Raw genomic sequence first — 130,909 nt, 5'->3', positions numbered from 1 at the left:
CTAAACATGATTTAGCTAGCTAATTAAAGTTTACAGATAGAGACAAAGAATTAGAGAAGGAACTATAGAAATAAACAAATACTTGTAGGGTTTGATGTGAAAAAAATTATTATTGTTTTCCGGGAAGAAAAGCCTATCAAAGTTTTTAACCCTTGGAACAAGGGTTATTTTCCTAAACTTCTAATAAATTATTGATTTTTTTCTAAGCACAAAACATATTTCTTAATATTTGTTTATCAATAATCACACCTTTTTTTCATATGGAAAAGTGGAACTAGAGTTCATAATTAAGATAAAAAGAACATATATGTATGTGTGTATGAGAGAGAGAGAATAAAATACATTTAAGCAACTTCTTTGATTTCTTGAGTGCTTTTGTCGTAAATACTACCCTTTTTTTAAATGAATTACATTGTGTAGACAATGTTTCTGATTCACAAACCAGATTTGATATTAGGGGTAAAATCTAATGTTTTAGTTTGATGACTTACTCCTATAGCCCAATATTTTATGAGCCAAATGTTTATAATCACACCTTTTTTTCATATGGAAAAGTGGAACTAGAGTACATAATTAAGATAAAAAGAACATATATATATATATATATGTCTGTGTGTGAGAGAGAGAGAGAATAAAATACATTTAAGCAACTTCTTTGATTTCTTGAGTGCTTTTGTCGTAAATACTGCCCTTTTTTAAAAGAATTACATTGTGTAGACAATGTTTCTGATTCACAAACCAGATTTGATAATTAGGGGTAAAATCTAATGTTTTAGTTTGATGACTTACTCCTATAGCCCAATATTTTATGAGCCAAATGTTTATTTTGATAAATTTACGTACAACTAAACTTGTTTCGCAACTCCCATCCATATCATAGACCCTAGTCCCTCCAACCCTTTTATAACCTCATGAAGTTACAAATCATTACCTCACCCAAGATTGATATTCTTGCAATAGATTTTGTTTGACTAGAAATACCAGATCAAAGATATCTCCTGATTAAGTTTTGGCTTAAAAACTAAGCATTATATCTCATCCCTACAAAATTAAACTAAGAATTTTTGTAGTGCTTTAATCACCTCTAGTGAGTGGTTAACGAGGTTTAATATTTTCATCTGCCGGGACAATGGCCCCGATGTGAATAAGTCAAGCACAATGAATGAGACCAAGTGTGCAGTTTAAAAAAAAATATGACACACACACATATATCACCTATAATATTTTCTTCACGAGAATTGTCCTTTATCGACAATCATCATATTAAAACACCAATCTAAGATCTTGTGTAAATGAGATTCAATAAAAGGTCTCTTATTTAAGATCAAAATAATTTATCTGTTGAATTAATTGGAACCCGTCATATGAAAATCTTAAATTTAAAACTTTTTTTTCCTCCTCTTTTTGACTGGGGCAAGGTTTGAAATGTTTGACTTATTTATTTTATCTTATATTGAGGAACCTTCCTAATGCACATTAGCGTCACCTTTCTAATGAAAAAAAGTATGAAAACACTAAAATTTTCACTCAAATGCTTCTACTAGTAGGGGCCTATCTAGCTAGCTTCGGGGTGGCAATTGGGTGCCATGGCCCCCCAATTTCTTTTTGAATCTTTATTATGTCTTCTTTGATATAAGGTGCCGCTTTAATGCTTGTATTGATGGCCCCCCAAGTAACCCTTTGTAGATCTTTCATTAGTCTTGAAAATATGATTTAGTTGGGGAAAAAATGAAGAAGAAGAAGCAGCGAATTTGAAATGCCCATATACATGATGAAATCAGGCCTTATATAGCTGGAGAGTGCGACATTACCATAAAGAAACCATATGTGTTGTTTAGGAAAGAGTTTTGTGTCGATAGTATTATCCAAATCTCCCATGAAAGAGAACTTAACCAAAGCTTTATATATATATATATATATATATAGATATATAAAGCTATAGGTTTTGATTAGCAATATTGACAATTTAAACAACAAAAACCTCAAGTCTAGCTACTACTCTATTTGCATACTCACCCCCCCCCCCCCCCCCCCACTCTTTAATAATCAAGTCTCCCTTTCTTTTGACCAAGCCAAAGTCCCCTCCATATTTTTGGTCATGTGTTTACATAATTAAAAAAAGGTTCAAAATATTTTGTAAAAAAAAAGGGTTCAAAATATGGGTTTGATACCTAAACTATGTTTTAGGTTTCAATTTTTTCCTATTTAGTGAATTTTTTTTTTTCAATTTTATCCTTGAACTATAAAGGTCTCAATTTAATCCCTTAAATTTTAAAAACCACCCTAATTAGAAAAAAGGGAAGCTTGACTTCTAGGCTTACAGTTCAAGGTGCTATTAATTAGACAATTATTTTTTATCCTACCTTTTAAAACCATTACTATGTGAATGATACTTGCTAATTTCACATACACGCATAAAATATGACATGTTAGGTCACATATATGTTGGTTTTACAAAATTAAAATATATGGAGAAAAAAAGATAAGCACATTAGGGACTCCTATTTTTCAATTAAGTTATTATTTTATAAAATATTAAATTCACTTGTTTTTATGTGTTTTGATTTTATGACACAAGAATATGGTCTACTGTACCATGTCAATATTATAAGGACATGTTAGGAACCTATGGATATAATTCACATTTGAAAACCAGCTTACAATGGAAAGGTACCCAGGAGCTTATAAATACATGGTTAAGTTTATACTTAATCCATGTAAAACACTAAGATCATAATAGGACACGTGTACAAAAAAGTCTCTCAAAAAAGTAATTATTATTCAGATACTATGATGGCTAGGTAAGGGAAAAATAACACACAAACACTTTATTAATTAAAATCTTAATGACTAAATTGAAATTAATAGAAGACATAATTAATTTAGGGATCAAAATTATATTTTCACCTAATTTTTTATGTTCACTAAAATTCAAGATATTCTTATGATCCATTATTGTATCTTTGTGGAGTTCCCACTTATTTATTTTGATGAACTAATTTTCATAAGGTTGACTATTTTAAACATGATTTTCTATCATTGATCTATAGCAAGATAAACAACAATCATAGTTATTTATTTATTATTATTATTATTAGTATTGATAAGGATTGCTAAGTCAAACAAAAACCACTCGTACATGATAAGATTGTTTCCCTTTTTTTTATGACTTAAAAAATTCATTGCCTATGCTACTTGAGACCTTTTTGTGGAGGAACACTATATCTAAGTCTTGCAAAGCTTTGAGTCTATTGTGGTAAAATGTTAATTATTGAGAAGGGTGATGATTAATCCAGGAACTTGTAGACCCTAAAAACCTATAAATGTGGAGCTATAAATCACAAATGGGAAATCCTTCATGTCTCATAGAGTCAATGTCAAAGAAATGTCACTATAGGTTACACAAGCAGAGAAAATGGTCTACTTCATAATAGCCCTTAGTTTACGTGATGCTCCCATATTTGTTATTTCCTGTAAAATGGAGCTATCAACCTAACCATTTTTCTTGATAAGAAGCTGCAATTCCCTAAACTTGAGTGCATGCATGCTAAACCAACAAGATAATCAAAAGTTATAATAGTTAATTGATTATATTGGTTGCTCATCATATACAGAGTTTTTAATTAATTTAATTTTAAACACTTTTGATACTCATTTTCTCGAGTCTTTGACCATTTATTTCGTATCAGTTAAATGAGATTCTTTAGCTGGAAGCAAACAATAAGGAAGGCTTCCTTTGAGAGATTTTCAGCTAAGAGGCTTTTAGTTTCCGGTTAATGCAAATTGTGTGTATCTATGAAAACTAGGTCTTTGTATAGAGGAGCAGCCATGCCTAGTCTCATTAATTTTCAATCTAAAAAAATTATTATCTAATCAGAGTACAACTAACATGATATTCTAAAATAATAATAAGAAGTTATCTTATACAACAGTTTACTTTTCCCCTAATTTTTGAAATTATGTCATATTATTTATTAGGTGTACGTCTTGTTTTTATTAACATTATAGAAGTGATATAATTAACTCCAAACTAGTGTTTTTAACTTTTCTTGTCCTCCCATCTCCTCCCAAAAGCTCTGATCATATTTTAGCATCAAAATGGAGCAATGGTTTTAGATTGATTTAATTGTCAAAACGATGGTAATTAATCATCAAATTTTACAGGTTTGTCATACAATTGTTTGATTATGAGACCTTGAGCATATTGAAATTAACCACTTCAGCACACAAGGAGTATCAACTAACCAGATACCCCAATTTAATTAAGAACTGTTCTCAACAGTCTAATATGAGCAACAAAATAAAATTTTCAAAAAAAGCGACGCCTTTTAATTTAGGTCAGCTGCAGATAGTGTTATATATAGTAGTCAATCATTCACAGTTCTTGAAACTCAAATATTAGGTGAGGTAGAGCCTAACTTTAACTCAAGGGGTTGAATTTCTTGATTGCATAAGGTCTTTAACGAACCCTAAGTGCCTGTCAATTTTGACTTTTATTGATATTACTTAAAAGTTAGAACTTATGGTGCTCATAATGCAAACTGTCCATCCTTAAAGTTGCTCCTTTATCAATTTATTTCATTCTTCATGTACTATTGCAAAAGTTTTTTCTTCAAAACACATTCTTGACTTTGGACTTTAGCTGGTACACGATAGCCGACAATTTAGTTGACAATCTTATCGATCTGCTGTTGCAATTGTATGGTTCAGACCAATTAACACCCTATCATGGGGTGGATTCTACATAGTTGATCTGCAGCTGTAATAGTTGCACAAACAAACTGGCATTTCCCTTTTTTTCATGCTGACATAGCTTGTTTTGTTCAAAACAATATCACTTTCATTTAGAATCGTCGTTGACACTATTTTTATTATGCACCAATTACAATAAAGCCATGTTAACAGTAGTGAAAAATATTATGTTCTTAAACTCATTGTATAAATTAACATCTGACCTTCCCAAACTTCAAATTCTGGTAAAAGATCTAAGGTTGCTTCTGGATTCATTATTAAATTGGAAAACTGTGACATAAAAATTAACAAACATAATTAAACTATAAAATCCATCAACAACTTGAATATCTCCCTCGTTAATCATGAAAGCAAGTTTATTTTTTCATTGGTCAAAGGCTGATAAAAGGAACTAGGCATGCATTCACATTCCCATGGAAGCCATTTGATATTCAGTGAAAACACAAAAATATTATTATTATATGTATTTGAGAAGGAAACTAATAGATACTAACATATCAAGCACATTGAAGCCAAGTTTCCCCTCTCTCTAGGAAACTTGCCATAACAATCTTCAAAACACCTTTGACCCTAGCTACATAGTGTCTGACTATCTGTTTCTGCTTGCATTTTACTAACCATACTTTCCAAATTTTTGGTATCCCCCCCCCTCAACAAAGATATGTACACTCAAAACTAAAGTAGGAATGATATAGGAGCTAATAAGCTTGTACTTGCTCAACAAAAGCTGGCATCTTAGTTATGGATTGGAGGATTCTTTTTTGTTGGAGTGTAATCCACAGACACTAATTCATCATTGTCCTCTTCATGTTCTTGGTTTGGTGTAAACAAATCATCATGGCCCTTGGGAGCTTCCCTAGTAGCCACGCCTTGCAAACTTCGTGCTGCAGAAAATTAAGGTGCAAAAGATCAAATTTTGCACTTAGAAATATTAATTTGCTAAGAGATGAACTATATATATATATATATATATATAGAAAGATTTACCTTCAGCAGTGATAGTGATGAAGCAAAGCAACACAAAAGTCACAAGAAGAATGCGCTTGCATATAGCCATATCTTAGACTCTTTTGGTATATAATTGAATCTCCTTTTTTGCATATCATCTTCATCTAAGTTACTCTCTTTATATAGACTCATAAAATTGTACTTGCTTCCCTGCTGCTAGATACTAGGAAATGTGATGTATGTGACTGTGACATAAATTTGTTAGTGTAATTTTACCTGAAAAGATTGGTCTAATAGGGTCAACATCAATGTCTCCTACTGTTTTTCCATGACAATGTTATCCAGTTATATCACATTGTATTGTAATGGAAGTCATAAATTTTCTTCTCATGGGGGCAGTATTCATAGGACTAAAACACTATATCACACCGTATTCTAATGGAAGCCGTACCTTTTCTTCTGAAAATTTTTTGGGGGCATTATATCACACTATATCGCATTATCCTAGGACTAAAGCACAAATTTTCATAATCCCCCCGGGTCTGGTGGTAGAATCTACTCATCTAGGAGCTTTTGCTGCAAAAATGGTGGATTAGTACCTCATAGTAGTGAGCCTAGCCTAGCCAATGCGTGAAGTATTTGAAAGAGTAGCTTATGAGATTTGACCCTTACATTTTTCTTGATAGATTAGGATGCTTCTATTTAACAGAGGTTGTACAAAAGATGTATAAATATATATAGGGACCAAGAAAAACACCTTCAACCAGGCAAGATTCGTGGGGTATACATCAAACTCAATCTACAGCCTGATTAGTGCAGCCTCCATGACCCTACATTACTGTCAAAGCACATGGAAATTTCCCTCATAACATCTATCAAATGGCTCATTTTGATTCATCAAGCACATTGCTATACCGAAAGGCAAAATCCCCTTGGAGGAGTATTTAGAGTTGTGCCATCACAATATATTTCATCATAGCCTATTGGCATACACCTCGTTACCGATTTATATCATTCTTGCTTGATTAATCATGAAAAAAACAGTGCGTTAAATGTTTAGAGGGATATGACCTAGACTGGTGGGGCTTCAATCACTTTCGGATATGTTGATCACAATGATATGTACAAAATTTCACGTGAATGGGCTGGTGATTATGTAGCCAGTGGCCCTGCCTTGTCCCTAGTTGCACACACATTTAACATGATTGATCTTGCCAATTAAGGCTTAAGATAAAGACACTGATGCTGAGAATGTGAGAAACAAAAAAAAGGAGTAAAATTACTAAGAGGGCTTGATATGGTTATTTGCTCTAAAAGTTTTTAACTATCAAATTTTCTTCTTATAATCTTTTCGAACCCCCCCCCCCCCCCCAAAGTTTGATGTGGATCTCCAAAGTCATTAACTCTTATATTGGTTATTAGTGGGATTGAATCTCACTTACACTAGAATAAGGGTTTAAAGAAAAAGAGACATCTTGTTGTGCAGCACGTAAGTTTAATAAACCTATGATGACTAGAAAAAAGCATAGAGGATATTATAGTACAACTCTTCTTTTTTGTAGGCCACAAAGTCGAATCAATTATTTGACAAGTAATGTTAGAAATACAAAACATTTCATAATTGCTGACATAACTTATTATGATTGAAATATCGCTTTCACCTAAATTCACCATTAATACTATTTTTATTACGTACTGATCACAATAAGTCATGTTAGTAATGTCCTTTGACTTATTGTTCCTTGAACCACATGTATGGTATCTAAGGTTAAGGAGAAAAAAGTTCTTTGTCTTGGGCAATTCATTTTGCTCTTTGCCATGTGCTAAAATTAATAAAGACTACCAAATCTTAGTCCTTTGCCATTCTAGCCCTCCCTTAAATAACTTTACCCCAGAATTGAAATTGTTATCATTTGAAAAGCCCTTGTAATGCAAATCAGATCACAAGCTCATTGGAGTTCTTGTTTTAAAATAAAATCATGAGGTACTACAACCCAAAATTGAAATTTTCCCATTATACATTGTGCATCTTCTAATAGAAGCTATGGAGTACTCAAAGATAATGTCCCTCTTCTTTTTCTTATTTTGACCAAGCCAAGTAGATTTTGGGTCCTAATCGAAATCTGACATGAGAACTAAGCAAGTATGCATTATACAATGCTATTCCACTATCTAAAAAAATTTCTGTTTCGTACACTAAACGAGGTACGGGGCTTTCCTCAATCGGGCCCCTAGAGCATACACCAATTAAGCCCTATGGTGAGCCTACACATGTACATGGGTCCGGTCCATATAAAAGCTAAATTAGCCACCTCAGCTAGGCATATATAGCCCACCCACTTTGAGCACTATGTTCGGTGTAAAGGCATTTCTTCATGATTTATCATTGCATTTCACTGCCAAGATGCACTAGACTTTAGGGGCCCTTGACTGCTGCAATTAAGCTACCAATTTGAACCATCCAATCCATTGGTGAATTTGGCCCACTTTGGATGAGAACCAAGGAGGATGACATGTACATGTGGAGATATATATATCAATCACTTCATCTCTAAAGTAAGACGTCTGATGTGCAATTTCACATATTCACTCTTCCTCTTTGATTCAACGAAAAATATTTTGTGAAAAATGATCTTATCAATTTTTTTAGGGGAACATACTTTGCCACAACTTGTATATTTGTCAACTTATAATTGAATTACATTACTTACACATGGGACTATCATTGGTATTTGGTGAAAAACAATTTAATCATCACTTGACACGTACATAAGTTGTGATAAAGTGTGCAACAAAGTGTGTATATATAGACTTTTTGGTAACCATAAACTCGATTTAATGGAAAATTTATAACTTGGTCAACGAGAATTGAGAAAAAATGAGTTCTATGTGAAAAATCAACTTAAAATAATGGATTCTGAGTGGATAACATCTTCCTCCTTTAAAACCGAAGTAGTCATTGGCAAGTAATAATACGGAAACCTATTATTACTTTTGAATCATGCTTGTGGAGAAGGTTGAGCTATTTGGACAATATAGATGGTCAAATACATTGAACTTGGGATTTGTCTATTTTGGAAATTTGGTATATGTTGAACTATTTTGGATGGTTATACGTAGATTATTAGCATTAAAATACCTACACATACACTTAAAAAATTTCTTAGAAATCCTTGCTCGTGGCTCTTTTTAGTTGGTTAGTAATTACATTGAGGCCTTAAAGCTAGATTAGCGGAAGAGCAAGACCTGGCCCTTTGGATAACAATTTTCATTTTCTTCATAGAAACGAAATGGCTCTTTTCAGGCTGATTATACATTAGACCTTGAAACCCAAGTCGGTGAACAAGCAAGACCTAACCCCTTAAGTTAATTACAGGTCTTATATCTCTAATATGGACTAATTGAATGGCCTATATATAGACCTATATTTAGCCACATACAATGCAGGGAAAAAAGATGTATAGCCATCCATGGATAAAGGAGTCGTTGAAATCACATATAACACAATTCAACTCATGCCCATGTGCCCATTCTACCTTTAAACTCGAGAAAAACTAAGGGAAGACTAGTTTGGCAAATAATTAAGGGAGTGATTTCCTAGTGGTTGATATGTCTGTCATATTCATTGGTTAACATGTCAGCTTTGGTACACATAAACCTAGAGGTTAGCTCCATTTTAGCTAGGCGTGCATGACTTGTTCCCTTTGTTCTCCCTCAATCTTTCCACTGTTGCAAGTTGGTTTTCATAGCATCAAATGTTCCTAACAATCTTTCTCCTTTCTAATAGTGGCAGTGTTGACATTAAATATTGGTTTTACCTTGACATTAGTATGTGGGAATAAAGAATCATTCTCTTTGCAACTAAAACCAAATACTACTTAAGTACTATGAAATAAAACTAAATCAACATAACTCAAGGTAAGCTCTTTGCCCTTACAAAGGCAGTCTAAGCACTCAGACATCTACACCCTCAACCAAAAAAAAAAAAAAAAACTAGTCATGAAGCACTATAAAAGGAGGAGATTTATGCAAAAACTCATAAAACCAAAAAAAAAAAGAAAAAAAAAGGAGCATCAATGTGTGTTGCCTCACTTAAGGAGTCTATTAATTAACTACTTAAAATGTCATTCTCATTCACAGTGAAATACATACCATCACCTCCTTTTCATCTACGCATGACAAACCCTAAAAGGAACTTTAATGCTAATGATGGTTAATTAATTCAATGGCGCATTCGAGTAATGCTATCAAATTAAAAGTTAAAATGGGGATAGTATAAATTACAAGGGGGCCGCCCTCTACCAAATTATGACAACGAAGGGCACAAACCTCAATGAAGGTGACATGAATAGACACAAATCACTTTTAGAATAGGCTCGAAATAGTACTATATATGAAAAGGTGGTGCATGCTGCTCCGATATTTATGCCATATATATGATTCAAGGTTTAGGAGTCCATGGTCTGCTACGTGCAAGGTGCAACACTTTGATGGCATGCTTTGGCTTTTTTGTTTTGCATAAGTGTTCGTCCATTATTATTAAGCTCCAAAATGTCCCACTTGATTGCAAGCTTATATTATTAAGCTCCGCATGGCATTCTCTTGCTATTTCACATGATTTATTGATGACATTTTTCTTAATTAAATGGAGTATAATTACGGACTGATTGTATTATTATGTGGGTGTTTTTGGACTATTGGATAGTACCAATCACAATAATAATGTATTATTGTGATGATGTTTTAGTCTTTGGGGTTTTGTTTGATGTCGGATTCTGTTTTCTTATCCTAACTAATCTTGGATGCATCCAAGATTATCAGGGGATATGTAATGTAGTGAACGTTATGCAATGGACAAATTAAGGAGGGGGTATGAGGGCACAAGATCACGTGAATGTGTTGGTCCTCCACGCTACTTGATATGTACTAATTAAGTTAATTAGCACTTAGCATGCTCTATCAGCCATGACCAACCACCTTCTCTTCTCTCTTTCACACATGAAGTCATGAACACACAAGTGTGGCATGAGATCGATACTTCATTAAGTTTAAGCCACATGCTTAATTAGGATAAGAGAATATTTCAGAATCAGTCAATAATGTATAATTTCGGAATTACCAATATTCAAATACTCAAAACAACTTCATCTAACTTATCACGCACGTACACACACACACACACACATATATATATATATATATATATATATTTTTTTTAGGAATGTATATGTGTGTGTTTGCGTGCGTATAATATTCAAAAACTCAAATTAATTTCATCTAACTCATAGTTGTATTAAGAAAAAACCTATATAATCTTGATTCAAAAGAAATTAATATTCTTCCATGTTTTAAAAAATTACCATGAAAATTTTCAATAGGCTAAAACAATCAATACAGGTCAAAACAACTCGGTATTTAAGCCAATATGTTTCAAGAGGTTAAATGCAGGGATAGAACTAAGATTCAAACTTAGGGGGGGCCAAAGTTCTTTGTTCAAGAATTCTCAAATATTGGAATATCAATACTAGAGGTTAGCAACAATGCAACATATTTTTATTTTATCAACGTTGGACTGAGGTTGAATTGATTCTTTATTCTTTGCACATTATAAATTTTTTTAATAAAAAAATCAATTTACTTATTCTTTTCACATAATTCTATTCCTAACATCTTCATAATGCTATATAAATAAGGAAAATGCTAGAGATTCAATTTTTTGTTCAAAAAATTTACTAATGTAGTAAGTAATTATTGGTAAGTGAAAAAATGATGTTAGTGGAGAGTTCAGATGAGAACCAGTAAAAATTAACCACAACAACTTATAAATTTTTTTGTCAAAAAAAAAAAAAAAGTATCTCTAGCATGTCAAAATATTATAGTTAAAAGATTCTTAGAAAAAAACTATAGTTAAAACATAAAAGTTCAAATTCATGTCAAACATTACATTAATAAAACAACTAAAATAATGTCTAATCAAGGTCATGCATTAATATTGATCCAAAAAAAAGAGAGACATTTATTGGTGATATAGCATAAAGATGTAAGATCTTTTTCTTTCAAAAGTTGCAGGTTTGAAAAAATAGTAAAAAAAATATGATAGCTGTTAAACAATCACAGAATGATGAACGGTTAACTAAATACATAAATAATTAAATTTTTCCCATTTAATTAATTTAGCTAAGGCATACCTTTTATTACCAATAGACTAATAACACATACATATACTCAAGCTGCAGTTTAGCCAAGGCAGTGGGTAAAAAACAATTTGAATGATATTCTTGAGACATCCAGATATTAATAACACATACTGTTTGTCCAAAGATTTTTCTTATTATTTGGAATTGTGAATTCTTTTTTAGATTTTTCTTGTTGTTTAGATTTGTAAATTATATAATGTTTGTCTAAAGGTTTTTCTTGATATTCTTAAGACTTTCAGATAAAATGGTTGAATCAAATAAAATTTTCATTTTTGGGATTTCATGGGTTAGCTTGTAAATTTTTTGGTAAAGGGTGGGCCAAGTATATAATTTTAGGGACAAAAGTAAATTTTTGTGTGTAAATAATATGTCTTATTATTTTTTTTTTTTCTCAAAAGTTTATGCTATCTCACTATAATTAGAAATTAAACTTACCGACATGTTAGGCTTTTAATTTTTTTTTTTTTTGCCTTAAAAATTGTCAATTGTTTGAACTTTGAAATGGACGTTTGATATCTTCCACAACTGATGTGTAAATGCATAATGTTAAAATAGAAAACTTTTTTCTTCAGTAACATATTCCTCCTATACTCATGGTCTCAAACCACTTCATAAGAAACCACAAAAATTATGTTTCAATCAGGGGATGATTTTTATTTTGGTTGCATGGTGTGGACTGGCAACGACCACATCTCACTAAATATATTCCAATTATACAAGATGACACAAGAGCCGACATGCTCAATTTCAGCCCAACACATGGTCTGGCAATATCAAACCAGACACATGTTGGTACTATAGACATATGCAGATTGATATGCTCGATTTCACCTCTAACCAGTCTGTAATACTAACTATAATGAAACAAATATGATTCTAATAATAATAATGAAGCAAATATGGACAAGATTTCTCTTCAAACTAGTTTGAAAAGAAATTCTTCAAATTTTTATTATATTTTTTTATTAGATGTGAATTTTGAAAATCTAATAATTGGATTGTATGTTCTTTATGTTCTTAATATACTTGTCAAATTCATTCAAATCCGATATTATTTACTATTCGATTCATAAAATTATTTTATATGCATAATTTTAGATCCTATAAACTTAAAATTTAAACATTTGATTAACGATATAGCTATTAATTTTTTTTTTTTTCAAATTTGCAAGCATGAAGGATATAATAAGAACATGCAGTCCAACCGTTAGATTTTTAAAATTCACGTTTAATAAAAAAATATAAGAGGAGTTTGAAGAGTTTTTTCTCTAAACTAGTTTAGAGAGAAACCTTTTCCTACTTCAAATATTCTCTCCTCTACTATGCTATTGAAAAGTTACACAATTTTTTTTTAAAGGTTGGTAAATAAAGAAAGACAAAGTTTAGTTACAAAATTAGTTGTAACCTAAAACTAAAAATTTACTCAATAAAATAAACATTACTACATATTTTGAAAATATAACCGTTGAATTGCATATTCTTTACGCTTTTAAAACACATGTCAAATTTTGTGTTAATCGGATATTATTTACTATATGATCTATAGGCTTATATTTTATGCATAATTTTAAACTACAAAAACTTGCAATTTAAACAATTTATTGATAATATAGCTATTCATCTTTAATTTTCTACAAATTTTACAAGCATGAAGGATATAAGAAGAAGATGTAATCCAATGGTGGATTTGTCAAAATTCACTTCCAATCAATTTTGTACAATAAAAAATTCAAATAGAAGTAAGTAAATATAAAAATGTTCCATTTCTAACACTGTGACACACAGACTGTGGAAGGGGTAGATGCCAATTAAATCGGAAGCAAATTAGCTAAAAATAATCAATTTCAACCAGCTCAAAGCTTAACCTATTAAAAAATAGTAAATTTAGTTATTTAACTGTACACTTAAAACAATGCTTGGGTAAAAACAAAGGAAGAAGGAAAGAAAAATATATTTTGTGTGCAGATTGTGTTGGTTTGAGTAGTTTGACAAGTTTTGTGTTCAACATATGTTGCATGCAGAATTATTATCATTATTATATAATTTATATTTTTTTTGAGAAAGTGTTGCATGCAGAATTAGGATCCTCTAAATTTCAAATAAAATATAAAGAGTCCATTCACAGTCAAGATTTCTTAGCCTAACCTTGGGCTTGAACAAGAACAATTATTAGAGCATTTCCAGCATATTAAACAAATTTTTGTACTGTTTGGAGAATGAACAGTGACTTTTACTTTTTAGTTACCACTTTTTCAAATACACTTTCCAACATATTCTCTATCTCATTTAAATATTATTTCTTTATTCATTATTTATTCATTTTTTAACAATTACACATCTTCCAACATTTTTTTATTTAATATCTTATTATTATAATAGAAAAAAAAAAAAACATTTGAAGAATGAACAGTAGCCCATCAGATTTGTTGAGTTACTGTTCATGAGCCAAAAAAATTTCCAGGCATAGAGAATCTATTGGAGAATGAATAGTAGCCTATTTTGTGGGTTTACTCTCTAAAGTAGAGAGTATTTTGTGTTTAGCTCTCCTGTTGGAGATGCTCTTAAAGCCTTGATGATAATTTTATTGTTATTTATTAATTTCAGGGCTGGAATTTGCATTGAGAGCAATCAATTGTTTGTTTTGAGTGAATGAGTTGGAGGTAACATGCAAGATCTGCTGTAGGCTGTAGCAGTAGCAGTAGCACTTTGTTTACTTCTTGAGGTCTTAATAAATAAATAACAATAAATTAGACACATAATTAATTTTCACATTTTTTAAAATGTCACTTACGGAGTGGCTTTATCGGAACTTCATAAACGGATGGGGGCCCAAAGCTTTTTCAGGCCCGGGTTCATTACTACTCTAAAGAATCAAGAATTGCCTCAAGGCCCAAATTCTCTTTTCCAAGTACAATTCGATTTCTTTTTGCAGGTCATGCCCTTGAAGAGTAATAAAAAGAGGGGAGGGGATCTTAGGTTTTTCTCATTTTCTTTATGTGTTGTATGTACTGAAAGTTCTAGCAACATAAACTATAAAGGCCTTGAGAGTTTGGGCCAAGGAAAAGTAAAAAGCCCTTATAGGCTTGGATCAACTAAGACCCAAAGAAAACTAGTATACTCTCACAATTACAGAGTCTGTTGCAATATCTCACAAATATAAACCAACTAAGATCCCATTATACATAAAACAACAATTAACAAACTCAAACAACTGAACAAGACACTCGCAATCCAAAAGTCTTAGTGGTGTTCTCTCACTTAAAAAAATGGACAAATTCTTAACTTAGACATTCATTATATTTTACCACAAAAAAGAACTAATAAACTCCTTTGTGAAAAAAAAATATATATAAAAAATACTCCACATTCTTGAAAGAGGATTGTATCTTTTGCAGTATTTCTTATACATAAAACTTCAATATATATTCATTGTCAGATTGAGAACATTTTTGTGGACAATGAATACCAAATTATTATTATTTTTTTTAATAAGGAATAGATTTTCTTTCTACTCTAACAAAACCCAAACAAAGTTCTTTTTTATTTTATTTATTTTTTTTTTTGAAAAAAAACCCAAACAAATTTAAAAGAGGATTTTGAGGCAATTTCTTGCCAAAAAAATTTGATGTACGGTTAAGGCTAAAATAGTTATAAAAAATAAAAAAAGAAATTCAAAATTCCTAAAACTTTGCTATGGCATTTGGTACAAGAAAATCCACATTATTTCTGGCATCCAGATTCCTAAGAATGTGATTCCTTACAATCTGGATGCTTAGGAATATAGTTATTCCTATGTTTGGTTTCATTGGGAATCTCTTAAGATTCCTAGGAATGTGAAATGATAATGTTTGATTTATTCCCAAGAATCTCAAATGAATTATTTATTTTTCTCATTCTATCCTTAGATTTGAATGTGAACTACCAAGTCATTTAAAAAAAAAAAAAAAATCTTCCTTAGCAAAGCCATTGATCTTAAAAATAAAAATTAAAAAATCAAATGAAGCCACCAATCCAGATCTATATTTCTAGCAACTAAAAAAAACTAAGATCTGAGATACGAATAGATACCTTAATAAATTTCCATGAAAATAAATCCATTAATAATTTGTTGAGCAACACACACACAATAGTAAAAGTTGTTAGGACATATGTGAATTATGTTAGAAACATATGTCATTTAGAATTGGCTAATCCTATGACAAAACGTACTTTACTTGTAATTGGGTAGATCTAGGATATATTTAATAGTTAATACTTCAAGGAACAAGGTTTCAAGTCCAAGTGCTAAAACCATGCAAATCTATCCAAGATCAAATGAAGAAGTGTTGGATTTTAAAACTTGACAGCTTAACTCAACAGATAACATCTATCGAGGTTTAAAAGACAGTTTAGCCAGATGCTCGACAGTTGCTCGATAGATACCCAATCTATCGAGATTTATGAAAATCAAATTTTCAGTTCTTATTTCACTCAAATCCGTGTATACATGTTTGAGCTTTCTTTTCTCACAACCCTAAACATATATAAGGATTTTTTTAAGAATCATCACAGTTGATGCAAGTGAGTGCAACTTGATGCAAATGTTTTTCACAAGCATATTTTGACCGGAGACAATTTGCCCTAGTTCATCTTTCTCTTCAAGAAACTGCTGCGTTTGTGTGTCGTAGGGTTTTGTAACCAAGGAGTTTCGTGATCTTCATTGTGTTGATGAACTGAAGAACTTTACAGCCAACATTCTTCTCAAATTGGTGGTTAGTCACGTACTTGGATCCGTGCATCGATTGATTAGTCACGTATTGGGAGTCGTGCATTAAAAGGAGAGATTGTCACTACAGAACAAATCCAATTGGGTATTGGGGTAAGAGTTTAACTATAGGTTGGTATAAGGTACTGTGATTCTTTTATTTGTAACTGCTTGTTGTGATAATAGTGGATTCTCGGGAGTGATGACCTTAAATTCACCCGGTGAGGTTTTTGCCTTGGAGGTTTTCCCCATTCATAAACAAATTACCGTGTCAACTTTATTTTCCGCTGCATATTAACTTAGTTGGTGATTTGTTTGTGCTACCATGCGCATTGCATGTTAATCGGATTAATTAATTAACTTGGCTAATTAATTGGTTAATTTATCCAATGGGTCAATACATTTTTGGCCTATCAAAAGTAAATACTTGACAATAATGGAGGGTCTGTTTCAAACTTTTTTTTTTCCACATGTGAAACCTAAACAGAATTTTGTTAAAGAATATATTAACAGAGTTGTCTATCTTGTTTATGTTATTTTGGTAGGAAAAGATAAAGACAAGGGAAAAGATATTGATTATTTGTTTTATATTTTATCTTAATTGCTTAAATGATAAGGAAAATGGGTTAAAATTGTCAATTTATAAAAAATACAATTTCGTTTAAGCTTGAGAATCTGGATACCTACCTGTTTTAAAGGGAATCCACATTCCTACTAAGAATGGCTTAAAGGGGGAATTCAGATTCCCCTGGCATCTGATTCCCTAGCGTGAATTGAAACCAAACATGAGAATCTTTAAACATTCCTGGGAATCCTAAAACATTACCTCGTACTAAACGCCACATGCATATGATCTCTAGTAAAATTTCAACTTATGCTTTCACTACTCTTTTTGTTGGTCAACATCCTTTTCCTGTCATCTCTCTCTCTCTCTCTCTCTATTTTTTTATCATAGGATTTCTTATCTCTTAAATAGTTGTCTACATCTGTATTCAATTTATAATCACGTTTAACCTAACTTCAATAATTCCATAATGCATTATTACAAAATTTTAAAGTTTTTTAATTTTTTCAAGACGTTCTAATCACACATAAAACACATGTAAATATGCTATTATGTTTTTGCAGGTAGCTAAAATTTTAAAGAAGAGACCAAACTGCAACAAGGACTTCAACGAGGATCAAACAGTGATGAATCATTGCAACTTGGGTATCTTACTTAGAAAATGTAACATTAATTTGGTTCCAATTGTTAAGTTAGTAAACCTTTTTTTTTTATACCAACTAAAACATTCATTAAACAAAAACCTTTTTTTTTTTTATACCAACTGAAATATTCATTAAACAAAAAGGAACTATACAGGAGATAAGCCTTATATTGGGCTCGGGTCCATGTAGCAAAATTGACCTGGATAGTTAGCAACTCTAGTAGCTAGATTAAGTACATGAAATATAACAAGTCTAAGCACAAAAAACACATATATAATTATACTTTATTGCTGCGACTGATATAGGTCTAATAGGAAAGCTTGATCTTGCCAAGAGGGATTGATGGTCTAGTTACAGGTCTACACTAGTTTCTTATTGTTGCATAAAACCAGGATTCTGCAGAATCCTAGATCTTTGGCTTTGAAAATTTATTCCACCAATGCTTCCTGAGTTTCCATGTAGATAGACTGCCTACCACTATTGGCTCCACCTTTGAAAAGAGTACTCCCATCCAGAGTAGTGGCTTCAAAAGCAAAACTATACTTCCTAGCCTTTCTGTTTCTGTCTATTACCACTTTGATGAGGATTTGCCAGTTTTGATGTAGGATGCTTTTGGTTTGCTTTGGATTTGATTTGATTTCCTGCACTAGGCTTTGGTTGAAAGCTTCCTGATACCTGCAAGTAAGAGATTGAGAGATGAGAATAACTTTAACAAGGTTAGGAATCTGTCCTTGATGCAGAACCATATTCCTATGGTTCCAAATTGACCAAAGGGTGGTGAAAAGAGCTTGTAAGTAATTCTTCTGTTGTGCTTCAAAGCTCTGCTTGAAATTATGCACTGACTTAGCCACTGTTCTACAGAATTGCACTGAAGTTCAAAAGTTCTCAGTCCCAGGATTGAGCCATGCCAAATAGCTCTTGCACAGGGGCAGTTCAAGAATAGATGTATTATTGTTTCTTCCTCTTCATCACACATCAAGCATCTATTTGTAACTTGGATACCTCTTTTGCTCAAATTCTCAAAAGTAGGTAAGCTATTGTGCAGGAGTTTTCATATAACAATGAGTATTTTCAAGGGTAATTTAACTTTCCAAAAGAAACTCCAAACAGAAAGGGCTAAGGTAGAATCGTTCTGTGTTGTTGTACATGAATGGCTTTGGTGTTGATGGATTAAGTTGTAAGCCTTGTTAACTTTGTAGTCACCAGAAGTAGAGTGTTTCCAAATTAGCTTGTCATCATTGCCCTTAGTTTTAGGTATTGGAATCTGTAGAATCTCCTTAGCAGTGGATGGATGGTAAAGCTTACTTACCAGGTCACAATTCCATGATTTTGTTTGATTATCAAAAAGATTAGCCATTGTGCCATTAGTGAGTCTGTGCTCCCTAAGGGTTTGGTTTAGGCAATGAAACCAATCAGGATAAGAGAGGAAAATTTGGTGACTATTTCCAATCAGCCAACGACCTTGACGAAGGGGAGCAAATTGGGTTTCTGTGATATTTTTCCAGATCCATGAATGATGAGGTTTAGGTTTTTACTATCTTAAGGAAGTTCTAAAGAAATATTTGGTTTTGAATGTCCTAGCCATCAGAGAGCTAGGATTGTTCTAGATTCTCCAATATTGTTTTGACATCATTGCTTGATTGATGTAACTAAATTTTTTGATCCCAAGGCCTCCCATTCTCTTTGGTTTCCAGATTTTTTCCCAAGTCACCAAGTGTAACTTCCTAGTTCCAAGATATTATGGCATCCAACTTGTTACACACAGATTCAGGAACTCTGAAGTAGGAAAAGGTATACAAGGGCATAGATTGAAGAACAGATGAGATTAATGTTGCTCTACCTGCTTGAGACAAGAGTTTGGCATTCCATCCTTTTAGTTTAGCTTAGACTCTATCTCCTAGATCCTGAAAGTCGACCACTCTCCTACCTCGAAGTTTGAAGTTAATGCCTAGGTACCTACTAGGATTTTGAACAAGGTTGACCTATAAGGATCTTGCTATGTTTTCTTGTTCATTTTGAGGAATGTTAGGAGAGCAGTACAGGTCTGATTTAGTGAAGTTTATGCATTGATTAGAAATAGAGCAATACCAAAAAATTATTTTTCTTAAGTTGGTAAGGGAGGATTTGTCCTTTTGGAAGAAGAAAAGGGAGTTATTTGCAAAAAAATAGGTGAGTGAAAGAGACACCCTATCTACCAATGGAAATACCCTTGATTTGTCTTCTATTTTTAGCTTAAGTGAGTGCAATTGAGAGAATATTGGCACAAAGAAGAAAAAGTTAGGGGGAAATAGGATCACCTTGTTTGATTCCCCTCATTAGGTGGATGGTTTGTGTGGGACTGCCATTAATAAGCAAGGTATACTTGACAGTAGTGACACATTCCATGATCCAATTCACCCATGTGTTGCTAAAATTCATGGCTAGCATGACAGCTTTAAGGAAGTTCCAATTAACTCTGTCATATACTTTGCACATATCAATTTTCAAAGCCCAAAACCCTTTTTTCCTTCCTTTTTTCTTTTTTAGGGTATCAAAGATTTCATGAGCAAGTAGAATATTGTCAGTGATACTCCTACCTTGGATAAAAGCATTTTGGAAGGGTGAGATAAGTTTATCCATGAGAGGTTTTAACCTATTCACCAGGATTTTGGAGATGATTCTATATGTGACATTGCATAGACTAATTGGCCTAAAGTGGGTTACCTCCTCAAGGTTACTCACCTTAGGTATATGGGTAAGGAAAGTTTGGTTTAGGGATTTGAGAAGGGAGCCAAAATGAAAGAAGGCCTGGACAGAGTTGAAGATGTCCTACTTCGCAATGTCCCTGTATTCATGGTAGAAGAAAGCAGGTATCCCATCAGGTCCAAGAGCTTTATGAGGACCCAATTGGAAGATTGCCCTTTCAATTTCATCATCTGTTACAGGCATGTCAAGGGTAGCTTGCTAATGTTAGTCAATTTTAGGGATAGGAAGAGTTTCTAGTTCCTTTGCCAAAGAGTGAAAGGAACTTGTTCCTATATCAAAAAACTGGTTCTTAAAGTGATTGACTAAGGTGCTTTCAATAACCTCATAGTCCTCAGTGATAATTCCTTCATCTGTTTTGAGGTGTAAGATTTTGCTTCTAGCTCTTCTTTGCTTCACCAGTGTTTGAAAATATTTAGTGTTTCTATCACCTTGAATAATCCAATCACTTCTAGCTTTTTGAGCCCACATGATTTCTTTCCTAATCATCAAACTTTCAATCTCTTCTCTAAGGTCTCTTTTCTAACATCAGCTAAGGTTTGAATGGTGTTTTGGACTTCTTGAAGTTTTTATTGTTTTTCCTTGATGTCTTTCTCTACCTTTCCAAAAACTGTTTTATTCCATTCAATGGCTTTCTTTCTAACATTGCCTAACTTATGTTGAAGTTTAAATGCTCTAGACCCTTATGTATGAACTTTCCATGCATTTTGAATCATTGCCTTACAATCACTATGTGTCATCCACATCCTTTCACATCTAAAGGGCCTTCTTCTAAAGGGTTGCTGCATTTCAAAATCCATCAAGATAGACCCATGATTTGATCTTAGGATAGGGTGATTACAAAGTACATAATGAGGATATGTATTTATCCACTTCATCGAAGCAAAGGCTCTGTCTAGTCTCTCCATAACAAAGGCTTCATCCTCTCTTCTATTCATCCAGGTAAACCTTTGGCCTTTAGCCTCAAGTTCATACAATTCCAGCTCATTAAGGGTATTCAGAAATAAATAAGCTCCTACAATGTTCCTATTGTTAAAAGAAAATTTGTCCTCATATGACAAAACTTAGGTAAAATCTCCAATGCAAAGCCAGGTTGGTTTAGCTAAATGCTTCACTTGTTTCAATTCCAACCAAAAATCTTCCCTTTTTGTATGCTCAAGTTGGCCATAAATAAAATTTATGGAAAGAGGGGTACCTTTATGGTCAAGAAAATCAGCATGAATTAAGTGCTTTGAGACATACTGGATGCTGAGATTAAGATTTGGTTGCCAAGGAGTAGTCCACCACTAAGTCCCTCTCTTGGATATTCTCATCCTTTACAAAAACCACACTTCTCCAAAACCTCTTTGCCCTTATTTTGTACCAGCTTTGTCTCCATTAGAAATAAGATGTCTGGTTTATGCTCCTGAGCCTTTTTTTGGCATTGTAGAACTGCAAAGGGGTTGCCTAACCCTCTACAATTCTAGCTCAAGATCCTCATGGCTGATTGGGAAGCTGTTGAAGGCCAGCTTCCTGAAGCCCTGAGTCAATTTCAGCATGGAAGAAAGGGGTACAAGTATCTGTTGATATTTCTGGAGCTATCAAAGTTCTCACCTGAAGAACCTCTTCATCAAATAGTGCACAGCATAACCTTTGTTTAATGTTTCTGCCAAACCTCCCAATTTCCTTTCTGATTCGTTTCCTAAAGCTCACTTTGATGGTTTCAAATTCAGTTGTTGAGTCCCATGCTTCACTACAACTGAGGTATGTGTTCTATGGAGATGAGGGTATAGAGCTTATAGGTGATAAGGGTCCTGGTCCTAGGTTGAGGAGCTCAAAAGGGCTTAAATCGCCTACTATGGGCTCAACAATCATGGGCTGCCCTCCAAAATTGGGATTGCATGTAGGTTTTGCTGGTGGGTTTCAGTGACAAAGGTCGGGTCATAGTTGTTATTGCTGGTTCTTGGATCAGCTCTATTATAGGCTTCATTGGTTTGTGGATCAATTAAACTTGGCCCCTGACTTGACCCCCTAGTTCAAATCTAAATCTCTCGCGGTTGACCCTTTGAACTAAAGACTCAATGAAAGAGTCAGGGGATTTCAGAATGCATCATTTTGCTTAACCTTGTTCCTGCATGGCTTCTTGTCTCTCTTCATTCAGCTTATCCAAGTTAAACATAACTACAGTGGTATCACTCTCAGTATCAAAGTCTTCAAATTGGAGATGGTGGCTTAGTCCATTTGTTATATATGGACCAATCCCTTCTATCCAAGTCTACTTGAGGTTTGATTCACCAGGTGGTAACCAAGGAGGTCTCATAGAAAAACTTGCATTGTTTGAGCTAAAATCGGGTTGGTTCAATGGGGGGTTGTGATTTTGTGTATCAGTGTTACCTCCAGGCCATGCATTAGAGAGGATCTCTAGTTCTCCTTCTTCAATATTGGGAATGGTTGAGTTGAGAGAGTTTGCAAGGGTGGGTGGGATTGTCAGAGCTCTGGTTAAGTTATTTGTGTTTGCAGCTCCCTATTGATTATAGGAAGGGGCCTGGCTTATAGTGTGGGTGTTTGTGGTGGGGTTGTTCAAATTGAGGAGATTGATTGCTGAGTGAAGCGTGAGCCATTAGTATAAGATTGTTGGTTAACAATTGATGGGTGAGTGGACGTGGGGTTAGTAATAGGGGTGTCCAAGGACCCGCATAAACCGACCGGGCCCGCCCGAAACCGCCCGAACCGAAGGTCCACGGGCGGCTCCGAATCCAGCTACGGTCGGTCACGGATTGGGAAGAAAACAACCCGAATAGGTCGGTTCGGATCCGGGTTTCAAAATATTTCACCCGGAAAACCCGAACCGACCGAATTATTTATAATAAAAAAAAAAAAAGTAGATTTGACATTTAGACATTTCAGTCTTAGTCTTCCAGTCTCCAGAACAGCCCACTTGCCCAGCCCGAGACTCAAAGCTCACACCTTCCCAACATAAACATCAGCCGTTCATCACAAAATAAAATTTAAAATGAATGGTCCTGATGAGAGTAAGACAGACCTGATATGACCGGTACAGTGGCACAATAATCTATTTTAAACCAACGGCTATAATCTAAGATGAAAAGGAAATCCAATGGTAGGAATTAAATGGGAAGATCTGATATCCCTCAACTAGTCTCTTCAGCCTCCACTCTTCAGTCTCTTCTCTTCAGTTTTCGCTTCATAGACAGACACGAGACACCCCTAAGGCCGCCCCTAATGGACATGGCTTCCCATTCACGCCTCCCCCATCCCTTTTCACTCTTCCTCATCTCTTCACTCTTCATTTCTTCAGTCTCAAACTCTCTGGTCTTTACTTTCTCTCTCAAACTCTCTCAAACTCTCACAATCTCACACTCTATAAAATCTAAACCCTTTCCCCAAATCCGAAGTTCCAAACTCCTATTTCTCCAAAATCCAAATCCAGATTCTAAAGAACAAACCCTAGCCGCCTCGGCCTCCAATGCCGTTACCCAGTCCCCTCTCCGCCTCCAACGCCTAGCGCCACCGTCGCTGTCCACTCCTCTCTCCATAGCTACCGCCGGAGTCATCCCGTGTACTCTCCACTGAGTTAGTAAGGTAATTTTTTTTGTTTCTCATCTTTCTTTTATGTTAATCTCGTTGGTTTCATTTGTGATGGAAGTCAAATGTTCAAATCAAATAAACCCAAAGATTCATACTATGAAACCCTAACTAAAAAAAACTTAGAAACCCTAACTACTTAATTTTTGTTCTGTGTTCTTTTCTTTAATCAATTTTGATCCTGTTTTAATTTTATACAGGATTGAAAGCTGACTCCCAAGTATCATTATCTGCCCTCAAGTATGAGCTTGCCATACACCCACGGTTTCCTCATCCCGTGTACTCTTCACTGAGTCAGTAAGGTAATTTTTCTTTGTTTCTCATCTTTCTTTTATGTTAATCTCGTTGGTTTCATTTGTGATGGAAATCAAATGTTCAAATCAAATAAACCCAAAGATTCATACTATGAAACCCTAACTAAAAAAAACTTAGAAACCCTAACTATTTAACTTTTGTTCTGTGTTCTTTTCTTTAATCAATTTTGATCCTATTTTAATTTTATACAGGATTGAAAGCTGATTCCAAGTATCATTATCTGCCCTCAAGTTTGAAACCCATACACCCACGGTTTTCTTCAAGGTATGGTTTTTGCATTCCTTTGTATTTGGTTAAAAAAAAAATGTAGTGACTGATTGACCAGTGATTGTTCATTTGTTTGATATTTCTTTTTACGAAAGGGGCAGAGTAATTTAAATGATAAATAGAATGTTGAAAGGGAAACTATTGAATGTAACTCATTAGAGTTGTTTTTAAAGTTTTAGAACATTTACCTTGGTTTGTATGAGAAGATTGTTATGATGTGATTAGTAGAATGTTGAAAGGGAAATTATTGAATTTAATTCATGAGAGTTGCACTAATGTGGCTTGCAGATGCTTTTGATTTTGCTTTTCTATTAGTTTGTAGCTTTGTATGTTCTGTATTGCCCAATTTAGACAATGTTTATTTAACATTTTGGTTATAGCATCTTATGGAAGTTTTAGTTTACCTTGCTTTGTATGAGAAGATTGTTATGATGTGATTAGTAGAATGTTGAAAGGGAAACTACTGAATTTAGTTCATGAGAGTTGCATTAATGTGGCTTGCAGATGCTTTTGTTTTTGCTTTTCTATTAGTTTGTAGCTTTGTATGTTCTGTATTGCCCAAATTAGACAAGGTTTATTTAACATTTTGGTCATAGCATCTTATGGAAGTTTTAGTCTACCTTGCTTTGTTTTTAACACATTTAACACCTAGAAGTTGATTATATGAGAAGATTGTTATGATGTGAACAAAGTTGATTTAACATTTTGGTTATAGCATCTTATAGAAGTTTTAGTTTGCTTTGTTTTGTTTTTAACACATTTAACACAAGTTTTAGAACATTTACCTTGCTTTGTATGAGAAGATTGTTATGATGTGATTAGTTTGATGTGATTAGTATTAATTATACTTGTTACTCTAGTTTGCTAATATGTATTTTTGTATTTTTAGGTCATGGAAACCAGCACTAATGAACCCTTTGTCCAAACACCAGCTGCTACAGAAGATGATATTCCCACCCAAGTTGAGGATTCTGCTGCTACCCAAGCTGCTTCCCAAGCTAAAGCAGCTGCTGCTTCTGAGTTGCCCCCAGTTCCACCATGCCAAGTGAGTATGACAGCTCCTGTTAGTGGTAGTTGTAGTGGTAGGAAAAAGTCTGTTGTTTGGGGTCACTTTGAAAAAGTAAAGATAGGTGAGGGTGATACTAGTAAGACTAAGGCTATCTGTAATTATTGTCAAAAATCTTATAATGCTGATAGTAAGAGTTGTGGTACCAGTAATTTGTTAGCTCATGTGCCAATATGTCCCAAGAACCCTAATAGAGAAGATGTAGTTAAAGGGCAGAAAACATTAGCTTTTGTACCCAAAAAGGATGGAGAAGATGGATTGCACCTTGTGTCAACATCCTTTTCTGTTGAGGCTTATAGAAAGGCATTGGCTGAAATGGTTATAATTGATGAGTTGCCTTTTAGGTATGTCGAGGGGTATGGGTTTAAGAAATTTGTTAGAACCTTGCAACCTATGCTTAGATTAAAGGATATCCCATCTCGTCAAACTGTGGCTAGGGATGTGATTGGCATTTATAATAGTGAGAGAGAGAAGCTAAGGAAATCCTTGAAGGGTTGTAGGGTGTGTCTCACTACGGACACATGGACTTCTATTCAAAATTTAAATTATATGTGTCTGACTTGTCACTTTATTGATGATGCTTGGAAATTGCATAAGAGAATTCTAAATTTTTGTCAAGTTGAGGACCACAAGGGGGAGACTATAGGTAGAAAGATTGAGATGTCGTTACGTGAGTGGGGTATTGATGGGATATTTACCTTGACAGTAGATAATGCTAGCTCAAATTTAACAACAATTAAATTTCTGCAAAGGGTGACTAAAGATTGGAATGGGGCAGTTTTAGGAAATGAGTACATGCACATGAGGTGTTGTGCCCATACCCTAAATCTCATTGTGGGGGAGGGTTTAAAAGAGATAGATGCATCTGTTGCTAAGGTGCGTGAAGCTGTGAGGTATGTGAAGTCCTCACCCAATAGAAGTCAAACTTTTAAGAGTTTTATGGAGAGGTTAGGTATGGAGTCCAAGAGTCTTCTCAGTCTAGATGTACCTACTAGGTGGAACTCGACCTATATCATGTTAGAAACTGCTGAAAAGTTTGAGAAAGTGTTTCTCCGAATGGATTTTGAAGATGATGGTTATTCGTCGTACTTTAGGACCAAGGAAGATAGTGGTGGTTTGGGGTCTCCATGTATGATTGATTTCCAAAATTGTAGGGTGTTTGTGACTTTCTTAAGGCTGTTTTATAATGCAACAAAGAAATTTTCTGGTTCATTGTATGTTACTTCAAATGCCTTCTATGATGAGATCTTTGTTATTCAGGAGAGTATTTCCAATTTAGTTAAATCACAAAACACTCTCTTGAAAAGCACAACCACAAACATGCAAACTAAGTTTGAGAAGTATTGGGGGGAAGGGGAGAAAATTAATCCTCTTTTGTATGTGGCTGTGGTCTTTGATCCACGAAAAAAATTGAGGTTTTTGAAGTTTTCATTTTCTGAAATTTATGGGAATGCAGTTGCTGAAGTGATGGTTGATAAGGTGAAAGACCTTTTGTTTAAGTTGTATAATTTTTACAATTGTATTCATTCACCAAATGTGCAAGATCAAAGTGGGAGTGAGAGGACAGAATTGGAAACTGATGCTAGTGATCCATATGTTATGGTTCACTCGCGATATGAGCGTTTTTTGCAAGTTGAGCAATCTGTAGGTTGTAGTAATGAGCTTGAGAGGTATTTAGCTGAAAACTGTGATGGTAGAAAGGATGTAAATTTTGAGATATTGGAGTGGTGGAGGGACAATTGTAATAGGTACCAAGTGTTGTCTAAGGTAGTTAAGGATGTGCTGGCTGTGCCAGTTTCCACTATTGCATCTGAGTCAGCATTTAGCACTGGAGGTCGAATTGTTGATCCATTTCGAAGTGCATTATCTCCTCTCATGGTTCAAAACCTTGTATGTTCACAAAATTGGCTTCAAGCCACAATTCCAATTTCTCATCGCCAATCAAGGGATGATGTTGAGGCATTGGAGGAGGAGTTACTTGACTTAGGTAATATGCTTAACTTCTGAAACTTAGTGTACTAATTTTATTGAATGTCTCATGTATTCAAGCAAAATTTAATCTATTGTGTTTATTTCCTATTATTTTCTAGTTTTAAATCAACAACCAGCAAATACAAGCTCAAGCAAGGGTTCCACTTCAGGCAAACGACCCTTGATTAGCATTGATGGTTAATTAGTGACTTGGTATGATTCTGCCTTTATAGCCCCTTACTATTATATACTTGTTTTCCTTACTAGTTGGTCTTGTACTTGGTACTAATGTATTATTTGTTGAATATTTTTTTGTCTATTGTAGGAGGATGGTAATTTATTTTGTAAAGAAGGCAGCATTTTGGAAATATTTTGGAAGCTTTTTGGACATATTGCTTTTCTAACTTGTAACAATACTCAACTGTCAATACTTATAGAAAAGAAATCTTAGTTCATAGGTTTTCTTTTCTATTAGTTATAGACTTATAAACTATAGAGTAGTCATTCAATGCTTTGGAAAAGCTATTTTTTGGAAATACCTATGGTATTTGATTGTTGTAATTAATTATATAGCTTGGAACTTTGTATAACTAGCAAGCTTTCTGCCTTATGGGTTACTGCCCAAAAAACTTGCAGTGACTGCCTTTATGTTACTAAGTTTATATATCTGTTGGAATATTGCATTATAGGATTAATTGTTGTGATTTATTTTATTGCTGGAAAATTGGAAATATTATTTGTTGTGGACCTTGTGGTTTGCAGGATATATGTGTGTTGAGCAGTTTGCTGCCTAGGAGTTTATTGTGTTGTTTAGCAGATTATATATTATTTTGTGTGTTTATTTTTTGTTCTTAATGTGGGAAAGATTATGTATTGGGATTGATAGGTGCCTCTTGTTCCAGATCACAAGTAACTAAAAAATAAGGGACTTTTTGGTGTGTTGTGTTGGGCCTTTTGATTTGTCTGATTGATGGCCCAATAGGTCTAGTTTTGATAAGCTGTTTATTGTATTGTTTAACAGATTATATTTTATTTTGTGTGTTTATTTTTTGTTCTTAATGTGGGAAAGATTATGTATTGGGTTCTTGTTCCAGATAATAAGTGACTAAAAAATAAGAGACTTTTATAGGTGTGTTGTGTTGATCACAGGTGATAAAAAGAATAATGCTTTATTTGGGCCTTTTGATTTGTCCTGATTGATGGCCCAATAGGTTTAGTTTTGTTAAGCTGAAAACTCTATTTAAAAATAAATTAAGTAAAAAGGCCCTAAAAAATGTATTTTCTGTAATTTTAACTCTGTCAAAAAGTCCAGCCCAATCTGAGGCCCAGACCCGTGAAACCGATGACTCCGACCCGAACAACCCGATTACCCGATTTATCGGATCCGACCCGAAAATCGGTCGAATACGGATCCCAAATTCAGGAAACCGAATCAATCGGGTCGAGTTCGGTTTGGGCCCAAAACCGACCCGGCCCGACCCGTGGACACCCCTAATCCTGATGCCCAAACACACCCTTCCCTCATAAACACCATATTCCCGCGCTTATTCGAAGAAACCACTCTCCTCTCTACTCTACACTCTCTCCCATTCCCTTCGATTACTCCACAAAAAAAAAAAAAATGTCACAGCCAATCCTCCTCTCCGACGAAGAAGACGACCACCACCACTTCCACCAAAATGCGCTCTCAACCCCATTGCATTTCGCCTCCAAGAAACAACGCTTATCCGACCCAGACCCGAACCCGAACCCGAACCCGCCGGATATTGTCCTCATCGACGACCCGACCCCGCAGAAACCGGGTACAACCTCCACTCCCTCCTTCGTCCCCGAGACCCCTCTCTCCGCTCCAAACTCCGATCTCGTAATTGTCAAATGCACCGCCGCAAACTCTTCCAATCCACAACCTAGGGTTTCCGATCCCGATCACAACAAGTTCTCCGGTTAGTCCCTTTTTTCCAATGAAGCTTAATAATTTCATTTTTTTTGGATTCATATTGAGCTTTGATTGCGTGTATATCAGGAATTACTGGATTGATTTGTTTGGAGTCTGATAATGACTCTGAAAGTGGTTCCGGAAGAGAAAATTGCAAGGAGGATGAAACAATCGGTGCTGATTTGAGAGTGTCAATGCACTCAGAATGGAGTTCTAAGTTTATGGATTCGACGAGTTCTCTCGGTATATGCTAAAGTCAAATTTGTATAGGCTTTGTTTAGAATAATAAGAATATGTATCATTTTGAATTTTGTTTGTGAATTGTTTGACAGGGAATAATAGTTTAACGCGAATGTCCTCTTTGGAAGACGATGATGATTGTCAGGTACTTCTTCTCGATGCTGAGATGTTACTAATCATTGTAATCATTCTTCAATTTCTTGTGGTGTATATGAAATTTTAAATTGAAGTGTTTACATTTCGAGTTTTCAAAGCAAGTGGGATCTGTATTGATAATTAAAATCAATTCCTCAGTGTTTTTATAGCTCATTACTACCTACTTTTTATGGTTTTGACAAGGTTTCGAAGGGTTGTTATTGTTATTTCTTGTTATGAAATAAGTGTTACATAATTAGTGTGGTGTTTATTCTTAGATTGAAATATACAAGTATCTTATCTTAGGTCGTGTGTCAAGTTAATGGCAGTCTGTTGATAAAAGTTAAAAAGTTTTGTAATGAATTCCAGGAGACTTGTGCGTTTGGATTGGCTTTTTGCTGCTTTGCTAAAAGTGGGCAAAAGTATAGTTGTACCTAGAAAAAGTGAGGCTTTAAAAAGATGTACAAAAGCAAATCAGCTACAAAATTTGAAAGCTAAAAGCTAATTCAAATGGCTATGAACCCAAGGGGTAGCACAATTAGATTGGGACCTTGTAGAGGTCACTAGCTCAAATCTCTCCTCCGCCACTACTTGAGGCCAAACTCGTTTGAATCTTATGTTTCAACGAGACATCATAGATTTCTTTCACTGTTATAATTAAGGTGTTGGTGCACCAGCAGTTTGATGCATGTTTTTCATTACTATGCACATTCGCTGGCTTGTTGACATATTAACAGGTACATGATTATCCTGGCAAAGAAAATGTTAGCATGGAGCAGATCAATAAAGTTAATCAGAAAAGAACTAAAACTGATGCTGAGGAAAACAATATGACAGACAAAGCTAGGGGAAGGAAGAAAATGGCGAAAGAGGAAAGGATTCGCTTAATGGAAGAGAAGAAATTAAAGAAGGAAGTAAGTTTTGATGATCTGAATTAGTTCCTTATTTTAACAGCCAAGTAGCTGATGGAAATCCGTTATACAGCAAGAGAAGTTGCAAAAAGCAGCTCAGAAGGCTGAAGCTGCAGAGTTGAAAAAAATGCAGAAAGAAAAGCAAAAGTGGGAGAAAGGGAAGCTTGCCTTAAAATCCATTGTGGCTGAAATTGATGCTAAAGTGGTCGAACTGGGGTCAATTGGAGGTGAGTCTCCTCTCCTCCCACCAGATATGATTCTGACATCCCTCTTGCTCTGTTGTTGATTATCCTTATTTTTCCCAAGTAGATGACTATTGTAAACAGTCAATAATCTGTAAACCTCTTGTTCTGAGTCTTACCTCCTTACTATAGGACATCTGCTTACAAGGTTTGCCGAAAAGGGGCTTGCATACCGTATAACTTCAAATCCAATTGAGAGATCAATCGTGTGGACTATGAATGTTCCAGAACATATCTCACAGGTAAAAATTTATGTAAAGTCCTTGATAATCATAATGTTTGGATATGGAAGACAATATTAAATTCTTCTTAACGTTTTTAACAAGAGAACAAAGCCTTTATTCTCTTATCCTCTGTTTAAACTTCTCTTTCAAAAATGATGAGCCATTCCATCTCTTTAGGTTGACTAAACACATCATGGGTCCATTACTCACAGTAAGTTTAAATCATTTTGTTAATCAAGGTGCAGTGATGCGGATTGTCCTGGTTGAACCTACAATGAGCTTGATAGTAAATTGGATGAGACAAGCTGCCCACTGTGTCATCGTTGGTGGTTGTAAAGGGTCAAAACCATTCTGGTTTGGACTAGGACAACACTTGTATTAAGCACAGTTTCACTCTTACCATTTTCTGCTCAGATGCAAAATTGGCTCCTGTACTAAGTACTTTCTCATAGAAACTCTATAAAATGAAAGAAAAGGAGGGTGAATAAGCTCTAGCTCAAACAATATTTCATTTTTCCATAATAACGAGATGGAGGGTGAGGTCATGGGTTCAAGACTTACTGAGTGTGTATATGTTTTTAATGTACTAACAAAAGAAGTAAAAAAATGGAAAATCCCCAAAGGTCATTAAAACATGTCTCAGAAAGTGAAAGCTATAAAAAATCAAATGTTTCTCCCTCTCCTCAGATCTGTTTGCGCAAAGTGGCTGAGCCATTCTACCTCTAAAATTGTGTATGAACTCTAGCTTTTCAAAGAGGAAAATAAGACAAGTGTAAAAGAGTCCTGCCAGTTTCCTAAATTGTGCTTCAGCCCCTAATATTTGCTAACTATGTTAACCGGGTTAGTATTCCAGATCTTTTTGGTTGAACCCAAGATTGTCTTGGTAATAAAATGAGATTGACACCCTAAAAAAAGTGAGAAAAAAGAAATCTTGTCTAGGCTTGATTCTTTTTACTTTTTTGTTCTAATGCTTATACTGTACAATAGGGGGTAGCCATCCCTCTCCTTTAAACACGCTACCCGTTCCCACTGCCAGTCCTTGATGTGACTGTTTGAGCAGGATTTGGTCCTACGTTTCTAGTACAGTGTCAATCAACTAGGCTAGTTGGAACCCACATCTAGAATTGGCATGGATTTGGGAAATTGTCCTGTCCTACGTGATAGTTGTGAAGGGTCAATTTATTGGATCCCACAAAAGCTTCCACACATAGAATGTTGTCTTTATCTAGTTTGTCTTGTTATTATCGTGAAGTTAATAATGTGTTATCTCATACTCCTGGGTTTGTAATTGAGAATTTGGTTTTAGGGTCTTAAAAAAAGAGAATGAATAGTGAGAGATATAATCAAATATTCAATAGTAGTGTGGTTTGTGGAAAAGTATCTGGATGGGTTGGGAACTTTTTAGCAAAAACATCCAGTTTAAGGTTGGGGTGGGGAATAGAGTGAAATTTTGGACAGATCAATGGTGTAGGGATCTTCCTCTCCATTTGGCTTTTCCGGTCTTGTACAATTTTGCTGCTAACAGAGCAGCTTTTGTAGACTCATCTTTGATATGCCGAGGAGCGAGGGATAGGAGAACTTGGGATGTTCGTTTCATTCGGGGTCCTAATGATGGTAGGCGGATGATTTCTTTCGATTCTTGGCATCCAATTTACCTTCAGTGATGGATGGTGATCGTATGAGATGGAAGTTGATGAAGAATGGGGATTTTAATATCCATTCGTTTTATCATAAGTTACATGGTTCTTCCTCCATTGTTTTTCCATGGAAAGGTATTTGGAAGGTTAAGGCACCCCGGCGTGTCTATTTCTTTGTTTGGACAGCCGCATGGGATAGGATTCTCACGGGAGATAACTTGCGGGTTAGGGGCTTTTATTTCGTTGATTGGTGCATTATGTGTCACTGTTATGGGAGACAGTGGATCATTTGTTGTGACACTGTGGAAAGACTTATCAGTTGTGGAACTTTGTCTTTAGAACTTTTGGGATTTTGTGGGTTTCCTAACGTTTGGTGACTGATTTTCTATTTAGTTGGTGGAATTGGTTGGAGAAGCATTCATCTCATGTTTGGAATTTAGTTTCGTTGTGTTTGATGTGGTGTATTTGGAGGGAATGAATTGGTGGACTTGGATAGATCGGATGACTAGCTGCTTGCTCTCTTTTCTGGCTCCCTTTTTTATTGGTCTAGGGCTTGGAGACTAACATCTAGTGATTCTCTCCATTTGTTCCTTAGCTCTCTCTTTCTTTGTAATTAGTGCTTCTTTTATGTTTTTGCTTTTCTCTCTTTTTTTGTACTTTTTGCTATGATTTGTGCTACTTTGCATTTAGCAGTTTTTTGAATATACATATTTTTTACTTTAAAAAAAAAAAAAAAAAAATCAATAATAGGGGCATGAACATTTTGCTTATTGAACATCAATATGGTGTTTGGAATTATTAACTAGAAAACATTACCTAAACTTAGTGAAGGATGGGGATGTGGTGTTTTCTTTTTGGACATAATTTTCAAGGCAATTGTTGGCTTTAATTTTAGTGTTCAGATATCAATCTTCATTGATATTTGACTTTCCTATCAAAAAAAAAGAAAAAGAAAAAAAAGAAATCAATGAAGTAGATAAGTGGAGTTACTATGTTTCACTAGAAATCATTCCCAGCTGATAAATTACCATTGATCCCAAATTTTAAGTTTTTAGGACAAGTGGTAATTTAGCATGGTATTAGAATAGGTGGTCCTCAATTCAAACCTTGTCTCCATCCAATTTCATTTAAAAGTAAGCATTCCATGTTGGTCCCAACCTATTGAGGGGGAGTTTCAGCCCACATGTGAACGGGAGTACTAAAAATAGAATAATGGTTAAGTGACTAAATCCTTTTCTATTAGCACAAGCTTTTGGGGCAAGTGTTGTTTATCCACCCATTAGACTCACCCGATTGCTACAGATACTGATTCCTGAGGAGGGAAGGAAGAGAGGGAATAGTCTCACCAACAAATGTTTCTGACTAACTAAACATTGTTTCTCTTGCGAGCTTCAGATTCTGTTGTTCTTACTTACCATATTCTGATATATGTATCAACAACTGGCTTAATTCTTATACATGATGAAGGCGTTTAAGAAATTCTGCAATTGTTGCTCCTACCTATGTTTATAAAGGGCTTTGAGAGATTTTACCCTTCAACCTGTTTTCCCTTAGCATTGATTTGGGGCCATTTATTATCTTGTAAACAGTTGGATCTGATATAATTGTGTGTATCTCCTTATTTCTCTGTCCTCGTCCTTTACTTTTACAATATATTATATCAGGGTTGTAGTGGTTGATGGCAAAAGGCAAGCTTAGATGGGGATCTTGAACTACAGGATAGATTTGAAAGCGTAGCAAGCATGTCCCCTGCTAATTGCTCTACTTTAGGAGTTTAATATGCCTACATAGCACATAATAAACAAGCTTTCTCTACATGAAAATATAGCTGGATTTATTTGTTTTATGTCTTGCTCACTGTTCTTTGGTGCTCATAAAATTAACTTCTGGAATTGTTTATGTTTCTATTATCTCGAGCTGCCTCTTGCTTTTCTTTATATATCTGTTGATATCTTTTTGCTGCTAGTGTAAGAAGAGTTGGCATAAAGGTTATTTTGAATAGATATACTGTTTATCTATTTTCTTTCCAGACAGTTCTGAGTAAAAATATAACAGAATATTAAATAATTTGCTAATCTGAGTTCATATCTGTATTCCCATATAATGTAGAGAGAATATTTTTTACAATGCACCTATGGCCTGCATGTAGTTGCTATGGCTATTTTTTGACATAAGTTAACTTTGTTAATCTATTGCAGCATTCTTCTAATGGAGTACAGATTCCTTATGTATTGCTTGTATATGAGGCCAAAGAATTCTGTAATCTTGTTAGCAATGAATCTCTTTTGGATCATGTTTCCAGTGTTCAAAGTTGTTACCCATCTTTCACAATTTGTTACCTCACCAATAGGTTAATGGCATATATTAATAAAAGGTGAGACTGAATTCTACTCCCATATAGCATTTCTTTCCTTTGTTCTTTTCTCTTCAAGAATATGATTAGTATTTTATTCAAGGGAATTTGCATCTTCTTGACCTAAAGTGTTTATCATTTTATTTATTTATTATAAAGATGAGGTATTGCAATAGTCCTTACATAACTTATAAAAAAAATAGTTCTTACATGATTTATGCTTTCATATGATTATGGGAAAACCCCAGGCTGCATTACACAAGAGGTATATATATATATACACCCCATAATTCAGCTCTGCGTATATCGCATTGATATGTGCATGATGGAGAACGTTTTATCCAATAGTTGTATGACAAATTTGAAGGCCACTGGAAATTGTTAAGGGATGTAAAAGTAACCAGTTTTAGCCAATGAGATTTAGCTCAAATCCTCCTCTTGTAAGAGCAAACTGGAGTGTGTGTGTGTGTGCGCGCGCGCTACCATTCAAGAAAAAGAAAAAAACCTAGTTTAATACCAGGTTAATCTGATTTTGACCCTTAAAGCATAATGAATCCTAGTATTGGTACATTATCTTGCCAAACAAATCAGTAAAGGATTATCAAGCTCACTCTTTATCTGGTTTATTAACAAATTTATTATGATTTTGACAAATTTGGTTTATTAAATAATAAAGTTTATTACGATTTTTACAAAGAAGCTTTGAAAGAATATTTTGATTTGACAAAAATTTTGGAATAAATAAGAATAATTATTACATTTTGCTTAGTAGTATATGAGGCAATCTTGTGAATTAATGCAAGTACATGGTTGCAAAGATGTCTTTAATAGTAGTCTGTAATAGATACAACAGATCAGTGGTTTTGCTCAGAAAGGTTAAGAAATTGGCTCTTCCTTGCATACTTCCCATGCAATAGTGTTGTGCCCCTTTTGCAATTTTTATTTTAATGCGATTTTACTTTTATATATATATCCAATGTCCATTTTCCTTGGAATTGGGAATACAACGAGGCATAGCTGCAACATTTTTTTTTTTTTTAATTTAATATTTTCCACTTTTTTCTTTTCACATGCTAATAAGACCAGGTTATACTTAAAATATATTTTGGTTTAGTTGTGCCTAGGTTGTGTCTTATCTTGGACATGTTTTCAATTGAGGATAGTGCAATGAATATTGATTCCTGAACTGTGATGGACCTAGAGATTTATAATCCTACAAAATTCCATTCTCTGTCTTTTGGTTCAATATTGGGGTTTTTTTTCCCCTGGATTTGTGCTTGATAATGTTTTAATATCTTTTTATTTATTTATTTATGGGATGTTTAATACTAACTGAAACATTGGTCTTGGCACTATGTCAGGGAACAGGAACAGTACAAGAACCCATCAAATGATAATGGTTGGAGACGTCCACCTGTTGAGGAGGTTGAACTGCTACCCCAAGTTTTACAGGAATATGATAAACATCTACTTTCTATGTTTCATTGGTCTTTTCAGTTTTTGGTATTCATTTATTTTGCTATCAAAATTTTTTCATACAGGTGCTGGCAAAATTAGTGACTCATTTCGTGAAAGTGCATTCCAGGCAATGCATTGATGAAGCTGAACTAGCTGAACATGTTGTTGGTTTGACCTCCAGCCTGGCATCCTGCCAATTTAGGTACTTAGTGCCTGCATGTACCTTTGTGTGGAGATTGGAACCTTATTGTGTCTCTCAGTATGCACTGAAAAGAATACATGCTTAACACAATTTATTGCTATGGCCACCACCTGAGATATAAGTATCAAACAAGATTATCTAAATTACAATAATTTTGGATGATTTATTACAATTTTTCTTTTGACAGACTTAGTTTATAAACTGATGGATTAATAATTATAAATGACTCTTTTATTGATAAGTTTCTAGATTCACTAGCTCCATATAATGGTTTACATCTAGATCCCATTCTATTCAAATTTATTATAGTGTATTCTCTCTCTCTCTCTCAGGCATTTTTATATTTAGCTGGTCGATATTCTGAATCTATATTTTGCTTTCGTAAACTGCAGAAAGAAGTTGACACGCCTATCTGTAAATGCTAATGGATCCCTAATTCCTAAGGACTCTGTTGACAAGAATTTAATAAAAAAGAGCTTATGGTGAGCATTCTTCTCTCTCTTTTTCTTTTTATCCAAATTGTATTAATCATCAATTGATTCCAACAAATGCTAGCTTAGCATTTCAAATGTTCCAGCAATATTTCATTAATTGTGCTGAATTCCTTTTTCTTTTAAAAAATAATTTGTCTTATGGTTCAGTATCAAATGTTACAAGTCTTTTGTTTTCATCATCCGAGAACTGGCATTAAGAAGTTACAATGTTACTTTGCAACATGTTCAATTTTCTTAGAATAAATGTAATCTTCATTGACCTCTCCTGAATATATATGTTATAAAAGTAATGATTAATTGTTTCACCTACGTAGTTGTAGTAAGTGTCTGAAAAAATATCTAGCAGAAGCAACAGTTCAACACCTCAAAAAGAATTTGCCTATTGCACCACGTTTGAAACATTACCCCTATAGCTTGAAATAGGAGGTTTGGAAGGTACAGGAGTTGTGTTGGTTTTGAAAGCTGTCTTTGTGCCTTATGTGGTAGATGTGGTGGATGACAGAAAGTTGTATGTTTAAAGACCTTGAACTCCCATGGCATAATCCCTAGCTCTTATTTTTGGAATCAGTTCATACTCATTTCTTTTAGTCTTCTACTCTTATTTTGGATTTTTGGGGGGCAGTTTTGGGTTTTAGATCTGTATGCCTCTCATGTAGTTGAGGTATGCCTATCATTTTATTAAATGTTAGTTTTCATAGAAGTTTCTTATCAAAAACTTTTTCAAATATATGTTTTTACTCTAATGAAAAAACAGATTTACATGGGCTATATTGCATAGGTTTACTCCCTCTTGTCAGTTTTTATATATAAAGATTTGGATACCTTGTTTTATATTGCTTCATGATTGTTCCTGGGCATACCCGACGACTGGTTTTGGCAGGTGGAGTCAGTTACCTGTAGATTTTACTGCATTATGGAGAATGAGTTTTCAAATTATTTCGGGATTCACTAAACATTTTCTAACAAGGGGATAAAGTCCTGGGAAGTTTATACTTTGGTATTTTGTTGATGAGGATGAAACTTCTAGCTTAAGTTGTACATGAAAGAGAGGAGGGATGTCCTGTGTACAGAGGTTAGTAGGCTTTTTGTGTTGGATTAGGTTGTTTCCAAGGGGTTGATGAATTGGTTATTGATAAGGCCTTGACCAGATGTAATATCCTTTTGTATATAAGGCCTTGTGACACTTCATCTGAAACAGTAAATTGAAACTTATCAAGTTGCAATAAGAATATGGTAACCCAATTTTACAAAAAGAATAAGACTGTTTAACATTCTGCTTTGTGTACTAAGCCAATAATTTAAACCCAAGTGGAAAGAAAAGTATTATTATTTGGAGTTTAACGTTCTTCTATGTTATATTAATTTGCTAATCAGTATACTTTAATGTCTTTATTTAATTTATACATGTGGCTCATTTTTTGTGTTTCTGACTTTATTTTACTTATCCTCCCAAAAATAATGAATTTGCTTTAAACATCTAGGTTGAAAGCTTTGGTTTCAATTCCAAAGGTACAGCCACGATTTGCTATTGCCATTGGGAAGAAGTACCCCACCATGAAATCTCTTCTGAGTGTCTACATGGATCCAAGTAAATCGGTAAACATTAACAACATGTTTTTATCTTTAATTGACCTTGTAGCAAATAAGCTGAGTCCTTCAATTGAGTTGATTCTGTTCTTTAGGCCTATATTACACTGTTCAATATCAGTGCCTTTGGTGAGCCCATGGAAATTGAATGGCTTTTTTGTACATATAGTATTAATACATTTTCTTAGAGGTTAGGTCTTGGTGCAATGGTAAGTGTCTTCCACCAAAAGCTAAATGTCGCTAGTTCAGGTTCGGGAATCAGCCTCTCCAAAAAAATAATTGGGGGTAAGGCTGCCTACCAATTAGCTCTCCTAGATCTCGCAAAAGTGGGAGCTTTGTCCACTGGATATGAACATTTTTTTTAGTACGAATACATTACTTACAAAAAGAAAACGTTTTAATCTTCTAAATGCTATTGGCAGAAATCTAATCAATCCCCTCAACTTATCGTATACGATCAGAAAAGCGATCTCAAGGAAATGCAGAATTATTTTAATACAGTTTAGTTTCCATGGGACCTCTAAATGAGCCCTTCTTGTGCTTTTCTGACAGTTTATGCCTTAGTTATTTATGTCTGTCTGTTTGAATCATATTATATATTTGAGAGGCTAGTTTTGCTAGTGGCAGTGTGGCACATTTATTGCATATTTTGAAATACTCTCAATTGGCTTTTTGGTGAGGGAAATTTTGTTCTAGGGCTCAATTTGTCTGTTCCTTTCAAGGATTGTTTGGGAATCAAGGGCAGTCATTGTAATTCACTGACACTTTTTTTTTTTTCTTTTGATAAGTGTAATTCATTGACACATTGAGTCAAGGATTTTTTTCTAAGAAATAAAACTACAGTTTACAATTTTCTGTTTAAAATTAAAGTGATCTGGACCCATTTTGGTTCGTATGGATGGGATTTGCAAATAGCTTTGTGAATTTTTCCATGCAGATGAAATAAAAAATATCGTTGACACCATCAATTGATTTTGGAAACCGAAAAAAAAAGAAGAAAAAAAAAGAGAGGATATTCCATTTTAATATTTACTAAATTAGTAATATAGAAATGAGAAATATGAAGTTTGTCAGTTTTGTTTTTTATCTTTCCATATTCCCAAGACTAGAGGGCATATACATCTTGCAACTCAGACCATAGTGTTATATAGATAGGTAGTATTACTGTTAGGACAATGGATGCCTCTTATTTCAAAATTAATGTGTTATCCGTTGGTTGCCAAGAAGATGACCTTCAAATGTTTGCCTTTGCTTATAGAAAAACAAATTAAGATTTGCATTTTGGATATTGTATCAAATGACAGGTGCATGAAAAGGAATTTCTCCTAAAGGACTTGACAACGGAAGGACTGCTCGGTGAAGACAGAAGATTAGGTGAGATTTGTTCAAAGAGAGTGTACAGAATACTTATGGCACAAAGCGGAAGCATCAGGACTGATGATGTTGAGGATGGTGCTGATTTCTTCAGATGTCAATCATCTTAATTAACTCAACATTGTATTTTCCTATCATCTATAATATATTGTACAAAGTTAGAGGTTATTGTTTTCTTCTTTCTATTTGAGAGAGACATTTTAGAGGTGCAATTCCAAGCAATTAAACTTGCTGTCCAACATAGGCTTCAATATGTAGTTTTCGTAAAGGTGGCACTGAAGCTTTGCTACATCTACATTCCTCTCTCCCTTGCTTCCATGCTTCCTTCTATGAACTGAAAGAGGATTTAGAGTCTTTGTCCTGTTGGAATTTCATTTTTGTTCTAAGAAATGTAAATTTTTTGTCCCACAATATGGCTTGATGGGCTGCCTTTTGTACTTTGGATGAACTCATCTTTCTTCCTGCTTGGGTTCTTGTCCACAAGCTGGAGATAAAGTGGGGTCTCCTTTGTTTCTCTCTAATATATCACTATTTATAAATATTAAAAAAAAAATATATCTGTATTTCCTATAATGCCAGCAGTACTTTAAAAAAAATTTATAATTTTTTTTTTAAAAAAAATTAGAACTATTAGTCCCTTAAAAAAAGTTTATGGCAAGGGCCATGGCTTGTGTAGTCATTGTCCATCTAATTTAATAGATTTTTCTTTTTCTTAAGCAAATAAGATTAAAAAAAATTAAAAAAAAAAAAAACCAAAAACTTAGGTGTTGTATTTGTACCTTATTTTTATTTAAAGTTAAATTTAATCATATGACTATATTTATTAATAAGTCACATGCTTTTTTTTTAGAAAGTCAACCTATGGCGTCCGTTCTTAATAATTACTCTTTATCATCAAATCAAGATATCAATCAGTTTTTGATGTAGACGAAAATTGAACCTTATGTTGGGTTTAATTATTGTGGGGAAATATAATACCATTGTGCCAAAAATAAAGGAAATATGGCCGTTGGAGGAAAATAGTAGCTTTTCATCGAGTGGGAGTTACACTTGCCGAGGTTGAATGTCCCACAATGCAATTGGGCCGTGTGGGCCTCACCACCAATATGGCAATTTGTAATGTAATCATGGTTGATGACCACTAGGCCGACCTCCTATGGACACGTCCAGAACCAAAATTGGTATACCCCACCACTATTTGAAACCCAAATCAAATATCAATGGTGGCATATTCTCACGAATAGCTTCTGCCACCATATCTGGTTACCATTGGTCTTGTAATATGTCATGATGAGCATAGCCTCATGCCAACTGAAAATATGTCGTTATTTCCTAAAAGATTAAGTTGTCTTGAACAATTAGTAATTTATGATAATTCATCTCCTAAATGTTTAAGTTTTGGACAATTAGTAATTTATTATGATAATTCATCGCTGAACTTCCACTTGAAAAAATAACCTAATTTTTAAAATTTCCTTCTTTTTTTTGTTTTTTTTTTTTTTTTTTTCTAAATCAAAAAATAATATAGATTTCTATGATAGTCTTGTTAGAGATTTCAACCTCTCCACATTATTCTCGATTTGTCATGAAAATACAAGAAGTAAAATTTATAGTATTCCTGTAATTTTTTTAGAGTAGACTTCAACTTTACATTTAATAGGTTGATCAATTCTTCTCCTTAAACTAAGCTTAACAGCTAATGAGGCAGTGTCTCTTAACAACAAAAGTCAGTATAATTTTTTGATGAACACAAAAGCCAGTATAATATTTGCTCATGTCATGTCACAAAAAGTTTATCATTTGCATATCTAAGTTAATCTATTAAGCACTTGAATGCTTGCTTACTAGACTTCATTACAATATAATGAGAAGTCAGACTCAGAGGTTTATATAATGATTTTCTTTTTGGGTATCCAAGTTGTACCATGACTTCAGACTACTTTCATCATGACCATATATATATATATATATATATATATATATAATGGGATTGCTCTTCTTTATCAAGTGAAGAGACCGATGATTTTCTTCTTGGTGTAAATAGGTCAACAACAAACTTCAGTAGGATTTCAACTTGTGTGACGTTTGCTCCATCATAATTATTTCTTACTATCAAGCCAAATGATATTCTTTTTGGTGTAAACAGAATAACAGGAAACGTTTCTAGTGGAGCTAATTAGATACCACAAAATTGCGGTCAAGGTAACACATCAGAAAATTGCACTGGAATATTCCGATACTTCTGCTGCATCATACGGCATTATTTGAGCACCCGACCCTGTGCTTATTGTCTGCCACCATCTATCGAATTCATGTTTTCCCATCCAATCAGCACTATCTCATACTCTGAACGAATTTGATTAATTCAATTACTTAATGATAAAATAAACCATTATCATTGCCCATGCATACCGCACTAATGTATCAATATCCTGCGTGATATCCAAAACCAAGTATCTCTTCCTTTAAAATGGAACTAGGGGCAAAGGCCTCCTCATTAAGCAGCATCATAGGACATGGAGAAGAGCAAATCATTTCCTGGCCACTACTCAAACTCCTACTCAGACATCCTATCAGCCTTTGATGACAGGTCCAAGTCATACAGCTTCAATGGTCCTAGTGTCAATAATATAGATGACTTTGCCAATTCTGGCAATCCAGAGGTCAAGAGGAGGAAAAGGGTCGCACAATACAACATGTACACCATGGAAGGTAAGCTAAAGTCTTCCTTTCGCAACAGCTTCAAGTGGATGAAGAGCAAGTTCGTGGATACATACTATGATGAGTGAAGAATATGAAATCATTTTATGTTACTCTATGTACGGTTGAAGATCAAAGAAAGGCTTGTCTGGTTGAACACACCAAAGGGTGTCTGTGCTTTCGAACTTAAGACTATATATAATCTGTACACAGTTCTTGAATTTAGAATGGACTTTTTTTTAAGTCAATTTAAAAATAAATGTATCCATAAAGTTCTAGCTTGATAAAGTTTATGAGGGTTGTATTGGAGACATGATATCATTCATTCCTAGCTTCATTTTGGGTGGTGTATCATGTATAGTAGGATAATCTCTGTTATTAATAGTGAGAGATATGAGATTCATTCCTGCCTTAAGTTTCTTAACTGAATTAAGAAAAACAAATAGGCAGGGACACACAAAGCTGAAGCCTGGGGCAACATGTCATGTTGCCACGTTGGTAAGTACATATATAATGATCTAAAGCAATATACCATTCTCTAGTATGAGTTTATGCTATAGAGAGCATCTTCAAGTTGCTAATTTTCTTCCATTGTAATGTGCCATAGAAAAATGACTTCTCCTTATTATTATTTTCCAGTGAATTATCTGTGTAATTCAGTTGCTAACAAGATGGTCCCGATTATGTATTTGCTTATTCATGGGACAGCTCAAGAAAGTTAAAGATCATAACAAATAAAGATAAATAGCACAAACTAAGAATCACTCAGGAGGTGGAGAAAAAAAAGCATCATTCTTGAATGCCTGATCTTAGTTGAATCGATAGAGTTTCGATATCCTTTCCTGGTCAAGATTTTGAAAATCCAATGTAGAAAGAGACCTGCTACGTTGAGACAATTTATATCCTTCATTGGGGTTGATGATACCTTTTATAGATGCCTGTAAGAGGGTATAGTCCTTGTTGATGTTCTTGATGTTCTTGAGAGCATTTGGATGAGCCTCAGTTTTTGGTGACCTTTTTTGAAGAGAACGAATAAATGGGTATAGGGATGCAGGCAGACTAACTTCATGCCCAGTAAATTTTGAACCAGAGGAACTGCTGCTTGCACTGTTAATAATGACGTGACTGTATTTGTGCTCTGCATCCTTCTCCTGAAAGATGTGGACACAAAAAAATATCAATGTATGTGGAGACACATGTACTTCAATGAAAAAAGAATACAAAAGTTCAAATGATTCAATTTGCTTAGCCACAGAAATAAGTACAATGAAAGAGGAATTTAGCTTAGTTAAAGAAGATATTCTTTGATTGGTCTTATTATTATACTAAAGCCATTCTAGAGAAAAGAATTTTAAAGGAATTTAAATTTTATGACCTAAACTGTAAAGGACAAAACTTAAGTACAATTCCTTAGTTGCATTTTTTATGTTGTAAGTTGTTGAATTTAATTGGAGAACCTAAGGTACAACACCAAAGGGACCATACCTATGTTTTGCCAAACTGTCAAATGCAGTTTTAAGTGTAGAATATGGTTCCTTGTACTTATAAAAAGACAAATATATGGATCCTGTTTCTCAGGAATTAATTTAAAGTGACATGCCTGAAATTTCTGAATCACAACATGATCCAGGAATTTATAAATCAATTACCATAGTGTACTAGGGTGGACTCTTCTATGAAAAAGGCCTATAAAAGGACAAACAATCAAATGAGGTGGGTGTATGTCTCATGCCTGTTGAGTTTGGTATAAGAAATAGGATAACAAAGTCATGCTTATAGTTTGGAGTAGGTTATGCATTCTGACTTCACATCCATGGCCCTGTTACCCTATAGTTTGGAGTTGGTTATGAATTCAAGCTTATACTTTCAAAAGGTTGCAAAATGTACCAGAATCCACATTAACTATACTCAGAAACTATCAAGACACCAAAAATCCCTTGGCATGTGAATTGCGTGGTATTTTGGCACCAGAAGAGCTTACGAAGCAACTTAAAAAAATTAATAACAAAGAAATATAATTTGATAAAAATGTTATCATTTTGTAAGTTCTTTTGCACTAAAATACCGTTTGGGGTTTATTTGATGGGTCTTTTAGCACATAGGTAAGTATCAAATGCAGTTTACTTGAGTTTTCATTTACAGTTTAGAAAATATGGGAGGAAATTATCTAATTTATCAGCAAAAAAATGCCCCAACACTAATTTGGCTGAAATTATTAGCATAAACCTTGTTTTGTAACTTGAATATAAACTTCTCTCCGCTTACACAATGAAATTCAGTTTTCCTCAAAACACACCCACACACTTAATGAGCAAATAGCCTTAACTAAAGATGTTGCTCTAAGTTTCTTTCAAGGTGCAAATTTTACCTCTTTAGAAGAGTCAAAATCTCCACTGCCTAGTTCAATGAGTTCCTTGCCCCAATGACCATAATTTCTTTGATAATATTGCTTTTCTTTATCAGTCTTGTGCCTGTAAGAATGGAATGGAACAAAGTTATTCATGGTTTTTGGACATGTCATGGACTTTGAGACAGTGCATTGTGTTTTACACAGTGAAGTGTCCATTATGGTTTGCATTAAAATGAAATTACATGGTCACACAATACTAAGGCCTTTTGAGATTAAAATATGCTCCTTCTTTCATTTTTCCTATTTTTCATTTTTCCTATTGCCATTAGTAGTGATGACTTCATGTCTGCAATAACTTCATTAAAGAGGTTGAAGTTTTGCAATGCAGCTAATAGGTTGCATTTGGAGTTGGGGAATTAAAATAAAGGAATTTGAAGAAGAATTGCTAGTATAAACTGCTTGATATAAATTTAACAGCAATTCTGATGCGATTTTTGGAAATTTTTCTCAAAGAAAAACACTTGTGATATTGTGGATTTGCATCTTACTTAGTAATTTCAAATCCACATATTAATAAAGCTTAAATCCCTTCATAAAATTCATGATATAGAAAAAATCTTATCATTTTATATTTAATTCAAGTCATTTAAACTAAATATTGGAATCCAAATCCTTCACTTAAAATTTATTTATCCAAACGAACCATAAGTTATTTTTCAGATCTCCTTGAAACTTCAAGACATGCTTGCTTACCAAATTGGCAGTTAAGCAAAGAACCACCAAAGAACAAACATTTAAAGAACCTAACATCTCGCATAGAGAGAAAATTGCAAATTCAGAAACATGATGGACTCACAATACTAATATTCTAAGCATCACTATAGAATTGTTAATGAAGAGGATGAAATATAAGCCTGACGGGCCTGTGGTAATGGGCCTGCCAGATTGGAATTGTTGGGCCGATGTAGAGATGATCCAACGCTCGTTGAAGGCCCATCGCTGAAGAACACAGTAAGGGTCCTTGATCTAAGGTCTCTATCGCTCATTGCCTAAAACGCACTAGAATCCCAATATGGAAATCCGAGTACAAGGGTGATTCTAGAAGACACGCACACTGAAAGTAGATCTCCTCTACAAGGAAAAACCTTGCTCACCACGCTTGGAAAGATTCAAGTAGAGTTCTATAAGGAAAAGACTTCCACACCAAGGAGGAGGAGCCGATCATCTACTACTATAAAATCCCCAATACCCTCGCAAAAGAAGGTACGCATAATTTACCCTCTCTAGCACTCTAGAGTTGTGAGAATAATTCTAACTTGACATTCGGAGAGTATTTGGCCGGCACCACACCGGTGCTCTCTAAGGTCTTCGGTTATTTTGTTGTGCAGGTTCACTTTGAGTCGCGAGTGCTGTGTGACCTATTGGTGATATTTTCGGCATCATCAGTTAAGATTCTATTTCTGTTAAAAACAAGAAGGATTCTCCATGCTGTTAAAAAATCTTGATTCTAAGAATCCAAAATTGATGGTAAAGGTCCCACTTTGAGGAGTCTATCAAAGACCAGCCAGATGGGGATATCATGATTATTAAATAAAACTATTCATCATATTCTGGAGGAAAAGAATTTCACATTATAAAATAATATAGCGTACTTCTTTCGATCTCTGGTTTGGGATTCATCCTTCTGTTTCTTGCACGGAGGTGGAATGTAGCATGGCAATGGACTTGAAGTAAAGAACTGAAAGCAAAAAGAACTACTCAGAAAACTTCATAGGATGCATTGATGACAAGTACTTCATATAAGCAGAAGCAAGATAATAGAAAAGTATATAAAGAACAGTTTCTATTCCTCTCTGCTATTTGTTGGTTCATTTTGCTTCCACAACAAAAGTTCAATTTAAAGAGTCATTCTATCCCTACACAGCCTATACTTGATTTATCTCATAAACTTCAATTTATTTTCTCTGCAAGTGTTTCATATAAACTTTAATAAATATGGGAAGTAATGTCCTATTCACAGTATGTCATTTTGATTTACCAAGAGGGTATGATGTGCCAATTAAGGTTGCTAAAGCAGATGGGAAAAAACACAATATTAAACTAAATTTCTAAAGGTTCTTTCATAGTCCAAAATTTTAGTGGAACTAAATTTCTAAAATATTACTTCATAGTTTAGCCAACCAATTGAAATAATAATAATAATAATAATAATAATTCAGGACAGAGAAGCAGCAATACCACATAACAATGACTACTGTAGAGAGGGAAAATTCCCTACCTATTACAAACTAACACATCATACTACCAAGTCCATAAAATACAACCAATTACAAAGCTCCACGTATTGTTGCTAGGTTTTGCTATCATTATTCAAAAACCAACAAAAATTTTCCAAGTGTCATGCAAAAACAAATCACACATTAATGCGTATAAGCAATGACATAAGCAATCCAGCACGTGTAAGCGATGACATATGCAACCCAACACGTGTAAGCAATGACATAAACGGACTAATCAGGCTATGACATGTGTCACCAATCAGACTCCGCCACATGTCGCTCACCCACCCCCAAACTCCTATAAATAGAAGCCTTTATAAGGCATTTAAAAAAGGACCAAGCCATCTAGAGTACAAGCAGCATCAGAGAAGATTCAGAAGCACTCAGAAGTACAAAAGCTCTGCAGAAATCAAGCCTCAAAGCCTTCAAGAACTTCAACCACAAGATCAAAGAACATTCGGAGCAGAATCATCCAAACTATCTGCCTAGATCCTAAAGTTTGCTGAAATCAAGCTCAAAAGCCTCCAAAAACCTTAACAAATCATAAATCAACGAAGCTCTATGGATTCCAGCCTCTAAAACACCGAAGAACTTCCACCAATAACCTTCAAAGAAGAAGAACGCACGAAGAACGTGAAGAACAAAGGATTTTTAACAAGCTTATAGCCAGAGATTCATTGTAATTCTGTTTCAAAGATCTTCGATCCATTCTTCAACCAAATTGAAGTATATTTGGTGTTTGAATTAAAATCACATTACCACAATTTCAATCAATAAGTCTTGCAAGGAGATCAAATCAAATGATCACTCTTTTGTAATTTCAGATAATTGTACCACACATTCATCAATACAAATTCGTATTTGTGAAACTATTTTACTTGTTTGATCTATTTCAAACTATAAATTTAGTCGTCTATGAATTCTGGCACGCCCGGTGAGACCTCTCTACCTCTCATATCTTTCTCCTTCAAAAGAAAAGGAATTCGACATCATTTTGCTACCAACTTCAATGGCCTCTAGCAAGAATGTCCGAAAATCAGTGGTTGATGCTTCCAGTACTAATGATTATGTCGGCCCAATCACTCGCAGTCGATCCAAAGCTCTTGATCGACTTCAACCCCAACCAACCAAAGAAGGCAAGCTTCATACTACCATCTCAATGAGACGACTTGATGAATTTGACCCTTCTATTATAGCGGAAAGATGAAGAATGGTAGATGGGTAGTCGTGAATGGCGGATGAGAATTTTTGGTGAGAATGGTGGATGAGAACGGTAGGCACCGAACGGGAATGGTAGGTTGGAGACTGGTAGGCACTAAACTAAAATGATAGGTAGAACTGGTGACCCAATGTAATTTTAAGTTCAAGACACACTTGAGAGAGTTCATTTGTACTTTGAAAGGGAAGCCTTGATGAAGTCTAGAGAATAACCCTGAGGCAATCCAAACCAAATGGATGAATCTCAAATTTTGATCTTGGGAGCTTAAGTTTTGGACACTGCTAGTACTTCGAAGAAGTGGGTCAGATAGGTGGTTTCCAAGTCCAAAACAAATAAGTGGATTTCAAAATCAGAATTTATGTGAAAATCTGAATAGGACAAGCTTTGCTCAGACATCTTGATTCTTGGTTAAAGTTCTCATTAAAGCCAACAGCTGTAGAATCACACTATTTGAGCAATTTTGGATTCTCAAATGACGAAATAGATCCCAAAATCAGAATCTGCGCCAAAAATTGGGCAAGACAGGCCCTTCTTGAAATTTTGACTTTTGGTTAGAATTTGTGCAAAAGTCAACTTTCTGGAAATTAGACTGTTTGCATAATTACCAAGTCCCGAAGAAAGAAACGGATTCCAAAATCGGCGCAAAAAACTGAGTGGGACAGGCCCCTTTTGAAAATTTTGACTTTTTGGTCAAAGTCAAAGTTCAACTTAGTCAAAGCTTTTTCTATCTTTTTTTTTATTTTAAATAGTTTCAAGCGGTTTGGACCGGGTCAGGAAAAACGGGTCAAACCGGGTCTGCCTGGACAAACGGGTCAAACCGAGGTAGTGGGTGGTGATGTCATAAAGACGTCATCCATGACGTCATAGAACAGGGGCGCGTGTGGCGCGTAGTGCGTAGAAACGCGTCTGTTCTGCTGGAGGAGCGTGGAAGCGCGTGTAACTGAGGATGTGAAAGCCGGATTTTCTGGTGGCGCGTGGATGCGCGTGGCTGATCCTTTGGGCCTGAAATTTTCAGGTTTTGTAGATCTGGGCCCGCTGGATTGAATGGTTGCATCAGTTTTGTAAAATTTTCCTCAGATTCGAGCAGATTTGAATGAGAACTCCGCGGGTCGTTGTAAATTTGTGACCGTGCGTGACGGCGCATTATGGCTCCACTGTGGACGGCTTTTTTTTTGGTCTTGTAGTTCGAAGTCTTTAGAAGATTTTTGTGGGTTGAATTTTGTGAAATCTTGTCAGAAGTTTCAGAAATTCGGAAGAGGAGATGGCAGGCATTGTTGGACTTGTTGCCATCTTAGTCTACTCTGACGCTGGCTGCTCTGACAGTGTTTGACAACTCAGGCAGATTGTTTAACTCGCAAGTGTCTCTTACTGCTTTTAAGGTCGGTAGCACTGTCACTTTGAGCAATATGCGGCCTAGAACTTCATCTTAGGTCTAGTGCTTTCCTCTAGGTGACATCTATACTGTTTGTAAGCCTATAAGCATTTTCTGTTATCTAGTGCCATACTTTCTTTCTGACAACATGAACTTAATGCAGTATTTTTTTTTGACTTTGAGTTTATTTGAGTTGCAAAGTATGACTTCAAACAATATCTGTTTGGTGGCAGCATTTAATGGCTTACCTACTCTCCTTTTTCCTTTTTGTTTGTTATCTCAGAAGTTTTCTATATAAAGTCACTTGGGCCATGCATTAAGTTGTATAAGCATAGTCTCTTGTGAGTAGCATAATACTCTTAAAGTGTAGAGAAATTATGCCTTTTCTTCTTTTCTTTTTCTTTTTTTTGGTTTAGACGTGCCATGAGATTTTCTTCTGACAAGTTCTTTGTTATTGCTTGTTTTTGTTATGGAGCATGCTTTCCTTGTTCTTTGGGCTTTAGCGTCAAGTTTTACATCAACAATCTCTTAGCGATATCCATCTTTGACGTTCTCATAGCGGCAGTCATCTAGGCAACAATGTTATCACTGGTATTCCTGATACAATGATGCTATTACTAGTATTTGATCTTGAAGTTGTACTGGCCTTTGTCTTGACAACTAAGTTGCACCAACACTTGTCTTTTCAACTCAACCATCTCAAGAGTCTTTGCAACGTAGCCACATCAAGAGTCTTTACCATGAAGTCGTGTCAGCATTTATCCTTTCTTGTGGCGTGATAAAAGTACATAACGGAGGAATGGAAGGTTGTTGGAAAGCGTTGAAATTTTCGCTCTCACTGAATTACTGGTAGATTCACTAGAATGATCATTCGCACATTCTGGACCTTCCTTTGGGGAAGGAATGTCCTTTCTAGTGATGAATCTAACATGCTCATTTTCACCCTACTTGCTTTCCATGGATGGGATCTCAACTGGGAGAACTTCATTTGGAATGTCATCTTCTACATAAAACTTTGCATCAGCAAAGTGAGCTTCAGTCTCAACAAAAGGCTTCAAGTCAGCATTGACCTTTTTTATTCCACTTTGAAGAAACTTGAAACATTGATGCAAATTTGACGACACTATTCCGTTTTCATGGATCCATGGACGTCCTAACAACATGTTGTAGGTTGTCTTGACATTAATGACATGGAACAAAACATTGCTTGTCAACTCTCCAATGATTAATTCCTCCTCAGTGAAAGTTAAGTCTGGAGAGCATGTGTAACGTTCCTGGGTTTGTTGTTAGGCTCTAAGCCCTACAATCTTCCACTTTACGTCTCTGGTTATGCCCGTGAACAAAAGATCAATCGTATTCTCATTGACGAAGGTGCAGCTGTTAATATACTACCAAAAATGACAATGAGACGACTTGGTCTTACTATGGAGGAATTATCGCATAGTTGTTTGGTCATTCAAGGTTTTAACCAAGGAGGACAGCGTGCGATCGGCATGATACACTTGGAATTAATCATTGGAGAGTTGACAAGCAATGTTTTGTTCCATATCATTGATGCCAAGACAACCTGCAACATGTTGTTAGGACATCCATGGATTGATGGAAACGGAATAATGCCGTCAACTTTGCATAAATGTTTCAAGTTTCTTCAAAGTGGAATAAAAAAGGTCAATGCCAACTTGAAGCCTTTTGCTGAGACTGAAGCTCACTTTGCTGACGCAAAGTTTTATGTAGAAGATAACATTCCAAATGAAGTTCTCCCAGTTGAGATCCAGTCCATGGAAAGCAAGCAGGGTGAAAAGGAGCATGTTAGATTCATCACTAGAAAGGATATTCCTTCCCCAAAGGAAGGTCTAGAATGTGGGAATGATCATTCTAGTGAATCTACCAGTAATTCAGTGAGAGCGGAAATTTCAACGCTTTCCAACAACCTTCCATTCCTCCGTTATGTACCTTTATCACACCACAAGAAATGACATATGAAGAAGTAGGAAAAGTGCTGAAGGTTTCTTCAAAACTAGGTTTATAATTCTGTGGTGGTCGGAAGCTTGTTGGTAACTTCATTATTTTCCAATAATCCTCTGAGGGTGAACCACAAAGTCTGAAGATCCTATGAAGCTGCTCAACCTAAGTACAATAAAAACTTAATAAGTTTTATAATTCTAGCGTAAAATCATTGCATACATGTCCCAACAGAAAATGTAGTAATTCTAAAATGCATTATGCATGGAAATAGAATCGATACAATTTTTCCTGTATTGTGGCATTTTTGCCCCACCGGGGGGGAGGTGTGGAATTATAAAAGAGTCTCATAAAATAAGTAGTACAAAAATAATAGAAAATTTATAAAAAAATCCTATAGAGAGATATGCTTAGCCATTGTCAAGTGCTAGTGAAATCCGATGCAATGCATTAACCACTTGCATGCACTTGTGTAACAATTTGTATTTCCTTTAGTAACAAATGGTTAAAATTATTTTCTAACAAAGTGTAGTGGCGTATTCTAGCAGCCTTGGATAAGAATGATTACTTAAAGAATAAGAATTTGTTAGAATTGATTTGTAAAGTATTTTTCAGGCTTTCAGCCTAAAGCCACACAACTAGGCACCTATAAATAGCCAACTCTCAGCATTTGCATAGGGACTTTATTTTGAATTTTGACAACCATTCAGTTTAGAACTGAGTTTTCCAAGAGTGATCTTGAAGAGTTAAATTCCTTAGTTTCCCCTCTTAGAAACTTAGCATTCTTTCATTCTTCTCATTGTTTCCTATTTCATCATAGCCAAATTATAATCAATGCTCCCATTTTCTCCATTTGAGATTGGGATGTCACATTTGTCCTAGTATCTCATGAGATTAAAACTGTGTACACTCATCCTATTGTGTCATTCATTCCCTTCTCATTTTCTAATAAGATTTTGGCGTAAATACACTTTTAGTCCCTACATTTTGGAGTCATTTCTATTTTGGTCCCTACATTTTATTTTTACTACTTTTAGTCCTTAAACCAATTAACGCTTGACATTTAGGTCCTTTCCGTCACTCAACTAATGGCAAAAGCTAACGTGGCAAACGGAACACCCTGTTAGCTTACATGGCGCTGATGTGGCAATTAAAATATTATTAAAATTAAAAAAAAAAAAAAAAACCTTAAATCTAATTTAATTTAAAAATATATATATATTACTTATCATTATTAATTTTCATAAGAACATTAAAACTTGTTCTTCCCAATCAAACCCAGCAACAAGAGCTTAAACCCAGATTACAAGAACACAAACCCAGCAACAAGAACTCAAACCCAGATTACTGGAACACAAACCCAGCAACAAGAACTCAAACCCAGATTACAAGAACACAAACCCAGCAACCAATAACTCAAACCCATATTACAATAACACAAACGAAAAAAGGAAAAAAAAAACAGAAATCAAACACAAACACAGACCCAGATCACAACAACACAAATGAAAAAAGAAAAAGAAAAAAAGGAAACAGAGATCAAAAATTTTCTTGATGTTCTTTAACTTGTTCTTCATTTAACAGCTTGTTCTTCCCAAATCAAACCCAGAATCCAAGAACTCAAACCCATCACAAGAACACCAAAGAAAAGAAAAAACAAATTATCATCTCTCACTCTTTCATTGATGAACCCGAGTTCTCCCATTCATTCCCAACAAGAACAACTCTCTCGGTCACAAGACCCAAACAACATGACCACTCAAAATCAAGATCAACTCTCACGGTCTCAAGACCCAAGACAAACCCTAGCAAAACCAAGCAAGACCCAAACAGACTGACCGATCTGAAGAAGAGCGTCGCCGCTTCGGTGGTGGAGGTGGACTCGCTAGGATCTAAAGAAGAGCGTCGCCGCACGATCCATCCATGTCCACCAAAACCCCAAGCCACCACTCCAAAATCACCCTAAGCTGCCATCCTTATCTTCTTTGCCTTTGCCCACTACTGTTCACCAACGCCGCCACCCTAGGTAGTAGCTCCCAGACTCACACCTCCCTCGCTAATTCTCTCACCTTCGCCCACTCTCTCTTTTCTATCTAATCTGAAGGGCCAGTAAGAGAGGAAAAGAAAGCCCACTCTCTCTCTCTTCACGATCTAATATGAAGGGTCAATAATAGAGGTAAAGAGAGAGGGTGAGTTAAAGAGAGAGTCTGAACTTAAACCAGTTTGGAGAGAAAGGGCTTGAGACAATTTTGATCTATATTGCCAGTGGGTTGGGATTTTGATCTAGGTTTGTGGGGTTTCAAAAGGTTTTTTTATTTTATTTTTTTAATCTTGTGTCTAAAAACTGGTATATTTAATTTTGTGAAAAGAGAGAAGAAGGAATTGACAAAGTCGCAAAGTGGGAAGAAGAAGAAAAATAAAGAAGAAAAAGAAACTAGGCACAAACATAATAGATCTAAGTTCCACCATTTTTTTTGTTTTTAATTATGTTTTTTGTTTTTTATAATTTTTAAAATTTATCAATTTATTTTTTAAGGTTAGATACTTATGTGGAAGCTGACGTGGATGCTGATGTAGCATTTTTAATATTATTTTAATGGACACGTCAACATTTACTGTGTCAATAGGCTGTTCCGTTTGCCACGTTAGCTTTTGTCGTTAGTTGAGTGACGGAAATGACCTAAATGTCAGGCGTTAATTGGTTTATGGACTAAAATTAGTAAAAATAAAATGTAAGGACCAAAATAAAAATGACTCCAAAACGTAGAGACTAAAAGTGCATTTACACCTAAAATTTTTACTTGACAAGAAAAATACAACAGTGCATACTCAATGTTCATGGAACACCCAAAAACATCGATAGTGAATGGTTTTATGAGTTCCATGTGGTGTCCAAACTAAAGTCTCAAAGCATATTTCTATTGCTAAAGGAGTTTACCTCTGTTCTCCTAGGCATAATTGGCCTTCCAAAAAACATCTCTACTAGTAGGCACCCTGCACTCCAAAGATCAATGCCAACTCCATAATCTGTGGAACCTAAAAGTAGTTCTGGAGCCCTGTACCCAGTGTCACAACTCGATTTGTAAGGGAGTGTTTATGTTTAGGAGGATAAAAATTTGCAAGCCCAAAATCAGCAATTTTTAACTCCATTTTTGTCCATTAACAAATTGAAGGGTATGATATCTCGGTGCAAAATTCCCCTCTCATGGCAGTGCTGAAGACCAAAAAGCAGTTGCTGCATATAGCACTTGACCTGTATCGAAAACATCCAAAACATAGTGATGGACTTCACCAAGTGGTGAAATTGATATTAACTATGCCAAACCTCATTGCATACATTTGCTCTTTAATGTATTACAAAATGATGTATATTTGTTTTATCACTTTCAAGTTTTCAATTCAAATTGTTTCCCACCTCAAAATCTTTAGTTCTCAAGTGTGTTATATAATGATGCATACTTCCTTTATCACCTTCAAGTTTTCAACTCAAATTTTTCTCGCACCTCAACATCATATGTTCTTAAATGTGTGATGTAATGATGTAGACTTCTTTATCACTTTCAAGTTTTCAATTCAAATTGTTTTCCACCTTAAAATCAATTTGGGACTTCTCCTACTTAGAATAATAGTTAAATGATTTATTCACCATTTCTTATCAGCTTGAGCTTTCAAAACATGCGGAAATTTATCAATCCTATATCCAAAATGCTTTCTTTATCAAACAACTGGGTAGAAAACAATTTGTGAATGCTCAATTCATCACTATGGACCAACTAGCTACAGATAAATTTCTTAGCTATAAGGAAAAATGCCAACCTGTGCTTCAGGGATCTTATCAGGATGTGAGATAATCTTGGTTAAGTCTGACTGCATGAAATCAAAAAGCAGATAAAGGCTATATTGCATCCTCGACGTGGCTAGTCCTTCAAGTTTGATGACGTTGGGATGGTATAGTTTCTTTAGTACCAATATCTCTCTTGCCATAAACTTGACACTCTGTGGCTCTGATGTGTCAAAGCGCACTTTCTTCAAAGCAACAATCTTTTTAGTGTCCCTATCTTTTGCTTTGTACACATTGCTGTAGGTTCCTTGGCCAACCTGCAAAAACAGGACAATGCTACAAGCTTACATAACAGATCGAGTAATAGATTGGTTTGCAAGTGGTGGGTTGATTTTCTGGATTATTTTCTCCCTATTTTTCTCTATTTTAGTTTAGAGGAATGAGAAGAGTAAGGCTTACTTCGAGGGAAAGCTAAACCTCCAAGTTAGACCAACTAACAGTTTATAATTTGAGAAATCATGACCCTTCCCGATCCAAACTAATTTATTTGAATCAATACAACAGATTCCTATCAATATTTACTCAATACCAATCAAAATAAACTAGACACATAAACATACAATTACTTTCAATAAGGAAAAATGCTATTTGCACATCTCTTATACTCATGATTACTTATGCACACCTCTCATCACTACTGTAGATTTTGAAGAAAATTTAATAGATAGGTATAAATGTATGTGATATTAACTATATAAATGAGATGTGTGTACAGAAAGTAATAAAGTTACACTAGCCTATCCTATAGTTTATATCAAAAAATGTAACCAAACTCTTCCATTTGAATTCTCAAATCCAAATGAACTATAAAAAAGATCTCTTTACCAAGAATATCACATCTCATATAACTGAACCAATAATATTATACAACATTTTTCTTATATCCTAGTAACAGTCAACAGTTATATAAGGAGGCTGTATTGGCAAATCTTATGAGGTTTTCCAATGGTGTTTCTCATTGGGATTTGCATTTCATAAGACCTGTCCAGGATTGGGAATTGGAGGCTTTGTCAAACTTTATAGGGATGGTTAATTTGACCTTTCCTAAAGTTATGTATTTTCCATGAAAGAGCATTTGAAAGTCAAAAATCCCATCTAGAGTAGCTTTCTTTTCTTAGACAATAGCATTGGGGAAATTTGTGACTATTGACAACATGTGTAAGAGGATCATCTGGGTGTTGGATTAGTTTTATATGTGCAAATGTTGCTAGAAAACGTGGATTACTTATTACTTCATTGTCCTATTGCTATGGAGATGTGGTCTATGGTGTTTGGTTTGTTCAAATTGTACTGACCATGCCAAAGACTGTTGTAGATTTACTTGCATGCCGAAGACTGTTGTAGATTTACTTGCTTCTTGGCTATGGTGGTTTAGTTGTCATAGATATGGAATTGCTTGAAAAATTGTTCCTCACTGTTTGATGTGTTGTATTTGGAGGGAGTGGAATGCCCAAAGTTTTGAAGATTTTGAATGAAATTTGCTAGACCTAAAGCTATTCTTCTTTAGACCTTTTGTTGGATTGGATGTCAATTGATTCATTCTATTCGAATTATCTTTTGAATGAAATTTGCAAGATTGATTGATCATTGTAATTTGCAAGATTGATTACACTGTCCCCAATTGCATACTTGGGAGATTATTTTTTGGTATTACTAAAATTTCATTATTTATTAAAAAAAAATCGAAAAATTTTAAAACTACGACCAAATTATAAAAGTTTAACAAACTAACTTAACAATAAACGTGACATGATTGGTTTCATAATAAATAGATTTTCAAATTACTTTTTTGTTTTATGTTTAAAAATTAACATAACAATTTGTAAAGATAAGTAATAGGGAGTACAATTTCTTATGTGTATTTTAGATTATTCAATTAAATTTAATCACATAGTTGTATTGATTAAGACAATATAAAAAAAAATGTTATCTTTTTCTAAGGACAATTAATTCAACCACATAATTGAAAAAGTTAATGTACAGTTCTTTGTATAATAAAATTGGTTTTACTAACGTATACCCTAAAGTCATACATTAGTAAATCACATCAAGAAACTTTTTATGAAAAAATGAAAAAAATAAATAAATAACTTTTTTGGCAACTTTTTCAATTTCCTATATAAAGTTTCCTAAAATTGATGATTAATGTATACTCTTAGCACACACGTTTATTGGACATATTAATAAAATCAATATATATATATATATATATATTTATTTATATAAATATAAGTAGAGATATCATGTGGGAGTGCATGAGCTCCTACAATATGGCACTCTAATATTTCATTTAGCATTTTTAACTTCTTTTCATTAAGTTTTTTTTTTTTTTTTTTTCATTATTATCCAAAAGATTATATTAACTTTTTTTTAACTGTTATCTAAAAGATGGGTTGTAGTTCAAAATTAAATTAAAATCAAATCAAATCTTATGAAAAGCTCAAACCCATTTATTACGTTACATATTATGACCCAGGCCTAACCCTTCCACATTAACATTTTCCCACATTCTCTAAAATATGGGCTAGCATCATAAAATAGGACACGTTTTGAAATACTCTCTCTACAATTTTCCTGATAAAACTCTTGTTATTAAAAACCACATCAATTTGCTCTTTCCTTTTCCTATCGCTAATAGTCTTTTTGCACAAAAATGGATTATTTCTACACCATCTTCTTTTATATGGTGGAATCTACTAAAAATGAATAAATAAACCGTTTATATGATAGAAACAATAATTCTCTTAATTTGTTTTTTGCTTTAATTTTTTATGCAGAAGACTCTTGAAACCAACAAATTATATGTTTTGTTGTCCACTCTCTTTCAAGGAATGTAAAAGATAATTGTACACTTTAATTAGCCAAAATAATTAAATAATTGTGAAATTCATGTAGGCTATATATATATATATATTGTAGGAACCAAGTACAAGACTTCTGGGCCTTAGATCACTTGGGCTCACAATTTATTTGTAGTGGGCTTAAGGATTTCCTACAATGGGTCGTTCTCGGCAGAGAGACTCAAAGCAACACTCAATTGATACTCTCTCCTTGACTGTTTTCTCTCAATTTTTCTGAACCCTTTCTTCTCCCAACTTTCTTCTATTTATAGCCAAGGTTAGTGGGGAGATTATGATTACAGCCACCGTTAGTGCTACTGAAGGTCCAATATTATCTGATTAAAGTGGATGTTTAGGTGAGAGGGTGGTGCAGCATTTATGATCTTGGAACTTGGCTCCATCTTGACCGATTATGTTCGGCAACTCAGTTCCCTGTGAATATCACATTTTCCCGGGAACAGTTCATATATTTGACCGGGAATGTTTGATCGATCACCTCTTGGAATTCAATACTCTACGCTTGTTTGTACATTAAGGAAGCTCCAAGAAGGGCGCAGGATAACTGGACCTTTCTGCTGGGCCTGTGCCCAAGGCCGGTATGGGACTCGGCCCAAGGCCTGTGTGGGACTGGGCCCAGGGCCTGTATGGGACTGGGCCCAGGGCCTGTATGGGCCTAGGATCTCAGTGCCGTACAATAGCCCCCCCTTGATTCATACTCGGTCGCCGAGAAGAATCAAGGAGCTGTCTGGGCCTTTTGACCTCGGGAATCTTCTAGCCTGGGACTTATGACTGTTACTTCTTATTAATATTCTTCTCAAAAGACGCGTCGTTTCGCGGCGCCAGGCGCAGTCATCATTATTGCCTGACGGCTCGTGGACCGAAGCGGCGCGCGAATCGGTTACGTTTGGCATTCGCTGGGTCGCTCGTAAATTGTGCCCATTTATTACTTGATTAAACGTTTCTTCTTCCCCCATTTCTTTTTGGCTTTATAAATAGTCCCTCTCTGAACACCATTCCATTTTTCCTTCGCCTCTGATCTTTAGTGCTTACTCTCTGCCGACCACATTTCTGTGCACTTGCTTGCTCAGTGTTCTTTTCCTCCTTAGAACCCAAAGTAAGTTTTTCTTCCCCTTCCTGTTCCTTCAGCTTTATTTCTTTGAGTTCACTTTTGTAGTTTTAGGCTTTATAGATGGGTTACTCTTACCTTCTAGAATCCCCGGCTGCTTTGGCCACCTTTAGGAGTAAATTTAATATTCCCGATGACGTGGATGTGGCTTACTGCCATGAGAGTGATATGGAACTCCACCAAGGGCAGGGTACAGCCTTCTTTCCTTTGATGTCCATTTTAGAAGGTGGGGTCAGGTTCCCCGTAGATCCACTCTTGATAAACACACTCACTTACTATGGGCTGTGCCCTGACCAGCTTCCCCCCAATTTTTACCAGGTAGTTAGTTGTGTCAGTAAGTTGAACCACACCTTTAACTTACAGTTAGACCACCATGACATTAACCAAATGTACAGCCTCTGTGGGAGCAAAGCCACCAATTATTACTTAAAGACAAGGGATGCTCGGGTACGGCTGATATCATGCCTACCTGATTTGAACAGGAACTCCGCCGGGGAGTTCGTCAGGGTGCGCGGCAATTGGTTTGCCGGGGAGATCCCTTGCCCCCTTACACGGCGTGAAGTGGGTTCGTACCATCCCCTTCATATAATTGCTTTCCTCCGCCTCTTCTTTTCTTCTTATTGGAGTAAAAAAAGTTTTATTGTTAGAGACTAATGCGTCACCTGTTCTTTTGCAGACGGCAAAGTGTTTGTTCAGGACCTCAGAGCCGTCCACGCCAAGGATTTAAACTTCGTCCTCCGTTCCAAGATATACGTGCATTGGGACGGACAACTCCGGGCCTCGCACTTGATCCTCGGAGTGGAGCCGGTTTATTCTACTTGGCAGCCTTTCAAGCAGGCATTGATAGTTGACAGCCCCCTACTATCATACATAGACGTCCGGTATGTAAACTTTTTGCCGCCGAAGCTTACAACCGGGGAAGCGAGGGAATTTGGTCGGCGGTTTACTTGCGCGGACGAGCTAGCCCCCTTGCGAGACGAATCCGCAGAAAGAGCATCCCGGCGTCTCAGGGAGATAGCCCACGAAGCCATACAGCAAGGAGACCAAGCGCAAGGGCAGCCCATTCCCGAGAATCCAGCCGCCGTGCCTCAACAACAAGTGACAGAAGCAGCTGCCTTGCTAGCTGAAGCTATCCAACCTAATGGAAGGATGGTATCAAGGAAGGTGATGTCAATAGAACGGTTCGTGCCAGGTGCCCGGCAACCCAATCAGCCCCCGCCTTCCCAAGGCCGGGGTCAAGTGCCTCAGCCCCCACCCTCCTCGCAGGCCGGACGTGCCCGAAAGAAACAAAAAGTTACCTATCAACCTTCCACGGGCCCGGGAGATGCCACTGTCCAGACTCCTCCCCGACCAACAGGTGGAATCGTTATCCACGAGCCGCCAACCGAAGCTGGCATGGGGGGCGCGTCCTCCTCCCAAGTGGCTCCAGCGTGGAAGCCAAAGTTCCTTTTGAACGGCAAGCCATTGCCCTCAACCGCCTGTGTTCGGATGTGGGAGAAGGGCGAGGGCAGCCGTATTGCCCAAACTTTGGCCGAAGCTCTCCTACTTCCCGAGGACGTGCATGCTTTTGAGGAGGGGTCCGAGGAGTCTGTGGGGTGCCGGTTAGAGTGGCACGCCATTGCGGTAATTCTTTTGTCTATCTACTCCATATAGATTTCCTTTTGCTTCTTTTCTAACCTTCGTGCTTGCTAGGCCGCTCAAATGGCTCACATTGTGGCTGCCCGGGCATGGGAACTTGCCGAGGAAAACGAGCGTGAGAAGGAGGCGCGGGAGTCAGCAGTTAAAACGGCTAAGGAAAAGCTGAAAGCTGCTGAGTCTGCTGAGAAGAAGGCTGCTGCTGCGGAGAAGAACCGGGCATTGGCCGAAAAGAGATATGCGGAGCTCCTGACCAAGCAAAATGAGACGGAAGTCAAATTAGCCGAAGCCATCAGCCTTAACACTTCCAACGCTGATGAGATAGCCGATCTCAGGGCAGGCTTGGCGGCCGCGGAACAAAAGTGGTATGACGTAGGTTTTGTTGATGCCGAAAATTCCGCAGAGCCGGTGGTGGTTCGGGCTCGGAATATGGGTTTCGAGGCCGGGTGGTTTGCCGCTCTCCAGGCAATGGGAGTTCCTGAAGATTCGCAGCTGAGAGACCCCGGCCAAATTCCATTTCCGAACCCTGTACCTGCCGTCCAGGACGCCCCGGCTGCTATTAACGAGGAGGAGACGGCCAGTATGAGGGAGCTGGTTGAGCAAATCGATTCTCACGCCGAGCCCGAGGAAATGGAGGCCACCAGCATCCCGACTGTGCAGGAGCTTCTCGGTGAGGACCCGCCTTTCCCTCTGACCGTCCAGCAGGAAGTGACACCGCCGACCCAACCTCCCAGCTGATTTTACTTTTATTTACTAGCTTATTTTTAATTTGTTGGTTTTATTTGCCTATGTCACCGGGATGTGGTGACTGAACAATTGCCTTATTTTGCTGGTTTTATTTGCCTACGTCACCGGGATGTGGTGACTGAACAATTTCCTTTATTTGTTTAATTAGCAGACCGTTTTCTTTTCCCGTTTCAATTTGTTGAATGAATTTATATCTATTTGTGTGTTTTGCTTGAATTATGCCAGTGCTATGGCCACTTAGTAGAATGGTACCCCCGAAAACCTGTTGTGCGACGCTTTGGGTAATTTGAAAGCGCTAATGGACTTAGTATTTGCAAAAGAGTTAGGTTTTCTTCAGGCTTTAGTATAACCGAGAATCGTGTTTTCGTCCTTAGAGTATTCGCTTGTAAGGTTTCCACCTGTTCGGAGATTTGAGTTTAACCGAGAATCAGGTTTCTGTCCTTAAGGATTTGTTTGTAAGGTTTCCACCTGCTCGGCGATTTTGATCGAGCTGAAGGTCAGGTTTCTGACGTTAGAGATTTATTTGTAAGGTTTCCACCTGCTCGGCGATTTGGATCGAGCCGAGAGTCAGGTTTCTGTCCTTGGAGATTTATTTGTAAGGTTTCCACCTGCTCGGCGATTTTGATCGAGCCGAGGGTCAGGTTTCTGTCCTTAGAGATTTATTTGTAAGGTTTCCACTTGCTCGGCGATTTGGATTGAGCTGAGAGTCAGGTTTCTGTCCTTGGAGATTTATTTGTAAGGTTTCCACCTGCTCGGCGATTTTGATCGAGCCGAGGGTCAGGTTTCTGTCCTTAGAGATTTATTTGTAAGGTTTCCACCTGCTCGGCGATTTTGATCGAGCCGAGGGTCAGGTTTCTGTCCTTAGAGATTTATTTGTAAGGTTTCCACCTGCTCGGCGATTTTGATCGAGTCGAGAGTCAGGTTTCTGTCCATAGAGATTTATTTGTAAGGTTTCCACCTGCTCGGGGATTTTGATCGAGCCGAGAGTCAGGTTTCTGTCCTTAGAGATTTGTTTGCAATTCTCTGGGTGTGCGGTTACGAAATCAAAAACAGCATAAAAAAAAAATAAAAAAAAAAAAAAAAAAAAAAAACGTTCATCATGCTCTTAATTTCAATGAAATACAAGTTCTGGCTTACACGGATGATCATGCATAGAATTTCTTCAAGTTGTTGGCGTTCCATGGTCGGGGGAGCGGCCTCTCGTCAAGGTCCTCCAAGTAGTAGGCCCCTGCACCCGCAATGGCTGTGACTCTGTATGGCCCCTCCCAGGTTTGAGCAAGCTTCCCTGCAGCCACGTCCCTCATGTTCCCCACTACCCTTCTTAACACTAGTTCCCCGGCACTGAATTCCCTCCCCCTTACATTTCGGTTGTATCTTTGGGCCAACTTCTGCTGATACTCGGCGAGCCGTACGGTCGCGGCCTCCTTGCATTCTTCTAGCCAATCCAAATGCTCCATCATCAGGTCAGCGTTCTGGACGGGGTCAAACCCGGCGACCCTTGCACTGCATAAGCTCACCTCGGTTGGTATCACTGCTTCTGCTCCGTATGTCAGAGAAAACGGGGTTTCCCCCGTGGATCTCCTAGGGGTCGTGCGGTAAGCCCACAATACACTGGGTAGCTCCTCCGCCCATCTTCCTTTCGCCCCATCCAACCTTCTCTTGAGCCCGTTCAAAATAGTTTTGTTTACTGCTTCAGCTTGGCCGTTGCTTTGTGGGTATGCCGGGGTTGAATACTTGTTCCTGATGCCGAGCTCGCTGCAGAAGGTCCGAAAAGCGTTGCTGTCGAACTGTAGCCCATTGTCTGTTACAAGCGAATTCGGCACCCCAAACCTTGTAACTATGTTTTTCCATACAAACTTCTTCACGTCCGTATCCCGGATCTTAGCCAAGGCTTCGGCTTCAGCCCACTTCATAAAGTAATCTACAGCTACCAATACAAAACGGCGATTCCCCGTTGCTCGGGGGAATGGCCCGAGGATGTCAAGCCCCCATTGTGCGAACGGCCACGGGCTGCTGACACGGTTTAGGTGTCCTGCAGGCTGATGGATCATTGGGGCGTGCTTTTGACACTGTTCGTAGCTCCGAGCGTATTCAGCGGCATCCTTCTGCATCTGTGGCCACCAAAACCCCTGTGTCATCGCTCTGTGCGCTAAAGATCGTCCCCCAGCATGCCCGCCACACACTCCCTCATGTAACTTGGTCAGAAGCTCTTTGACTTTTTCGGGATGTAGGCACAAGAGGCAAGGGCCTGCGAAGGATCTTCGGTACAACTTTTGATCCGCAGAGAGCCAGTATCGGGGAGCCATCCGGCGAATCTTGTTGGCCTCGCCCTCATCCTCTGGAACTTGATCTTCGGCAAGGAAGTCTATGATCGGGTTCATCCAACACGGACCAGCCACTGCTACCTGCGCAACTTCTACTCCGGCCTGGTCGGGAAAACTCTTCACATAGATGCTTGGCTCCCTTATAAGTTCTATCGTGATAAGCCGCGGCGTGTCCTCGGCAGCCGATAAGGCTAACGTGGCAAGAGAGTCAGCATGCTTGTTTTGTGACCGAGCCACCTGGGATATCTTTACCGTTCCAAACTGACCGATAATCTGCTTTGCCGTACTTAGGTAAGCTTTCATTCGGGGGTCCCGAGCCTCGAAGTCCCCCGTGATCTGATAAACGACCAGCCGAGAGTCCGAGTAAATCTTAACATCCTTCGCGCCCAGATGCAATACGGCCCTCAATCCGGCCAGTAGGGCCTCATACTCGGCTTCATTGTTCGAGGCTTTGAACCCCAATCTGAAGGAGTGTTCCAGTCGTATACCCTCAAGAGTGATTATGACAACGCCAGCCCCGGCCCCTATAGCATTTGATGCGCTGTCCACAAATACCCTCCATGGGCGAATCTCCGCACTACAGATTACCTTACCTTCGTTCTTGGGTGTGAATTCTGCGATGAAATCAGCGAGAACCTGTCCCTTCACCGAGCTTCTAGGTCGGTATCTTATGTCAAACGATCCCAACCGAGTCCCCCATTTGGCAATCCGACCTATGAAGTCCGATCTCTTTAACAGTGACTGCAAAGGATATTCGGTGAGGACGAACACCGTGTGTGCCTGGAAGTAATGTGGCAACTTCCTCGTGGCGTGCACTAGGGCTAAAACTAACTTCTCAAGGGGCAGGTACCTTGTCTCGGCGTCTACTAAGGTTTTGCTCACGTAATACACTGGCATTTGTACTCCCCGGTCCCTTAGTAACACAGCACTTACGGCATGTTCGGTGACTGCAAGGTACATAAACAGATCCTCCCCGGGCTCCAGGGCCGTCAACCTCGGCGCCTCTGCCAAGTATTCCTTTAGCTCTCGAAAAGCCTCATCACAGCTCTCGTCCCATCGAAACCCCTTCCACTTTTTCAGAAGTTGATAAAACGGCCGGCAGCGATCGGCAAACTTGGAGATAAATCGGTTCAGGGCGGCTAACATTCCAGTGAGCACTTGCACCTCTTTAGGATTGCTTGGTGGTTTGAGGTGGTTCACGGCCTTTATTTGGTCGGGGTTAGCTTCTATTCCCCGAGTAGAGATCAGATATCCCAAGAACTTACCAGCCCCCACTCCGAAAGTGCACTTCTCGGCATTCAGGCGCAATTTGTGCCATCGTAGTATCTCGAATACTCCCCGGAGGTCTTCGGTGTGCTGTGACTCGATTCTGCTTTTTACCACCATGTCGTCGATATAAACTTCAACCGTGCATCCAATCTTTTCTCGGAACATTCTCGTCATCATTCGCTGATACGTGGCCCCGGCGTTCTTCAATCCAAACGGCATGACCTCGTAGTGATAGTTTGCGTTCGGGGAGATAAATGCCGTCTTTTCTCGATCTTCGGGCGCCAAGGCAATCTGGTGGTAGCCCTGGAAGGCATCTAGGAAGCTCATCCTCGGGTGCCCGTATGTTGCATCTACTAACTGATCAATCTTGGGCATCGGGAATGGGTCTTTGGGACATGCCTTGTTCAAGTCTGTGAAGTCCACACAAACTCTCCATTTGTCGTTCTTCTTCTTTACCACGACAGTGTTTGCCAACCACTTCGGGAAGAATATCTCCTTTATGACTCCGGCCTCCCTCAGCCACTGTACCTCCAGGTTTACTGCATCGACGTGTTCTTTTGACGCTCTTCTTGGTTTCTGCTTCTTCGGGGGGAATAATGGATCCACATTGAGTCTGTGGACAATGAATTCGGGATCTACGCCGGGCACTTCATACGGGTTCCATGCGAAGACATCTATGTTCTGCAATAGGAACAACAACATCTCTACCCTTTCCCGGTCATTCATGCTTGTACCTATCTGGAAATATCTGTCACTATCTGGAAGAATTCTTACCTTCAGCACCTCCTCGGCAACGTCCGCCCCATTTTCCCGGGGTTTCTGTAATTGCTATGCAGTCTCTTTCTCGGCGTGCTCAACTTGACCGAGCTGTTCCTTTTTCCACCTGACCGCGGCTACAAGGCATTGCTTCGCCACCTGTTGGTTCCCCCTTACCTCTACAACTCCATACTCAGTAGGAAATTTTACTTTCACGTGAAGGGTGGACGGAACAGCCCCCATGGCGTGAATCCACGGCCTCCCCAGGATTACGGTGTAAGGTGCGAATGATCGGACTACTATGAATGTAACTATAACTCCCTTGCCTTCCATGTCCACTGGGAGAGAGATTTGCCCCTCGGGAATCACAACTCTCCCGTCAAACGAGACCAATGGCGTGTCATACTTCGCCAAATCCTGGGTCTTTAACCCGAGCCCTTCGAAGAGGTCCAGGTACATGACGTCAGCCCCGCTACCTTGATCAATCATCACCCTCTTCACCAAGAATCCGCCTATCCGGGCTGTCACCACCAAAGCATCGTCGTGAGGTTGGATCGTCCCTTCCAAATCATCTTCTCCGAACGAGATGGCCAGCCGTCCAACTTTCTTTTTCTTCTTGGATGATTCTCCCTCCGCGCAAGCCACTGTCATTACCCTTTTTGCCGCTGCTGCTCTTCTTGGTGCGGCATGGATGACGTCGATTACCCCTAGGGGTGGTGGAAGGGGGTTCCTTTTCTGTTGGGCGCCCTGCCCGGATTCTCGGTCAATGGAATCTGCTACAAACTCTTTCAGGTGCCCTGCCTTCACTAGCTGTCCGAGATGATCTTTTAATACCCTACACTGCTCGGTGGCGTGCCCCTTGTCTCTGTGATAGGTGCAGTATAGGTTTTGTTTCCTCCGAGATGGGTCGCCCCCCATTTTGTTCGGCCATCTGAAGAATGGCTCGTCCCTGATCCGTTCCAAGATTTTGTGCACGGGCTCTTTAAACACCACATTAACCCCTTCGATTTGTACCTCTGGTTCCTGCATTCTGAAGTCTCTTTTCGGCTTTGGCGGCAAAATGCTTTGCTGAGATCTCCCCGCAAAAGGAGCTTTCCCCCTGCTTTGCAGCCTGTCATCCTCCAGGCGTTTGTACTCCTCTATGCGTCTCATCAGTTGCCTCATGTCCTCCGGGGGTCTTCTCATTAGCGACTCCCGCAATTCAAAATCTTCGGGGAGCCCCATCCTGAAGGTGCTTGCCGCAATTTTCTCGTTTCCTCCACCAATCTCGTTGTAGAGTTCCCAGTATCGGCTGGCATAACTCCGAAGGGTTTCCCCGACCCTCATTTTCATGGAAAGCAATGCGTCGACCGGCTGTTGCACTCGGCTGCATGTCACGAACCTGCTGCCGAGTTCCTGAATCAGCTCGGCGAAGCTGTGTATAGAACCTTTCCGCAACCCATTGAACCATCTCAGTGCGGTAGAGCCGAGACTAGAGGGGAATACTTTACATATCAATGCATCGTTGTGCGCATGCAAAGACATCATATGGATGTAATGGCTAACATGTTCCACGGGGTCCGTCCTCCTCTCATACGAATTGAATGGCGGTCGCGTGAATCTGCTCGGCAGCGGGGCCCGTTCAATTTCATCGGAGAATGGAGACCGGGCCGCCATCCGCAAGGCTCGGCTCATGGCATCCACGGCAGCATTGTGGTGCAGTCGTTCCTCCGGCGATTCTGATCCTTGGTCATCGTAACCATGCGACCGTGAGCGGTTTCGTTGATGACGTAGTCCCCGTAGTTGCCGGTGTGACTCTTGGGAACGCGATCAGTCTCGGGATCGTTGCGTACCAGATCGGCTGGAGCCCTCACCCTGATTTCTCCTTTACTGAGGGTTGCGATTCCTTTCATGTCGCCGATCCCTCGCTTCCAGCTCTAAATCCATTACCAGTCTGCCCAACCGCTCCAACTCTCGGTCTCTATCATCATGCTGCCGATGCGCCGAGACGCCGGAAACCGTCCGGTGTGTCTGAGCCGACCCTTCTCCCAATCCGGACCTTTCCTCCCCCCTTGGTTGCTCCCTATCTTCCCGCTATTTTTGCCTTCTCTCCCTCCACGTTGACCCCCGAGAAGATCCTATGGAGCCGCTCGGTGCACGCTCTCCTGAACGCTCCTCAGACATTCCTTTCGTTTAAGTCTCAGTCGAACCACGGCTTCGTAGGAGTGCCCCACGGTGGGCGCCAATTGTAGGAACCAAGTACAAGACTTCTGGGCCTTAGATCACTTAGGCTCACAATTTATTTGTAGTGGGCTTAAGGATTTCCTACAATGAGTCGTTCTCGGCAGAGAGACTCAAAGCAACACTCAGTTGATACTCTCTCCTTGACTGTTTTCTCTCAATTTTTCTGAACCCTTTCTTCTCCCAACTTTCTTCTATTTATAGCCAAGGTTAGTGGGGAGATTATGATTACAGCCATCGTTAGTGCTACTGAAGGTCCGATATTATCTGATTAAAGTGGATGTTTATGTGAGAGGGCGGTGCAGCATTTATGATCTTGGAACTTGGCTCCATCTTGACCGATTATGTTCGGCAACTCAGTTCCCTGTGAATATCACATTTTCCCGGGAACAGTTCATATATTTGACCGGGAACGTTTGACCGATCACCTCTTGGAATTCAATACTCTACGCTTGTTTGTACATTAAGGAAGCTCCAAGAAGGGCGCAGGATAACTGGACCTTTCTGCTGGGCCTATGCCCAAGGCCGGTATGGGACTGGGCCCAGGGCCTGTGTGGGACTGGACCCAGGGCCTATATGGGACTGGGCCCAGGGCCTGTATGGGCCTAGGATCTCGGTGCCGTACATATATATATTCATATTCTTAATTATGTATATTCATAATAATTTTAGTTCTTTTTATTTTCTTTCTCTTAATGATATGTATATTATAATTAAACATAAGATAAGTGTTATAGGACAATAAAGAATTGTTAGAAATTATTTCAAAATAAAAGTATAAAGTTTCTGCACATGTAGTTTATAATAAGTATAGCATCACTCATCAACTAAATGCATACTAACCTCCCCGTCAAAAAAAATAAAATAAAATAATAATAATAATAATAATAACCTTGCAAGTTTATCATAGGAATCCGCACTCCTTGGAACCAAACCAGCCAACACATCTCTAGGTATATTATCAGCTAGCCACATTGGCCACCCATCCACAAGCTCTTCTCCTCCAATCTTTGTAGGCACAACCCTCTTCCCTCTACCACTTTCCCACCCAACCACCTTGTCTCTTTCACCTTCACCATTCCCAGGCTGCTTCGGGTTAATTGGTCCCACTACTCTTTCTCTCTTATAGTATCCATTATTCTGTTTCAACTTGTCAATGCGTTGAATAGGGGAGTTAATGGAAGACTTAGCCTGAACACAACCCATCACCGTGTCTCGGCGTCAACCAGAATCGATTCTTTTTTTCGTTGACAGCTAGGTGGTACATAGTATGGATAGTGATAACAAATAAGAGAATGTATAGTATGCATGAAGATCATGCATAAGAGAGAAATATATAAAATGACAGGTAAATATTATTGTCTTTTAGCTTTTGGCCGGCATGGTTTTTGGAAATACGGTAAAGAATAAAGACAATAGGGTTCACACTCTCTATGCTTTCTCCGCAGAAAGAGAGAGCTTTGTTTGTATTTCTAGTTTTCTCCATTATTGTCAAAGGACTCACAACTCACAAGGAAGAGCGGCAGTTTTGAACATTATGTACGAAAGGAAAGGTTTTTGCGGGTAGGTACATGGGGATTATACGAAGGGTGTGGTTTGTCCGGTTGCCGGTCACAGGAGCGATAAATAGGGCACAATTTGGGACTTCAGCAAAATAAAGAGTTAGATAGATAGAGTTTATAGTGTGATTCCATTACTGAGTTCTTAAGATTTTAATCATTCATGGTTTTCAAAATCTTTAGTGAAAATCAACATATTGGTATTCAAATGTAAATCTAAATCATTAATTTAATCATGAATAGTTAGGATTTTAAGAAGTTCATACTAGAATCTATATCTTTATATTATCTTTTTTTTTAGAATCATATTTTCATAATATCTAAATGTCTAGTATCTATATCTTTATAACATCTAAATGCTGAAGAGTAGCATTTATTAGATGCTAAAAAGTAGTATTTATTATTGTTATTTTCTATTGAGTCACATCAGCAATCATGTCATCATTTTCTTTCTATTGTTAAAAATAAATAAATAAATAAAAACGAGTTTATAATAATACATTATTATTTTACACGTTCTCAAACCTAATTATAACTTATCAATCATGATAGAATCATCACTTATCACTACTATGACTTCATATATTTTTTAACCTAAATGTAACTTATAATATAAAATAAATAAAAATACATGTAATACAAGCCGCTTGAGCGAACACACCATTTATTTACTATTAGTTTCTACTCACAAAAAAAAAATTATATTCCACTACTGTATTCATATTCGTATGCTAATATAGCATTCAAGGCCAGGTTGAAGAACCCAATTCTGCTCCTACTTAGAGAACTATGTCATTTTTATCAACTTCAAGAGACTAAGGTTTTTCCTCATTTCTTTCCTTTTTATATAAAATATTACGTACAAGTGGTTTTCCTCATATGCTTTTTGTGGTGTACCAACTTTCTTTGCATGCATGGTACCGAATTTAACTTGAATAAAACCTTCAACAATTCGATCTAATTTGGTCCATTACAGTCCACTTTAGTCCATTTTGGTTCACTTTGGTTTGTTTTGGTACCATTCTATCCATCACAGTCCACTTCGATCCATTTTGGCCCACATTGGTTCAATTTAGTCCACTTCAGTCCAGTTTAGTCCACTTTGGTCCATTTTGGTGCACTTACTTATTAAGAATGAGAAAATACTTCCTTTTTTTTTTTTAAAGAGTTTCAACCTATGACGTCCACTTCTAATGATAATTATTTATCATCAAACTAAGACACTAATTAGTTTTTTGAGTAGGCGAGGATTGAACCCCAGATCTCTTATACAACTATCAAATACTTTACCAGGAAAAAACATTTTTTGGTTGAGAGTATTATCAATTATTTGAGTAATATCAATTGTACTTATATAATAAGTTTTGATTATCATAATAATCTCCTTGAGAGAATGAGAAATTTGAATAATAAATTTGAAACTTAAAAATTTTAGTTGTATTTAAAGAAATTAGAAAAATATAATGCATAATATTAGTAGTTAGAATAATATTGACCACTTCAAAAAAGAATAATATCAATTAAAAAAAAACACAAAAAATGATAAAATTATTTTGAGAAATTGTTTAATTTTTAGAGAAAACAAATTATCTACAATAAACTTTGTAAAAATAGAAAGATATAAATTACTTTTAGAAATTGTTTAATTTTTAGGAAAAACAAAATATCTACATTAAAATTTGGAAAATAAATCATACATTATACCATATTTCAAAATAATTATATATTTTCATACATTACGTGGGTTTGCGACTAATTATTCTAAAAATTCAAGAAAAATCTCAACCTTTAAAGATACTAGGATCTAGATATTGTTATGATCACATCTAAATAGAGTCCTCATGATTAACCCTCCCTTTCCTTTTTGTAAGAAAATTATAAGAATACCTCAAATTTCTTCGCAATAGAGCTTTGGGAAGTGAACTATTTTTTTCAGAAACGTGCTTTGACTTTGAGGTGTTTGATTGTATATGATAAAGTGCTTTGGTTTCAAATTGAAACATACAAAAACGGGAAATGCTAATGAGTGCCCTTAGGGTACTGGTTAATAATCCATTTAAAGAAAATTTTTATGGGAAATGAAAAAAAAAAAAAAAAGTAATTAATATTTTGACAGTTTTTTTCATTTCCCCTAAAAGTGGTATCAAAACTTTTCTAAAATGGATTATTAATAAGTGCCCTAAGGACACTTGTTAGCATGACCCTACAAAAATTATTCCCAAATTTTATTACAAAAATTTTACAAACTTATATAACAATGAACACAATTAATACAACATTAAAAACATAATAAATAAATTTCTTAAAAGTGATCCTAGGAGATACTACAAAATTTATTACATGAAATTTACAAATGTATCACTAATCACTAAAAAAAGCATTCATTTATTAAGTTGTTGAAATCTACCGATCACATTCGAAAGACAAATTACCAATCATTCATTCAAATAAAAGAACAAGAGGATGAGTGGATAACATATCTCGGGTTTTTCTTTCTTGGATGTTGTAAACTTGTAACTAATTAGCAGCGACTACAAGAAAATATATATATATATATATATATATTCAAATTTTGGCAATTATAAAAACCATCTCAAAGCATTTTTCTTTCACCCCAATGTAACTTCCGAGCAGCGTTCACATGGCCATTGATCACCAAAAGCAGTGTTTTCCAATTTCCAATCACCCCCAAAAGGATTTTTTTTTTTAAAAAAAACAACTCGATCTAGAGTTGCCTTATCCGGTTCACATTTTTTGAGAAACACAATTTCCAATCATCTCCAATTTGATACATAATCTGATGTGGTTTGTGAGTAGTGAAAAAAAAAAGTGATTAATTCATGTAAAAGTGACAGACAACCAATCATAATTTGCCATATAAGATAGTTCTAAAAATGGACATGGAATTGGTTGTGCTCCTAGAATAACTATTACCTAAACATTACATTCCCAAGCACTCTATTTATGAATACATACATACATACAAAAAACAATCTAGTAGCCAAGTACATTGAACACTCTTACCCAATAAAAAAACACTGAACACCTCAAATTATGAGAACACTTTATTTATTTACGATCACATCTAGATAGTCTCTTCACGATTAACTATTCCTTACCTTTTATATTTAAGAAAATTTTGAGAACACCAAACACCTCAAATTTCATGTCACTAGAACTTTGAGTAGTGAGACATTTCTTCTAAAACGTGTTTTGGGGTGTTTAATTGTAATTGATAAGGTGAATTGGGATACAAAGTGGAGAATGCAAAAACAATTACCAATTTTATTACAAAAATCATACAAATTTACGTAACAATAAACGTAATTAATGCCACATAAAAAACATATTAAATAAATTTATTAAGAGTAATGCCAGAAATTTTACAAAATTTACAAATGATACTTTCAAATAGATGTATGACCAATCACAAATAAGTAACCTAAATATTCATTTATTAAGTTGTATATACACACATACAAAAATCAATATAATAGCCAAGAACCGTTATGTTCTTCCAGATGCTGCAAAAATTACTTGTCTAATTCAACCTAAGACATTGCAAAAAATTTGTTTTATTTTTCAGTAAGTGATACTGCAAAGCCTCAAATATGCAATTTTGCAAATTAATATTCTGCAATATTTATCTAGCCATCAACTAAAGCTTATAAATTTGTTAGTTTCATTGTTTTCTTCCTATATTTTCTTATCTTCATCAGGAACATTTCAGCTTCCAACAGAAGCAATTTTAGAACTCATCTAGAGCTATCTAACAAATCTACCAATGCTAATACTATCGCCACTGATAAGCTTCTGAGAGATGGGTAGACCAAGATCAAAGGGTCCGCGAGAGTCCGTCTGTAACCATCAATAAAAAAAAGATAATAATAATCAAATTTACTATTCGCAAAGTCATTAAGAATCAAAAAAATACTTCAGTAACAAATTCAAGTACCCATTTAATGCCTGACAACCCAAGACTGCTTTCATCATTATATGTTCGAGAACACAGCAACAGATCTGTTTCAGATTCTTGACGAGCATGATCATGTGTGAAACTAGCTTGATTGTTGACCTGCATAACAGTAACAAACACTAAAAACACTAATTGGAACTTATTAAGGTGCAAATAAGGTGGACACTAGTAACTTAAAGCCCACAAGTCTTAAGCTATTTCAAGTCCAAAGCCTTTATCCCAACTAGGTTTTTTTTTTTTTTTTTTTTATTTTTTAAACAAGTAAAAATAATTTTATTCAAAAGAAAAGATAATCCAAATACACCTTGTGTATAAAATCATAGGGGTATTTACAGGTGCTATTGGCCAGTTTAGAAGTTTTCTCACTGCACCGATGAGATCAATGAGCCAAAAATGCAAAAGACTATTGATAGCTAACAGCCTCCTAAAGCCTTTATCCCAACCACTTCAAAATTGTGAAAGCAATAGCCAAAAATATCCTCACCAGATGATCTAAACCATGAATGAAAAAATTAGTCTATTCCTAAACGTGAGACATTTGGAAAGTTTTACCTAACAGTTGTTTAGGAATCATCACCCATTACATCTATTCTTTCATATTCAAAAGGTTGATAGCCAACGGTCCTGAATAACCAAACCAAATGCAAAATGTCCATGTGTATCATTGAGACTTCTTTTTAAGTCCCCCAGTCCTCTTTCATCAAGGAACAAGTGATACCTCACGCAACCCCAAGATGTTGGTCAAGTAGTGTTTAGTGGTTCCCCCATGAGGTCTTTGGTTCAACATTTTGGGGCCACCCTCAAGGGAATCCTGACTGTAATTACCTGGTGTGTGTGGGACGGGGAATAATCAATGCTCAAAGAGCTCTAGCTACTTGTGTAAGCAAAACAAGAATGATACCTTACCCAACGTTTTGTATCAATGTTATAATCTCCAGCACACTCTTTGGGATTCAATATAAAAAAAAATTGTAACGTTAAATATATTAAACATTTCTTACAAATTTTATGTCTTTCAACAAATTCCTGGATTTCAATTTTTATACAAAACCGTGATTGATGTAACAAACCTAACTTCAATTTGTAAAGTACATATAGATTTCACCATAAAAAATTTCTTGACTACAATAAAATCCAGAAATCCACTTATGATTAATCTGGTGTTTAATCTATATGAAAAAACTAACATACATATTGCTTAAATACAAGTATCATACGATGAAGAGGATTGAAAGCTATCTCGCTATTGAACCTGTAAGCTTTACAACTGCATATGCCACAATTTTTTCAACATTGCAATATAGCATAGAACATGTTAATAAAATTGAGCAAACCTGAGTTTTAGGAAATTTGGATGACTTGGAACTGGCATCCTGGCTGCAGTCTGCAGTAAACACACTTCCACTCAAAGGCAGAACATCTTTCCCTGAGGATGAGAATTTTTTACAAGGAAATGCATGGCATGTTTCTTCAGCATCTAATATAGATGAGTGTGAATCTAGAGTGGATAACCTTGGACCTTGAGGACAATTTATTTGGGCAGCGATATAAGCATCAAACGAATCACATATTGGTTGAGTCTGCTGCAAGCCTGCATTGCTCCCTAATGAATTTGGATCACGGTTATCAGACTTGCCTTGTAAGGATGCTTCAGACAAGAGTCCTCCAATGCTAATATTGGGTAGACAATCAGTGATGGGATCAAAATTCTTAAATTTTCCCTGTATGGACGCTTCAGAGAGAAGGCCTCCAATGCTTATATTACTTTGACTATCAGCCCACAGGGCTGATGATTGTCCAAGGCCATCATCTATTCTCGGTTCATTATCCTAGTTAGAAAAAAATGAGAAAATTTTAGAAAAGTATTAAAATTTATGACAGCCTAATTTACAACTGCATCTACAATTAGGAGCATAGAACCATGTGTTATGGCATCATAACTAGGCAAGTGCCAATTCAAAAGACTAAATGAGACTTTATAAAACAATTCATATACATATTTCTCACCATCTGAATAAAAAGGCTAGAATCAGATGCCAAATATTATTTTATCATTTCAATATATCAACATGTATATTTCTTTGCTGAACTATAAATGCTTAATCCATATCCACATTTAAAAATAAAATTCTCATTTAAATGTTAATCATAATATACAGAAAATTCCATAACTTTAGCTAAAGAGAAACATCCAAAAACAAAACCAAAACATAAAAGGTGAACAGAAAATATACCACAAGATCAACTGGTCCATTAACAATCTTCTCAGCCACAACTGCAGCTGCTACTTCAATTACATTGTTTTCTTTAAACTCTTCACTTTTATCCTCAAATTGTCTCCCTATGCCATACGTGCTCTCCATATTAGTGCTGAAACTTTTCAGTGTGCCCTCCGATTGCGAAAAGGGCATTGACGTAGAAGGCTTACCAAAAGTTTTGGGCACGGGAGAACATAACCATCCATACCTTAAAAAGAGAAACCAAGTCAGAAACTTCATACAAACTATCTAATGCCTATAAAAAGAGAAAATGACTAGACCTTATACCTTAAGCGGAAAATTGCAGGTCTTCCAATAGATTCATAGACATCTCCTGCACAGATATCATTGTCATTCAATGTCCATCCTCTGTGACCAGCCTGTTTTTCCAGTATGTTGTATGGAAAGAGTATAGGCTCCCCTTGAGTAATACTTGAACCACCCCACTTGCTATTTAGGTGCTTAAGCACAGAAGAAATCTTCTTCCGAACACTTAAAGTAAGTTCCAAATAAGGATGATATCCATCCTACAAGAAAATTATAAATAAAACAATTAAAATTCTAAAATACGTAACAGTTCAAAAATTCATTTTTCTGTATTTCACCTTTTCCAGGCCCACACATGTGCCTTCATCTATTGGGAAAAGCTGCAACTTGATCTTTGCAGAAGGAAGAAGTGATTGTCCTGGATAAAGCTCGAGTAGAGGTGACCTTTTTGTTTTCTCCGAAACAGATCTCCTTTCATCTGGAAAATCCGTATGTCTTTCCACAGCTGTGCTAGAAAGAGGAGATTGATTATCACTTTTAACCAAAAACTCTTCACTTTGCCCTGAAACAAGAAGGTTCAAGAAGTTACGCATTACGTAGGAGTGAACTATACCAAGCCGAATGCAAAAGATACATGAGACTATTGTCCATTTGTCCCTTTCATCTGATAATATTTTCCCTTCCTAACCAAGCATATAATTCAATCCCAACCACAGTAGAGCTAACAGTTCCATCTGTGAGTTAAATCTGAAAAACTCAGTAAATGACATGGTATATAGAGTGAATACAACTTAGACAATGATGAAGGAAAAAAAAAATTTGCATTCTGCTTAGAAGCAATTCAAGTCTAAAACTTAAAGGTGATGCCTCACCTGCTGGTTTGTGACTCTGCCCCCCAGTTCTCTTCGCAGATTTCTTGGCACCAGTCTGACCGACGTCTGCAATACGCTTTGAGGGAGCTTTATCTGTCTTTTTGGTTCGCTGTCTAGCCATATTCATGGTGATTCAACTTTCCTGTTAATTAAGCAAAACACTAAATTCATCATCCTTCTTGTAAATTAATAATAATTCAGATCCAAGCCTCCAGATCATCAGCAATCAAAGATCAGAACATTTACTGCATGAGCATCATATTGGGTTGCTTCTAATTTATCTGGAACCATGATCAGGTTACAACAATATAAAAAGGAAGGGGAGTTTATATGCTATAAAGACAATAAACATATAGAGTACTTCATTGACTTGCAAACCCAATCCAAAACTAACTTCTTTTTATTTGATAAATCAACAGTTGGAAGTGGGGGAATTTGAACCCTGGATGTCTATATTGGAAATACCAAGAAGTGCCAATTGAACTACAAGACTCTTGAAAAGGAGCAGGTAATAAGCCTAATCCAAAACAAACTTAAATAGTAAGGTCAAACTAGAACACTTCTAATTGTTCCCTGCAAAGTTAAGAGAAAACTTTAACTTCCTGGGAATTAAAATTTTTTCACATTCCTCATCACAACCACACAAACAAAATACAAATAGTCCCTGGAAGAACAAACCCACCCCTTCTGCATTAATCTGTCATCTACACCTCCTTGAACTCAGAAACAGCAATACAAATTCAATACTCTAGTTTTCTCTTTCAACTCCTTTAACTTAGAACTAATTAGCTTAAGCTTGTGTGAATCACATAGGCCCTAGCATAATATACAGACTAATATATTCCAAATTCCCAACACCCACCCAATTGACAAACCATGCCCCAAAAATTACAAATTTCAAGTCTTCCATACACTTTAAGTGATCTTTTTTTGGACAAGTACTTTAAGTGATCTTCAAACACACCATGGTTTGCAGTACCAGTTCAGAGTTCAGACCTTCTAAACTATTTTCACCATATCTCTTTCCCTATAACACACATACAGAGCAACCTCAGAAACCACATACCCATTTTTTTTTAAATGGTAAAAGTAGAAGTTTGGTCCTTAAAATTTGGTCCGTTCTATTTTAATCTCTGAAATTTGAAAAGTTCCTTTTTAGTCCTCAAAAATTAAAAACGTAGTTAGTCCTTCTGGTTTCCGTAGCTTTTTATTACAAGGGATGTTTAGAATATGACTGACACCAACAAAACCAACCTCAGCCGAGCCGCACCAACCACCTCTGTCAACTGCCAACTTGGTTGATGGCAGTTGTTGGCCGGATTTTAAAATAAAAATAAAAGACGATTTCAACTCAGCCGTCAGAGGAGTTTTTATTATTTTGAAAAACCAGCAATTACCAAACCAACCACCAGTATTTTATATGTATCAAAACACAGGAAACAACCTCGTTTGGGGGGGGATTAAACCTAGATACTCTAATCAGCAATCACTCCCCCCCCTCAGATGTCCCTCTAGGCCAACGACCACAGCCAACAGATTTCAGATCCCTCTCTCTCTCTCTCTCTCTCTCTCTCTCTCTCTCTACCACTGGCCACAGCCCACAGCCACCACAAGTTGCAACCCATCTTAGCAGCCATCCAACTGCACTTATAGAAACCGCTTACATGGTGCAGCAGAAGTTTGTGCAAAAAAATCTTCAAAAACCGGCCAAGCCGGCCTATGAACACCCATCCCATTATAATTCCTCCTTAGGTTTTACATTTACAAATTTCTTTGGACTAAAAAAATTTGTAAATTTCAAATACTGGAATAAAACTTAACTAAAATTTTGAGAACCAATTGTATAATTTCACCTATTTTGAAATTTGAACTCACATCTTAAAAAAGCGTTCTAGTATAGCGAGCACACTAATCAAATGCAGACAAATCAAAAATCCCCAAACAAGTTATATTTTTTACGAGATCAAATTGGCGTATGGACCAGAAACCCTAATTTCAGTGACACAGCTCAAGTGTAAATCGCGTCGCGAGCTAGGGCTTCGGCCACTACTTAAAACCACAACAAATCCACGAACCCTAGGGTTTCGAGCACTACACGTATATATTCGCAGAATTTGAAAAACCAAAAATTAGAATCGAAATTAAACAAACAAACACAATTTACTATGATCGAATCTCTCGCAAAATCAATTACAATTCAAATACAATCAAGGATAGTTTCGAATTATCGCGAACCTGAATAGAGAGCCGTCGAAGTCAGAGATTTTGAGTTTGGCGGGAATGAAATGTCAAATTTTATTTTTGGTTTGGGTGAGAGAGAGAGAGAAAGAGAGTCGGTTTCATTTATAAGTGCCGCCTCTATATTATAGAATCAAATATTCAAAATTTTAATTATTTCCACAAAAAAAGAAAAAAAGAAAAAAAGATAGGGCTTTTATTGAACTTGGGCCTCCAAGTCCAAGTCCAGTAGTTCGAGTGGTTTTGGACTTGTGAGCTTTGTAACATTTTAAGGAAACAGCCCATGAAAACAAAAAACGGCCTTACTTCTGTTATTTTTTCTTGATTAAAGTAGAGTTTTTGTGTTTAAGTGGGTTTTAATTAGCTTAATTGATAAAATATTTGTTGTTGTTTGGAGTTTGAATCTTTTCTACACCAAAAATTAATTAGTATCTTGACCTGATGATAAAAAATAATCATTATAGGGCAAACGTCATAGGTTAAAATTCTATCATACCTATATTTTTTTAAAAAAAATTACATTTTTTGCCCTTAAAATTTGGGATTATTTTCATTTTTCCCATTACATTTCAAAATTTGCATTTTAATCATTTGTGTTTATTTCATTTTTATATTGGCTCTTTACTCTTTACGTGTCAAAAAAAATTCATTTTGGCCCTTCATTTTTTATTCAGTTTTTTATTTGACTCTTTATCGTTTGAAAATTTTCGCCAAAATGAATATTTAAAATATAAAATAGGGAAGAATATCCAAAAATATATATATATTTTTCCTTCTTTTTTTTCACTCTTGAAAGAATGATTTCATTTTATCTTTTATAATCAAAGTAGTCTTTGATAGATAACTTCTAATATATATAAAGATACCTTAATCAACCTATTTCAATTTCTGTCATGAGACCAAAGGCCTTATAGTTGAATTGGCACCTCCCCATGTATAAAGTGTTTGGGGGTTTAGGAGAGAAAGGGTTCGAGTTGCGGGATTAGCAGCATATTGTAATTATCTCTCAAAAAAAAAATTTCTATCATGAGACTCAATTAATAAGATAACTTAATTATGAAAGTAATTAAATTACTTTAGAAGAAACTCTAGTAAAGTTTGAAGTGGCAAACTAATCATTAAGACGGTTTTGATAATATTAATCAAATATAGTATTTATTTTACATATAATTTTGCAAAGTTATATGGCGTGAGTTCAAAATTGCCTCTAAATCTTTTACACATAATCTACCTCAAGTGAGTTTAAAATTGCCTCTATTAAAAGACTTTATATTGCGATGAAATTACAAGTAAAAAAATTCACACTTAAATAATGAAAAATCCATTTTGCATCGCTGAAATATAAGTAATATGATCTTTAATAAGAGTCCTTACTCAATCTACTAATGATAAATAATAATAATATATATATATATATATATATATACACACACTAACTTCATTCTACTATTAAGGTTAAGGTTGTCAGCTTGTCAGTACTAAGATATAAGCAAAAATATGTTGATTCGGATGTTTTGTATCTTTATTTTATTTACACATTCTCCTTTTTATTAAACATTTATTCCCACGATTCCTTTTTAGATTGCCAAAAAACACAAGTTTAGTTAATATGTTTTTTGTGAGAAATTTGCAATTTGGTAAAACTGATTTCTTGATTTTCATTAACTGAGTTTTACACTTTATATACAAACCTGAGAAACACTCTGTAACTAACTTGACAAACTCATGAATTAGCTGAAGTGAATAACTAATCAAGACACGTGTGAATTAAGAACTAACTAACTCTAGTTGCTAAACTACAAGTCGTTGAGTGTACAAGTCTTATTTACAGAACATAAACTACACTGCCGTTTATGCAGTTTCTTATTCAACTTCACTGTTTTCTCTTGACAACTTGATGCTTCTTGCTCTTGGTAACTTGATTCTTGGTTCCTTGCAGACTTTGGATAAGTGCAATTCCACCTGCTCTGCAAGGCTGCAACTGAACCCTTATCTGCAGAAGCTGATTCTTCAAGTTGCTTCTCTGCAACTTTCTTGCTTTGGCTTTGATACTTTTTTCTAATAATTGATTTTTCATGTGTTGCTTTAACTTTTCCAATGTTACTATTATTTACACAGACCTTCTGTGCCACTTGTCATACATGAGGCTTATATTGACATAATATTAAATTTATTTTTCTGGGTGCAAACAATTATTAGAATATGCTTGTCACACTCTTCTCAAAAAAAAAGAATATGCTTGTCACACAAGACGCAAAAAACCTCTTTTTAAAGCTAGATCAATAAGTTAAATAAAAGGAGCCTTTTTTTCTATTGGAACAGGGTATGCGGATAGGCTAGAATTTCGATTATATGATTTAGGAGTTGAAATTCCTTAGGCTTTGTTAATACATCAATTGCACTTATTGGTAGGCTAGGCTTTCCATTTTAAAATTTGAGAGCTTGACTTGAAACTCCTTAGGCTATTTATATACAATAACTAGTATAAGCTAATGGTAATAGGCTTTCAATTATATAATTTGAGAGCTTGGCTTGAAACTCATTAGGCTATTAATATACAATAACTAGTATAAGCTAATGATAATAACCTCCTAACTTGTAGGCATAAGCATGCTTCATAGAAATTATCTGACTTTAAATATTTTTAATTTGCTTACTTTCAATTTGCAAGCCCTTTTTTTCATTCATTTACCATTTTTTTTTTTTTACATCAATTATAAATCCCCAGTAAATTAATAAGAATCAACAAATTTTATTTATTTTTCCCCATTTTATTAGAACTGAAATAATATTTTATATTAATTCTTTAATCATTTTTACTACTTTTACTAATGTTATTTTACGCTCTCTCTTTTTTTTCAATATGCTATGTTATGTATACACTTCAATAAATTGCTCAAAGTGCTCACCCTTCCATCCCAACAAGCTTTACTTCATCAATAAATGTGAGAAGAATAGTGTGAACCACTAGAGTAGTTATAGATAAGTAGAAAATGAAGACAATTTTTGAAGAAAAATTCCTTCACATTTGGAAAGGATACATTTACACCATGTGATTATGGATCCCAAATTTTAAATTTTATCAATTAAAGTTTATATTTTAAAAAATTATTTCAATTTGAACCAAAAACAAAAGCAAAGAAAGTGGGAAACCACTAATCTAGGCCATGTTTGGTTCTAAAAAGTGATATATTCACTTTTCATTTTCTTTTTTCTGTATTCAAATTCTAAAATTGAATATAGAAAAAATGACTTATTTTTACATGTGAGGGTGTTTGGTAAGTTATTTTGAATACATAATTTGAGTATAAAATTCATCATAAATGGTTTGGCATTTTTTTTTTAAGTTACTTTTTTCACTTATACTCACTGACATCAATCAAGTGGGACCCTTTGCGTTTTCACAATATTTACGAAATTGCCATTGTATTTATTTTCTATGAAAATGAAAATACTGAAAATGTGTTTTTAATTTTTGTATTCAAATCCAACTTTTAGAATATTGAAAATGAAAACCAAGTAGAAGTTCTTATACCAAACAAGCTTTTTGTGGTGAGTCCTACTGAAAACAAAAAACACTGCTTTTTCAGCTAACCAAATAGACCCTTAGGGTGTGTTTGGATACCACTTATTTGCTGAAAACTGAAAATTTATTGCTGAAAACACTGTAAATGAGAATGTTTGGTAAGTTATTTTGAATACATTATTTGAGTATAAAATTCATCATACATGGTTTGGCATTGTTTTTTTTTTTTTTTTTTTAAGTTATTTTTTTCACTTACACACGCCCACATCAATCAAGTGGGACCCTTTGCATTTTCACAATATTTACAAAATTGTCATTGTATTCATTTTCTATGAAAATGAAAATGCTGAAAATGTGTTTTTATTTTTTGTATTCAAATCCAACTTTTAGAATTTTGAAAATGAAAACTAAGTACAAGTTCTTATACCAAACAAGCTTTTTGTGGTGAGTCCTACTGAAAACTGAAAATGAAAACAAAAAACATTACTTTTTCAACTAACCAAATAGACTCTTAGAGCATTTGCAGCAGTGGAGCTAAAAAGCTATAATGCTATTTTAGCTCCACCAATATACCAAAAAAGCCTTGCAGCAGTGGAGGTAAAGTTATAATTTTTAGCTGATTTACTACAATGCACATCTGTCTATAGATGTGCACTATAGCAGACACCTAAAAAAAAAAAATTTATTCAACCTCCGATTAAAATAATGCAACTTACTTTATTTTTTTTTCATTTCTTTTATTCTATCTCACCGTGCTCTCTCTCATCATCACTCTCAAGCTCAGTTCTCTCATCAAGCTCTCATCTCTCTCATCTCCCAGCCCACGCCGTCTGTCAAGCTCTCATCTGTCAAGCTCTCAACGACAACGACCCAAGCCCCGCCCAGTGCCGATGACCCAAGCCCCTGCCCCGCGCCAACGACCCAAGCCCTTGCCCAGCGCCGATTGATCTCTTCGTTCTCCGCCCCTATCTCTCTGCTATCTCTCTAATTAGGTTTTATGTTGATAGGTTCTATTTTTATTTTGATGAATAGGGTTTGTTGATAGTGGTTGGGATTCTCTGGTTTCATGGTAGCTTTTGGTTAATTTGATTGTTGATGATGGGTTCTATTTCTATTTTGATGAATGAATTTTGATTTTGTTGATGGTTGATAAATGGGGTTTGTTGATGGTTAATGAATGGTGGTTGGGTTTCTCTGGTTGATGAATGGTGGCGGCGGTGGTGGTGGAGTTGTGGTGGTGGTTGTGGGTGTGGTCGTGGCTGTGGCTGATGGTAGAGGTGGTTGTGGTTGGTGCTGTGGATGTTTTTTGGATAGTGGGTTATATTATTTTATTGTATAGGATATATTATTTTATTGTGTTGAAAGCTAAAATAGATCCACTGCTGCAGCATGTGTGTATGTAAAATAGATAAAGTAACTTTTGGTAGAACTAAAAAACTAAATTTTTAGCTTCACTGCTGTGGATGCTCTTAGGGTTTATTTAGATACCGCTTATTTGCTAAAAACTTATGGTTAAAAACACTATAGCAAAATAATTTTTAAAGTTGTGAATAGTGTTGTGAGACCCAAAAATGCACTGAAATCTATGTTTTGCTAAGTTTGATAGAAAATGAACAGTACCCATGAGACCCACTAAAAAATGCAAAACACATGAATTGGGCAAAACGCCCAATCTAAACATACACTTAGTCTTCATTTCACTTGAGATTTATTCCTAAATCAATTTGACATTGATTAGACTGATAAAAAAGATTTTGACATTGATTAGAGATGATGGAGAGAGACTATATAGAGAAAATAATTGTTAGAAAACCAAAACTAGTAACCAAGGTGAAACACAATTTTATCAATGGTTTTTTTTTTTTTTTTTTTTTTTTTTTTTTTTTTTTTTTTATGCTCCATTCCAGAACAGTGAAAATGAATAACAAAAATAGACATGAGTTTCAATTCGAAACAATTTTATAAGTTTGGACTTTAATTGACAAAATTAAAAAAGCCAAAACCTAATCTAAAACAAGGTATAAACCATTGGACTTCTTATGTAATTTCCCAAAAAGGTAGTAACTAATGCATGAAATTCTCACTCTCTCACTTTTGCAAGTCCAAGAGAGTTTTGCCCAGGTTACACAATATTACAAATTGAAATTATTGCTATATTTCATTTGTTACTTCTTTCATTAGCCCCTACATTCATATCAAGCAAACAATTGTGACCAGAAATGATAAACAAATAAATAAAAATTGAAATTTTCTAGATTTGCAGTAGTTTCAACATCTCTGATCACACAAGACTACACCAAACAGAAATTCAAGCAGGGAAACATTTCTTTTTCTTTTTTACCTTTTTTCCCTGACCAGTATTTTCAGTATGGAAAATCATGACCTGGACTATCTGCATGCATGTCCATGCAATCATTAGAACTTGGTGAGTTGGTATCCCGGTTATGGTGATGAGCATAGTTTGCCTCATGATTGCGGGGTCCATTTCCAGATGACATAGTATTGTTTGAATGGCAACCACCTTGTGCTAGCTGATAGGATTGAAGACTCCGACGAACAGGGCTCGATAGAGCATTTGAGAATACAGAGTTCTTACCCTGATTATCAGATTGCCCAGAACGAACTCCCTGCCCAACAGTTGCTGGCCCAAAAGGGCTAGAAGAGATGGCAGCTCCCAAATTGTTTAAGTTGGCATTCGGGGCATGCTGGTTTTGAAATGGAAGCCTAGGGGACATTGGAGGCTCATCTGCTCCATATTCAAGCTCATTCTGCAGAAAAATCAAATAAACAATCGAGAAGTCACTTTATTTTGCCATAGAGATACAATCCTTCTTTTTGCCTTCCCTGGATTTGGGCAAAACCAGAAATGAGGACATCAAAGCCGCTAAGAGCTTCCTTGCTGAAAAACAATTAAATGATTCAGCAAAATATAAAAGAACATCTCTTAATGATTCCAGCATGGTAAAATCTACACGAGAGAAGATAGCACCAATAGATGATTCAGCACCATCTGACCTTTTGTCATATTTTTTCCACTTAAATAAACATGGTTTGAGCCTTGCCATCTTGGTAGTGTAGACTTGAGAGCAAATATGAATCTGGCTTTTGGATTTAGCAATCCAGAGATTTTAAAACTCTGGAAGACAGCTAAATCATATACGTTTCTCATATCATCTTCAGCAACCTGGAGTGATAAGAGAAGTCTACTAGACACATTTTTTTCTGCTAAAGCCTAAATGTCTTGGGAATGGATGGCTTGGATATGGTCCTACCCTTCATCATTTTTATTTTGTATTTTTTCATGAAAGCGTCATTTTAACATGTACAAGTATGGCACTAGGAATTAATTTACTTAGGAGCTTCTAGACAACACAAATCATAACTCTTTCTTTCATTACTCCCAGATGTGGGCTATATATCCAAAAGGAGGGTGGCCAGATAGGAGAGGACCCTAAGTATTTTCTAAGAGCACACAAGGGCAAAGGATTTCAATTTTCAACTCTTCATAAATTACACCTTAAATCTAAATCACAAATAAAAACCATCTGTGGAGGAATTTGGGTTGGGGGACTAAAATACAACTCAAGCCCAATTTTTTCATTTAAAATATATGAAAATACTTGTTGCTTCCCATCAGTCACTGACAAGGGTTGTGCATTGGACTTATGCACGCCTAGAAACACTTTTTTTTTTCTTTTTTCTTTTTTTTGTGGAAATAAAATTCATTAAAACCAACAAAACAGAATTACATAGGACAACAAGAAGAGATGCTCTCAAGAGCAACAACATCATAAACAATAACTGGGAGAGTCCCGGCAACTAAACACTACAGCAGGAAAAAATTGAACAGGAGGCCCATTAAACCAACACATCAGCAACTAAATGCCTAGAGACACTTAAAACATTAAAAAAATGCACTTCGCATGTGCATGATTTTCAGCACATTACCTCACATCATAGGATTGTGTGGTTCAAACCAAGACTTTTTTCCTCCACCAAACTTACAGCTTAATTCAAAGCTTACATTTAAAATCATCCTGAAAAGTCCCTATTTACCTTGAATGCAACTGATTGACTTCATCAACATACACAATTTGGAAAAAAAAAAAAAAAAAAAAAAAACCCACTCATATATGTAAATCTATCCCAAATTGTACACTTACAAAACTATCCAATGAACTCCACTATCCTTGATTTTAATGATAAAACTCAGAAACGATGACCAACACCCTTCCTCTCATTTTCATCATACTCCCTGTCTTAAAATATGTATATACATCCCAACATGAATTTACATATTGGAAGGTAGACCAGATTGCAATTTGCTGATTGCTTACTTCTATAGAATTAGTCCCATGAAATTTATATTTATATGGCAACATGCACCAGAATATGCAACACAATTCCATCACAAGTATAGCACAGAAGTGATAGCCAAAAAGGAAGTTACACCAGAAATACATAAAACCAAAAAGCAGATCAACAATAATAAAAGGACCATTAAATAGTGGCAAGCTAAGAAACCTGCAAATAAGCTACTATATCCACTGTTGTCACTCTTGATCCTTCTTCTTGTTGTCTCCAAACCCATTGATAAAGTTTCTCCTGCAAGTAGAATTAAGAAGAGAGAGAGGAGAATGTTATATAGCAAAAATATAAAGGCTACAAGAAAAGGCCAAACTACCAAAATAGACAATAGACATTAACATTTAAGTCCAAGCAGCAAGTTATTGACAGCAACTAACATCTGGACGTCACCCATGATTGACCATTTCTACAAGAATAAAGACCCAAAAAAGTCAACACCGGTAATTCAAATATAAGAGCCACCTATTTCTTTATGATAATTTCAAAAAGAAGCACATGCAGCACATATGTATCTCCATACCAAAACTCGAGGTGGCAGGTGTTTAAGTGGGATTAAACAATGTGCTGTTCGGTGTTTAAATATTTCCAAAAAGAAAAATAAGAAAGGGGGGGGGGGGGGGGGGGGGTGACTGATCTCTTCTGTGTCAGAATATAAAATTTGGTCCACCTGGGGGCTTTGATATTTATAACTAGGCAAGTACTGCCTGTAGTAGAAGGGAGGAAAATATAAATATTTCAAACAATTTTCCAAAAATAATTATGAAAATACTATTTAGGATTACAATTTCTTTATGGGTGTATTACCGTTTCCACATGACAGAGAACCATTTCATATTACAGACGCACTTACAAATACATTGCTCATAGTGGGGAAATGTAATACACACATAGACGGGTGATATATATATATATATATATATATTTGATAAGTAACGTAAGAAATTTTATTATAAAAATAACCAACCAAGTACACTGGAAGTGTACTACAGTGGCACAAATCAAGAACCCAGATTACAACAATCAATAAGATCAGGGAGAGAAAAAGTGAAAAACAAGAATAAGAAGGCGAAACTAAACTCCACTCAAGGAGATTATGGAAAAAGAAAAACTTAATGTCAAGAATAGACCGTTCACAATCCTCAAAGCATCTAGCATTCCGCTTCCTCTAAATGGGTGATATATAAATACATACATACATATATACATACATACATACATACATATATATAAGAAAATGTTAATTTTTTATTATTCAGAGACTGTCAAAGAGTAGTTGCTACATTGAGAAGTACTAAAATCAATGATAGCTGACCCTTGAAACTGTGCAATCTTAGTTTCTTGGATGGACCTCAACCTCTCACAATCCTAGCTATAAACCAAGCATTTAAATAAATAAAATAAAAAAGATGATATAGCACAAACAATTCAAAGAACATAAATAATTAGAATCAATGCTTCAGTTTATGTACAAAAGCACTGCAAAGACTCATATCAAAAGGCTCCATGTACTTCACATGAATTTCTAAGAAAAGTATCCCAAAGCAAGCAGACAGGAGTTCAGAGCATGTAAGCACAAAGTGAAAGCAATGACTAGAAGCTTTGAAGGGAATAAGGAAACAGGAAAGAAAAGGAAAACACATGAGAATCATTAAAGATGAATAAGGAAAATAAGTGTGAAAGGTGTCGAAAATGAACAAGATCAGGAAAAAAAAATACCATTAAAAGCACATGATTGAAACGTAGAACAAATATATGTTATTTCTAGATTCAGCAAATTACCTAATAAGTAATAACAGAAAGAAGTGTCTCAATATAATTGGGTGAGAAAACTCGGTGTAGAGGGGCTATTCTATTAAATATAGCAAGAGCAGAGAGGATGTGGTGGACCGGTTTCTAGTAAGAAACCATGCGGTAGCAAAGAGAGAGGAAAAATCTAGATAGATGAAACAGGGAGAGTGAACACTAAGAATCTTACTGATCAGACTTGTAAGATTCCATCGACTATTTGTGTTTAGAAATCAGTATGCACATATTAAGGTATTGTGCCATCAAATATTGTTATATTTTATGTATTGTATTCTTTGTAATACAAAGGTGTGACTCCTAAATAGTTCAACCTACAAATACAATTACAATTCCAGTGGTTGACCATCATCCAAGCTTAGATTAAACAAAAATCCTCATTATACTTGTAAAGGATAAACAATACCATATATTCTAGGTCATAGAAACCCTTTCATTCATAATAAAGTGACCATATTTTACGTTATCCATCAACCCACTACAACCCTCCTCCTTTTTCCAGGCTTGGGACTAACTAACCTCCTTTTTCCAGGCTTGGGACTAACTGTGCACAATATATTTGATGCCAAACAGCACACAGACATAGGCGGAATTAGGCCATACAAAACCTTGACACCAAAAAAACAAAACCCCACTACTCCTTTGTGCAAAATGACATAAATATGTAGTTAAATATTGCATATGCTCAAAGGATTAATATTTGAGAACAAAGTTTAGTTCTCTAACTCTCTTTCAGATACAACGAAGACAAATGATCCCAAAGACTCAAGTCCATGATAAAAAGCCATGAATTGTGTAAATAAAAGCGTATCAGCACTTGAGTTTCATGAAACTTTGAGCAAGAGCTGGCTAAGCTATTATTTGAGGTCTTCATGACTACTTTCTAATTTGCTTGGCATCAATAACATATAAATGAAACACACCCAGTGCATAAATTCTTGGTAAAACAAAGTTAACCAAGAAAACATCATTCAAACCACCTTGTAATTCAACACTCACCAGTGTGTGGTTATCATGAGAAAAAAAAAAATCTACCACACAAACGATAAGGAAATTTGCAGAATTGGGTTTTTAAGGGTCAAAAAATAATAACTTTACCATGAAACGAATATATAGGACCAAAAATAAAAACGACCCAATAACGAAAACATCAAATAGAACCACTGGGTCTCTGAGAACATGAAGGACAATTGAAAAAAAAAAAAATTCTCAGTTTCTTCTTCATTATTTAAAACCCAACAAAAACAAAAGTTAGAACAAACAGAGAACACCAAACAAAAACAAAGTTCCAAACTTGATTATTCTCTTTCAATTTTCACGGCAACCAAACAATCCGAGAAACAATACTACCAAAAAAAAAAAAAAAAGCGAAAAAAACAAACAAAAAGCCATAACAAAGCAACCCCATCAGATCAAAACAAAATACAAAGATATATATATATATATATATAATAAGGAAGGAGGAAGAGAATCAAACCAGCGCGTGGCGTTCACCGGCTTGGAAAGAGAGTCGCTGGTGGTTCATGGCTTGGGAGTAAAGCTGGGAGAGAGAGTTAGCGGCGCTGCAGAAAGTGGTGTACATGCTTCGATCGACCTCGTCCAAGCGCGTGGCATCCGATTTCCTCTTCTTCGCCATGGGTCTTCTTCTCTTTTTGCTTCTTGGTTTTGATTGATTTTTACCAAACACTGTTTTTTGTTTTTTCTGTTTTGTGGGTGTGCGTGTAAAATTTTATTAGTTTGTGTGTAATATAGAGTTAGAAGGGAGAGAGAGGAACGAGTTGCGGAGGGTTAAAGAGAAAGTGAAAGAGAGAGAGAGAGAGAGAGAGAGAGAGAGGAAAAGGGAAGGGAAAGGAAAGGAAGGAAAGTTAGTGGGTTGATAGAGGAGAGGAGAGGAGGAGCCAAAAAGAAGAGGTGGATGGATGGATGGATGGGTGGTGGAGTGGTGATGCTTTGCCCCTCGCCTTTGCCACATGGCCTCCACGTGGTTGCTTGGTCCCACTTTTCGTATGTTTGTCTATCTATACTTCCCCTTTTTTTGTGCTTTTTCCTTTATAAATGGGTGGAGTTGGGCTAGTGCGTGGGGGTTGGTTGTTTTACTTTTACATGTGGATGTTCACAACTTCAAAGGCCCATAAAGAAGAGACATAAGGAGGGATGCTTTGGCCCAATTAACATTAGCCCAATACTAATACAACATGATGATGGTTGGAACCCAATTCACCTACCAAAGAAACTCATGTGAGCTTGGGTTTAGATGGATTAAGAGCCTTCACCAACAGACTATCTATTTTTTCACCCAAATTGAAGATTGAAACTTACTTTTCTTTTCCTTTTTCATTCCTAAGTTGTCAAATACACTTATCAATACATTTTCTATTTTTCTCTATCCCATTTAAATATTATTTCTCCATTTATTTTCCTATTATTTTTCCTAAAATCGCATACTATTTTACTAAGATTTTTAGGGAAAAATGTTAAGAGAACTCTTGAACTTTGAGGTAGTGGCCAATACACTCCCTAGACTTTTATTTTAACCAATTTACTCCCTGAATTTCACACATGTGCCAAATAGGGCCACTATTAGTCTTCCATTTAAGTGACTAACAACATAGTCACGTGAGACTCACGTGAAATTTAAATTGCCAAATTCAATCCCACGAAATCTTAAGGAACGAAGAGAAACTAAGTTTTAGAGAGAGGTGTTGTGATTCTCCTTAAGGCGCCCTTTGATTGCCAAGGAAACCCGAATATGTATGTAATCTGACGTAGGACACGGTCTAATATTTAATTTTTGTAATTATTTAACTTTAGTATTTTTACGTAATTTTTGTTATTTTAGGTTTAGGTGATTAGTTTCCTTGTTTTAGGTGTTTTTAATGTTTTTTAGTCAAATTAGGGTCTTATACACTTTGTAGTCGCCTTAGGGTTTGCTAGCCATCTTAGGTTTTCTTTTTATTATTTAAACGCATTGTAGCTTCCAAAGGCAATTCAATTTTCAAATTATTATTAATAAAATTTAGGCTTTTGTCAAATTTTTTTCTCTGATGGATTCTAGTTTATCTCCTTGTAGATTCAAGGAACTCCTCATGGATTCGAAGTTTACTATCTAGAAGCTAACAATTTAGTTTTTGTCCATCAAAGAGAGCATCATGTATGCTTTTTCCAGACTTCCGAGACATTAGTTGGTATCAAAGCCTTGACATACCCTGGCCTGATGGCTAACAGGCGAGACGGTGACCACCACAACAATGGTGGCAGTGACAATGTCAACAATCCAGTCCTCACCAGGGCTGAGTTCTACGAGTTTTGTGAAGAGACTCAACAATTTCATGATGAGAATCAACAATTTCGTGAAATAAGTCAGGAAATTATAAGCAAAATCCAGCAATAGATTGCTACTCTTCTTGCTAGGAAATCGTTACACAACAACAATGTTTAATATATTCAAAGACGCATTCCTAACCACAATAAAATTTCATTATTTGACGGAGATATGTGTAGGTTGGATTTTATTGACTGGTTTTTTGATTTGGAAGAGTATTTGTGATGAAGAAAAAGTGTGGCTTGCATCTAATAAATTGGACGATGAAGTAGAGGAATGGTGGGAAGATATTCAAATTGATAGAAAGCGGCGAGGTAAGCATCCAATCTATTATTGGCAAAGAATGAAAAATGTATTAATTGATTTATGTTCCTAATGACTACTATGATATACTAGATTATACAAGTATTAATTATAAATCTATATATTCATATAAAAAGTAATAAGTTCAAAACATGGAAGGTCAACCACAAAACCAAAATTATCACAATCAAGTCCATGTGTCAAGTAAAGGAAAGGGTTTGAGGGTTGAAAAGAAGCAAACTATTTTTAAAGAAAATTTTGAAGTGGTTAAAAAAGATCAAGACTTGCATCAAATTATTGAATTGAAGATTGAAGATACTACTTGCCAAAAACTTGATGAAGAGGTCAAAGAAAAGAAGGTTGAGCTGATTGTGGATAATGACAGAAATCAAAAGATGGTAATTGTTGAGAATATTGTGGAAAATCCAATTGAGGTTAAATATAAGGATAAGTCCACAACTCACAATCCTTAGGTTTCGGTTGATTTGTTGAAGGTGACTACACAATATGTTGATTTTCTTGGAGTAGAAAAATTTTAATTTTATTATCAGTCCTTTGTTGATTGATGTTGCAAATAAATTGAAGGTAGATGAGGATAAATTTTATGCTATACTTTATGAAGAATTCAAGTTTCAAAACCGGATCAAGTCATTAAAGTGTTCAAAGTATTTGTTTATTTGGAGCGAAAGATTTCAGATTTCGACCATCAACTCGAGGACAAGTTTGTTTCAAGTTGAGGGGTCTGATATAGGACATGGTTTAATATTTAATTTTTGTAGTTATTTAACTTTAATATTTTTAATTACGTAATTTTTGTTATTTTAGGTGTATGTGATTTATTTCCTTGTTTTAGGTGTTTTTAATGTTTTTTAGTCAAATTAGGGTTTTATATGCTTTTGTAGCCGCCTTAGGGTTTGCTAGCCACCCTAGGTTTTCTTTTTACTATTTAAACGCGTTGTAATCTCCAATGGCAATTCAACTTTCAGATTATTATTAAAATTCAGACTTTTGTCGATCTATTCTCTGGTGGATTTCAGTTTATCTCCTTATGGATTCAAGCAACCCCTCGTGGATTCGATGTTTACTACCCATAAGCTAACAGTTTAGTTTTTGTCCATTAAAAAGAGTATTGTGTGTGCTTTTTTCAGGCTTCCGCGACATCATAATCTTTGATAAATTTTCATTAATTAGAAACTAATATTCACGTAGTGCAAAAAATAACATTAATTTTCAAGATTTTCGTAGCCGCCTTAGGGTTTTTTTTTACTATTTAAACGCATTGTAACCTCCAAAGGCAACTCAGCTTTCAAATTATTATTAATAAAATACATAAATTTGTTGAATTCTTTCTCTGGTGGATTCCAGTTTATCTCCTTGGGGATTCAAGGAATTCCTCGTGGATTCGAGGTTTACTACCCAAAAGCTAACAATTTAGTTTATGTCCATCAAAGAGAGCATCATATGTGCTTTTTTTTAGACTTCCACGATATCATAATATTTGATAAATTTTCATTAATTAGAAACTAACAAGTTTAGGGATAAGAGCCAAACTTTCCATTAGTTTAGAAACGAAAAAAGAAAATTTTAAAATTTAGGGATGAAAACAATCTTTTGGTAAAATTTAAGAACCAAAATAGTATTTTACAAAAATTATTCCTTTTGATAAGTCAGATGAGAAACAAACAAGATTGAAGAACCCAAACAAACAAAATTTAAAAATATTCCAAAACCCATTACAAAGAATCTACCCTTGAGTCTGCAAGAGGTGTCCCTGTTGCACAATAGCCTAGATCGGCGGTAATAGGGGTATGTGTAATGAACTGCGACAACATCTCTCTCTTTCGGTTCAAGTGTTGCTATCGGAAACCACGAACGACATCAGACCCGCGATGCCATGGCCTATCTCTCTCTTGTCAATTTCTCTTTGGTTTTGCCTAGTTTCTCTCTCTCAATCAATTTGGCTTTGCCAAATCAAGTGCACATGTGTCCAACATGATTATGTCGTTAATCACTTGAACGACAAAACTAATAGTGGCCCTATTTTGGCATGTATAAGAAGTTCATAGAGTAAATTGACTAAAATAAAAGTTCAGAATATGAATTAGCCATTACCCCAAAGTTTAGGGGATCTTTTAGCATTTTTCCCATATTTTTATCAACCAATGATTGTACAACACCCAAATCTTTTATGCCTATATTCTTTATTGACCAACAACACCCAAATCTCTTTTGCCCAAATTTTATCAATCAACAATACCTAAATATTTTATAATTAACACACACACACATATATATATATTAAAAGCCACAACATAGCCTTCGAATCTTTTAAAATGGAATCAACAACCTGTTGGATTTGTATGTGTGAGTAAAGTCTCACGTTGAATAATGATAAAAAGAATAAATGGTTAATATAACATAAATTAGCACATACATATTGGGTTTCAGCCTTTTGAGTTAAAGTGTGTCTCTATATGTTATATTAATCATTCAAGGAAGCTCTTAAAGTATTTATCTCTCCAGCAAGTGGTATCAAAGCCCATGGTGGTGTGGGGCAAAAGTGGCAAGGTTATCGAGATTCCTTTCGTAATTGGTACAGGAACGGGGTGTGTGTACCTAGAGCCCTTTCGCAAATGGAGCAAGGATGAGTCCCTTTCGCATTTGGAGTGAGGACAATATAGAGCACTAAGTAAGCCCATAAAGCCCACACAAACGATCTTGGAAAAGGCCTAAAAATGAGTATTATTGCCAATGGTGCTAGACAACGGTGAGGTGCGAGGTTCCCATAGAGGATAAAAGATGTGTGGAGTTGACACGTGGAGGGCCATGGATGATGTACCAATGAAGGAAAAAGCTCATTAGGCAGGGAGTAGTGAATAGGATTGGTTCATGGCCAGTAGAGAGATCTTGAAGCTCCCAAAGAGGCAAAGACTCACACTTGAGGGGAGATTGTTGGGTTTACACGTGTAAGTGGTGAAGTCTCACATTAAATAACGATGAAAAAAATTAAATGGTTAATATATAATATAATTAAGCACATACCCATTGGAATTATGTCTTTTGGGTTACAATGTATAACTATATGTTATATTAACTATTTAAAGAAGCTCCTTAAGGTCTTTATCTCCCCAACACAACCAACAAGAAATGGTAATGTTAGGAGAGATACTTGTCATTAAGAGAGAGAGAGAACTAAATATTAAAATAGGTTATTTAATATTTTATTCTCAAATATTTACTTACAAAAGATGAAAGATAACGTGATTTTACACACCATGAGAGTTACTGTAGCTCAGCCAATAACTTTTTTATAAAATAGATAAATTGTTTGAGTTTGATTTTGGGGGTTTACTATCTAAAACGAAGAGTGATGATACCGAAAACAATACCACCAATGAGTCACACGTTCCTCGTACGATCACTAATGGCACCTGCACAACAAAAAAGAATAACCTAGCGGGGAGTACCGGTGTGGTACCGGCCAAGTACCCTCCGAAGGTCAAATTAGAATTATTCTCACTGCTCTAGAGTGCTAGAGAGGGTAAATTACGCGTACCTTGGTTTGTGAGGGTGCTTGGGTTTTTATAGTAGAGAGGGCTGACCCTCTTTTCCTTGGAGTAGAAGTCTTTTCCTTGTAGGAGTCTCCTTGGGCGTATTTTACGGGATTCTTTCCATATAGGAGTCCTTAAGTTCCATGAAACGTGGGGAGCAAGTTATTTACTTATACGTGCAAAATGGAAACTTCATAGACTGACACCGTCAGTTTATGTTATCCCGTCAGTCTATGCTTACTCCGTAAGCTTCAGGAAGTTCGGCCCTATGTGGAGTTCTTTTGCCTTACATCACCGTCAGCCTAGAAGGTATGCTGACGGCAAGACCATCTCGTCATCCTTGTTAAGTCGGCATCTTCACCCTTACCAGGTATGCACCGTCGCCTTTGTCAGGTACGTGCCGTCACCCTTGTCAGGCACGTGCCGTCACCCTTGCCAGTGTTTTTATCCTCATCATTTGCCCCCTACTCCATACCTCCGTCACCCTCTGCACTGACGGGTTATGGAGTTTGTTTTCAAAAGAGGCAGAAACATCGCGTAGATCTGAGCATTTAATGCCCTGGACAGGTGGCTCGCTCCCATTGGCCTCACTCCTGACGAGATGTCGCTTCGTCTTCCGCGCCATTTTTTCCATATATATAAACAGCGTTTTCAGTCATTTTTCATTATTTCAACCCTGCTGAATTTGTGGAGAGACAGACCGTCGCTCACCTTTCGTCAGCTTCACCACCGTCACTTTACCGTTGTTGCCTCTAGAGCCGTCCAGAAGGCTTCCATACTGGTGAGTTTTCATCCTCTCTCCTTACTTCTTTTTCTTTTATTTTTTGGCTCATAAGTGAGGCCGTCAGCCTAGGTACTTAGTTTGAACCCGTCACTTGTAGGTAGTCAGATGTCGAGTGACGCGTCTTGTGACGAGTCGTCAGTCCGCGAGGGAGCGGGCTACGACGAGGCCTTTGGTTCTGGAAATGAGTCAGAGTTCTCCCTCCCGTCAGAGAGAGAGTCGTCAGCCCAATCTCCTGACAGTGAAGAGAGTTTTGCTGAGGGAGATGGGGATGAGGGAAGAGGGGATGAAAATGATGGGGTTGGAATGGATGTTGACGGGGATGGCATAAAGTTTGACGGGGATGATAGTGACGGGGCTGAGAGATCTAGTGAAGGGAGTTCGGAGGGTTCCGGAGATAACCGTCCCTTCATTCTTCCTGAGGATTGGGCCGTCAACAAATTTTTGCCCGGGATGAGTGGTAAGGTCTTTAGGGAGTTACGGGTTCGCTATCAGATCCCAGACCACATTCCCATCCGTCTCCCTAGAGAGGGTGAGAGGTGTTACTCCGGGCGGACAGTTGACGTCGGTATGTATGACGCCATGTTTGCTGCGGGCCTGAGGTTACCGTTGACGGCTCTGCACCGTCAGCTAGCTGATTTCCTAGGAATATCCGTCACCCAGATTGCCCCAAACGCCTGGAGGACCTTTATAGGAGCTGAAATCCTGTGGGGCAGCTTTAGTGGAGGGCACCGTCAGCTTACACTTGGAGAATTTTTTTATTGTTATAGGCCTCATCACATTGCCTCGTCTAAGGGGACTTATCATTTTAATGCCCGAGAGAAAGGGCTACGGTTAGTGTCAGATATGCCTGACTCAAATAGGAACTGGAAGAGTAGGTATTTTTTCGTTGAAGGGACGGACTGGGTGTGCCGTCAGGAGGAGTGGGCGACGATGCCCAGTGGTTACTTTGACAATACCTGGGCCTTTGTCAAGGATTCAGGTTAATCCCGTCACCCATGAGGCTTGTGCGTTTTTTGAAGTGACGGTGCTAACACTTGTTATTTTTTTTCTTTTTCCAGCTTATACCCGTCCGCATATAACTGACGAGCAGGAGGAGTTCATCCGTCGGATTCTAGAAATTCCTTTGGAGGACCGTAAGTGCAGGGATTTGATTACCCTTGACACCCTCCATCTATACTGTGGGGGCCCAAATCCGTCAGCGGAAGCTCGCAGGTTGGAGGAGTTTGCGCGACGTCGTAAGTAGACTTTTATTTTTTTCGTCAGTTTCATTATTTCCGTCACTTTTCCTAAAGTGTTTTCTTTGTGTTGTAGAGATGGATTCTGCGAAGCAAAGGATACGGGCTGCCGCAGCTCGTCAGAAGGAGGAGAGGAAGGCCAAGGAAGCAGGGGGGGAAGCCTCGTCAACCCCCACGGCCGTCGCCAAAGTGACGAAAAGGAAACCTGACGGGAGTGACGGCCGTCCCTCAAAAAAGCCTGCTGTCACTCCGTCAGTCGAACCATTGAAGGAAAAGTCCCCTCCGACGTCTGGCCATGGTGCGGGAAAGGGGGTAATGACTTCCGCTGGTCCCGTCACTGAGGGTCCGTGCCGTCTCCTAACCCACAAAGAATATGCCGTCGGGGAGGTTGAGTCCCTGATAAAACCAACGGACATGGAGCCCTGTGATCAAGTAGGGACGGAGGATTTGGGGCGTCGGCCCTCTTTGATCTCTCCAGGGTAAGTTTCTCACATTTTTGGGTTGAACATGCCGTATCTTGTTTTGGCGTACTTTTTATCTGACGGATATGCTCTTTCAGGCCTTGGTTCGTGTCAAAGCCCTCCGTGACCGTTGCGTGGCGAAGGAGGGGGTCGTCAGCCGAGTTCGCAGCCATAACAAGAACTTGCTGAATCAGCAGGCTCAGTATAAGGAAGCCGTCCGTATCCTGAACCAGGAGCTGCAGGATGTTAATACTAAACTGACGGCGGCCAGTGGCGAGAACGTCAAGCTCCAAGAGAGGTGACGGCTCTGGAGGAGAGGCTACAGACGGCGGGGGCTGACGCGATCAGGGACTTCAAAACGTCGCAGTCTTTCATCGACTCATGTGGTCAGTATTATGGCACTGGGTTTGATGATTGCCTTCGTCAGGTTGCGTCGGCCTTCCCGGATCTGGACTTGTCTGGGATTACAATGGATGATGGAGACGACGTCTCTCTTCAGCCCGAACCCACACCGGAGCATGACGGCAGCGTCGTCCTGGCTCAGCCTGCCGCTAATCCTACAGCTTCCGATTCTCCTGCTGTTATAGTGGACGTTGAAGACCGTCTTGCTGACGGTAATCCTGCTGACGTTCCTGCTGCCTAATTATGGCTTTGTAGTTTGCTTCTTTTTTCTTTTTTCATCTCTTCTGGAAAACAGTTGTAATTTTTAGACAGTTTTAGTTTTAAACAGTTGTAATTTTAAACAATTGTAGTTTTTAAACAATTGTAATGTTTAAGTGCCCTTGACGTTTATGCATAGTTGCACGTATTTCATTTCCGTCGCTTTCATCTCTATCTCAGACAAATGTTGGAAATTCCCGTCTGTTTTTAATACGTCGGCTTTTTAAACTGTTTGAATATCCCGTCAGCTTTACGACCGTTGGTTTACAAGTGTTGTCTTTTGACATCTTTGTTGGTCCGTCAGCTTTGAGGACCTTGCCTCTAAGATGGTTATTCCACCTTATTGGACCGTCAGCCCTTAGGCTGTTAGTCTTTTTGGGCCGTCACCTTCTTGGCCTTGGCCTTGATGTCATTTGACATCGTTTTAGCCCGTCAGCTTTTTAGGTGTTGATGTCTTTTGACATCTTTGTCGATCCGTCGGCTTTTTAGCCTTTTCGGACCACTGTTTTCTTGGCTTTTTTAGCCTTGATGCCTTGACATCTTTCATTAGTCCGTCAACTATTAAGGCCTGGGCCCTGTGATGGTTTCTCCATCTTATTGGACCGTCGGCTTTTTCTTTAGTCCGTGTGTTATGGACTTAGTCGTTTTTTGGGCTGCAAACTTAGTGGACCGTCGGAAGGAAAATACACTTCAGCAATTTCTGAATAAAACTCCTCTTATTGCCATGCATTTAAATAAAAGTAATTAAAACCAAATCCTGCCCCTTGGGCTAAAAAAGTTGTTGCGAAAAAACTAAAATAAACGATAAATCTGAGGAGTTACACTATAATTTGCTGAAAAAATATAAAAGGAGTTGGTCTTCATGCTGCTGCTCCTATTGGTAGTACTTCCGTAGGTGCTCGGTGTTCCATGGATGTGGTAGTTTCTGTCCCTCCAATGTTTCAAGGTGGTAAGTACCTTTTCTCTGCCACGACAAAACTCGGTAAGGACCTTCCCAATTGGGGCCGAGTTTCCCTTGGGTAGGGTCCCTAGCGGCGCCCATGACTTTTCTAAGATCAAGGTCTCCGACTTGGAAGTCTCTGTGTCGGACCCGAGAGTTGTAGCATTTGGCCATGCGATCCTGGTACCTAGCGAGCCTTTGTTCTGCTGCTGCCCTGATCTCGTCCACTAGGTCAAGCTGCAGTCGTATAGCCTCATCGTTTCTGCCCTCATCGTGGTTGTGTACCCTGTAGCTTGCGAGTCCAACTTCGGCCGGGATGACTGCTTCGCTTCCGTACGTCAGGCGAAACGGTGTCTCTCCTGTGGGTGTTCTTGCCGTCATCCTGTATGCCCATAGTACACTTGGCAATTCTTCGGGCCATATACCCTTTGCCCCCTCGAGCCGAGTCTTGATGATCTTGAGCAAGGATCGGTTTGTGACTTCGACCTGTCCATTAGCTTGAGGGTGGGCGGGGGAGGAGTAGTGGTTTTTTATTCCCAACTGTGAGCAAAAATCCCGGAAATGGTCGTTGTCGAACTGCCTCCCGTTATCCGAGACAAAGACTCTAGGAATGCCAAACCTGCATACGATGCATCTCCAGACGAAGCTCCGAACGTTTTTCTCCGTAATCGTGGCTAAAGCTTCAGCTTCTACCCATTTCGTGAAATAGTCGATGCCTACTACCAGGAATTTCAGCTGCCGTATAGCTGTAGGGAATGGTCCCATAATGTCTAATCCCCATTGTGCGAACGGCCATGGGGCTGTCATTGGGGTCAGCTCTTCGGTCGGTTGTCTGATGATATTGCTGAACCGTTGGCATTTGTCGCAGGTCCTGACATAGGCTTCGGCGTCCTTCTGCATGGTGGGCCAATAATACCCTGCTCGTACAAGCTTGTGTACCAATGATCTGGACCCTGAGTGGTTTCCGCAGATTCCTTCATGTACTTCTCTCATGATGTAGTCTGCTTCTTCCGCACCCAAGCACCTCAGATACGGTCGGGAGAAACCTCTCTTGTATAGGACGTCTTTTATCAGGACGAACCTTGCCGCCTGGACTTTAAGTTTCCTTGCGGCGTCCTTCTCGTCTGGTAAGACCCCGTCTTTTAAGTACGAAACTAACGGTGCTGCCCAGCTGCTATCGGAACATATTTCCTGCATGTTGCTGAGATCTATTAGCGGGGAAAGCTGTACAAAAGAGAGTACATTACCAGGGATGACCATTTGTTCAGCTGAAGCGGCCTTCGCGAGACGGTCGGCTCTCTGGTTCTCTTCTCTGGGAATCTGGACGACTTTGGCTTCTAGGTCTCCCACCCTTGTCTTTACTTCGCCAAGGTACCTTTTCATCTTTTCGCCCTTGCAATCGTAGTCTCCGTTTATTTGGTTAGTGATGACCTGTGAGTCGCAGTAGATGACTACCCTAGCGGCTCCTGCTGCTTTGGCAAGGTCAATTCCTGCTATCAGAGCCTCATACTCTGATTCATTGTTGGTGGCAGGGAAGTCGAAACGGACCATACATTCGATGGTGTCTCCCTCGGGCGATAGCAGCACGATGCCGGCCCCTGCGGCTTGTCTGTTGGACGATCCGTCCGTATATATGCTCCATTGAGGGGACTCTGCTGCCCCCTCATCTTCCCCATGGGTGAACTCAGCTATAAAGTCGGCGACGATCTGTCCCTTGATGGCGGTCCGCGGGCGATATTGAATGTCAAATTCGCTTAGTTCTATGGCCCAGAGTGCTAATCGTCCCGCCGTCTCTGGGCTGCTCATCGCCCGTCGTAAGGGCTTGTCCGTTAGGACGTTTATAGTATGAGCTTGGAAGTATGGCTTGAGCTTACGGGCTGACGTAATCAATGCGAAGGCAAGTTTATCCATGGGCGGGTATCTCTCTTCGGCACCGTGAAGCGCTCGGCTTGCGTAGTACACGGGTTTCTGCACCTTCTCTTCCTCTCTGACCAAGGCCGCGCTAACGGCTGCGGGGGAGACGGCTAGATAGAGGAAAAGTTCCTCTCCTGGCTGCGACGGGCTTAGCAGTGGTGGGGAGGAGAGGTAAGCCTTCAATCTTTCGAACGCTTGTTGGCACTCGTCAGTCCACTCGAAGGATTTCTTCAATGTTCGGAAGAAGGGCAAGCACTTGTCCGTTGCCCTTGACACGAACCTATTCAGTGCCGCTATTTTTCCATTGAGGCTTTGCACCTCCTTCACATTTCTTGGTGGTGCCATATCCATAATGGCCCGGATCTTGTCCGGGTTTGCCTCGATCCCTCTTTGAGACACCATGAATCCCAAGAATTTTCCTGCCGTCACTCCAAAGGCACATTTCCCCGGATTGAGTTTCATGTTGTAAGAGCGAAGGGTGTCGAATGTTTCTTTGAGATCTCCTAGATGATCTTCCTCCCTTCGGCTTTTGACTAGCATGTCGTCTACGTAGACCTGGACATTCCTCCCAATTTGTTGCGCGAACATTTTGTTCATGAGCCTTTGGTATGTTGCGCCCGCGTTCTTCAGGCCGAAGGGCATGACCTTGTAGCAGAATAGGCCTTGGCTGGTCACGAACGACGTTTTCTCCTGGTCGGCTTCGTGCATCCGGATTTGGTTGTATCCTGAGAAAGCGTCCATGAAGCTCAGCAACTGATGTCGGGCCGTAGAGTCTACTAGGACGTCGACCCTGGGAAGGGGGTAGCTGTCCTTGGGGCAGGCCTTGTTAAGGTCGGTGAAGTCCACACACATTCGCCATTTTCCGCTCGCTTTCTTCACCATCACTACATTTGCTAACCAGTCGGGATAGTACACTTCCCTGATGAAGTTTGCTTCTCGTAGCTTTCTGACTTCCTCTGCTATGGCTCGGTCCCGCTCCGGGGCAAACACCCTCTTCTTTTGTCTGACGGGTGAAAAGGCGGGCGACACATTCAGCTTATGCACCATGATTGAAGGATCTATTCCTGGCATATCTTCATGACCCCATGCGAATACGTCTTGATTTTGCCTAAGGAATGTTATGAGCTCTTGACGGGTCGTGGGGTTAGCGAGTGTTCCAATTTTGGTCGTTCGGCCAGGATCGGAACCGTCAAGGGGTATTTCTTCTAGCTTCTCAACCGGCTCCGTTACCGTCCGGTGCTCTTCTATACTTAAAGTCTGAACCTGATCCTCCATTTCCACCATGGCTATGTAACATTCGCGCGCGGCCATCTGATTCCCGCGCAACTCCCCTACTCCGTAGTCAGTTGGGAACTTAATCATCAGGTGGTAGGTGGAGGTTACTGCCTTCCATGAGTTGAGCGTGGGTCGCCCGAGGATAGCGTTGTAGGCTGATGAGCAATCAACAACCAAGAATGTCACGTCCCTGGCTATCTGTTGGGGGTAATCACCCACAATTACGGATAAGGTGACCGCGCCCAGTGGGAATACTCGGCTCCCGCCGAAGCCGACAAGGGGGGCATTTGTTGGGATCAGTCGCCCCCTGTCGATCCTCATCTGCTGGAACGCGGTGTAGTATAAGATATCCGCTGAACTGCCGTTGTCGACGAGCACCCGGTGCATATTGTAATCTCCTACACGCAAGCTGACGACGAGTGCGTCGTCATGTGGATGGTGAAGGCGTCGTGCGTCTTCTTCTGAGAATCTGATTACGGGACCTTCTCTTCTTGTTATCTTCGGCACGGCTCCCGTCAGTTGAACACTCTGTATCATCCGAAGATAGGTCTTACGGGCCTTCTTGGATGACCCGGCGGCGGTCATCCCTCCTATGATCATCCTTATATCCCCAATTGGGGGCCTTGGTCGCTCATTGTCCCGTCGGGGGTGCTGGTCTTGTGCGGGGGGATCCGCTCTCTCCTTGCTAACGAATCTCTGCAGCTTTCCTTGTCTAATAAGGGCTTCAATCTGCTGCTTGAGGTCATAGCAATCAGCTGTGTCGTGGCCGTGGTCGAGGTGGAATCCGCAGTACTTATCTCGGGAACGTTTGTTGGGGTCACTTTTCAGCTTTCCTGGGAACGTCAGCGATTCCTCGTCCTTGATCTGCATAAGGACTTGATCTATCGGGGCTGTTAGCGGAGTGAAGCTCGTGAACCTTCCCCCCAGGGGCTTAGGGCGTCTTTCGTCCCTTCGGTCCGCGGTTCTTATCTTCTTTCGGCTTTGGTCCTGCCGACTGTCTTCCTGCCGTTCTCTTTTTCTAGGCCTCTCTTCCCGAGCCAAGAGTGCATCTTCAGCGTTCATATACTTTGTGGCACGATAAAGCACTTCTGACATGGTTTTTGGGTCGTTTTTGTATATGGAAAACAAAAACTTGCCCTTCTTCAAACCATTTGTGAATGCCGCAACAAGTATCTTGTCGTCAGCTTCGTCGATCGAGAGCGCCTCTTTATTGAAGCGGGAGATGTAGGCTCTTAGAGTTTCGTCTTCTCGCTGCTTCATACTCATCAGGCAAGCCGTAGACTTCTTGTACCGATGGCCTCCAATAAAGTGGGCGGTAAACTGAGCGCTGAGTTCTTTGAAGGTGCTGATGGAGTTTGGGGCCAGTCGACTGAACCAAATTCTCGCTGCGCCCTTTAGCGTTGTAGGGAAGGCCCTACACATGATGGCGTCCGCTACTCCTTGAAGGTGCATTAGTGTTTTGAAGGTCTCCAGGTGGTCCAGTGGGTCCTTGACCCCGTCATAACTGTCTATCTGCGGCATGCGGAACTTACTTGGCAACGGGTAGGAGTTGACGGTAGTGGTGAACGGTGAGTCCATTCGGTTGACGAGGTCGTCAAGGTCGCTCGATACCCGTCCCTTGAGAGCATTCATCATAACCTCCATTTGTTCCTTCATGGCTTGCATCTCCGCGAGAACGAGGGGCGGAGTGGTTTCCGCGAGGGAGGGGATGCTCGTGTTCTGTCGTTCAGGTTTGCTCGGGGCGTTGCTGGCCTGGGGTCCTTCCTGGTTTCTCCTGTCAGCGCTGGTTCCTTCTTGCTCTGCTCCTTGGTTGTTGGGAGCTGCATTCTTCTGTCTCAGTTGCTCTTCTAGGTCGTGATTTTGCTTTGTGAGGCGCTCCACGGCGGCGGCGAGCGTCCTCACCTGTCTTTCAAGCGCGGTTGTAGGGGCTTCTTCTTCTTGAATATCGTTGTTGGTCGCCATTGAGCGAGTGAGTACCATGTAACTCTCTTGTCTTGAAAGCGAGAACGTGCTAAAGCGATCCCCACAGACGGCGCCAACTGATGATACCGAAAACAATACCACCAATGAGTCACACGTTCCTCGTACGATCACTAATGGCACCTGCACAACAAAAAAGAATAACCTAGCGGGGAGTACCGGTGTGGTACCGGCCAAGTACCCTCCGAAGGTCAAATTAGAATTATTCTCACTGCTCTAGAGTGCTAGAGAGGGTAAATTACGCGTACCTTGGTTTGTGAGGGTGCTTGGGTTTTTATAGTAGAGAGGGCTGACCCTCTTTTCCTTGGAGTAGAAGTCTTTTCCTTGTAGGAGTCTCCTTGGGCGTATTTTACGGGATTCTTTCCATATAGGAGTCCTTAAGTTCCATGAAACGTGGGGAGCAAGTTATTTACTTATACGTGCAAAATTAGGGTTAGGCAGCAGGAACGTCAGCAGGATTACCGTCAGCAAGACGGTCTTCAACGTCCACTATAACAGCAGGAGAATCGGAAGCTGTAGGATTAGCGGCAGGCTGAGCCAGGACGACGCTGCCGTCATGCTCCGGTGTGGGTTCGGGCTGAAGAGAGACGTCGTCTCCATCATCCATTGTAATCCCAGACAAGTCCAGATCCGGGAAGGCCGACGCAACCTGACGAAGGCAATCATCAAACCCAGTGCCATAATACTGACCACATGAGTCGATGAAAGACTGCGACGTTTTGAAGTCCCTGATCGCGTCAGCCCCCGTCGTCTGTAGCCTCTCCTCCAGAGCCGTCACCTCTCCTTGGAGCTTGACGTTCTCGCCACTGGCCGCCGTCAGTTTAGTATTAACATCCTGCAGCTCCTGGTTCAGGATACGGACGGCTTCCTTATACTGAGCCTGCTGATTCAGCAAGTTCTTGTTATGGCTGCGAACTCGGCTGACGACCCCCTCCTTCGCCACGCAACGGTCACGGAGGGCTTCCCACAGACGGCGCCAACTGATGATACCGAAAACAATACCACCAATGAGTCACACGTTCCTCGTACGATCACTAATGGCACCTGCACAACAAAAAAGAATAACCTAGCGGGGAGTACCGGTGTGGTACCGGCCAAGTACCCTCCGAAGGTCAAATTAGAATTATTCTCACTGCTCTAGAGTGCTAGAGAGGGTAAATTACGCGTACCTTGGTTTGTGAGGGTGCTTGGGTTTTTATAGTAGAGAGGGCTGACCCTCTTTTCCTTGGAGTAGAAGTCTTTTCCTTGTAGGAGTCTCCTTGGGCGTATTTTACGGGATTCTTTCCATATAGGAGTCCTTAAGTTCCATGAAACGTGGGGAGCAAGTTATTTACTTATACGTGCAAAATGGAAACTTCATAGACTGACACCGTCAGTTTATGTTATCCCGTCAGTCTATGCTTACTCCGTAAGCTTCAGGAAGTTCGGCCCTATGTGGAGTTCTTTTGCCTTACATCACCGTCAGCCTAGAAGGTATGCTGACGGCAAGACCATCTCGTCATCCTTGTTAAGTCGGCATCTTCACCCTTACCAGGTATGCACCGTCGCCTTTGTCAGGTACGTGCCGTCACCCTTGTCAGGCACGTGCCGTCACCCTTGCCAGTGTTTTTATCCTCATCAAAGAGAATTTTGGATTTTCTTCTAAAACAAAAAAGAGAATTTTGAATTTACCTAGTCTATTGGAGATTTTCTAAGATCAAATGCAATTATCTGTTTTATGTGAGATGTCAAAGTTCATAAGGTGAAAGAAATTTTTTTTTTAATAAAAAAATTACACTTTTAACTTTTACGTCTCACATGAAAGTGGTAATTATATAATCCACTATGATTCAATCAATTCATATGAGAAAACATAGTAGATCCCATGTGTAGATCATGTATCAAAGACCCCTCACATTTATGTTATCAAGACCCCGCATATTTATGTTTTATTAATATCAGGCACAAGTACAACTGTATAAGTAAAAGTAAAACTCTTTCTTGGTTCATAAAAAAGAAAAAAAAAAAAAAGAAGGTCCCTCACTTGGATCCCAAAGTTTTATGCGCATGTCAGGGTCCCTCAGGCGCATTTACAAGCAAAAACGTTGCTGAAATAGGATACTTTTTTTTTTCTTTTTTTTTTTTTTTTGTTTAAGAGAAAAGGATACTGTTCTTTAAGAATAATGCTAAAGGTACAAATTATTTTATAAAAAATTTTACAAAGTACTGATATAATGAGCGATTATTGGTAAATAAAAAAATGATATTAATTGTGGGTCAAAATAAAAACTAATAAGAGTTAGTCACATCAGCATTTTGTAAAAATGTTTTAAAATAATTTATGTCTGTAGTATTATCCACTTTTTAATTCAAAACAATCAATAACTAATTCTTAAAAAAATAAAATAATTCGTATAAATCTAAAAATAAATCTAATTTCATGTCATTTAAAATTAAAAATAAATTGGCATTGTGAACATGACTAGATGCAAGAAAAATTTTAACCATAAAATGGATTATCTCAACTTCACTTGAAATTGATCTTTACACTAACTTTCATGAAAACAAAATCATAAAAAGTAAAGAATTTAGAACAATGAGAATGATTGATTTTTTCCCCCTTACAAAGTGGGTAATGAAGGTTTGAACCCACCGGCTCTTCATGGGAGAGTTGGCAATGTTACAACAAGAATGATCAAACTTATTTAACAACAGAACTGCACATTATGTTTCTCTCTTCTTCTTCTTCTTCTTCTTCTTCTTCTTCTTTTTTTTTTTTTTTAAAATCAACTTCACATAATGCTTCTAAACATTAAGGGGTGTTTGGTTCGCTGTGATATTACATTACACTGTAATATTACATGATTATAATCTTATATTAATATAATTTTAATAAAAAAATAAAGTATTACATTGTTTAGGAAGATGACGAGATTAAAGTGATGTGATATATTTTGTAATTTTAGATTATGATAATGTTAAAAAAAAAAAAAATCTTAATATCATATTATCGTAATGGATATCACATCAATAGCACATCACATCGAATAAAATGCAAATTATCATCTAATTATCAAAATCCTTTAACTCCCTCTTCTTAAATTACAATTTTTTTTTAAAAAAAAGTGCAATCATGTCGGTACTCTCTTATGGACACGCCCAAGAAGTAAGTGTGCAAAACTCAAGAATAGTACCTATAATACTCTTTTATTTTTTTTTGGTAACTATAATACTCTTTTATGGATAGCACTGGGTATGGTGAATAATAATTCAGTTTTGCTCTCTTATATAAATATAATATATGGAAAGGTCCACCTTTAATTTGATTCAAACGGCTGCTAGAAAATTCGAAGTGTGGTGGGCAGGTCAAGTTGATTGAATTTTGCTAAAGCACAAGTCAAAAATGGAATAGGGAAAAGGTCAATACTGGCCAACAAGTATGTTTTTTGGAGCAAAAGGTGATGTACCATTCAGCTAAAATCAATAAGTTAGGAAAAAAAAAAATGTTTTGGCTAATCAAATACAATATATTTTTAACACTAAAAATTGGAAAAACAGTCCAGAACTTTGTAACTCAACCAATATTCTTTGGTGTTTCTAATGGATATGTCTAAAATTCAAATTAATCAAATCACTCATCTCCCAACCCAACTATTGAATTATCAAAAAATTGAAAAAAATACATTCTAAATGTGAAATGTATTTTTCTCAAAAAAAAAAAAAAGAAGTGGAATGTATTGTAAAAGATACATTCTTATACCTTTTTATACTATCACATACTATATAATAAAAATTGCATTATATGTTATAATATACTATATAATAAAAATTACAGTTTACATTTTGTGGTTATACCAAGTGGGTGACTCACCGTTTTTTACATGTTGTGTTTACCCCTTATGGTTCCAAACTTCCACTTCCACAAGGTGTTATGAAGTTTGTTATATATATATATATGTGTGTGTGTGTGTGTGTGTTACATGTTGTGTTTACCCCTTATGGTTCCAAACTTCCACTTCCACAAGGTGTTACGAAATTTGTTTATATATATATATATATATATGGGTTGGGTTCAAGTTACACCTGATATAACTTTAACCAATGTTACACCATCTAATAACTTGTTATTGAATTAATATTTTAAAAATCCAACCGTTGAATTACATGTTTTATGTGTTCTTAACATGCATGCTAATTTTCATATCAATTGGATGCTATTTATCATTTGATTTATAAATTCATCTTTTATGCATTATTTTAAACCACAAAAATTTGAATTTTAACAATTGATTGATGATGTGACTATTAATCTTTGATCACTTTGAAATTTCGCAAGCATGAAGAATATACGAAAATAATGTAATCTAACGGTGGATTTGTCAATATTCGCATCCAATTAAAAAATATTGAGTGATGTAACATTGCTTAGAGTTACACTAGGTGTAACTTGAACGCAACCCTATATATACACACACACACACATATATATACTTAAAAGAATTATGTTTTATAAGAATCTATTGAATATGTTTAAAAATATTTCAAAGTTTACTTTAATTAAAATTCTATTATCAAAACTCAAAAGCTCCAAGAAAATTTGATAATGTAATGGTTAAAATTTGATAATATTTATTAAATATTTATTTCTGTGTTTTTCTTTTTTTAGAAAAACCTATATAGCACATTTGAGGTTCTTTTTGTTTTTGAATTTTTCCCCATTTTTCTTTTTTACCCAGATGCTTGAAAGTTAAAAAAAAGAGTTGGTCCCCTCACCCAAAAAGAAAAAACTAGTTTACCTTGAAAGTCACTTAAAGCCTAAAGGATGATAATATTTAATTCTAGAAGCCTAGGTAACTGTTATAAATAGATTAATAAACCCTTGGATCAAATCGTTGACATTAATCCGTAATTAATGGCATGGATGTGTTTTTTTTTGGGGGTAATTAATTGTATGGATGTGCCACTATAACAAGCTAAAGGTAAAGGTTTCTTAAGAAGAGTATAGGAGATTAAAGAAAGTCAATATAGTATAATTTCTGAAACATCACTAAAGTCAATGAAAATTTTATAGTAAGAATAAAAATTCTCAATATCCCCACTGAGGAAAAAAAATCAACGAGGTACCAGAATATTATGGAATATGGAGTCCCAAAAGAATGAATTAATGAAAACAAAGTTTGCACCGCAAAACCATTTGAAAAAAAGGCAGTTTTGATGGGCAACTTAAAATACCCACTAATTATTCATGCATCACAATAATCCTGTGACACAAAATTATCACATGAAGGAAACCGAAATGAGAGGGAAAAGGACTTCGTTGCACAAGCATAGTATACAATTCCTTTCAAACATAGAAAGAAAATGACACTGACGGGTTACCCTTAAAACATATGCAAAATACCTTCCTTCCCATGCCTAACATTTAAAAAATCAAAATCAAAATCAAAATCAACAGCTTACCACATTCTGAACTAAAAAAGAAAATATTATTAAATTATAGAGAAAAGTACAACCTAACTCATTATCATTTTGAATCCAAAAAAAAAACTCATTATCATTTTGATCCTATTACAATTTCACACGTAAGAATTTATTTTTTTTAATTATTACAATAAGTGGGTGTTTATTAGGCAATGCCATTAAGTTACAAAAATCATGACTAATATATACAATTTTAATTGCAACTTATTGATATCCTAAAGTTTAGATTAAAATAAAATCCTTTAGGATTCTGTAATTTCCATCCAATTTAACAAATATTGCATTTTGTAGATAAATTTTCAATTAGAATTTACTCCCTTGTAGTGTTGGTCATATCACAATTTAATTTCATTAACTTTTTAAATACTACCTTGTAGTGTTCGAGTCTCAATGGGTGGCGGTTAGATTTGGTCAGTCACTAAAAATGACAAGGAGAAGAGATCTTCAACCATATATGGGCTTAGAAATCGCTGAAAAAAGGATGAAAAAAAAAAAAAATCGAATGAGTGGAGTTTCATTGATTCTCAAGGGGAAAATATGACACTTAACTCACTTCATGCAGGTTTTAAACATGTAAAACCGCTATTGAGGGCCACTTGCCTTCGAAATCATCCTAACCTTAGTAGGTCAGTTCAAGTCGAGCAAGCTCACCAAATACCGACTTGAGTTGGACAACCCTATATTTCATTTTAATCAAAACCTTACCAGGTCATGAGATCTAATTATTTTAATTGGTAATAAAAGTCTTATTATCAAATATTGAATATCATTTATATATAAATAAATAAAAATTCATTCGGGCAATAACTTGATCAAATATAATAAAGGCTCGGGTTAAGAAATGTGTTTAAAACATTTGTTAATTTACTAATTTAGAAAAAAATTTATATTACTTTTATAGAAAATATAAAAAAAGAAAAAAAAAACACTCATTTTTCTAATTTCACATAAAAAATTCCTAAATCAATACCCTTATCCTTATTTAACTTTTTTTCAATAATAAATGCAAATTTAGATACTAAATTATAGCAAACCCCAAGAGGATAAATTAATTTTGTCTAGAAAATATGTGAGGAGATGCCATAATATTTTTTTTTTATTATATTCGTTCTATGTATCACTCCTGAGATCCCGGAGGAGACAAATCAAAGCATATTTAAAAAAAAAGAAAAAGAAAAAAAAAGAAAGATCCAGCTAGAAATAAATAAAATAAAAAAATAAAAACGTAGTGCTGGTTCACAATCACTCACGCTCTCTCTCTCTCTCTCTCTCTCTCTCTCTCTCTCACACACACACACAGTCTACGTCTCTCTTTTCTTTAATGGAGACGAAGAAACTAATAAATTCCATATCATCACCGTTTCACTCCTCTTCAACATTCTCTTCTTCTTCTTCTTCTTCTGCACTTCCTTACATTAACGCCGCGATTCCCGAGGCCAATTCCTCCCCAAGGTCTGGATTTCCAATTCTCATGCCTTTTTTCTTGTTTCTTAACGGGAATTTGTTTTCCCGGTAATTCATTTTCCCTTGGATTTCTGTAATTTTGTTCGCTCTCTCTGTTTCTCTCTCTTTCCGTTTTGTTTGTTCTGTGTTTGATTGCGTTGATCTGTGTTTGAATTTGCTGATTTGTGAGCTCGTTTTTTGTTCTTGTTTTTTTATTGTGTGAAACCTGATGGATCTAATTATGTAATGGATTTCGCAAATTCTCTGGCTAAATTTTTTGTGGATTTGTGGATCGGCTTTAGTGGCTGTTTCGTAAATTTGTGAACTGAAATTTTACGTGATTGTTAAATTTGTTGTGTGAGAGTTTCATAATGTAACTTTTTTGTGTGAGTTTGTTGGTTACTTGATTTATTGATTAGTAAAGATGTGAATTGTGAGAAAACAAATGGAAAACTCAAGTATTCCAAAGATTAACGAGGATTGCTCTTTACCATTAGGCTAAGATTCAAACTCAGGTCTCTTATTCAACAACAAGAGAATTTACTAGTTGAGCTTGAGCTAACTAGAACTTGATATAAGCAATTGAATGTAGTTTTTATTTATTTATTTATAATTCAATAGTTACAATGGGGAAGGAGGATTTGAACCTTAGACGTCTCCATTTGAAACATGAGTAGGTACCAGTTGAGCTACAAGGCTGTTATATCTTTTATAGAGATCAAACCATTTTGAAGTCTTTCGAACCAAGTTTTAAAATGAAAGATTTGTTCGTACCTTGGCCTCCTGCACAATTTAAATGTTGATGACGTGACAGTCTTGTCATCTACGATTATGTGGTTTTTGATTCGAGCTTTTGTTCAATTGCTGATCTCACTTTTTTTTAGTTTGCTTATAACAAGTGAGGGAAAGGGAGATTCAAATCTAGGTTCTCCTCACAAAAGAGACTGAGCATATTCATTGAGCCACAAAGCTCTTGGTTGATAATCTCACTTTTGACAATAGTTGTTGAAAGCTTCTAAGGTTTTTGTTTGTGTGTGTGTGCGCATCAGTGCATGTAGTTTAAGAAAAGATCTGTTAGAGTTTGTAGTGAAAGAATTTGTTGATGTGTATATATTGATATCAATTATGTTTGTTACTTGCAAAGAGAGTCATTTGGATTCTAACTTTGTTGGGTAACTTGTTTCATCATGCAGATAAAGGTTTTGCCTTTTGATATTCCAGTGTAATAGTTGGTTTCATGAAGGCTGAGCAGTGAAAATAGCGGCGACAAATTCCAAGATGGAGAAAAAAATGACTTCAGCAAAGCTGTCTGATAGGAAAGGTGCTCTTGATTTGGCCTCATGGATGTTTAATGTTGTCACATCTGTTGGAATAATACTTGTCAACAAAGCCTTGATGGCTAAATATGGCTTTAGCTTTGGTGGGTTGCCTATCTCTCTCTCTCTCTCTCTTTTAATATCATATTCAAACATTCAATTTGATTAATTTTTCTCCTTTGCATTACTTACCTAATATATGTCATGCTTTATGCTTTAATATTTCTATGATTTTGATATGATCAGTCATGTTCTGCATTTTTTTTTTTTAATCTTGTTAAAAAGGGTCAAAAGGTGGAGAATTCTTATTATTCTTCTTTTATTGAGAAGTTGACAAAATTAATAATTAATAAAATAATATTAAAAATTTAAAACTGTTAGTATTATTTTGAATTTAACATAAACAATGCTAAAAATGGATTTTGGATTCAGGTTAGAATTTTACAAGATGAAGGTGCAAGAGTTATACTTCAATTATAATTGTTCAACAGGGCATATACTCTTGTGTCTCTTTATTCTTTTTAACTTTTAAAGATCTTTTCTGTTCCCCTTTTCACCTTTCCTTAAGAAAAAACATAGCACAAGATGATTTTTGTTGAAGAAACCAAACTTTTTTTTTTTTTTTTTTGTCTTTTTGTTGAAGATTGTTTTTGAAACTTAAACTAGACTCATGCTCTTTTAACATTATTAGGGAACCACTCTTGATCTGAGATACTCTTATATTTACTTGCCATGAAAGTTGCATTTATACTGTGGTAGATATCTAAAAATTCAGCATGCGAAAGAAGAGGTTCTTTCATGGACTTCTTTTAAATTTTTGGGACTAGATCTTGTATAAAACTTTATAGGACTGGTATCTGATAGAAAGCTGATTGGTCTATATTCCTTGGGACTGTTACATATCTGTAAATTTGGTTTTAAGAAAATTGTGTTTGTGCATGAGTTGATTCTATCAAAAAATGCATCCTTTAGAACACTTCAATCATATACTCCCATGATATATTCATAAACCCTAATTAGGGGGGGGGGGGGGGGGGGGAAGGCTTGAAGCATTATTTTTTGGCACTTATAATGAAATTGTATGATTTCTTCTTATCCAGAGGGCCTTTCTTTGTAGTGCTCTTTACCCCCACAAATGAGGCTTTATCTAGCTCTCCCTTATCGGTCATTGAAAGGAAATAACCCATTTATTGGACAGCATTGATCTGAGGGTTCTCATTTATTTTATTCTCCCTAGTAGCTTTAAGAAGCACTAAATATTGTTTTGACGGTTCATTTTGGTCAGAATAGAAGTGAATACACTTTGAGAACACCTTGGAAATGATCTAGCTTACAAGTTTTCTTGAAGGCCTCTCTTTTGCACTAGATAGCCACATGGAAACTTATCATTAATTTATAGAGAATTGATGTCAGTCTTTGGGCTGATACAAAGTAATCTGTAATCATAGTGGATTATATTTGTGTTATTTCAGTAAGTGTGTTTATAACAAGTTGTTCTAGATTAACTCAAATGGTTGATCTAAGGCTTGCTGGTTTGTATTGGACATCATAAATTCTGAAAAGCATAGGAAACCCTTGTCAGGATGCACAGGCAAGCCAGAAAATTGTGTATTATTTTTGGGTCTTCTTCATACACTCTTAATGTCAGAGAAGAGACTAAGCACTCATATGGGCTAGAATTTTTGCCATATGATAAATCACACTTTTGTATGATACAGAAATGTTTTGCGGAAGAGCCAATGTACAGAGCTTTCAACAAGATAACTCTGCCTAGGTGGAATGTAATTCATGCTTACATATCATAAAAGAGATTGTATAATGTTGAGCAAGAAGTTTGTGTCTTAATAGGTGGAATATAATACATATTTACTTATCATAGAAAAGATAGTATAATGTTGAATAAACAAAAAGTTCCTCATCTGTTCTATCTTAACATAATATGATGTGCTTTTGTTAAGAAATTGATGCTTTTTATGAAACAGAATGAATTATAGCAAACTGCTTCTGAATGGTTGCATCAATCCTGACACTGTATTCTATGTAATGCCTTAATGCAGCTACAACATTAACTGGTCTTCATTTTGCCACAACAACCTTGTTGACTGTTATTCTTAGGAGGCTGGGATATATCCAGGCCTCTCATCTACCAATTTCCGATCTTCTGAAATTTGTTTTATTTGCAAACTTTTCCATAGTTGGGATGAATGTGAGTTTAATGTGGAATTCTGTGGGATTCTATCAGGTTAGTTTAGGTGAAAGAAATTCTTTCTGTTCTTTTTTTCTTGAGAAAATTTTAGAAATTGCAATGTGTCTTATTTTTAGTTTCTATTCTCAGATTGCAAAGCTGAGTATGATCCCGGTATCTTGTTTTCTCGAAGTTGTCTTGGACAAGGTGCGATACTCAAGGGACACGAAACTTAGCATAATATTAGTCCTTCTTGGTGTTGCAGTCTGTACTGTTACAGATGTGAGTGTCAATGCAAAGGGTTTTATAGCTGCTTTAGTGGCGGTTTGGAGCACGGCACTGCAGCAGTATGTAAGTAATTCTTTGTTGAACCCTTGATCTCATATAGATATATCATCAGCTTTGAATGGATTAGGGGGTAAAAGTCAGTTCTGGTATTAGGCTGATGGAGTTTTAGGTTCATTGTGTTCTTATTCTTTTTTAAATCCTTCATATTTGTGCACAGGCAGACATTCACCTTATAAACATCGTCCTATGCATGTGCAGCTCATATGATATACTATTTGATAATTGCGTTTGCCAAACTAACTTTTTATCTTGTCTCTTTATATGGGTAGGGTTTGCACATTAATTTGGAATGATGTGTCTTTAATAATGTAAATATCAAATTTAATACCAGATTGATTTGTGTCAGTTCATGCCAAAGGACAGATTTCTAATCTTACATATAATCTACAATATATGACGTTGTTTTGATTATTATTATTGCAGTATGTACACTATCTTCAGCGGAATTATTCTCTTGGATCTTTCAACTTATTGGGGCATACTGCTCCAGCACAGGCAGTATCCCTTCTTTTAGTCGGGCCCTTTCTGGATTGTTGGTTGACTGGTAAAAGAGTTTATGCATATGACTACACTCTCACATCTGTGGTAAGTTTCTTTTCTTTTCTTTATTACTATTTTATAATTATATCTCAGTTGGTATGATGAGGTATACTTCTCCGATATAAAAACATATATTCACATACAAGATACTTACCAGCAACACACATATCATGCTGTCAGTTCATGCTCCTGTCTATGCCTTTGCATGCATGTGAACATCACTATGTTATTGTGCTTAGTTGCTTGTGCTTGTAGAATTGCACCCATATTTTTGCTTATAAATGTAAATATGCCTAGTCTGTCCATCATTTAAGTATCACGGTTGGCAGTTTAGCAGTTCGCCCGCTGCAATTGCTTTAATAGGGAAATTGAATGAACAGATAATAATTTATTAGATCCTTGGTCAAAGGTGGCCAATGCCTCACCAAGTGAGAGAGCAATGAAGGAGCAAAATCAGACTGCTTAATTGCCTTTAACATGTATCTAAAGTGTCCCATGTCTGTCTTCAGATAGGCCATAGGGGCACTTAACAGGGTCTACAAAAAAGTCAAAATAGCCTCCACAGAGGCCCAATATAGTGCCTTGCAGAAAATCTGCAAGTGGGTGAGGGGTGCTTACCATTGGAATAATGAATGGAAAATCAGTCCCAATAACTAATATGGTTCTTTACCACCACATTAGTTCCCAACATTTGTAGCACATTGAGAGAAGGCTTGCTCTTATATATTTACCACATTTGTGGAAGGTTTTACTTCATCCCTTATATTGCAAAGAGGGAATACTGATTAGTTTCCTGTCTTATAAAAACTGAAATGGCTTTAAGGAAAGAGCACGGTCCTTTTTTTTCTTTTTCTTTTGTAAGGAATAATTGGCACATTCCTTACTAAGCGAAGTGTCTTCATTTGGTACAGGAAAGAATTTTAATGGGCTTTCTTCATGAGCTAGTCTCATGTTCCTAAGTGTTTTGAGGAATGGTAATAAAATATGTATAAAAAATGAAATTATTAATAATAAATGTATATAAAAAGATTAAATTATATAAAAATAATTTTATAATCTATTAAATAAAAAATTTATATACACACTCAAGGCAGGGTGGGTAAAACCCATCCCCATCTTGTGCCCTCTTTAGGGTGGGAAAAACATGTGTGAGGTGGAGTAGGGCTAGGTGGGTCATGCGAGGGGGACATTTTTGCCATCCCTACCTACCTTATATTTTGTGTTTTTCAAGTTAACTGTTCCTCTAAAAGTGAAGGTAATTTGGGTAGAGTTCTAATTTGAAACATACTCCGCATGCCACAAGGTGGGGGTGTTTTAGTGTTTATTTGCTAGACAGACTTTGCTAAAAAAAAAAAAAGGAAAATTATGCAAGTGTAGTACTGATGATGTCACACGGCATCAAGGCCATGTTACCTATCTCTTCGAAGACTTCTTTCTTTCGAGTGACATGCAATAGATTATAAGCTCTTTTCTTCTTCCTCCTTTGCTCCTTCAGACTCTTCCTCTATGAAATTTTTTAATTTCTTGAGAATGCCTCTCAAGTGCATGACATGGGCAGTTCTTTCCTACCATATCCCTACTCTAATATTCAATTATATATAGCACAACTGTGTGGGGGTCATATCTGAAATATAATAGGACCAATGACACTTTCTTTAATGTCAAATTCTAGGGGAGAATGGCAGTCTTATCATGCTTCTGTGAATATCTTTCTCTTTGGGATAGAGGATTTGAGCACCTTACCCTGGGTGAATATCATCAAAAAAAGGAAACCATTAGTAAAATTTAAAGAATCACAAAAGAAGAAAGATACTGAGGGAAGTTGGCCTATGAGTTATTGATGTGATCAAAATTGAGGAGATAGTTTTCAGTGTGAAAGAGAAACGTTGAAGGGACTGATTGTTGGGTTTCTAATTCCTTGTATACAGTTTCTCTATTTAATATTATTATATCAGGTTATTTTAGGGGCCTCGCTTTTTGTTAGAATTGGGCCAGGTTATTAGGTTTTTTTTTGGGTAGGATTTTGGGCTGTCCTTTGTTTTGTTTGGATTTCTAGAAAGGCATGAGTTTATGAAGCAAAAGCTCAAATCAGTGTATGTAATTCACTTCAATGCCAAGGTCATATAGTTGTTATAGTGAAGATCCAAGATTCAGACAAAATTTCTTTAACCCCAATGCCTTTCTAGGCTGTAAATTTATTTAATACCAAAGAAGTGGTGATCTCTCTGTAGCCATTGACAGTGCCCCAGTGAATATTTCCAAATACCTACTTCATCTTACTTGTAGAGCCAACTAGCCAAGTGACATGGCCAATTGCTGTTCATTGATCCTTGAGAAAAGAATAAACGTTACTGTTGCCTGCCTGTCTGTGCCCAAGGATTGAATGTTTGTGAGGTGTGTGCACACACATGTACACCTAGCAAGTATCTGTGTCCACTTTTGTCTGTGGGTTGTGCTTATATGAATGTTCTGTGTATCATTGGATGGTCAGAGCTTAGCATGCATAATTGCATATGAATATCCTTTTTAGCATGCATGCCAAAGATATTCCTGGACAAGGGAACTTTTACTTAGAAAGATCGACAAGAATTAAGTTTGATTTTCTATTACTTGCTGTTTGTCAAATGGACTGGTGGTGGAATGGTCCTACTTGGTAGAATGGACCATATGCCTGTGTACAGATAAATTTTTGCATGCAGCTAGTTGTGACTACTGAAATGATTTGGGCCAACTTTTTTCTGCAGTCATTCATAATTCTGTCCTGTACCATTGCGGTAGGGACCAATCTCAGTCAATTCATCTGCATAGGCAGATTTACGGCTGTGTCATTCCAAGTGCTTGGTCATATGAAGACTATTCTGGTCCTGATTTTAGGATTCATTTTCTTTGGGAAAGAAGGTCTCAATTCACAAGTAATTTTGGGTATGTTAATTGCCGTTGCGGGAATGATGTGGTATGGCAACGCCTCAGCTAAGCCAGGAGGGAAGGAGCGGCGTAGCCATTCAACTCCAAGCAACAAATCACAAAGACATGTTGGGTCGACGGAGTCCACTGAGCTGCTGGATGACAAGGTCTAGATTTATAGTGAAATGTTGAAGACGAGAAAAATTGAGCTTTTTAGTTAGCAGGTCCGCATGTTTCTTTACACCTAGGAGGCAGATCCCTCAATTACTATAAAATTTTCTCATCATAGTTCATATTGTTCTTGAAGGAAAAGAATGCTGTTGAAGGGGGTGCAAGACTGCAACTTCCCCATTAAAATTACATTGTTCCATAAATATTATACATTGTAATTTATTTCTTATTCAATTTTAAGCCTTTTTTTTATGCTCTTTTTACCTGGTTCATCATTGTTTTTTCTCTTCCTGGAATTATCTCATTGTTAACACTTTCGATGTATTTTATTCTTTTGTTTGTTATGTGCTTGAATATACATGTACATCAAATTCATCGAAAGCCCATGGGGCTAAATTGATTTGTTGGAAGTATATATTTTCTATACAAGGCAATTCTGCTTTAACCAACGATAGTCAAGCATATGCATTAAAACCAAATTCAGACCTTCACAGTTCCCCCTTCTATGTAGCATTTTCTTCTCTCTCTGATTCTTATTATACTTTGTGTGGCTCTGTATCATCAGAACTAAAGGCCATACAAAATGTTTATTCTATGTAAAAGGATGGGCTTTAGCTTAGTGGAGTCCTGAATAACTGAGCTCTTCAGTCTACAGGGTCTTCTTGTAGTTACGCTTATTGTGGTCCAAAGTCCTATAACACAATCTATGCTTATTTAACACGACTTCAACCACTGGGATCTTCTTTTCTCTCTTCTGGTCCCAAAGAGAAAGCTGCTAATAAAAACCTCCTCTGGAAGAATCAGAGCTGTAATAAATCTCATTTTGAGAAGTGGGGAACCATGCATTCATGCAAACAGTAATTATTTGGTACTCGTAGACATTTATGGTGTTTGATACACGCATCACCTGGAGCTGATTGGCTTTTTGTATTTTGACATTGATTTTTTTTTTTCTTCTTCCTTGTCTTTTTCCATTATTTTTATTCAAGAAGATTCAAACATGTTTTCTCAAGCACTGTATGAAATAAAGCACTAGGGAAAGTCCTTCACCTAACTTTACTGTCGAAAGAAAGAAAAAGTACATTAGGAACAAAAAATGAAAAAACCTTGCTGAATTTACTACTGCTGCTGCTGCCAAAACTACCTAGCACTAGCAGTGATCTCCAGAATAACACAAGGACTATTTTTGCCATCTGAACATACAATTACCCCATTAATAATCATTTGATTAAAAAGGGGCAACACCAAGATACTTTGCTTGATTTACCAAACCTCCATTGTGTGAGATACGCTGATTACAAGTTTACAATTATTGTGTTTTGAATTATGACATGGAAACCAAATATTCAAAAATTTACAGTGAATTCCAAAATAGAGGAGAATAATGTTTAGGACTGTCGAAAGTTTGGTCCATTACAGCTGCTTTTGGGTCCCGCCTTTTGTTCTTATATGTCATAAGCGTGATCCAGCCTTTATGGCTTTTAATTTTGGTTAGAAAATTGAGAGGCAATACACTGATTTTCCAGTTGCATTTTTATTTTATTTTTGGTCACTGCTACTACATTTTTATTTCTAGTTATTAATAGGGTGCATGCATTCAACTCTCCAATTCGATGAACCTAGCACAACCTAACGCCTCTGATTAATTTCTTATTCGTTGATATGCTGGTTTGGGTGGAAATTTTTTTTTTGAAGCTTGGGTTGGGTCGAGTTTAGGTCAACAAAATTTTCAATGCATGTAATTCAATGTGATCCATGTTATTAATATTTAAAAATATATGTATTTTAAGTTTGGCAGTAGGATTTATTTTGGTATTTTAAGACTTAATTTTAATAAAAATTTGAATACTAGGTTTAATTGTGTAAATCGTAGTAATAATTTATTAATAGTAAGCTTAATTAAATGGAAATCCTTTTTTTTATTAGGCAAAATAAAATGGCATCAACGTAATGACCCATATCATGCATTTGGATGGGTTAAAGATTTATTAACTCAAGGAGGTTAAACCAGATCGATTAATACCTTAAAACAACCCATTCACACTTCTACTATTTACTAGTATTAATCTTTCTTTCTTTCTTTGCTATGCTTTTTAAGTTTTTGTGAATAATAATTATTTATTATTAGTTATTAACACTTTTGATTATAAAGATCAGAATAATGAATTAAGATTATCTATAGTTCCTAACATAACTCCATTATGAAATTCTTAAAGGCCCATTAACCTATTTTGATTTTTGAAAAATGAGTGAGTTAAATTTTACTACATCATAAATAATTTAAAGAAAAGACATAATAGTAGTCAATATTTGTTTTAAATAATTGAAATAGCATAATCCCATCCATTCATTTTACCATAATTAGATAGGAAACAAAGAACTCTACTACGAGGTTAACCTAGAGAACAACAAAGGATTCTAAGCTATAATAATGGCACGCTTTTAATACAAATTTTAGGTTGCCTTGCACTCCTCATCTACTCACATATTCATAGAATCATACCTTAAATAATTTGGTAGGGTCCACTACCTTTCAAGTCCTCTCTTGCTCTCGTGTGGCATTGATTTTCATTCTCATTTCTCCCCAATGTACTTTCTATTTGATACAAAGAAAGACCAAAAAGAAAGGGTGACCCACACCCCTCTCCCCAACCCAACATAACCACAAACTTAATCATTTAACTCTTCATTAACTTTATTCAATTTCAATTTTCAACCCAACTCTTCACTGACTTGCATTTCAGATATCTTCATATTTTTCCTTAGCCTGAGCACTCAGATCTTATCCTATGCACCCCACCATATTTTTTCTTCTTTGAAAAAAAGAAAAGAAAGTTGCATCTAATGCAAAATCTAACACATAAACACAACCCCATAAGTGGGCCTCCCACCATTGAAGTGGGTCGAACAAACCTCCAATAATTTCTGCCCCCGCGTGTTTGTGCACGTGTGGTGTTTTCTTTGTTACTCTCTCTCTCTCTCTCTCTCTCTCTCACTCTTTTGCCTTCTCTTTCTTTCCTGTCTATGTTGTGTTAATGCAACTCCAAAAGCATGTTAGCAATAAATACTTTATATGTAGTCGGAAAATACTCAAGCTTGAATAGTAAAGACCATTATAATACTATGTTTGGATAGAGAATAAAGATCTTCATGGCAGATTTCATTTTACACAACCTTCAAAATTTCTTAAGTTCATTTCAATTTCATTTGTTTCCTTGAACATAATTTTCTTCTTCTTAGGCATCGATGTTAAAGTTTAAACTATATGGAGTACGGTATTGTTGTACAAATTAAACCAACAATTACCCATCTTATGCAACTAACCACAACTCTCTACGTAATTAGTTTTACAACCATCACCATCGTCACCAGTTATCACTATCAATACCACCATCACCACCAACTTAATTTGTCATTGTTAGCACCAGCATATATATAGCTAGCCACCACTGCATCACTGAAAACACCAACACGCAACCACCATCTGTTATTACTATTTCCACCATCACGCCAATGACCATAACATCAACACTACGAACAAATTATTATCACCACTATTTATGAAGTGTCAAATACTCCCGACTTTTTTAATTTTTAAAACTATATGTTAAATGAGATTCAACAGTTAACTTAGTGGGACTAATAACTTATGTGGTATCTAAATATCTACCATCTATTCCTTAGTAAATTCCAATTCTACCTCCCTCCACTGTTGTTTAACACTTTACTTAGTCAAAATTGTCTATCACATGACGAGTTATAAGTGGTGGAGGTGTGGATCCAATATTTTACTTTCATCACTCACAATTAGCCACGTGATAAATTATGACAAAATTTATGAGATTTTTGGTGTCTCTAGTATTGCTAAAAAAACAAATTGCTTGGACAAGAAAATTTAAAATTTTTTTAAAATTGAAATTCTGAATAATTTTCATTTTCCAAATACGAATTAGCCAGAGTGATTTAAAAAAAAAAAAAAAAAATGTAGCTAGAGTAACGGTGACAGGCTGGGCAAGCTGTCGGTGACGGAGCGGTCAAAGGGGGTAAACGGTGGGGATAAGAAGAGAGAGTTTAATTGGTCCACGTAAGCAAGATGGACATGGGCACGTGTTGATTGCAGCCTAATGGGTCCCACACCCAAACACCGTCTTAATCATCATCATCATCATCAATCAACCCCAACCCCAACCCCAACCCCATCTCTCTCATTTTTTCAGTGCCCATTTATTCAATTTGGATGAGAAGCCCATCATGGCTGGGCCCCACTTGGGAAATGATAGCATTGTGTGGGTCCCCATATGACCTCTTACTTTTAATATGAGAGAAGAGAGAGTGTAAGATGGTGACAGACTGACAGTTATATCAGCACCACCATGACCATCTAAGAAGAATTTTTCATGTGACTGCATGACATTTTGAGTGAAATCATTAGATTTTTTAGGTCCTTCTGGTCAGTAAAAAAGCCTTTTACTCCCTATCACAGAGTATCACTATGTGACACATGCCGAGTAATTCTCCTTCCACGCCAATTTTTTTAACTGAGTGACAGATTGCTAATAACAAATAATAAAAGATGTTAGTAGTAAATTAAATGCGAATTAATAAAAGTTTGTCAAATTAATTGTTATAATAAAATTGTAAAATTTATTTTATATATAATATTACTCTCCCAAAAGTTTATATTCCATTTCACATAATATGTATTATTCTTCGTTTAATCGAGGTTGAAAAGTGTAAGCCTTTGAGGTGTTTTGTGATAAATTTTGCAGTATTAGAACGAAACAAAATATTAATATTATTTTTTAATGTCCGTTGAGCTAATAAGTTGTGATAATCATTTTTATAAATTCATTACTAACATAATTTTTATTGAATATTTATCATAACCGCTTATTAATCGTTATGAAAATAAAATTGTAATTTTCTTTTTTTGGGTATAGCTTGGACTTATTGATTTTGTATTCATTGAAAAATGCTAGATACATGGTATTATTTTGCATGAATTTTTTCACTAACTTAATAACATAATAAATTAAGATTTGAGTAATATCATTTTTATATGAGTTCATCATTAACATTATTTTTGTTGTGCACTAATCAAAATAAGTAACATAATTAACTATGAAAAAAAGTTTTGAAAATTCTTTTAATTCTAAATTTGTTGCATGATATATATATATATATATATATTGAGAAACTTCTTGACATTATGATTCACCTTTTCTTTCCATTAAATAATAAAATGATCCAAACAATTGAAAAAATTGATAATTAAAGTTGTGTTTCTCTGTGATAATACTTTAATCACAACTTGTTATTTTAACAAGTTATAGAAAGGGTTTTGAAAAATTTTATATCTTTAACATTATTCATTTAGGAACAAAACATTTTTCATTGCAATATTACACAAGCAAAACATTTTTCATATTCTTTTCTCTCTTCTCCCCTTTACACTATTTCTTATAGAAAATTATCCAAACATATTTTTAAGATAATTCTTACTTAAAAAATCATATAACTTCTTCGGATTATAAAAATATATATTATATGCTTTAATAGTTAGTTTTTGGATATTTATATTTTATTAAATTTTAGTTTATTTTGTAATAAAAAAAATCGTGAAACTAACATTTTTTTTTCTCAAACTAGTTAATTCTTGATGATTTTATTGATTTTGTGACAACAACAGCAAAATAGACAATACATTGTTTAGGGCCAAATACTATAGTTTTCAAAACTAATACCCCTGCAAATAGGCAGTTGTCCTTACACCTCCTCTTGCAGACAACACATGGTGGCACACCCAGGTCCGCCCAGTGAGTTGTTGTTTTAGATTTGGCAGAATTGCAGATATTGGACCAACACCTTAATATGAGTTTTACAATTAATAGTTCTAAAGGGTGGGAGTTAGGATAAGACAATATTGGGTTGTGTAGTTCCGAAATAAGAAATTCATTCACAACACTTTCCAATATACTATGTTCTCTTATATAATTCCATCAGTAATCTCACACACCCAAAATATTGGCTCCACTTTTCTATCGTTACATTCAAAGGTAATAGTATCCAACACTTTTTTACTCTCATTTGATTGCATTGCACCAAACATATCTCTAGATTTTTCTCTAGGAAGCACCTTCCACAATCGGGTTTGCAAGCTCTGCAAATTGCACACCCAACGGGCGAGTTCATTTTCATTCACACAAAGAAATATATATAATAGACTACGAGTACATGCGTACGCTTTTAATTTCCTTCAACATCTTAGATGAAAATTTATATAGAAATTTCATTGATATTTTTATTTGTAATAATTTAATAGTTAAGGATGGAGGAGTTTGAACCTTGGATGGTGCCTGTTGAGCTAAAGGGGTATTATATATACTTTGAACACATGAATAGGCTATCCAAAGTAGATTTTTTTTTATGAGTGATAGAATTCATAATAAATTTATGTGTGCATGTAACATGCAACTATAATGTGAGTTATTGAAAAAAAAAAGTGTGTGAAAGGAACTTTGGTTTTTTTTTTTTTGGATTTTTGAAAAGCAAATAGTGATATATATATATATATATATATAGAGAGAGAGAGAGAGAGAGAGAGAGAGAGAATGATGAGGCTAGAACAAAAAATTGAACACATCCACGCCACGCATATACAAAATAAAATAATAATAGTTTTGGTGTTCATTTTTTTGTGCTAGCTTCATCATTCTCATGACTACATTAAAGTGATAAATTATTATTGACATAACATTACTTTCGTATAGTCTAATCATAAACACCAATTTTCTAATCATAAATCAATCATATATTGTCATTTCAACAAATTCTGTAAAAAAAAAAAAATTTACCCTATAGATTTACTAGATTTATTGTTCCACGGCTCTTTTCTACTGTGTCCAGGTGCATGTCCACTTTAATGAAATTATTTTAGGTTCATTGAAAAATTAGTTATATGTCACATATGAGCACAGTAATGAATAGGAATGACACTATTTCTTTGGTCCCTAAATATCACATTTGAAACGACATTATTAGGAAGACAGATTTCTAATTTTGAAAAAGGTTTCATGGGATATCCTTACAAAAAAGGGTAAAACTTAGGTTGTATTGGCCATTGAATGGAAGGAATATAATTTATTAGAATGTGTACCGAATATTAATTTAATTTGACAAGACTTAATTTATTGGTCAAAACATTCTTTAATTAACATTGATTTAACTTGGACAATTTTATCTAACTATTCATTGGTTCTTAATTAAGAGCATTCATCTCGAGAAAACCATAAATAAAAAATTATATATATCCTTTTCTATTGATTAATTATACATGCATTTAATGAGGCTTAAATCCATGATCTTTTTTTTTTTTGAGAAGCAAATCCATGATCTTTTGCATCATTCTTTACTTAAAAAGAATATTATATAATCTATTACATTTATACAATAACGACTTAACGAGTTATTATTTTGAATTTAAACATATTAAAATATATAAATTTATATATACTCGATATGGCACTCAAGATATATGGATTCTGAAGTATTTCATTCAAGTAAACACATCAAAACAGTGATTTGAAAGAGCAACGTAACTGTTTTAGCACATGTCAACGATGCAGATGAACATGAACTGGATCTATCTTTCCAATTGGGCCATTATGTAAATACAGCCTCCAACCATCAAAATACAAATCTCAATCTTGTATAGCTATCATACACGTGTTTAAAAAAAGAGCAAGACTTAGGTACAGTATTTAGATGCTGTTTTTTTCCTTTTTAAGATTCTGTCATGTGGATTTTTTTTCATGCAATGGAAGTGTATTTTTTGGTTAAGTGGCCACATGGTTAAATTTTAAGAAGAGAATCTAAAAAACAATACCTAAGATACTGTATCTAAATTTTGTATTTCAAAAAAAGGACATTGTAACTTGTAAGTTGTACAAAGAAGAAAAAATATAAATGAGAAGTCTGAAATGAAAATGATAATATGGTTGTGGAAAGAAACGTGTAAAAGGAAGTTTTTATAATAGATCTATAAATCATTGAAGGGCTTCAAGTTGGACTACGATATTTTTCCCAAGATCAAAACAATTCCTTAATAAAGAGATGTTTAAATTTTGCATCAATGCAAGACATTTATGACTCCTTCAAAAGTAGATCAAAACTTAAGGGATTGGAGTTTGTTTAATCTTTTTCAAACGACATAAAAAACGTGACTTGTGGCATGTTCAGTGGGGAGGGATGACAACTTTCCATAGCCCCTTGGCTTCTAAAACTCACCATACCCATATCCCTTGTATATGTGTTTGGACAAAATTTATGTATAGTTTGTAGGTCAAAATGGCAAAATACTCATTTCTCACAAATTTTCTAGCAAAATGCCTCCTGTTTGAAATTATTTAGGAATATGCTCCTGTTTTGAAACTCGATTTTCTAAAAATCAAGTTTCAAATGTAAAACTTGATTTTTGGATAATCGAGTTATAGCAAAATGAAACTTAAAAAAAAAATTAAAAAATTTGGAACTCGAGTTCCATGAACTTGAGTTCTTTGAATGGAACTCAAGTTCCACAATTTTTTTTTTTTTTTTTTTTTTTTTTTTTTTTTTTTTTTTCGCTATAACTCGATTGTCCAAAAATTGAGTTTTACTTTGAAACTCGATTTTCTAAAAATCGAGTTTTAAAACAGAGGCATTTTTCTAAATAGTTTTAAACATGAGGCATTTTACTGGAAAATTTGTGAGAAAGAGGTAGAACCCCATTTTGGCCATAGTTTGTATGAAGTGTTATACTCTATGTTCTTGAATAAAATTTGACTAATGCAACACAAAAAAATTTATCTTTCTTTTAAGTACAGTTAAACTCAATCATGTTCTATAACATTGGAAAATAACAACCATATTATTGAACTTAATTAGGAAACCTAAAATACAATTTCCAAAAAATTATACTTTAGTATTAACTTGTATGTTTTACATACATACACCATATTTTCTATTCAATTTTTCAATAATCATCCATACTTTGACCTGTTGTAATTATTTCCTGGCTTTATCATTGTTTTATGGATGAAGTTTTCTTCTAAATCAATTTGGAGAAAAGTTCCTCCAAATCATTATATCGCAACTTAAAAAATTACTCACATATAGTTTTAGTCACATAACCTACTTAATAATCATATGACTTGCTTAAATGATTTGATGATTCATTTGATTCAATTCACATAGATGATTTTATAAACTTCTAAGTAGTGGGTTAGAAGATATTCCACAGCATATGACAAAGATAAAAAAAATTGAAGTATAGAACTACCTCACCCCAAACTATGCAAATGCTCATTTGGATTTTATATAAGAGTCTCAACCTTAGCCCACAAGTTAGAACATAGAATCCCTAAATTGTTTCTTCCCTTACAACAATATCGCTAATATGGTTTAAACACTCGATATCTCTATGGAGGAACACAAAAAAAGTACACTATACTTGTTTTAAAAATTTTTTTTAGAAGGACACGCAAATGACCAATCGTGATAATCTTACTTGAGTGTTGTCATCTAAGGAATGAATGCTTATAGCGTCTAGACATGCACACAAGGAGAAGTATCAAGTGAATGATTTGCAGAAAAGTTTACTCATGTGAGTTTTAGTTATAGTCCAACCTCAGTCTTACCAAAAACTATTCTAATTAAAAAGACATTTTGTGATATTATGTTATTGTCTTAATCTATCATGCATGGCCTCAATATGGACTTAACCTGAAATTGTGCTTAATTAAGTATAATTCATATTGGTCTCTCTTTAAAAACTTGGGTCGACTTATTTGCAATCAAGCGGCATCTAGCAAGTTTAAAGCCCATAATCCTATTTCCAAGTGTCGTTGTAGATCACGAAACAGAGTTTGTTAAGATGAGTGACTGCACCCGTTTGGGATTGCTAGAAGATGTTAAATTTTAACCTTTAGTGTTTTTGCGATAAATAACTTTAACTTAAAAATTATTTCATGTTTGGAGAGTTTGG

At 36.4% G+C, this 130,909-nt stretch overlaps 5 protein-coding genes, 3 long non-coding RNA genes and 1 pseudogene across 9 annotated transcripts; 5 read left to right on the top strand and 4 right to left on the bottom strand.

The window, feature by feature from the left end:
- Positions 1-5,182: 5,182 nt before the first annotated feature.
- On the bottom strand, positions 5,183-6,650 carry LOC126689680 (uncharacterized). Its single transcript, XR_007644577.1, has 2 exons — positions 5,740-6,650; positions 5,183-5,636 (listed from the first exon to the last, which is right to left on the bottom strand). It is a non-coding gene; the product is annotated as an uncharacterized LOC126689680 (long non-coding RNA).
- A 17,735-nt stretch (positions 6,651-24,385) lies between these two features.
- Positions 24,386-25,726, top strand: LOC126733283 (uncharacterized). Its single transcript, XR_007659671.1, has 3 exons — positions 24,386-24,479; positions 24,684-24,756; positions 25,649-25,726. It is a non-coding gene; the product is annotated as an uncharacterized LOC126733283 (long non-coding RNA).
- Positions 25,727-25,810: 84 nt separating this feature from the next.
- LOC126689991 (zinc finger BED domain-containing protein RICESLEEPER 1-like) lies at positions 25,811-27,591 on the top strand. The gene is made up of 2 exons (XM_050385138.1): positions 25,811-27,529; positions 27,574-27,591. Exons 1-2 carry the CDS (start codon positions 25,811-25,813, stop codon positions 27,589-27,591), a joined length of 1,737 nt encoding a protein of 578 aa, XP_050241095.1.
- A 134-nt stretch (positions 27,592-27,725) lies between these two features.
- LOC126733285 (uncharacterized) lies at positions 27,726-28,223 on the top strand. Its single transcript, XR_007659672.1, has 3 exons — positions 27,726-27,812; positions 27,916-28,009; positions 28,122-28,223. It is a non-coding gene; the product is annotated as an uncharacterized LOC126733285 (long non-coding RNA).
- Positions 28,224-29,292: 1,069 nt separating this feature from the next.
- Positions 29,293-41,000, top strand: LOC126733282 (crossover junction endonuclease EME1B-like). 2 transcript variants are annotated; one of them, XM_050436515.1, is made up of 12 exons: positions 29,293-29,739; positions 29,820-29,975; positions 30,065-30,117; positions 30,845-31,021; positions 31,092-31,245; positions 31,393-31,502; positions 35,320-35,495; positions 36,836-36,899; positions 37,016-37,134; positions 37,527-37,616; positions 39,110-39,224; positions 40,520-41,000. In XM_050436515.1, the coding sequence occupies exons 1-12, from the start codon at positions 29,418-29,420 to the stop codon at positions 40,697-40,699; spliced, it is 1,716 nt and encodes a 571-aa protein (XP_050292472.1). In that variant the 5' UTR covers positions 29,293-29,417; the 3' UTR covers positions 40,700-41,000. The 2 variants fall into 2 exon arrangements, with proteins under 2 accessions (XP_050292472.1, XP_050292473.1); XM_050436516.1 differs by having other exon boundaries at positions 39,110-39,216; positions 40,520-40,684.
- A 2,888-nt stretch (positions 41,001-43,888) lies between these two features.
- On the bottom strand, positions 43,889-70,435 carry LOC126689990 (probable serine/threonine-protein kinase At1g54610; annotated as a pseudogene).
- A 3,791-nt stretch (positions 70,436-74,226) lies between these two features.
- Positions 74,227-80,534, bottom strand: LOC126733281 (TSL-kinase interacting protein 1). The gene is made up of 8 exons (XM_050436514.1): positions 80,397-80,534; positions 78,162-78,303; positions 77,628-77,851; positions 77,311-77,549; positions 76,999-77,230; positions 76,099-76,593; positions 74,744-74,863; positions 74,227-74,646 (listed from the first exon to the last, which is right to left on the bottom strand). Exons 2-8 carry the CDS (start codon positions 78,286-78,288, stop codon positions 74,554-74,556), a joined length of 1,530 nt encoding a protein of 509 aa, XP_050292471.1. The 5' UTR covers positions 78,289-78,303; positions 80,397-80,534; the 3' UTR covers positions 74,227-74,553.
- A 5,523-nt stretch (positions 80,535-86,057) lies between these two features.
- On the bottom strand, positions 86,058-91,968 carry LOC126733280 (uncharacterized). Its single transcript, XM_050436513.1, has 3 exons — positions 91,574-91,968; positions 88,450-88,530; positions 86,058-86,693 (listed from the first exon to the last, which is right to left on the bottom strand). Exons 1-3 carry the CDS (start codon positions 91,730-91,732, stop codon positions 86,289-86,291), a joined length of 645 nt encoding a protein of 214 aa, XP_050292470.1. The 5' UTR covers positions 91,733-91,968; the 3' UTR covers positions 86,058-86,288.
- A 21,261-nt stretch (positions 91,969-113,229) lies between these two features.
- Positions 113,230-121,145, top strand: LOC126733279 (UDP-rhamnose/UDP-galactose transporter 4). The gene is made up of 6 exons (XM_050436512.1): positions 113,230-113,433; positions 114,618-114,844; positions 116,798-116,982; positions 117,076-117,276; positions 117,697-117,858; positions 120,558-121,145. Exons 2-6 carry the CDS (start codon positions 114,703-114,705, stop codon positions 120,888-120,890), a joined length of 1,023 nt encoding a protein of 340 aa, XP_050292469.1. The 5' UTR covers positions 113,230-113,433; positions 114,618-114,702; the 3' UTR covers positions 120,891-121,145.
- Positions 121,146-130,909: the final 9,764 nt, after the last annotated feature.

The sequence above is a fragment of the Quercus robur genome, chromosome 6 (assembly GCF_932294415.1).
Source record: "Quercus robur chromosome 6, dhQueRobu3.1, whole genome shotgun sequence".
NCBI classification, from domain to species: Eukaryota; Viridiplantae; Streptophyta; class Magnoliopsida; order Fagales; family Fagaceae; genus Quercus; species Quercus robur.
This window is presented reverse-complemented; position numbering and strand designations above follow the sequence as displayed.

Excerpts from the sequence above, each read along its gene's own strand:
- LOC126689991 (XM_050385138.1), top strand. The coding sequence starts at position 25,811 with ATGACAGCTCCTGTTAGTGGTAGTTGTAGTGGTAGGAAAAAGTCTGTT.
- LOC126733282 (XM_050436515.1), top strand. The coding sequence starts at position 29,418 with ATGTCACAGCCAATCCTCCTCTCCGACGAAGAAGACGACCACCACCAC. Across the intron at positions 31,503-35,319 it reads TTCCAGAACATATCTCACAG|CATTCTTCTAATGGAGTACA; the intron begins GTAAAAATTTAT and ends AATCTATTGCAG. Across the intron at positions 39,225-40,519 it reads ACATGGATCCAAGTAAATCG|GTGCATGAAAAGGAATTTCT; the intron begins GTAAACATTAAC and ends ATCAAATGACAG.
- LOC126733281 (XM_050436514.1), bottom strand. The coding sequence starts at position 78,288 with ATGAATATGGCTAGACAGCGAACCAAAAAGACAGATAAAGCTCCCTCA. Across the intron at positions 76,594-76,998 it reads ATGGACCAGTTGATCTTGTG|GATAATGAACCGAGAATAGA; the intron begins GTATATTTTCTG and ends TTTTCTAACTAG. Across the intron at positions 74,647-74,743 it reads GGTTGTCAGGCATTAAATGG|ACGGACTCTCGCGGACCCTT; the intron begins GTACTTGAATTT and ends TGATGGTTACAG.
- LOC126733280 (XM_050436513.1), bottom strand. The coding sequence starts at position 91,732 with ATGGCGAAGAAGAGGAAATCGGATGCCACGCGCTTGGACGAGGTCGAT. Across the intron at positions 88,531-91,573 it reads CCGGTGAACGCCACGCGCTG|GAGAAACTTTATCAATGGGT; the intron begins GTTTGATTCTCT and ends TTCTACTTGCAG. Across the intron at positions 86,694-88,449 it reads ATATAGTAGCTTATTTGCAG|AATGAGCTTGAATATGGAGC; the intron begins GTTTCTTAGCTT and ends ATTTTTCTGCAG.
- LOC126733279 (XM_050436512.1), top strand. The coding sequence starts at position 114,703 with ATGGAGAAAAAAATGACTTCAGCAAAGCTGTCTGATAGGAAAGGTGCT. Across the intron at positions 116,983-117,075 it reads ATTCTGTGGGATTCTATCAG|ATTGCAAAGCTGAGTATGAT; the intron begins GTTAGTTTAGGT and ends TTCTATTCTCAG. Across the intron at positions 117,859-120,557 it reads ACTACACTCTCACATCTGTG|TCATTCATAATTCTGTCCTG; the intron begins GTAAGTTTCTTT and ends TTTTTTCTGCAG.